Source organism: Myotis nattereri (assembly GCF_964212035.1).
Source record: "Myotis nattereri genome assembly, chromosome: 3".
Classification (NCBI taxonomy): domain Eukaryota; kingdom Metazoa; phylum Chordata; class Mammalia; order Chiroptera; family Vespertilionidae; genus Myotis; species Myotis nattereri.
This window is the reverse complement of record NC_138077.1, coordinates 191,544,431-191,684,442: the sequence shown is the minus strand read 5'-3', so window position 1 is coordinate 191,684,442 and position 140,012 is coordinate 191,544,431. Positions and strand designations below refer to the sequence as shown.

Below are 140,012 nucleotides of genomic sequence, written 5' to 3'. Positions count from 1 at the left end.
CAAAACATATCCTAGGGCAGTGGTTCTCAACCTTCCTAATGCCGCGACCCTTTAATACAGTTCCTCATGTTGTGGTGACCCCCAATTTCATTGTTACAAATGGAACATAATTAAAGCACAGTGATTAATCACAAAACCAATATGTAATTATATACGTGTTTTCCGATGGTCTTAGGCGACCCCTGTGAAAGGGTCGTTCGACCCCCAAAGGGGTTGTGACCCACAGGTTGAGAACCGCTGTCCTAGGGTGAGGATAAAAAAAAAAAAAAGACTCGAAGAAGGAGGCAGTCAGCCCCTTCCTTGGTCCTATTAGCAATGGGGTAGAGAAGTGACTAAGGAGTCAGAGATTGACCTAAGACGGAATTCCCCACAAATTGTCTCGGGTGTCATACAGGTAGCCCTGGCACCACCGGCCGGACTTTGGACCCAATCCTCCGTGATTCTCTAAGCTGTGACCTCTCAGGCTGCTCCTGTCCTCTGCGCTAAGACTCAGGTTTTGTACTTCTGTTTCCAGGAGAAACGACTCTGAATCCCTTACAGCAAAGTGCCGCTGGAAGGCCTTGGGGCCTCGGTAGGTGTAGTTCCCACAGATCTCACAGTTGTAGTTGATGTTTAGGCCGTGGAGTTTGTACAACCAGTAGGGAATGGGCTGAAAGAAACGGGAAAAGAAACAATCTTAGGAGTGTCTGCGTCTGCTTCCAACATGGGGGATGGGGAGAAAGACGGTCGTGCTGGGACTGACTTTGCCGTCCCAGCCCAGGGGCAGGTTTTTGGGGTTGTAAATGATCTCGTTCTCTTCATCTTCGCTTTCACTCTCACTGATCTGCTCTTCCTCTTCTTCCTCTCGCTCTTCTCCTGTCCTTGCCTGCTTGCGTTGGACATTTTCATGAGTGAGATGCCGCTGTTCCTAAGTCAGGTCCATAAATGAAAAGGGAAGTCAGAGAAAAGTAGTGAAAAACAAGAAGGCAAACTTCCTCTTTCCCCGCAACCCTTGCTGACCCCTCGCTTCCAAGGACAAGGTTTTCTTTCTTGTAGAATAAAGGGAAACTCTGCCTTTGTGTCGCAGCTCCCACCAGCAGGCCTTCCCTGATCCCAAAGGAAAAAGCCAAAGGTTCTATGTCACTTGCCAAATTACTCCCCGGAGGCCACGGACTACCACAGCACGACAGAAAACCAAGTCCCTCAACTCTTTCCTGAGCCAGTCCTTCCCCCCTTCCCTCTGGTGACGCCCTCACTGAGATGAGAAGCTCTAACTTGCCCCGAGCCTCTCCTCATTCCAGTCCAGCGTCCATTCTGTTCCCAGATTTATCGGCTTAAAATAACCAACCTAATGGTACACTCAGCACAAAGAACTTTTACTGGATTTCTACTGTTTAAAGGACAAAGTCCAAATTTCTAAAATAACTCACCAAAGTTTTCATGCTTACCATTTCTTCTACCTGAAATATTTTTCTTCCTTCTACTTAGAAAACTCAATCTCAATATATTACAGCACATCTCATTTATCTGTCTCTCACAAAGTGGGTATTTCAACAAGGCAGAAGGCTGTGTCATACTCACTACTGCACCCAAAGATTCAACACAATGTCTGAAAACCAACAGATGTGAATAAATGGTGATACTGATAAAAATCTTATCAGGACTTAAAGAGAGACACTACTGGAAACCAGTTTCTCTGGAATTCCTAAGAGAATGGCGCCACCTTCTGACAGAGAAAGCAAGATGCTCTCAAAGGAGGGAGGATGTAGTGGATACACCTATGTCAAGGACACAAATTAGCCTCCCAATCATCCTCAGAGGACTGGCAACTTGAACGGCTGCCAACATAGCAACGCCCAAGTTCACTGTGGAAAACACAACTGTCCCCCGTGTCCAATGTCTGGCCAGCCTCCTTTTAGTGAAAGCAGCTGCAACAGAGGGAACCAACAGGTGACCCTAGATTTGAAGCTATTGTGTGTGGTCCTCAAACAGCAGAATGAAAACACCCGTGGCAACTGACAAAGACACATAAACAAGCCATCTGAGCCAGAACCATCTGTCAATACACCACATGAGCATCTGTAAAGGGAAAGGCTCTGAGAGCAGAAAGCAGACACTGGCAGACAGGCTGGTCTGCTGCAGGGACACTGGCCATCTTCTCTGGATGAGTGCTGCCCTTCCTCTACCTTCTATCCCTGAAAGAGGACTATTTTCCTCCAACTCCTCCCTCTTCTTTCTGAGATAAGCATCCTGGTCAGGTTAGGCCTTTTCCCACTCCAACCAACCTACAGCTCCTTCTCGAAAAAATATTCAAGGAACAGCTTACAGACAGCTCTGTACCGGCTCCAATGAATTTCTCACAATCGTGTAAACATGTAATGCTTCTTCATAGTCAGTTATACCTGAGAAGCTGCTTGGATCAGCATTTCTCTTACTTGCCTTTTGAGTGTCTACTTCTTGGGTTACCCCCTGGGTATGATCTGGAGCTCCGGTAAAGAATCTGCACCACTCTGAACACTATACTGAGAGGGGAGTCTGTTCTCTCTGTCCAGCCTCATGGGCATTGGGCAGGCTTGGGAATATCACCTAACAACAGACACCTAGGAACAGAGTAGGACCTCACCAAAGGGCCAAGTCCCCTGAGAGAACCCTATTTTCTGCTGAACTAGTTTAACACCTACTCCTCCTCCTTCAATCCTAGAAAAAAATCCTATCAGTTCATATTTCTCCCACTCCCATACCGTGTAGCATTTATAGCCCTCACCAGAGTCAGTTACTCACCCCAAGAATCTCCACGTATTCGTAGATCTGGGCTTCCAGGAAAGCAATGTCTTTGTTCCTCTCAGTATCTCTAACAACAAAAAACAAGCTGTATCACTCAAGGGTTCTTTTAACCAACGCCTTGTTCTCTGTACCTGAGAGCATTTATTTGACAGATGCATTAAAATCATAAACACACAAGAAATACGCTGTGAAAGCAAATGCTCTGTTCAGCTCAGGACGCGCTGACAGAAGTCCTGAGGTTATTTCTGGAAATGCATGAAGCTTCCTTTGACCTCATTCCAGAAAGTGGAGGACATACCCGGATATTTAAATTTCCATCATTATAATCTACAAAGGAAATGCGGTACAGAAAGCGAGCTCCAGAACAGGCAGATTTGGGCCCAAATCCTGATGCTGCTACTTAGTCACTTTTCTGAGTTATGAACTGTAAAAATAATTAGGATGACAAGTACTTTTCAGTGTTGTTGTGTGAATTAGAAAATAAAATTAAAAATACCCTGTATAAGCATGTGGCTCAAGAACAGATTCAACTGTCATTAAGAAAAATAGGCTTAGGCCTGGAGGTATGGCTCAGTGGCGGAGTATCGACTTATGAACCAGGCAGGAGGCCATCGTTCGATTCCTGGTCAGGGCACATGCCTGGGTTGCAGGCTTGATCCCCAGCAGAGGGCATGCTGAAAGCAGCTGATCAATGATTCTCTCTCATCATTGATGTTTCTCTCTCTCTCAATAAAAACATCTTTTAAAAAAAAGAAAAATATACTTAGGAAATAGTTTTTGAACCTATCCATAGACTATTAATGTAAAAAAAAGGTACCTAGAGCAATTTCAACATGAGAGGCTTCACCACTTGCCCCCTAAGTACAAACTGCCCGGTTTATAACAGTGACAGCACTTTCTGCCGTCAGCAGAGAAAAGGAGCAGAATGGACCTCTATGGATCAGTAAGGGTGATAAGCAGGCTTCATGGAAATAACATCTTAAAACTGTAAGCAGAGGTGCTACCCCAGCCACTCACCGCTTGGTGCCCTTTGACTTGGGGTTTTTGGCGAACAGGGAGGTGTCCAGCGCCTCTAGGGACTTCCCTTTGGTGCTGAATAGCCTCTGGGCTCGCTCCTCTAGGGTCCTAAGGAGACAGGGGAAAGGATTCCAGGATTACTTTATCATACAGACCTGCTTATTTCTGTAGTTGGGAGGGAGGGGGGTTGAGAGGAAAAATGGTATCAGAGCCATGCAGAAGTTTGTGCAAACACAGTAAACGGGACACTTATGAAGGAAAAACCAGTCTCTTACCCGCCACACTTCAGGCCTAAAGCTAAGAGTGCAGATTTCAATCTGTCCAGACCCAGGGAAGCCAACTCCTACATAAAAAAGAGACAAGTTACAATTTTATTTAAATAGAGTTTGATAAACAACAAATGCTCACACTTAGGTCTTAGGAGGCTGGTGGTATGGCTATTCCCGAAGCTGTGGCAACACCATACATTCCACAGTCCATCTCCTAGCAGTAAGCTCACCCTCTCCAAAGGATGGACTCTGGTCAAGTTCACAAATAACCACACTGGCAGTGTTCCATTACCTCCACTACAGCTGAACAGAGCCTGAATAATTATTTCAGTTTTCAAAATATTTTGTTTTAAGTTTTTTCCCCCCTTTCCCTTTTTCCATATTCTTTTAGATGCCTGGTCCCAGGAACTGGTCTTTTTCTTTTTTTTGTTAATCCTCACCTGAGGATATATTTTTCCATTAATTTCTTTAGAGAGTGGAAGGGAGGAGGAGATACACACAGAGAGAAACATTGATGTGAGAGAGACATAAAAATTGGTTGCCTCCTGCATGCGCCCCAACCGGGGCCAGGGATCGAGCCTGCAACTGAGGTATGTGCCATTGACCAGAATCGAACCAGAGACCCTTCAGGCACATGCCTATGCTCTAACCACTGAGCACTGGCTAGTGTGGAACTGGTGTCTTACCATAGTAAGTCCATGGCATTAAAAACAGGAAATTGAGTGGTCCCTTGGAGAAGGGAACAGGCAAGACCAGTGCACTGGCTAAGGAACACATACCTCCCAGGAGGAGAAAGCAGAGAGGTCAAGATGGGCTCCAGCATGTGTCAGGGCACTGCTTGTCTCTTTCTGGCAAGAAGAACAACACAATGTTTAAGATCGAGGTTTACAATGAAGGCAAGGGAGCCAGCTAAATTACCAGGTGCCAGTTGGCCCTGTTCTTATACATATCCTATGTAATAAAATCATAATATACAAATCGACCGAACAGCTAAACAGCAGAACGACCATCCGGAGGACCATCCGGACAACCATCCGGGACCACGCTATGACACCCACTGGTGCCAGACCAGCCAAGGCAGGTGCAATGCAATTGGTCAGGGGCCCGGCCATCGCCCCATGATCGCCCCGCAGAGGGAGGCCCAGGCCACCAACCATGGGCTATGGCGGGTGGAAGGGGCCTCCCTCTAGGAGGGAAGCACAGGTTCCAGGTGCCAGAGGGAAGTTGGTACTGGCAGCCGGGGGAAGAAAGGCCTACTTTTGCACGAATTTTGTGCATCGGGCCTCTAGTATATGAATAAGAATCAAATCCTACAAGAGCAGAACAAAAACAAAAAAACAACAGACAGCACATTCTCTTCCTGAGAGTTCAGAAAAACTCAAGTTTATCCCCAGGATTTGTGAAAATACGTAGTAGAGATTTCTAGCACATAATTTATCTGTTCTTGGTCAGCAGGAATGGATAAATACAGCAGTAATGAGATGGTTGATGAAAATCCTGAGCCTAGCCAATGGCAAGTGAACCCTGAGCAATCTCACTCCAAAGTACACAGAGAAAACCTAGCCCCCTGGGCAGAACTCCTCATGTTCACCACTGACCCTGAGGGATCAGGCCTGAAGCAGAGGCTCAGAATGAAAGTAAAACAGTTACTTCAGTTCTCTGGCATGTCCTCCACCCACACCCCACTGAAGCTCACCGGCCATCCGGGAAAGGTACCATTCTCCCACTTCTTCTCAAAGTCATTTTGAATCTTCCCAAAAAGTTCATTCTGATCTTGGAGGGGTTTCACTCTATCTGTGTAATCCTGAAGGTACTCAAGCAGCATCTCCAAGTATCTACAGACGAACAGCAATACAGAAAAGCAAAGAGGGTTTCCATTTTTGATATACTGTTATACCCTGTCAAATATACTTATATTTTTTAAATACTCCTCCGTTTTAAAATGAGCTTACAATTGACTTTTTCCCTATCATGTCATCTTGATTCTGACCTCTCCTATCTTCTTTTATTCTTATAACTTAATTCCAAACACTAAAACCTAAACTCACACATAAAAGATTTCAAGTAAAAAAAAATTTTAAATTTAATTTACTTCAGGTAAAAATAAAATGTTATCACTAACCAGAGGTATAACAAAAGTAAAATATCTATACATCAGACCCAAGCACTTCACTTCAGTCACAATCTGAGAAAGTTTAATTTTTCCCAGTAAACTCCAAAGACAGAGGCAAAATTAAGAACAGTGTGGGTATAAGACTGCAGATATGCTCATAGACACATTGTTCCAGAACCAGAATATTGCAAAGGCTTAAAAACCACGTCCTTCAAAATCCCTATCCTTTAATAAACCTGAGTCATTCATGAAGGCCTTTCAGGCGACAATTCTTCACATCAAATAATCTAATCAAATCCAGTAGAGGCCTAGAAGCTAGTAATGCTTACCTCTTGTACTCTGCATTCTTCCTTTCTTTAGGAATGTCAAATAACTGGTCAAAGATAGACAGGTATGTGATATAATCCAGCTTCTGGAAAAGAGAGGTGACCAGAGCTTCCGTTAGTTTTTTCCACCAAGTTAAAGTATAACCTCCAATAAATGAAATTAAAATAACAAGGCCTGGCTCATTTTCGTCTTTTTCTGTTCTATCACTGAATTCCTACACTAACTGGGGAGAACAGCAGACACAATTAATGCTGCAAATTAAAGATTAAGTTAATAAACAGCAAACTAAAAGAAATACATGTTGAACACGTACATGCCAGGCACTTGGTTAAATACTAATACCCACTATATCCTAAAATAAGGTCCTGGAAGGTGCCATTTATTCACTCGTTCAATCACTTATTGAGCATCTTGGACCAAGGTCATGGATACATATGAGAACAAGACCGACATGAAGCCTGTCCTCACGGAGCGTAAAGCTTAGCCACTGGACTTGTGGGACAGTTCCTCACAACTCCAAGAGGAACTTACACACTTCCTCGAGGCCTTTCTGAGACTGTCACCTTAAATCGCATCCCTTGTGCTAAGTTATTTTTGTAATGTCTTTTTAAAAAGACGTTGTATAGCCCTTTGCTGGTGAGATTCTTTTGTATCTTCCATGCACCATGGATTATATGTGCCTAACACAGTAATGTGAGAGTTCTAAAAATTTCTATTTTTACAAATCAAGATATGCTTGTATTAATAAAATACTATGCTTATTGTATTCACTGTAGAAACCTGACATTTTGCATACTGCTTCTTTTCTTTTTTTTATCCTCACTGGAGGATATTTTTTTCTATTGATTTTTAGAGAGAGTGAAAGGGAGGGAGACAAAGAGAGAAACATCAATGTGAGAGAGACGCATCGATTGGTTGCCTCCCACACATGCCCCAACCGGGGCCAGCGATCCAACCTGAAACCGAGGTACATGCCCTAGACCAGAAATTGAACCCGAGACCCTTTGGTCTGCGGACCAACGCTCTAACCACTGAGTCCAAAAGGCCAGGGCTTTGAATACTGTTTGTCTAAGAAAAAAACCCCCACATTACCTCTTTAACATTTCTCTAACAATTACAAAACACAAGGAAGACACCAATTGCTGTATGTCTAGGAGCCCAGCCCAGCGTCCTGACTCCCCCGAGAATCAGAACCACTTTCTCCTCTCCTGGGTCTTACCTCAGAGGCCTTCAGGTTAATGTACTTGAGGTAACAGTCATGGAGATCCAGATAACGCCCGTATCCCTCTTCATCTGTGAACTCCACCAAATCTGAAGGAATCAGAGATACCAATGATTCAAACACTAAAAGACCATTTTCTTGGACTTGGCTTTTCAAATGGACTGCTAGCTCCTTGTTCCATGAAGCAGCCCTTCACCCAAAGGTCCCCCCTAGGCTCACAAAGTAAACAGGCCTCAGCTTCCCAGGTCCACTTCCAGTGAATCAGAGCTCGGCTAGCCCAAAACTGGATGTTTTGTCCAAGGCCAATTTAGTAGGTCAAGTTAGCCCAGAGAAACCAGCATAGAGAAAGCCAGTAAGAGAACCTGGCCACGAATTTCTCCAGGGCCCTGTTTTCTAGGGCTCTGAGGGCAAACAGCTCTGTCAGGAGCGTGTACTTCTGCTAGCGCTGGGCAGGAAATTGAATCCTACTCACTTTGTGCTTCTTCACTTGGATTCTCTCGAGCCTTCAGGAGCTCCTCAAATTCCACTGACATTGGCACGCAGATCTGATGAAAACGAAGAGAAGTGCTCAGGTGGATTTTCAACATGAAAGTTGCAGTATCACAAAGATGGGCTGTACAGAACGTGGGACCTCTGACACTTTACTTGGTCTTGATTTTCCGTTAAGAGCGTACTGCTGTTTTCCATTTACATTTTCTTTTCCTTTTTTGTATTGTTTGACTAAATATTGCTAAAGTAACACGTGCTCACAGAAACTCAAATAACACAAAAACACAAAATGAAAAACCCAAGTCCCCCTTTAATAATTCTACAAATACGTAGCTACTGTGAACAGGCCAGTGTTAATGCCAGCCATTAATGCTGCACATTAGAATCATCTAAAAGAGTGTTAAAAAAAAAATCCTGATGCATTGAAACCAATTAAATCAGAAAGTACTGATACCTGATAGGGGAGGCTAGGGGACTGTCTAGGGCGGGGGGATAAAATGGACACATATGTAATACCCTTTGTAATACTTTAAGCAATAAATTAAAAATAAATAAATAAAAATAAATAAATAAATAAATAAATAAATAAAAAAAGAAAGTACTGATACCTGTATGCAGGAATCAGTACTTTTAAAAAAACATATTTTTACTGATTTCAGAGAGGGAGAGAGGGATAGAAATATCAATGACGAGAGAGAATAGAATCCTTGATCGGCTGCCTCCTGCACGCCCAACACTGGGGATTGAGACCACAATCCAGCACGCTGACTGAGAACTGAACCTATGCTCAACCACTAAGCCATGCCGGCCGAGAGGTATCGATACTTTTTAAAGATTGCCAGGTGATTCAAACATGCAGAGAAATTTGGGAACCACTGCTTGGTATCAAATACACAAGGTGGGACAAAAGTAGGCTTATAGTTGTGAGCATATGATTACTTATTATTATATTATTTTCCATATGAAAAACTACAGTACTATTTTTGCCCCACCCTGTATTTGTACAAGCACATACATACTAGCCAGTGTAAGGTTATTTTATTTTTCACATAAACTTATTTTTTCCTACTTAGTATATCTTGAGCATCTTCCCAATCATTTACATAACCATTTATTCATCGCCTTTCTACCAGGGCTGGAATATGGTTGGCACACCAGAATGGTACTCATGTCTTCTCTTTTGGTAAGCAAGGCGTTACACTCTACCCTTTAAGGGAGGTGGGGAGACATATGTAGGGGTGTAAGAGTACCTTCATCCAGCCTTTGTGTTAATTAGATCCTAGGTAGCAGATTTCAAGACAGTTAAGAGCACAAGCAATTTATTGAGGGGGGAGGGAGTAATACCCATGAAAAATCAAAATGAGAAGAGGAGAACCGGGCAGGAAAAGTCTAGACCATGATACAGTTAGGATGAAATCTTCAGCAACCCAATGGGGAACTCTGGAACAAAGATTACTCGTAAAGAAGAGTCTCATATTGGGCAGAAAGCCAGGCTGTATGACCCCCACTGTGTTTAGTCACTGGCTGGGGACTGCCCCAAGAACAGAATGGATTTGGCTTAAAGCTGAGGGGGACCCTAAAACAACTGGATTTGTAGGATATTCTCTACGGGCCCTGCAGCTAAACAGCAGGTTCTTTTTAAGGAACATCTAAGTGGCACATCTCCATCTTCCTTACAACTTTTCTATAGCAGGCTCTTAGGCACGTTTGGAGAAAATACTTCTTAAGGCCGTACCTCATTTGGGTGCTTCCGGTGGAATTCTTTTATTTGCTTGAGTCTATTATAGAATTCAGCAAATTCATTGGGGCCTGAAATGGCATTAAGCTCCTCCTTGCGTAACCTGCAATTTCAGAGAAAATCCAGAGAACATAGAGCATAGAATCAGTCCTTTAACCATGGCTCCTATGGAGCACTAGCTCCTGGGCTGGCTGTGATGGTCACTTACCCATCCTTATCGTCATACAGATCCCTCAGGTTCCCACTGACTTCCATGTACCTCTGAAAGACAAACACAAACCCATCAGGATGAAGCGCTCTGCATAACTCTACAGCTAAGCAACCAAGAAGGGCTCTCTAGTCAAAGTCCAGGGAAACCTTGAGATACGGTATTCTGGTGCCTGTGCTCTCTCGTACTTTTAATAAACAGCACTGATTCCTGGTTAGTTTTAAAAGCAGGTTACTTTAAGGGGTCGCAGAGAGTTTCTATTATTTACATGCAACTGATGCTTAACTTTCCCTAAGAGAGTCATAACAGAGAGCCACATGCTAAACAGCGGTTCCCACCTAAGGCCCTCAAAGACAAAAGGGTGAACCAAGATGATCGTCACTTCTTCCAGAAGCCTGACTGAGGAGTACACAGGCTAAAACATCACACAGCTTCCAGTAGATTCAAACTCAGGATGGAACCGGTACATAGTCCCTTCTCTAAAACTTTTGGAACCAGATCTGTTTCAGAATTTGGAATTTCTAGGTTCGGAAAGGTACCATATATTATGCAATATCCCTGGTGGAATCTGGAACAAATATTAATAGTTCTGCAGTAAAACTTATGCATTACTTACCACATGGGATAAAGGCCATAAAAAAGACCATATTTACTACGTGGGATCAAGTTCATGTCACGTGTTGCCACCAAATATTTACCAAAGCAAACAAACAAAAAGCGTTTTCAGAGTATTTTGGATTTGGGAATTTAGATACGGGACTGGAGACTTGTAACATCAATTACCTCCTAAAAATTCAGAAACTCTGATTAGGATTTTTATTCCTTTCTGAACAGATTCCAAACGTACGCAAGAGAACACAGTAAAATAAACCTCCATGTACCTATCACTCAGCTTTAACGAGCATCAACATTTTGCTTCGTTTTCTAAAAGTAATAAATTGAACTATTTTCTAGGCAAATGCAAGCAATGTAGCAGAAATACTTCCAAGTGGTGCGTCCTCTTTCGGAGAGGCGAGAGAGTCCCTTCTGTGCCTGAGTCATCGGCTCTCAGAACTATTTGCACATCCACGGGATACAGGATATAAGAAGGGGTGTCTTTCCGAGCCATGAAGAATGAGTGAGTTCCCCATTCGGAGAAGCGAGGGAGGGCGGCTCAGCACCCTCAAGCTTAGCAGCCGCGTGGACATCTCCAGGCAGAAAACCCGCGACCGGCCACCACCGCGCACCCCGCCTTCTCGCCCTCCGCCCCCAGCTCATTCAAACCCGAACGGAAGCGGGCAGCGGGGCACTCACGTCTTGCATGGCCCGTGTGCGGTGGTCGGAATTGATCTGGTCCCGGAGCTGAAGAAAGACACAGGCGCCGTTAGTCGGGGTCCTGGAGCAGGAAAGGCCGCCCGAGGGCGGAGCTTACCCGCTCAGGTCTTAGCTGCTAAACCAGCGGCCGCGGGGGCGCCGGGCCCGGGATGAAGTTACCCAGGCGGGGCCGCGGAGGGAGCCCCCGAGTCTGAGGGCCACGGAAAGCTCCGAGAGGGTACCCCGAGGACGCGGCCCAGCGCGGAGGGAGTCCCTGCCCAGGCCCACTCACCGTGGACTTCTTAGTGAGCATCTCTTTGGCCATGACGTCCATGAGCCGTTCCTTCTCCTCATGATAGCGCCGCTGCTGCTCCAAAATTGTCTCCATCTTTTCTCCGCCGCCGAAACTCAATTCAGACCACCGACAGGGCCGGAAACAACCGCTGCCGCCTGGCGCGCCTGCGTCCCCACGCTGCGCGTCCCGCTGCACCAGAGTTCCGCGCTGCCGGAAGTGCCTCGGGGACTGGAGGGAAAGTGAACACCACAAGGAGACCGAGATGGCAGCAGTGCCCCCTGCTGGCGGGGGGTGGTGGTGGTGGTGTAGGATGGCGATGGTTTGCAGGTGCCTCTAGGGGGCGTATTGAAATCCAGGAACCAAGGGGCACTCTGTGGACGGAGGAGTAGCCAGCCTTCCGAGCACGGATGGGAATCAGAAGGGTGGAACGTAAGTCCCTAGCTCTCAGGGTGACTTTTGCCAACATTTCCCCCGTCTCTTGACCTCAGTGTCCTTGTCAGTAACATGAGGATGATAGTGTTTTTATGTTGGTTCTTTTGTGAACGAAAAGAGGGTCCTATAATAACACCGACAAGTCCAGTGGCCACATGTAACCTTACAGAGTGATCTGATCATGAATTCCTAACTGGGTAGGTCATGGTGAGTAGTCATGCCACAGGCATATAACCTCTTTTCTTTGTCTTTGTCCTCACTCAAGGAGTGAGGATATTTTTTCATTGATTCTAGAGAGAGTGGAAGGGAGGGGGGCGGGAAGGAAGAGGGAAGGGAGAAAGAGAGAGAGAAACATTGATGTTACAGAGACACATGGATTGGTTGCCTCCCACTCATGGGACCTGCAACCAGGTACATACCCTTGATCCCTTGACTGGGGCTGGAACCTGACCCTCTGGTGCACAGGCCGATGTTCTAACCACTGAGAAATGCTGGCCAGGACGGCATATAACATTAAAAAAAAATGTTTTTATTGATTTCAGAGAGGAAGGGAGAGGGAAAGAGAAATAGAAACATCAATGAGGAGAGAGAATCATTGATGGGCTGCCTCCTGCACGCACCACACTGGGGATCGGAATTGAACTGAATTGAACCGCAACCTCCTGGTTCATAGGTCAATGCTCAACCAATGAGCCAAGCTGGCTGCACTGCATATAACATTTTTAGTAAAGAGTTTAAGTCCAGCCTGGCCAGCATGGCTCGGTGGTTGAACGTGGACCTATGAACCAGGAAGTTGCGGTTGGATTTCTGGTCAGGGGACATGCCCCAGTTGCGGGCTCGATCCCCAGTGTGGGGTGTGCAGGAGGCAGCCAATCAATGATTCTCTCTCCTCATTGATGTTTTTATCTCTCTCCCTCTCCCTTCTTCTCTGAAGTTAATAAAAGTATATATTTTTTAAAAAGAGTTTAAGTCCATTGTTCTTGTGCATATATGTAAATACACCTTTGAAATACCAGTGTAATCCTCTTTTTCAGACCCTTCTTGGCCAGCAAATATTCAAGGACTATGGGATTGTCCAGCACCACTCCAGCAAGGGAATCTAGTGACTTCTGTTGAGCAGCAAGAGTCTTAGTCACTTCAGCTATTTGTCCGATGGTGGTGGACAGATTCCTAGTTATATTCTTGTTGACATATGTTCTGGCACTAGGGACTAGCATGCTGAGTATACTTTGTCTTATTTTGTCATCATTACAGGCCACCGTTTCCCTTTTGGGCTTCATGATCTGCCTTTGGTCCTGTGAAAATAGTTCTTTGTTAAAAGAACTTATGGAAAGGCTGGGGTTCTTATGAACAGACTAAAGGTCCAAGTTCCTCAGCCCGGCCTGCACCCTCTCCTAATACAGGACTGCTGGCTCCTAACCACTTGCCTGCCTGATCGCCCCTAACCACTCACCTGCCTGCCTGATCGCCCCTAACCCCTCTGCCTGCCTGATCACCCCTAATCACTCTGCCTGCCTGCCTGATTGACCCTAACCACCTCTGCCTCAGCCCCCACTGTGGCGGCTTCATCTGGAAGGAGGTCCAGAAGGTCGTTTGGCTGTCTGGTCTAATTAGCATATTACACTTTTATTATTATAGATAAAACAGTCACAAATTGCTCCAACAGGCAACTGCCCAAACATTGATGTGCCCATCCTTCAGTTGGGGTATCTTCTCCAATACCGAAAATAAGATGAACCAGGGAGGTGCATAAACACCACCCCGCCCCGCCCCCCCCCCCCCCACACACACACACTCCTGAGGATTCTCCTTTATGGATTCATTCATAAATATGACTGAGAATCTTTCCAACCAAAGGTGAAACTGTTTTTCAAAATCCAACAGGTTTGTATCCAATTGAAGCAACAAGTTTACATAATTTGGTTATATCTTTCTTTTTAAATTTGTCATGTAGACAGTTAGAGATCAAGTAAGGAAAAGATTGGGGGCATATTTAAATTTAAATTCAGTGGAGATGACAGGGACAATGAATAATAACAAGCAGGGGGCAGATGTCTCTGTTTTTTTAATACTCTCTACCTGAAAGGTGAAGTTGGATATAGGTTAGTCTGGGAAGACAGTGACATTGGGAACCGTATTAAACTTGGTAACTGGAGCAACAAGTGGCGGGTATTTGTCTTTAACTGATTTAGGGTTTGGGTGACATCCAGTAATCAGTGAAAATTTCCTCCCTTAGCAGCACTCTCAGAGTTTTAGTAAAATATTATTTTTCTGAGAGAGAGAGAGAGGAGAGAGAGAGAGAGAAATGAGGGAGAGAGAAAGAAAAGGAAGAACAATTGGGTTTGTTACCATGTTGATAATCTTCTCTAAAATAAAGGGTAGCCTTATAAGCAAAGACCGACAAGCGACCAAGACAAGAACCCTAAGTGAAGAATCTCTGTAGGGACTGCTGTGATGCAGGCCTGGTCCGTTTTCTTGGGAATAGTTGTTTACTCAGCTGTTGTCTTCTCATCCTGTCGCCTGGATGTTGGTCAGAGTTTGCTTCAGTGAAGGGCTGGGAAGCCCCATTTCACTGCAGGGTCTGGGATCTTGGTTAAATGAGAAACGAATTCATGAGTCAACGCCACGGAATTTAGTAATAGATTGGTCTACAGGATCTGATAAGGTCCTGTCCAGCTGGGACTGGAGAGAGTCTGCGTTGGTGTCTTTTCCAGGAGACAAAACGCCCGGGCCTCAGGCTCTGAGGCCATTCCTTGTCTCCCAGGAGCCACTGTTACGTTGCAGGGTGTTGATAAGCTCCGTGCAGTAATGTAGATCTCCTTTGGTAAGTACCGGTTGGTGCAGTTCCTCATCTAGGTGCACAGCATGACCTGTGATCATCTCAAAGGCGAAAATTTATGTTTTCCAGTGGGGGTAGAATGAAAGTTAAGGGGGGTTCAGGAAGGCCTTGGGCCATGACAGACTACATGCCATGCAAATTTCTGCCAACAGAGTATTTATTTTTTCATTGGTTTGTTCTACCAATCCAGGGGATTGGGGATGATAAGAAAATGGAAATGCTGATAGATATGCCAAATTTTACAAACATTTGAACAATCTGTCCTATAAAATGAGTTCCTCTATCACTATTAAGATCTTGAGGGATTCCTGAAGTTAGAATAATTTTTTAAAAAAATATTTTTTACTGATTTCAGAGAGGAAGGGAGACAGAGAGAGATAGAAACATCACTGATTGGCTGCCTCCTGCACCTTCCCCCCCCCCCCCCCCGCCTGCAACCCCACCCCCTCCTCCCAGGATGGAGCCTGCAACCGAACCATGACCCTGACCTCCTAGTTCATAGGTCAATGCCCAATCACTGAGCCATGCTGATTGGACAGAACAATTTTTCCTAATAGGCCTTAGCTACTGCCAGGGCCATGGCCAGGGAAAGCCTCAGCCCCATGTGAACACACACAGATCATGACTAGCACATATGTATAACCATATGAGAAGGGGAAGTTGGATAAAATCTATTTGCCATGCCTCTAAAGGACCCATTCGTAATGGAAAGTGGCCCAGAGAGGCATGCGACAGTTTTCCAGGGTTATATTTTGGACAAAACTTGCCCATCTTATATGTCTGGTGGGCAATAGTGGGTGAAGGGTCCCATTAATATTGTTTTCTTCATTGGATCATGTTCTCAGTGTTTTAAGGATGTAAATCATGGATGAAGTTTAAAATCTCCTTTTGGAGATTATTGGGGAGGACAGGGCTGTTAGTAGGGCCTATCTATATGCATCAAGAAGAATCAAAGGAATAGCCTTGCTTAATCCATTTCCCCTCTCCATCCTCCAGAAAAAAGGCATGAGATTTAGCTAGTCTTTGGTATAGGTGAGGAAATGGAGGGAGGGTAGGATTAGGTGAGGTTTCTTTCTATAGGCAGGGTTGTTGTTATCTCCTGTGAAATAGCCAATTTCAATTCCTTGCGCTTTGGGGTAGAAGAATGTCCCTGAATGTTAATAACAAAAAAAGGCTCTGAAAGTCAGTAGGGCATCTGGGAGTGCCAGGACATAGTTTGTTTTTAATTTTCTGTCCAGATGTGGTAGGGAAACCTACCAGCATGGCAAAGTCATGGGTTACCCCAAGAGCGTATTTTCTGTCAGTGTAGATATTGACAGTTTTATCTTTGGCTAATGAACGTGCCTTAGTAAGGGCATGTAGTTCTTCCCGTTGGGCAGGTTTGCCTCAAGTAGAGGGCTGGATTCTAGGATTGTACTGAGGGAGACAATGGCATATGCAGCTCTGTAATTGCCTTTGGATCCCCTTAAGTCAGATCCGTTGGTGAACCATTCATAGTCTACACTGGGAAGTGAGGTTTCGTATACATCCAGTTGTGGAGCAAGGAGTTGGTCAATCAATGTAATACAGTTGCGGGGGATGTGATTGTCTGGAAAAGAAAGTAGGGTACAGGAGAAAGTAAGTTGCTTAGAGTGATAGTGAGGTGGGGTGAAGACAGAGGAGGACTTTGTATTTGGCTAGATGACTAGCAGAAAGATTCTGAGTATGAAAAGAATTAAGGAGAGTTTTAACAGAGTGTGGAACATAAACAGTAAGAAGATATCACCATCTTTTCAGTAGCCTTATAAGGGTGAAAACAGAGACAGCTGCCTTAAGGCAAGGGGGCAGTCCTTGAACAACTGGATCTAATTGCTGACTAGAATATCCAATAGGCCCATTTTACTTCCCCCATGATATTGAGTAAGAACCCCTAAACTCTGGAGCATTCTCTTCACAGTCATGAGTGAAGGGGTGAAAAGGAAGGTTATAGTTTGGATGCTCTAAGGCAGTGATGGTAAACCTATGACCTATTACCATGTTTCTCTTTTATTAGATAGGACTAGAGGCCTGGTGCATGGATTCATGCACCAGTGGGGTCCCTCGGCCTGGCCTGCACCCCCTTGAAATCCAGGCCCCCTAGGGGGATGTCGAGTAGCCAGTTTCAGCCCAAACCCCACAGGCCCAATCCAGACAGGAGGGAGCCCGATCTTGTGCATTGAGCATCTGTCCCCTGGTGGTCAGTGTGCATCATCACCTCTGACACGCGAACTCATTTTTTTGGTGGATTTTTCTTTGTTAAATGGCATTTAAATATATAAAATAAATATCAAAAATATAAGTTTTTGTTTTACTATGGTTGCAAATATCAAAAAATTTCTATATGTGACACGGCACCAGAGTTAAGTTAGGGTTTTTCAAAATGCCGACACACCGAGCTCAAAAGGTTCGCCATCACTGCTCTAAGGTCTGAGCTAAAGTAAGCTTTGTTTTTATTCTTTCAAAAGATTGTTATGCCCAGTGGTGTGGCTCAGGGTTGAGTGTTGCCCCATGAACCAAGAGGTCACGGTTCAATTCCTGGTCAGGGCACATGCCTGGGTTTTGGACTTGATCTCCAGTAGAGGATATGCAGCCAATCAATGATTCTCTCTCATCATTGATGTTTCTCTCTCTCCCTCTCCCTTCCTCTTTCTGAAATAAATAAAAACATATTTTTTAAAAAAGATTGATGGACATCAGAGGTCCATTGTAGGGGGTCAGAAGGGAATTCTTGAGTAGGCCATAAGTGGTTGGGACAGTAAGAAAAAATTAAGAAGTCAGTCTGACAATAACCTGCAAGTTCTGAGAATCCCTAAAGCTGTCCTTTGAGGAAGGGAGGAGTTTAAAATGTAGGCTTGATGGGTCAAGATTTAATCCTTCTGGAGTTAGGAGGTGTCCTGAGAATGTAACAGAAATTTGACAAAATTGCAATTTCTCTTTAGAAATCTTATGTCCTTTGGAAGCTAGATTACGCAGTAAATGGAGGCTGTTAGTGAGGCCAGCCTCTGCAGAAGGAGAACATAAGAGTAAATCATCGATGTATTGGAGCAAAGAGGACCCACGTAGGAAGGAAATGGTGGCTATACTGGTCTTAAGGATTTGGGGTAAATAAGCCAGGCTTTCTCTGAATCTTTGGGAAAGAACAGTCCAAGTAAATCGTTGGCCTTTCTGCAGAGGTCATAGCCAAAAAATATCAGCTTTCAGAGGTAACATTAGAGAACAGGGTGTGGGTGTTGGAAATCATGGACTGTCAGGGAATGACTATGTTATTTATGGCTGAGGTCTTGAACAAATTTCCATCCTTTTCCATTGGGTTTGCAGATGAATAAGATGGGGGTATTACAAGGGCTGGCCCTAGGGATGATTAGGTATCTCTCTATATAAAAGCCTAAGCAACTGAATGACCAGTTGCTATGATGCACACTGACCACCAGGGGACAGATGCTCAATGCACAAGATCGGGCTCCCTCCTGTCTGGATTGGGCCTGTGGGGTTTGGGCTGAAACTGGCTACTCGACATCCCCCTAGGGGGCCTGGATTTCAAGGGGGTGCAGGCCAGGCCGAGGGACCCCACTGGTGCATGAATCCATGCACCAGGCCTCTAGTCCTATCTAATAAAAGAGAAACATGGTAATTAGCGTATGACCACTACCCTTCCCATTGGCTAATCAGCAAGATATGCAAATTAACTGCCAGCCAAGATGGCGGTCGGCAGCCAGGCAGCTTGAAACTAACATGAGGCTTGCTTGCTTCAGTGACGGAGGACTCCAACGTTCCCCGCCTGCCTTGCTGGCCTCTGAGCTTGCAGTTTAAGAAACATTGTAACAAATATAGAAGCTAAACAAAACCCCAGAAACCTGCTTTCAGCAAGCTGGAATCTCAGAGCTGGAGTTATACATTGTTTCGATTATAGAACTGAAACAAACCAGATACCTGCTTTCAGGAGCGGAGGCCTAAGAGCTGGAGCCTCAGAGCTAAAGCTGGCCCAGAATAAAAAAAGAAAAAGAAAAAAAGGAGTGGTTGGGAGCTTCCGTCACCAGCCAGCCTGAAAACAGCCCTCAGCCCCTCACCCAGACTGACCAGGCACCCCAGTGGGGACCCCCACCCTGATCCAGGACACCCTTCAGGGCAAACCAGCCAGCCCCACCCATGCACCAGGCCTCTATCTTATATAGTAAAAGGGTAATATGCCTCCCAGCACTGGATCAGCGGAGCCGAGAGGCCTCCCAGCACCGGGATCAGCGTGACAGGGGGGAGCTCCCTAACCCCCTGATCGCCCTGCGGCTCTGTGTGACAGGGGGCGGGGCCACAACCTCCCTATCCACCCTGCTCTGTTCCTGACAGGGGAAGGTGCCCCAACCTCCTGATCAGCCCTGCTCTGTGCCTGATACGGGGGGGGGGGGGGGAGCTCCCCAACCCCCTGATCGCCCTGCGGCTCTGTGTGTGACAGGGTGCGGCGCCCCAACCCCGTGATCGGCCCTGCTCTGTGTGTGACAGGGTAGAGCCATAACCTCCCCATCGGCCCTGCCCTGAGTGTGAGAGTGGCGGTGCCCCAACCCCCTGATTGGCCCTGCTCTGTGGGTGATAGAGGGCCGCGCCCCAACCCCCTGATCCGCCCTGCTCTGTGTGTTACAGGGGCTGGTGCCCCAACTCCCTTATCAGCCCTACCCTGAGCGTGACTGAGGGTGGCATCGCAACCTCCCGATCCGCCCTGCTTTGTGCATGACAGGGGGCGGCGCAGCAACTCCCCAATCAGCCCTGCTCTGAGCCCGACCAGGGGCTGCACCTAGGGATTGGGCCTGCCCTCTGCCACCTGGGAGCAGGCCTAAGCCAGCAGGGCGTTATCTCCCGAGGGGTCCCAGACTGTGTGAGGGCAGAGGCCAGGCTGAGGGGCCCCCCCTTCCCCCCGAGTGCACAAATTTTTTGTGCACCGGGCCTCTAGTCTATAATAATAAAAGAGCAATATGCTAATTAGACCAGATGACCTTCCAAACTAAACCAGGGCTGCGAGGGAAGCCAGGGCCCTGGGTGCCAGAGGGAAGTGGGTGTCGACAGCTAGGGGAAAGAAGGGCTACTCTTGCATGAATTTCGTGCATCGGGCCTCTAGTGTGTGTGTGTGTGTGTGTGTGTGTGTGTGTGTGTGTGTACATATATATTCCTAGCTCAGGATTTAGGGGGTATTAATACTAGAGGCCTGGTGCACAGATTCGTGCACTGGTGGGGTCTCTCAGTGTGGCCTGTGGGGATCAGGCTGAAACCAGCATCCAACATCCCCTGAGGGATGTAGTAGTGTACGAAGTGGCCAGCGGTCAGGGAGGAGCTGCTCCTGCTCGTCCTGGCCCCACTCACCCCAGCCCTTCTCATCCTGGTCAGCTGAGTGGCTCTCCCGCTGTGGGAGTGCACTGACAACCAGGGTGCAGCTTCTGTGTTGAGCATCTACCCCCCCTGGTGGTCAGTGCTTGTCATAGTGACCGGTCGACCTGTTGTTTGGTCATTGGGCCACTTAGGCTTTTATATATATATAGATTGAGGAAGAGTTTTTGGGGTCTACCTGTGTTTTACTTGGGGGTTCTGAATGCACAGGGCCCACATCAGGGTTGGACTGTGCCCAAAGGCTTTTGGGCAGCACTTGGAGAACAGTTGATAAGGCTAGTTGAATAAATGGGGATTTGGGGGAGAGCCACTCTAGAGATAGGATCCCTGGTGAGAAAAGGTTTGGCCTCAATCACTGAGCTCCCAGGATTGGGGTTTCTGGTCAAGGGCACGTACCTGGTCGAGGTGTGTGCAGAAAAGGAAATATGGGCTTGGTAGGTTTCTAAACAGTCCCTTCCCAGGAGGTGTATGGGAACTGATAGAATGAGTAATAAATGATAATTATTACCGGTAAGAGGTCTCAATTGAAAAGGGATGAGTAAGGATTTAGGGATAGTCATAGTTTGGCTGGCTGCCCTGACCATCTAGATAAATTCAGAACTCTGGGGAGTTCTGAAAACATGTTGGGGGTTGAGGACAGATAGGGTGGCTCCAGTGTCAATTAGAGCTCTAGCCAGTTCTTCCCCAATTTTTATCTCTATTTCCCCCAATTGGTTTGTTTTAAGTAGTGGAAATGTCCCCTTACTGTCCCTGGAGCATCTCTAGACCTGCTTAAAGAATGAGGGTTGGTAAACATGATCAGGGTTTAGTTATAGTCATTGTTTGCATTTGAGACAGTCCCCTTTAAAACGTCCAGGTATTTACAGAAAAAAACAACCACCAAGTTTCTGATTTTGATATTGAGAGACTGGTAATTCTGGGGCATGTCTCTCTCTTTTTAAAATTTTATTAGTATTTATTTTATGCTGAATTTATTCCCAGGTCATAGGTTTTGTTTCTTCAGTTTCCGCTGGGATATATTTTTCTGGGATATATTTCCCTCTTCTGGTTTAGGGACAATCTGCACGTTTTCAGTAAGAATCCTGTGTGTCGCAAGGAGAGCTCATGTACGGGTTAATCTACCCATGAGCTCTGGAAGTTCCATACCACATCCTGGGAGCTTTGTTCACCTGAATGTGCTCAATGACCAGAGAGTCTACATCTAAACCCTTCAGTTCAGCATTGCTCTCTGCGTTTTTAAGCATGCGCAGCAAAAATTCAGCACTCTTTTTGGGCCACCGACCCTGTGTCCAGCCCCACTGTTTCCCCTAGGCACACCTACCAACTCCACCATTGTAACGATGGAATGACACACATTGCTTCTGGAAAGTGATGTCCTTCAGATACTTGGTGGTTTTTTGGACATGAATACCCTTGACGGCCTGGGCAGTTTCACGAGTGTTCTTAAAGTGAACACGAAGATTTGAACTTCTTGATTTGCATGATTTTGTGGGTATTTCTGGGTCAAGTGAATAAAGAACCATTTTCAGAGGTCACCTCTGGCTGCTTTTGGGAAGAGTGGGGCATCTCTCTCTTTTTTAAAAGTATTTATTTCTCAGCTTTAAGAAAAAAATATTTTTATTGATTTTAGAGAGGAAGGGAGAGATAGAAACATCAATGATGAGAGAATCATTGATCGGTTGCCTTCTGCACACCTCACACTGGGCATTAGAGCCTGCAACCCAGGTATGTGCCCTGACAGATAATCAAACCAGGACCTCCTGGTTCATAGGTCAACGCTCAACCACTGAGCCACACCGGCCAGGCAGGGCATTTCTTTTTAATTGTTGTAGTTGGAGTGACAGAGCTTAGCAGTCGTTTCCTGATAATCTAGGGCTATGTAACCCTAGGTTTCTATCTTTCTCTAAAGTCTTACATTGCTGATTAGCCAAAGAGGCTATATTATGGGTTGTCTTGTGGCCCAGTAAAGGTCATGTTTTACTAAGGTACTAACGGCTTCAGAAAAGCTAGCCACAAATATGGAACTGAACAGACTGAGAGTTTCATTAATCAATTTTTCAATCCCTGAATTTTGTTGGAAAGTCCGTTCAGATCTATCAAAATAGTCAGGAACAGGTTTGTTCTTTTTCTGTAGATAATGGTGTATGGCTTTCCAAATGACTTGGCAAGGAAAGATTTGGGGAATAATTTAGTGGCCTGTGTGCCTTCTCAAAGCCCTGGGCATCGAAGTCCTCCCGAGGTTCATTCCAATCAGCGGCCAACAAAAATTTCCAGGCTAAATATTCCCTAAAAACATGTGAATAATGTGATAAAGATCAGAAAACCCAGGCTGATAGGTGTAGATAATGAGATTGAAATGCCATTCAAATTCAAGGGAATTAATCTTAGGGCCAGGGAAGTCCATACATTCGGACTTAGTCCAAGTGGCATAAGAATTTTGATGGTCTCCATCACCAGTTCAACCTTTAAGGGAACTATTAAGGGGGAGGAAGGTCTGGTGCATTAAGAGAAGTAGACATCAGGAGAGGAGAAAACAGGAAGTTCAGAAAGAGCAGAAAAGGGAGGAAAAATTGGGGTGTGAAGTGGGAGTGGTGGGAGAGGTGAAGAGGGTGTTTTTTTCTGGCGGGTTGTTAGTAGGTCTAGCTTCAGAATAACATGGGCAAAACTTAGAGTTTCCCAATGGTTCCTCTTTAACTTCAATCTCACAGGTGCAAATTCCTTTTTCTAATTTATCCAGGTGTTTATTCCATTTGGAATTATTCTCTTTAAGAGAGGTGATAATGGGTTTCATTCTCAAGGTACCAGTTAAAGAAAGCCTCCCATTGTCTGTGGGAGATTTGGTATTTTCTTTGTGCCAATTGTGCTTGCAAATAAGCAAGTTTTGAAATTTCAAAAGAGCCCCCTCTGGGCCAGCAAACTTTAAGATCATTCTGGGTCCGAGTGATATTTGGCCAAAGACCCAGCCAGATACAACTTTCTGCGCCTATAGGTCCTATACATAAGGGTGGCTGGGGTACCAGAGGGTGGCTGGTTATTGAATGGAAGCTTAGAACATGGACTGCCCATTAACACCTAATGAAGATGACCCGTTAACCCTTCAAGTGTCCCTTAGCCTAACTGTCCCCACAAAAGTTTATGGATGAGGTCCCAAGAGCCCTATGGACGAGTCCAAATTGAACCCTGCTGGTGCGGAGGCATTGATTCTGAGAAGGCATTGGGAGGAGAGCCTGGGTGCTGCTTCAGATCCCACTGCTGCCATCAAAATGGAAACAAATCCAAATGGGATTGGGATGAAAAAAGGAAAAACTTGCCCTTGCTGGTGTTGCTCAGTGGTTAGAGGGTCCCAGGTTCGATTTCTGGTCAAGGGCACGTACCTGGGTTGTGAGTTTGCTCCCTGCCCCTGGTCGAGGTGTGTGCAGAAGGCAACAGTCAATGTGTGTGTGTCTCTCTCTTCCCATCCATCCCTCCCATCCACTCTCTCTGAAAAGCAATGGAAAAAATATCCTCAGGTGAGGATTAACAAAAAAAAAAAAAAAAAAAAAAGGAGAAACTTTATTCAGGAAAATAGTTTGCAAACTGGGGAGACACAGCCTCCCGTAAACAAGTGAAAATGTACTTCACTTGAGACAAAGGGGAAGATGATTTTGTTTTTACAAAAACCACTCAGACTGCGTCTTCTCCCTCTTACTCTCCCAAAGGGCGGGTTTCACACTCAGGAGAGGACACTGTCCTTCCTCCTCGTGGCTTTGGGTGTTCTATACATTCAGAGGCATTCTCCGGTAACAAACTATAGAAATGATCCCTGAAAGTATAGTCTTGGGGGGAGGGCTGTACTTTATACCAAAGTTCCCACCCAGGTTCCTAATTAGGTCCATTTTATGTAAATGAGATATCCAATTCACACGGTTCTGATTGGTCTGAATCACACAATTCTGATTGGTTGGGGCCGGTCTCAGTCCATTGGTTGAAAGGTGAAAGCAGGATATCCTTTAGCATAGTTGACTCAAGCCCTGACAGGTGTGGCTCAGTTGGGTGGAGCATCGTTATAAGCACTGAAGGGTCAGGGGTTTGATTCCTGGTCAGGGTACTTATACCCAAGTCGCAGTTTGATCCCTCGTCGGAGCACATGCAGGAGGCAACCTGTTGACGTTTCTCTCACCTCAATATTTCTCTCTCCCCTTCTCCCTTCCTCTCTCTCTAAAATCAATAAAAAAGCATATCCTAGGGTAAGGATTAAAAAATAATAATAATAGCCCTAGCTGGTTTGGCTCAGTGGATAGAGCATCTGTCTACAGACTGAAGGGTCCTGGGTTTGATTCTGGTCATGGGCACATGCCTGGGTTTCAGGCTCCATCCCCAGTGGGGGGCATGCAGGAGGCAGCTCATCAATGATTCTTTCTCATCATTGATGTTTCTATCTCTCTCTCCCTCTCCCTTCCTCTCTGAAATCAATAACAATATATCTTTAAAAAATATTTTAAAAAATAATAATAGTTGACTCTGATGACATAAACAAGGAGGGCGTAGTGCCAGGAAACTCAAGTTCACCCAGATATTCTTCTTGGTATACAGAGTATGTGAGAAGCCCCTCCCAGTAGATGGCTGCTAGACTCTATTTGTAAAATTTAAGTCATTGGTTGAACCTGGGGAGTCCACCTTAGCAAATAAATTCATTTACATCAAATAAATTTCTTCCTGGGGTCCACATAACTTATCTATACTAATAAAAGGGTAATATGCTAATTAGACTGGACATCTTCCCAACAAAGCCACAGTGGCGGAGGCTGAGGCAGAGGCAGTTAGGGGCGATCAGGCCAGCAGGGGAGAGCAGTTAGAGGTGATCAGGCTGGCAGGGGAGGGCAGTTAGGGGGTGATTAGGCTGGCAGGGAGAGGCAGTTAGGGGAGATTAGGCTGGCAGGGGAACAGTTAGGGGCATCAGGCAGGCAGATGAGTGGTTAGGAGCCAGCGGTCCCAGATTGCGAGAGGGATGTCCAACTCTCGGTTTGCAGGGATCGGGCCTAAACCGGCAGTGGGACATCCCCCAAGGGTTCCAGATTGGAGATGATGCAGGCCCGGCTGAGGGATTCCTCCCCTTCCATGCACGAATTTCGTGTACTGGGCCTCTAGTACTTCAGTGGAGCTATTTTAAAAATTTGTATAAACTCATATGGAAATATGGTCACACAAAGTGAAAAAAGCCTGATGTACAACAATGTGTATAAAAATAGATGCCTGAAGAGATTATTTCTCTAAGGACAAACAATAACAGTAAATAACAGGTTGTTCATAAGGAGGTAGCCTGGGAGATCTGGTATGGGAGGGAATTTTTCTTTGTACCCAAAGTATAGCATGATAAGCTTACTAGTAAACACACACACATATACATATATGACTTTTTTTCAATTGACAAATAAACTTAGAAATGAAAATACATATGCTCAGGCATACTTAGCAAAAAAGAACTAAGAGGCTGTAATGTACCATGAAATTATCGGTGATTTACCTTTTGTTCTCTTTACTTTTGCAGATTCAGTTTTGCTACAATAAGTATGCATTGCTTTTTGTTTTACAAGTTTGAAAAATAACATTGAGATAATGACTCTCGTCTTGCCTATTCATGGGGTGTCTGAAAATGTAAGCAAGACCTCAACGTTAGGGAGAGGGCCCCAGGCACAGCTCCTCACCATAGGCTTTTCCTGCACCACTCGGAAAGAGTAAGAAATCTCCATTGAGTATTGTGGAGACTCAGAGTGTATCTTTATTTGGGGGCGAGGGGAGAGGCTCAGGTTTGGGATCTACTGTATTTTATTGAATATGAGCTCCTGTAAAATGTTAACCTCCCCATTATTTTATGTTCCACTAAGAAAGAAAGAAAAAAAACTTGTCAAATAAACCAGGTCACACCTTAGATTATACAATGCATTTGGTTTCTGAGGTGTTAAATCTGAAAAACGTTTATCTTGAAATCAACGACTCAGTATTGTATCGGCACATCTCTTCCTTAGGTGGGTAGATCGTCTAAGCAACACCATTCACCTGATACCTTCCTGTCCCTAAAACCTCCTTCTTCCCCGCTCTGCCCAACCAGTCACCAAGTCCTGTCTTTTCCACCCCTGCTGCCACCTGCCTCCTCATCTCTCACCTGGACCACAGCACTAGCCTCCCACCCAGCCTGCTCATCTTACTCTCCTCTCCATTATTCATACTGCAGCCAGAGTGATCATCTCACGTCCTTGCTTAAACGTTTCCACTGGCTGCTTTACCCGCAGGGTGAGGTCTGTTTAACTTGGCATTTGACTTTTCATGACCGGGCTTCTGCTTGCCATTTTAAGGCTCTTGGCACTTCCTCCAAATGAAATTGCTTGCTGCTTCCTCAAAGCACCCTATGTTTTTTTCAGGCCCCCAGGCCTCTGCACCAGCTGTTTCCTACGCTCGGACTACTCTTCCTCAACAAGTATTGACTGAACATGTAGTAAGCGCCGGGAGCTGCGAATGGTGGGGCCAGCAAGGCAGGGCGAGCCCAGTCCTCACAGAGGCTGGTGGAAGGGACAAAAATGGAAACCTATAATCATTAAATTATAAGCACACATGGTGGGCATTTGTAAAGGCTGGTTGCAAATGTCAACCATGGCCGCAGAAAGTTTAGAATTCCAATAGGGTCAGGGAGGCAGTGTGAAGCCGATGAGAACCCCGGATCTACCAGGGACTACCTATCGTAACTTGGGGGGACCTGACCCTCGGAGTCCCCACCTCTGTGAAATGGAACAGTGCCCGCCCCACAGGATTTCAGGGAGGATTTTATCCGCCATCCATATAATCACGCGGTTGTGCCGGACCGAGGGCCCCTCCCCCGCGGCGGCGCCGGCCCCCACCCCAGGAGCACCGCAGCCCAGAGCGTGCAGCGAGCGCCCAGGCTCCCGCCTCCGACAGTGGGACCGCGCGCACAGACCACAGGCCGCAGAGCGGGCGGACCCGGGGCGTCCGACGCCGGGTGAGGGGGGGCGGGCAGCGCTCCGCCCCATCTCCCCACTTTGGGGGCCAGCCCCCTCCGCCCGCCCCCGCCCTTGAATCCTGGGGGTGGGGAGGCGGGGCCGTGACCCATTCATGCCGGGAATCGGATCCAGATGTTCCCGTGGCGCGTGCAGCTGCATCCTTGCCTTTTTTGGCAAAAAACGTGCGGCCGCGAGCGGATCCCGGGCCGCCTCCGCTAATCCTCGGGAAGAGGGGGGAAGGGGACTGAGGGTCTGGGCCCAGACTGGGGACCCGCACCGGGGGCTCTGCGGGACTTGGAAAGGACTTCTAAGGGAGGGGGACAGTTTGTACCAGGCGGGGAACCCCACCTGTACCCCCGCGCTCCGGTAAACCCCTCCCTTCTCCGGGGAGGAACAAGCCCTTAGCCAGCAGGCTAAGCCCTAGAGGGACGGTAGCAGCGGCGGCGGCGGCGGCGGGGATCCCCTTTCTCCGGAGATTTCCCACCCCGTGGCCCGCAGCTCCCCCCTCTGCCCTGCACTGAGGTCTGGAATAGCCCGAGTCTCCTGGTCTGCATAGCAACCCTCTTCCCCCTCCATCCCCAGACAAACACGCAGGGCCTGTGCTACCTCACACTGCTTTATTGCAGAATCTCTAAGGGGGTGAACCAGTCCCACCCCTCTGCTGCCCATCTCTGGGCAAAATGGAGCTGAAATGAGAAAACACTCAACGATTGCGGGCTGGGCAAAACCCTGTACCCTAGGACCTCCTCACCAGTGAACCCTGATCTGCTGCCCCAACAGCCCTAGCCCCGGGGACAGGAGTGGGATGGGGGTGGGGAGGGCCAAGCCTGAGTACAGGACTTCGCAGGCACCCAGAGACCTAAAGTCTGCCGAGAAGCCTAGATTGAAGGCCTGGGTCCGAGTCCAGGTTTGGAGGAGTGGGATCTAGAGCCCGGATTTGGGGAGAGGGATTGGTCTGGGAACCACAACTCTAGGGGACAGGGCTGAGTTCTAGAGTTCAGGCTTGGGAGGAGATATGAATGGTAGAGGGTCCGAAAGAGCCCAGGTTTGGGGACCCTGGGCCAGGGAGTACCAGTTTGGGGATGTTGGAGTGGGGAGGCTAAATCCTGGAGCCCAGGGGGAGCCCCAGTCTGGGGAGAGGGTGGGTCCCAGAGGTGGTTTGGAAAAGGAGCCTTAGTCCTCAGGGCCCTGGTTTGGGAGGGCCTGGGCCCAGGAGCCCTGGCTCAGGGCCCTGCCTGGCTGCAGCCCTGGCACAGCACTTTGTCTCCGTCAGGCACGAAGCCTTGGCCCACCAGGGAGGTGGAGCAGCGGGCGCAGGCGAAGCAGCTGTGGTGCCAGTGGCGGTCTTCAAAGGACACGTACTTGCCCCCACCGAGTCCTGGAGGGAGGCTGGAAGTTAGCTCTGCTGACCCAGAGGGTGGTCCTGGCCCTCGGTCTCATCCAATCCCAGACCCCATTCCCTCGCCTGCACCCCGCCCGCTCAGTGATTTGACCCTTCTCCCACCTGTGATGGGGCGCTTGCAGCTGCTGCACTTGGGTGCAAAGAGTTCTCCAAAACAGGCCACACAGTAGGGGTCATCATCCCGGGAGGTGAACTGCTGCCCTGCCAGGGGTGTCTGGCACCCAGTGCAGACCAGGCATTCTCGATGCCAAGGCTGGTCACGGTACGTCACGCCACCCTGTGTCAGCGTCTGTGGGGGCAGCATCTGTCAGCAGGGGGGAGCGGGGGTGCCCACGCCATCACAGAGCCTTGCTCACCCCCACCCATCATACAGTGGAGACCAGGGCCCCACCCTGCTGGCCCAGCCCCCACCTTGCTGCAGCGGGCACAGCGAGGAGCAAACTTGTTCTCATAGCAGGGCACGCAGTAGTGAGCACCCTTGTCGGGCACGAAGGAACGGGAGCCCAGTGGCTGCTCACAGCCGCTGCACAGGAAGCAGTGCTCGTGCCACGTCTGGCCTCCATACTCCAGCTTCCGGGACCCTGTGGGGAACAGGGGTCCCACTCAGAAGCTGTGTGCCAGGCTCCTGAGTGGCACCCTCTGCTTTGGCTCCGTTCCCCAGCAGAATCCCCACTGTTTCCATAGCTCAGGAAGGGTGGTGTCCATGCACATGCAGCAGGGCCCCCACCACACATATTGTACATGCTAACCTCCCCCAAACACTGGACATGTTGGCCATGCACATGCTAGGCCCCCATAAACTAGACATGAGGGTTTGGCATATGTGAAGTCCTCATATGGAACAGGTATGACTGTCTCATGTCATAGGCATGATGACTCAGTAGATGCTAGGCCAGCGGTTATCAACCTGTGGGTTGTGACCCCTTTGGCAGTCGAATGACCCTTTCACAGGGGTCGCCTAAGACCATCCTGCATATCAGATATTTACGTTACGATTCATAACAGTAGCAACATTACAGTTATGAAGTAGCAACAAAAATAACTTTATGGTTGGGTCACAACATGAGGCGCTGTATTTAAAGGGCCAGAAGGTTGAGAACCACTGTGCTAGGCCCTTACGCACCAGATTTAATGGTTTTAGTGCACCCACAAAAACCCCACTTATACTAGCCAAGCAAGTTCTAATGTTCTGAACACGGTAGGTTCAGTACACGCTAAGCCCCTGCATATCCCAATCATGCCATTCTCCACAGATTCTAAATCCTTATGCATATTAGGCATGCACTCAGCACACATGTTAAGCCCTGTTTATCTGTCTCTGCACACACCAAGACCCATTGTACCAAGCATGACAGTCTTAGCAGCATGCTTTTAGCTCCTACATGCACCAAACATGCAGCTCTTTTGACATGTTAAGCCCCACGGTGTGTCAGTTTGTCCATCCATGGTAAGCCCACAGGTGTGTACCGGGCCCACCGGTCCAGCGCTTATTAAACCCTCAGGAATGTACTGGGCTTGTCAGTTCCTGTACATGCTAAGCTTTCAAGTCTATACCTGTGCATGCCAGTCCCTATGCATGCTAAGTTCCCAAGATCATATAAGCACGACAGATCCTGCATACACTAAGCTTCTAAGAACATGCTGCCTATGCAGGTCTTTACTGTACAAACCTCCATGTACGTATCAGATAGGCGTGCCAGTCCCTTGCACATGCATGAACCCTACACAGATGCCAGGCCTGCTGGTCCCACGCGCAGTGAGCCCCCGGGGACGTACCCGGCATGACGGTCTCCCCACAGGCAGAGCACTGTGAGGAGAAGGCACTGCAGTAGCAGTCATTGCAGAGCAGCTCACTGTCCTGGCAGGTGAAGGGCTCATCGGCTAGGGAGCGCTGGCAGCGGCAGCAGCGGAAGCAGCCCTCGTGGAAGTGACGGTCTTCGTAGAATAGCTCCTGCCGGAAGCGTGGCAGGGACACTGGCACCTTTATCCCCCTCCCTCCAGCCTCCACCCGCTCCCTGCCCTGCCTGGTCTGGTCCTTACCCTCGAGTCATGCCCGATCAGCTGCTGGCACTCGGCACAGGTGTTGGCGAAGGTGTTGTCGTAGCAGGGTACGCAGTAGGGCCCGTTGTCTGTCTGGATGTATTTCCGGCCATACAGGGACTCACTGCATTTTGCACAGTCGAAGGCCTCACTCATGGTGGCTGTGAGTGAGCCCTGTTAGGGACACAAGGTGCAACAGGGTCACCAAGAAGGGCTGTGGCTTAACTCCTTGGAGGAGCCTTGGCATTAAATAAAGAGCAAGAGGCCAGGCAGAGAAAATGCCAGGTCAGCCCAGCCAGTGTGGCTCAGGGGTTGAGTGTCGACCTATGAACCAGGAGGTCACGGTTCGATTCCTGGTCAGGGCACATGCCCGGATTGTGGGCTCGATTTCCAGTGTGGGGCGTGCAGGAGGCAGCCGATCAATGATTCTCTCTCATCATTGATGTTTCTCTTTCTCTCTCTCTCTCTCTCTCTCCCTTCCTCTCTGAATTTAATTAAACAATATTTTTTTTTAAAAGAAAGAAAATGCCAGGTCAGAGTAGGTGGTAACGGGGAAAGGGTGCTTCTGGGAACCCAGGAGTCCTGCATGTTTGTTTCTGTATTTAACGGTGGGGGTGGAAGGGGGTCAGGAAAAAATCAGGAAGCAGAAGTTGTTTTCTTATCTGGGCCCTGGCAGATCTGGGGTGAGGGGGCTTTTCCTGGGTCAGTGACTCATTTCCTGCCCCAGCCTGAGTTTAGCCTCCACTGTCCCTACTGTCCCCAAGGGGGCAAGAGCAGGGGCAGAGAGCCACCCCATCCTATCCCATATGAACAGCACTCCCACCCACTCCTGACTCCTAGGAAGGGAGCCTTGGGATGCAGATAAAGGAGCCCCTGCCCAGAGGTCTGGAGTGGGGCGCTTAGGGATGGGAATGGGCTGTTCCTGCCTGTCCCCATTCAGGAAACAGTGGGGTGTTAGAGGTATGCTGAGCGGATGAATGGTGGAGGTGGAGGAGGCGATGTCATTGAGCCTCACCTCCCAGGAGAGTCAGCCCAGCAATAAGGACTTCAGAGGCTCAGCCTAGGTCTGAGCAGGAAGGAAATCCTGCAAGCTGGACCCAGGCAAACTTCCCCAGCTGGACTCTCTGCTTTCACCCCCTGCTGGGTCTCTGGTCACACCAGCCTGGGCAGCCGTGGCCTGCAACATCTGCAGCAGCTGTGGCAGCCCAGATGGCCAGATGTCAGGTTTTACCAGCAACAGGGGAAGAGAAAAGGGAAATGAGATGCCTGGGGAGAGAGGGGAACTGGAGGCAGATTATGCAGCGTGCCTCCCTGCCATCTCCTGCTGGGGGGCATCATGCTTGGCAGCATCTGGCAAAACCCAGGAATCTTTCCATCCCCTGGGTCATGATTTCCCTCCTCCCGCCTCTGGGAGAGACAGCCTCTCCCCAGCTTTTCTGATTTCTCAGGGTTTGGGGCGGGGGAATGAAGGGTGAGAGAGGGAGCCACTGAAGACATTTTCTCCCCAATCAGACCCCCTCTCGGATGGGGAGTCAGGCAAGGGGGAGCCCTGAGAGCTGTTGCTGCAGACACCCACTCCCCCCACCAAACCTCAGACACTTTCCATTTTCTCAGGAACAAAGCATGTTTGTGGGATGAGGTCATCCACACAGCTGCCTCTGGAACAGGAGCATGGGGAGTGGGGGTGGTGGTGGGGAAATGGGGTTCCTGGTCCCTTCTGTTGCCCCTGACACCAGTCTCTAGCCCCAGATTTAGGGCTCCCCACCTCCATCATGAAGCCTGCTCTCTGAGGACAGGGATCCCAGGGATCCCTGAGGAGAGGAACCCCCAGGACCCATAGGAAGGGCATGTTCTCACAGCACAGATGAGCCTGGGGAGTACAAAGGAACCCACCAACCTACTCCCTCCGCATTAGACCTCAGGAACTGGCAGTCCCCAGAGCCTACCCTGGCTTAAGTTGAAGGGAAAGCCCTCCTTCTCTCAGCCACCCACAGTGGGAAATTCTCGCCAACAAGCGTTGCTCTGCCTTGGAGTTCAGACTCCAGGCGCCAACAGACGCCCCAAGCCTGTAGGATCTGGCTCTTCTGAAGGGATGGCTCGTGAGCTCATAGCTGTCCTTCTGTACAGTGCGAGGACACTCACTTCATACCCTGGCCAGGGCATGAGGCCACCAGAAGCTGGGGTCTTCAGAGCAGGGACTTTTGGGGTAGGGGCTATGCTGTAGGGTGGAGGATAACCCCCCCCCCCGCCCCCGGTCACCTCCCTCCCCACCACTCAGGCCTGGGTTTCCTCTGGCCCGGCATCTGAGGATTGCCTGGGCTGTCAGCCACGGCCCGCAGGGGGCACACAGGTGGAGTGTGGCCATGCCTCTGTCCAGGAGTGCCTGGGGCCTTTTCCTTCCTTCCTGGCTTGGCCCTAAGCAGCTGCCACCTTCCCAGGCCCATGCTAGCCTTGGGCCCACCCCGAGAGGCAGTCACCACTCTGAGACAGGGACACCCCAAATAGGGTATGGGCATGACTTCTGTTTCCTTCCCAGAATCCCCTAGTCTGTCCAGCTGGGCTCTAGTGAGGACAGAGTGAAGGGCACTATCAAGACCCACCTGTCTCTGCCCATTTCCCTCCCCCCGCCCCCCCCCCCCCCCCGCCCGTTCCCTGGCAGGACTGGGGGACTGAGGGAGCCAATCTTGTGTTCCTTCATGGTGGGGAGGGCTGTGCAGGGGAGACTGCGCAGTTGGCCAGATGGCGCTCAGCCCCTACCCCCACCAGCACACACTCCTCCCCACCTGACCTACACACACATCTGGCACCTCTCAGAGCTCAGAATAGCTGGATAAATGGCTGTGGCGTGTGGTGTGTAGAGGCCTGAGCTGTGAAATATAAAGCTGGGTGATCTTGGGCAAGTCACTCGAGCTCTCTAAGCCTGTTTTCCCATCTAATACTACCTCCGACCTCCTGGGTTTTCTGTCGGGACAAAATGGGATGATATGCCCTAGCTGGTTTGGCTCAGTGGATAGAGCGTTGGCCTGGGGGCTGAAGGGTCCCGGGTTCGATTCCGGTCAAGGGCACATGCCTGGGTTTCGGGCTCAATACCCAGTGTGGGGCGTGCAGGAGGCAGCCGATCAATGATTCTCCCTCATCATTGATGTTTCTATCTCTCTCTCTCCCTCTCCCTTCCTCTCTGAAATCAATATAGATATATTAAAAAAAAAAAAGACTTAAAAAAAAATAAAATGGCATGATACTTGGAAAGCACCTTGAGTTAGTTAGCTGTCAGTAAATGGAGGATATTCGTGTTTTTATTATTAACCCCTCCCTCATACGGGGGTCAGACAATAGTTTCTCAGCCAGGCCTGGATCAGGGAGCTGGCCTGGGATTTGACCTGGACATTCCTAGTGTAGGCCCAGGGAGAGAACAAAGAGGGAATCCCTATGTCCACTTGGGGCACCAAAGAAGCCCAGGCTATGGGGTCGGCCTGACTCCAGCAAGCTTAACTCTGAGACCCCCTCACACAGGCACACCGGTGCACACCTCTGGATGCTGCTCTCCTCTCACAAAGTGCATTCCCACCCACCCACCCACCGTCTCATCAGATCTCACAAAAGGCAGGCAGGAGGGTAGTGTGGTCACCCCCAATTTACAGCTGAGCACAGAGGCCAGGGCCAGGGCAGGGGCATACTCAAGGTCATTCGGGTCTCAGAGAGCCCAGGAGCCTCTGCTGTTTCTTTCCCTAGACATGCTGCAGTGGTGGTGGAATGGGGGGAAGGCACTTAAGGGCAGGGGGACATGAGATGCTGGGTGACATCAGCAGCACAGGAGCCCGGCTCTTCCCTCCAGCTGCCAGCCCTGCCACTGGAAGACACCCAGGAGCCTTTCCAATTACCCATGCCAACCGCTCAACCCTTTTGCCCTCCTCCAGCCCCCACTGTCCATATCCCTGGCCAGGCCCCACAGCTGTGAGCCAGGATCAGAACAGACCCCTCCTCTAGCTCCCTGGAGGTGACAGGAGACGAAAAGGGTGAAACTGAACTCTCCCCACCCCTACCTCCACCCCCTGCTAGCAGGCACCTACCCCAACCCTCCACCCTCCCCTCCCTGTCCTGGGGCCTGGGAGTCAGAGCAGTTTAGGGGAAAGGGAGGGGTGGGTGGTGGGAAGCAGGATCCAGCAGCTGCTCTGGGGACAAGAGAGGAACAGTTCATTCACCCCGCGTCCCCCAGGGCTGAAGCAGCCCGTCCAAGATCCGAGTTTAAAAATAAGTTGAAACTGTCTTTGTATATGCCTGGGGCTCTTTCTTGATCTTAATCTTACTGTCTCAGGCCCTCTCCTCATGGGGACTAAGTTGGCCCCGAGTTTATGTTTCCCCTCATTCTTGCTTCCCAACCGTGCGGGCCTGCGTCTCTCTTGCTCTGTCCGGGAGGCGGCCAGTGCGCCTCCATTAAATCTCAGTCTCCTGCGTGTAGCCGTCCCCCAGCCCGTGCCTGTGTGTCTGCACACTTCACAGCTGTCCTATGTAGTGGGTGTCTCTGTATCTCTGGCTGGCCATCTCCCAGCCGCTCGCCTCTGTGAATTTCTACCTCTGAACACCCACGTCTGCTCTCTCAGTGTCTCCACTGGGAAGAATGTCTTGGTCGCCACCCCATCCCAGCTCTCCAGCTCTCAGCATCTCTGCATGCCCGAGTGTCTCTGTCGTCTCTGAAGGTCTCTACAGGCCTCCCAGAGGCGGGTTCACTGCCAGGCGAAGGAAGCCGAGGCTCCTGGGCCCCTCACTCGCCCAGGACCCCCGGGCCCTGCTGTAACCGGACAGCCAAGGGGTCCGGGCTGCCTTATTTCTGCCCCCAACACTGGGAAGGGCCTTCTGCCGCGGTCACCAGGGCCACTGTAGGCTCTTTCCTAAAAAGCTCCACCAGACCTGGGTTGGTGCCTATGCCTGGGGCTGCCTCTCACTGTCCTGTTTCGAGTAACTGGAGCCTCCTGTCTGAGCCTGCCTCCCGCGTCCCGGTCCCGGTCCCGGTCGCGGTCCCGGTCTCGGTCCCCCACTCCACTGGGCTTTTGGGAACCTCAGTTTCTAGGACCCTCCGGTCTCTATTTCGAGACTCTGGCTTTTCCATTTCAAACTTGGCCCCCTCCCCGCCCCCTCCCGGGCCCGCGGCACCCCGCCCCGCCGGCGGCCCGGAGCACAGTGGCCTGGAGGTCGCCCTCCGGGGCTCGGCGCCCGCGGCGCCCGCGGCCGGACCCAGGCGGGGGCAGGGGCGGGTCGCCGCCGCTCGGTCCGCGGCTGCAGGGCTGGGGCGGGAGCTGCGATCGGAGCCGGGCGCGGCGGGGAGCTCACCTCCAGGCGGGCGGCGGCGGCGGGGCGCGCTCGCGGCGACGGGGGATGTGCGGGAAGGCGGGCCCGCGTCCCTCCGCGCTCCTACCTGCGGGCCGGGCCGCGCGGGGGCCGAGCGAGCTGCCGGCGGCTCCCGGACCGTGTGTGCGAGTGGGAGCGCGGCCCCAACCCCTCCCCGAGGAAGTGAGCGCCGGGCCCGCCCCGCCCGGACCCCGCCCCCCCCCCGCCCCTGCCCGCCGGTGCGGACCCCGCCTCCGGCCCGCGATCGCCGAGGGGTGGGGTGGGGGGGCAGACCCCGCCCCGCCTCGCGTTTAGCCTGGAAGCGCGCTCCAGCCCCCCTCCGCGGGCCCAGCCTAACCTGGCTCCCCCAACCTTCCCGGGCGGCCAGGACCCCGCCCCGTCCACTCCCTGCAGCTTTTGCAGTCTCTCCCGGCTTGCCCCTTCCCCCTGCCCTCCCCCACCCCCACCCCCCAGCTGCAAGCGGGAGGCTGCCGTATTCAACCTCGGGCAAGGGGTACCGGACCCAGCCGACGGAAGTCCATTTGGGGACCAAGAGCCTCATACCTCTTCGTGTCCTTCTCCCCCACACCACTTTAGCCCCAGGGGTCATACTCCGCCCGGGTTTGTGAAAGGCCTGAATCCAGCCTGGAGGAGAGGGTGGTTTTTGACCCAGGGTCATGGCCCTGTGAGTGACCGAGGTGGTGGGAACACGAGTGAAGAGAGGATCCTTCCCCCACCCCAACCCCACCCCCATAGGGACCCTGCTTTCAAAGGGCTTTATTCCACAGCTCTGAGCGACGGAAACAGGAGTAGCCACCTCCTCATCTCCACTGCGTCCCGGGACTGGAAAGGCCTGCCTAGGTTCCCACAGCACCAGGGATAGTTTGACCTTTGAAGCCCAGGGGAGACCCTAATCCTTGGCCCCCTGATGTTTAGGCTTCTCGGGGAGGAGTGTGCATGGTCAGGGCCACTTCCCGGGTGGTGGAGGGAACCCCTCCTTCCTCACCTCGACAGTTTCCAACCCTCTGGCTGCCTCTCTGTGCCCTGGAGGGAGGACTGGCGCCTGCCAGGGACACAAGGCCCCACCAGGTCTCTGAGGCCAACCCTCCTGGGAGCCTCAGGCTTGTCACTAGGAATAAATAGCCTCGATCTGCAAGGGTGGGGAAGGGAGGAGGAGGCTCTGCTCCGCTGTTTGCAAAACAAGAGACAACACAACCAATCCTGGAAACAACCTCCGCACCTAGAGTGGAGATTAGGGTGCACCGCCGGCTCTTCCATCCCCAAGCTGGGCCCAGAGACCCATTCCCTCCCAGGCTGGGGCTCCTGGGAATCACTTGCCTGCCTTCCTGGGTCCCAAGTCACCCCCGAAGCCAGGTTTCCTTTCAAAATTCACAATGGCTTGTTCATTATTGGTGTTCTTGATGCCTAAACTGTTAGGTGCCACGAGGGCAGGAAATGGGTCCTTCCTGATCATCACCCCATTCCCGGTACCTACTGCAATGTTTGGGTAATCAATGTTTGATGAATGCATGAAGAACAGACATGCTTCAGTTTGGATCCCTTCCCCCCCGCCCCCTTTAGTTTGGCCCATAGGCACCTGTTACCTGGAACCCAGGGAGTGAGCATCCAGACCGTGTGTGGGCCCTTTCTTTGGGGTTTGTCTTGCCATTTGGAGTAGAAGGCAAAACATAGTTTGCTCTGGGGGAAGGGGACTGGTGAGCAGCCTTCTGAAAGGAAGAGGTTATGAGTGAGTAAGGATGGTGCTGGATCAAAGGTAGAGTTGGGGTCTCTGGTTTTTACTCATGGCTTGAACATCCTTAAAGAGCCCATCTTTTCTGAGTTTTTACTTCGCACGAGCCCTGTCTGGGCAGTTTATATATATGAATGCACTTGATTTTCCAACAACATTTGAAATGTCTACTTTTGTCCCTGCTTTAAGGATGAGGAAATGGAGGCACAGAGAGAGTAAGTAAGCTGCCAAGGGCAACACAGCTAATGGCAGATTGGATTCAAATCCAGTCAGATGTTAAAACTCCTTATGCCAAGAAAAGAGTGTGGGGCTAAAAATATTAATACTTTTTCTCCCACCTTCTAAGTTCTTCTTACTGGGCTAATCATCAAATTAACAGAGAAGATTAACAGGAGAAAATAAAAGTGTTTTTTTCTTTCTTTTTGCGTTTATATTTTTAGTTTATTTTTAAAATATATTTTATTGATTTTTTTACAGAAAGGAAGGGAGAGGGATAGTTAGAAACATTGATGGGAGAGAAACATCCATCAGCTGCCTCCCGCACACCCTCTACTGGGGATGTGCCTGCAACCAAGGTACATGCCCTTGACCGGAATCGAACCTGGGACCCTTCAGTCCGCAGGCTAACACTCCATACACTGAGCTAAACCAGTTAGGGCTATGTTTTTATTTTTTAATAATTCTTTATTGTAGAAAGTATTACATAACTCCCCTGTTTTCCTCCATTCACCCCCTCTAGCCCGCCCCCACCCCCCACCCCAGGCCCTCTGCCCCTTCCCCCCTTGTCTGGGCCATGCATATAAGCATACAAGGTTCTTGGTTGATTACTTCCCACCCACCCACCCTCTCCCCTCTTCCCTCAGAGATTCTGCACTCCTTTCCATGCTTCTGGATCCACTCCGTTCATCAGTTCATTTTGTTACTTAGATTCCACATATGAATGAGATCATGTGATACTTGTCTTTCTCTGACTGACTTATTTCACTTAGCATGATACTCTCCAGGTGCCTCCATCCTGTCTCAGAAAATAAAACTTTTTTTAAAAAAGATATATATTTTTAATTTCAGAGAGGAAGGGAGAGGGAGAGACAGAAACATCAATGATGATGATAGAGAATCATTAATTGGCTGCCTCCTCCACGCCCCCTACTGGGGATTGAGCCCGCAACCCAGGCATGTGCCCTTGACCAGAATTGAACTTGGGACCCTTCAGTCCACAGGCCAATGCTCTATCCACTGAGCAAAAATGGCTAGGGTGAAAATGAAAGTTATTAATACATGGACAAAGGATATCTACATAGGCATGAAAATCCCAAAGACAGTGAGGCAACAATGGGTATACAAGACCTTTTTGGACACAAGGGGAAAGGGGGGGGTGGGGGGAATGGCTTATTAGATTTCTGAGTCTTTGTTTCTTTTTTTTTTCTTTTTTCAGTTGATCAGCAGACTAGCCAGGATCTCTAGCCAGGATCTCCAGCGAAGTCCTGGTTAGGATCTCCAGCCAGGTTCTGTGTCCATGTTCTCTTGCTAGGTTCTCCAGCCAGGTTCGGTCGCCAGGTTCTGTAGCCGGGGTCTTCAGCCAGGTTCAGTCACCAGGTTTTAGCCAGGTTCTCTTGCCATGTTCTATCCAGGTTCTGTAGCCAGGTTCTGTCTCTAGGTTCTGTGGCCAGTTTCTATCCAGGATCTTTTGCCATGTTCTCTCCAGCGAAGTTCTTCTGTTTCTAGGTTCTGTGTAGGTTCTATGTCTAGGTTCTGTGTAGGTTCTGTGTGTAGGTTCTGTGTAGGTTCTCGTCTTTTGTTTCTTAATAAACAGCTTAAATATCCCAAAAAGGCAGCTTCTGGGTGACAAAACGTTGGTTCCCTTCAAGAGCCTAACTGGTAAACTCTACAGCCTCTGTAGTCATTTAATCTCTTTAAGTCTCCTTATCTGTTAAGAGTGGCTGCCTTCCTGTCTCACAGCATTCTTGTGAGGATTGGATGAGAGCACACAGTAGGTATTCAATATTCAATGTTTCATGATCAAGTGTTAAGGTTCTGCTGCTGGACTTGGAGTCTGGAGGCCAGAAAAAGTTAGGAGATTTCTGACTTGGCCCAACCTGGGGAAGGGAAACTGGTGTAGGGCATGGGGCTGTTTATCGTTGTTGTTCCTGATGCCTAAACTATAAATGCCCCTCTGGTTCCCTTCTCCATTTCCAGCTCCCCAGTGGGCTCACATTTCCCTGCCTGCTCTATTTCCGATGACCAGGAGGACGTGCCCCAGAGAGCTCTAGGGATCAACCACATGGACTCCCTGTTCCTGTTTCTCGTCAGTCTCTCCCCCCACCCCCCTCTTCAGGGAACAGGTGTGTCTGAGCTGGGCCTGGAAGCAGAGCCTGAGTGTTGAACAACTAGCCTTGGGTAAGTGAGATCTAGCCACTCAGGAGGTCCCCACACACTCGTCCTTATCTTGTGGTGGAAGGGGGCTTCCTCAGGGTCTCACAGCTGTTCTCTCACCTTGGAAGGGCTTTTAAAAGGAGGCCTTGGGTGATGACTGACAGGCCTCTCGTGGTTTCCTCTGGGTGCTGAATCATTCTCTGATGCTTGTAACCACAAGCCCTCCTTCCCCCAGTGAGAAAACTTCTTTCCTTCTTTGGGTGTATTGCTCACTCTTACCCTTTGGGCTGCCTAGGGTTCCTTCCCCCTTTCAGTGTGCAGAGCTGCCTTCTCCTGGGTACACCCATCTCTCAATGTCTTCTTCAGAGCGAGTGGCAGGAGGAACTGGGGCTGCCACCTGGTCACTCTGCCTGATGGCTGGGCTTCTTAATCAAGATGAGGCTGGAGCCCTAGCTGGTTTGGCTCAGTGAATAGAGTGTCGGCCTGGGGACTGAAAGGTCCTGGGGTTGATTCGGGTCAAGGACATATGCCTGGGTTGTGGGCTTGATCCCCAGTAGGGGGCGTGCAAGAGGCAGCCAATCAATGATTGTCTCTCATCATTGATGTTTCTCTCTCTTACTCTCCCTCTCTGAAATCAATAAAAATATATTAAAAAAAAGATGAGGCTGGAGAGGTGGACATCTGTGGGATCATGAAGGGCCTTGTCCTTCAGTGGTTAAATAACAAATGAGATAGAAATTTGTGAATGCATGTAACCCTAGTTGGGCAAGGCTCAGACTCAGATGCAGAAAAAAACTTTTTACCCTGCAGATCTCAGCTACTTTCAGGTTTTATGCCCACTGGTCTATTGGACTTACGCCTCCAGGGACAGAGGAGAGCATTTCCCCAGAGCTCTTCAGCTGGAAGAGTGAGCCCTGTCGTGTGAAATGGGTGCAATTTCAGAACTCACTGAAGGCTAGCTTTACGTGATGGAAAAGAAATCAAATCCCTCACGAGGGCTCTGCTGTGCCCAACACTCTCTGTCCTTACAGTTAGGTTTAGTAATAACAACAATAATAGCTCTAATTGATTGTGAACACAGCATTTAAAAAAATTCTTTAAAAAACTTTTAAAAATTGATTTCAGAGAAGAAGGGAGAGGGAAAGAGAGATAGAAACATCAATGATGAGAGAGAATCATTGATTGGCTGCCTCCTGCACCTCCCCTACTGGGGATGGAGCCCACAACCCGGGCATGTGCCCTTGACCAGAATCAAACCCAAACCCGGGACCCTTCAGTCTGCAGGCCTATGCTCTATCCACTGAGTCAAACTGGGCTGAACACAGCATTTTAAACATATTATTTCATTTAATGCTCACAACCATTCTGTGGGTATAGTACAGCCGTGGGCAAACTACGGCCCGCGGGCCGGATCCGGCCCGTTTGAAATGAATAAAACTAAAAAAAAAAAAAGACCGTACCCTTTTTTTTTTTTTTTAAATATATTTTATTGATTTTTTACAGAGAGGAAGAGAGAGAGACAGAGAGTCAGAAACATTGATGAGAGAGAAACATCGACCAGCCGCCTCCTGCACATCCCCCACCGGGGATGCGCCCGCAACCCAGGTACATGCCCCTGACCGGAATCGAACCCGGGACCCTTCAGTCCGCAGGCCGACGCTCTATCCACTGAGCCAAACCGGTTTCGGCAAGACCGTACCCTTTTATGTAATGATGTTTACTTTGAATTTATATTAGTTCACACAAGCACTCCATCCATGCTTTTGTTCCGGCCCTCCGGTCCAGTTTAAGAACCCATTGTGGCCCTCGAGTCAAAAAGTTTGCCCACCCCTGGTTAGCTTACTTTTACAGATGGGGAGACCAAGGTTGAATGACGCTAACTTTGTCTTGATTGGCAGCAGTTAGAATCAGAACACACCTCCATGGTTCATGGTCCTAATCATTTACATTGTACTGCCCCTGACACTCATTCTGCCAACCAGCCATTCTCTTGAGGGGATAAAGCTCAGAACTTTAAAACTATTGCTATGGTATGACTCCTCCATTCAACTGTGAGCTCCTTGATGGCCCTATGAGGCACGCAGTGCATGCTAGTATTATTGTTTTATGGATGAGAAAAATGATGCTCATTAAAGTCAAGTGACTTGTCAAAAGTCACACAGCCAATAAGTAGCAGAGTCAGACATGATTTTAGAGTCTGTTGTCTCTCTATTGAGTGCTCTGTTCCAGTACACTGTAAAATTCACACAGCTCCTGGCTTTAAATGCACCGGGTAAATACGGCAAGTGGAGCACAGCCACAGGTCACTGCGCATGCGCAAACTCCAAGCCCCGCTCAGCCGAGGGCAGTGCCAGACACGTGTTCCCAGGTGCCAACGCGGAGCCGAGCGCGAAGGCGAAGTACACGTGGACAAGCTCTGGCGAATAAGAACTGGCCCTTGTCAAGTCAGGACACTAGACTACATTTCCCAGAAGCCGCCTGTGGTGGACGCCTTTGCTAGAGGACGTACTTCCGGAAAAGCTGGCGCCGCATAGGCTGTGGAGAGGAGGTGGGCGGTCCTAAGCCTCCGCGGCTAGGCCCGTTTCCTGTAGGTTCAGTGTACCCGGAGACTGAGGTGGTGGGGCGCCAGCGTTGTCTACTGAGCTTTCCCAGGCGTGAGCAGCTATGTCGGCGGCTTTTCGGAAGGCAGCTAAGTCCCGACAGCGGGAACACCGAGAGCGAAGCCAGGTAAGACCTCACCGGATCCACGAGCGCCGGCTCTGGCCCCATGTGCTTCTCTCGCCCCAACCCCCTCTTTGCTTGAGGGCCCGGGTAAATCAATGCAGATATATGGTGATGACGCCGGCGTGGCTGGGGTGGAGCCTCTTGGCTCTGCGAAGAAGGACCTGTCGTTCTTTTTTTGGGGAGAGCACGGGGATAACCAAAACTATCTTGCAAGTTTTAAGTGAGATAACTAAATGGGGTGCTGTGTGTAAAGGTCTTGACCCCTGCGGAACTTGAAGTCGAAGCTCACACAGCCAGTAAGTGCCCTGGCTGGAACTGGCACCCTCATCCAAAGGTGCTCGGCTCCGCTCGCTGCGTATAGGGGCGGTGCCCGAAGAGAACCGATGTTATGACTATAGTGTCATCGTCGTGGGCTTTTTGTTTATGTCTCACCCTGTAATGTTGGTGTTTTTCACCCCCATTATACAGATGAGGAAACTGAGGCCCAGAGAGATGAAGTGACGTGCCCCAGTGACAAACACCAAATTCAGGCCGAATAAACATTTGTAGGACTTCTCTGGAGGGTGTGTGTGTGTGTGTGTGGGGGGGAGGTTGAGTGGACATTCGCTTAATGTATGCAGAATCAATTTATTCCATTTCTACACCTGCAAGACAAATTGTGGGAATCCCATAATACCGATTCAGAAAGGATTCATTTTTTAAAAATATTTCATTCATTTTTTACAGAGAGGAAGGGAGAGGGATAGAGAATCAGAAACATCGATGAGAGAGAAACATCGATCAGCTGCCTCTTGCATACTCCCTACCGGGGATGTGCCTGCAACCAAGGCACATGCCCTTGACCGGAATCGAACTCGGGACCCCTCAGTCCGAAGGCCGATGCTCTATCCACTGAGCCAAACCGGCTAGGGCAGAAAGGCTTCATTTTACAGATGAGAAAGAGAGGGAGATGGATGTGCCTAAAGTTGTGTGGCCAGCTGATGGAATGGAACTAAGGCCTTTTTAAAAAAAAAATTTTTTTTTTACTGATTTCAGAGAAGAGAGAGGGAGAGAGAGATAGAAACATCAATGATGAGATAGAATCATTGATCGGCTGCCTCCTGCATGCCCCACATGGGGATTAAGCCCACAACCCAGGCTTGTGCCCTGACTGGGAATCGAACCGTGACCTCCTGGTTCATAGGTCGATGCTCAACCACTGAGCCACGCCGGCCAGGCGAACTAAGGCCTCTTAACCACAGTTCAGTGTTCCTGCTTAATCGCATTTATCAGGCATTTATTGTTTACTTGGTGTGTGCTCGTGGTGTGCTGGGAACAATAGTGTAATTTGCGACCTTGTTTGGACCTGTGTGTGTGGATCCAGCTAAAAGTAATCATAGCTAGAAGTGCTTACTGTGTGCCTGAGCCAGACAAAGTGCAAAATGCTGTCCTCTCATGATCTCATCTACATAACTCCCAACAGCGGGTGGAAGTGTACTATTGTGTTTACACATTTGCAGGTGAGGATACTAAGGTTCAGATAGGGTAAGTAATTTGCCCAAAGGCATGTAGCTATAGTTGGCAAGTGGCAAAGCCAAGAATGAGACCAAGTGTTTTGAATCCAGAGGCTACTAAAAGATGAATAAGGAGGCAATTTTATAAGAGGTGGCACATAAAAAATGCCAAATGAGGAATTTGAGTGGGAAGAGTAGAGATGATGAGAGAAAGCATCATGATGAAACTTGTTGGACTTGAAAGGCAATGATAGTAGCTGTCACTTTTTTAGCACTGACTGTATGTTAGGTACAGCTCAACATGCCGTACAAGGATTATCTCATATAATCCCACAGCATCCCTATGCGGGGGACGTGGTCCTCATTTTACAAATGAGGCATCTGATGCTTAAAGAGATTGAATGTGTGTCTAGAGCAGGGGTGGGCAAACTTTTTGACTCGAGGGCCACAGTGGGTTCTTAAACTGGACCGGAGGGCTGGAACAAAAGCATGGATGGAGTGTTTGTGTGAACTAATATAAATTCAAAGTAAACATCATTACATAAAAGGGTACGGTCTTTTTTTTTTTTTTTTTTTAGTTTTATTCATTTCAAACCGGCCGGATCCGACCCGCGGGCTGTAGTTTGCCCACGGCTGGTCTAGAGTCATAGTTGTATGTAGTTGGTTTCGATTAGCAGAGGAGACAGAGGGCTTTCAGGGCAGGTAGTGAGTAAGACATGGCCATGTCTGAATAGGAATAGAGGGTCTTCGTGGGAGAGGTGTGGAGAAGGCCATCTGTAAAGGTTGGCAAACACATTGACAAGAGCACTTCCTATTTGGGTCAAGTTTGGACTTTATCCTATTGATTCTTCATTGAGACAGTGGGGAGCTATTGAAGATATTCTGTGTGGAGGGGGTGGTGTAACTATGTGGACTATTTCAGGTGCAGTGCCAGGATTTTTTCTATAATGCCCATATACATTCAAGTGACATGGAGCTCTCAAGATTTCTGCCTCATGATGTTGCCCATTTGACCCTTGAGTTTTCTTTTTCTATTCTGTCAGTCTTCTTTATCTGCTGTAATTAAAATAAAAATTATCAGGAGAGGTTTTGGGTATTATTTTTAAATATTGAATTCTTTATTGCATCGCTTCAGAGATGATAGATGAGAAAGGTGACTGTTAAAAATTATTATACAAGTTTAAACAGTGGAGAAGTGTATGCAGTTCCTCAAAAGTTGAGATTAGGGAGCATTTGATGTCTTGCTCCCCGGTATATGTCATCAGTTTGGCTCAAATAAACTCATAAAAATTCTCTAAAAAAAGAAGTTAAGATTGTTCAGAGTAGAAAAGGATGCAGTCCAGTGGGGAGGGGAAGAGTACAGACTGTGGCCCCAGATAGAATGGATTCTAATTCTAGCTTCGCCACTTACTAGTTCTGTGTTCTTGGGCAAATCATTCTCTAAACTTTATTCCCCTTTGGAATATTGGGATAGCCGTTTCTTTGCTTTACCTACTTTCCATGATAGTTGTGGGGATTAAATGTGATCATAATTGATGAGCATAGCAGATTGCTCTGTAACAGAGTAAGTACTTAATAAATGTGGCCTGTTAGGATACTTTATGCAAAAGCATCTAGCTCAGACCCTGATATATATTAAATGCTCAACAAATGGTAGCTGTGGAAAGATAATAGCAAGATAAAATCCTTGTACCTTCTGTGCTATCCAAGTTCTGTGTCATAGAAAGTATGTTCTGTCATACGTGGTTTTCTTTCATACTTTGTACCAAAGGTATAATAATAACAGTAAACATATGCTGGGCACCTGTTATGTGCCAAGCCAAGTCCAGACACTACCACTCACAGAGGTTTATGGAATCCTTACGATAACCACGAGAAATAGGTACTATTATTTTCATTTTCTAGTTGGGAAACAGCAGCTCAGAGAAGTTAAGTGATTTGCCCAAGGTCACAAATTGGTAAGAGGCAAAGCTTGGATTTGAATCCAATTCTCCAGTCTCTAAATTTAGCTCTCTTACCACAGTTGCCTCTTACTATATTTTCCCTCGTAGTATTTTATAAACCCTTGGATTAAGTCTGTAGTAATTTTAGTACAACTGGCAACTGCTTGCTTAGTGCCGAGTCATTGTTGCCTTTCTCTGTCCTTAATAGGCCAGGACAACCACTACGGCAGTGCTGATGGCCTCTCTGGCACCGGCACAGCTCCTGTCATCCTCAGGCAGAGACCAGTTGGGGGAGGGGAGGGATAGGGTAGCACGTTGGCTCCAAGGACATGGATTGACTGAGCTCCCCAGAGGTGCGTGTTCCCATCATGTGAGGAAACGTAACACTTTTTCTTCTTTTGTTTTCTAGCCTGGCTTTCGAAAACATCTGGGCTTGCTGGAGAAAAAGAAAGATTACAAAATTCGTGCAAAGTGAGTTCAGACTTTACGGGAGTGATGCTGCCAAGAAAGCTTCCAATCTCTCTGCGCTGCAGTTGAATTGCCTGAGTGTCCAACGGGATAATTTCCTGCCATTGATAAAATGGCCAAAGCTCTGGCAGCCTGTCAGATACTTGTCTGTGACCCTAAACTTCTGTCTTTGTTTAGCAGAGCATTATTTATTTAACTGTAGTTGCATTGTGAGTTTTTTTTTTTTTTTTTATTGTGTTGCTACAGATCATTTTCTCATAGTGGCTTTGATTTGCCCCTGCCTTGGTGTTTGAGCCAAAAGCTGAGTCTTTTTTCACTCCCTTTTCTTGAAGTGCAAGATAAAATCTAAAATTCCAGTTGCTGAGTCTCTTACATCACCATGTGTGTGGTGTGGAATGAAGAGATGTGAAAGATGGATTCATGGGACTGAGCGTGGGTGATAATGAACTCTGAAAACATTTTACAAAACAATTATCCCCATTCTTCTTCTTCGCTAGCACTTTATTTGCAGAATACTTTATGATGATTTGTTAGTTGAAGTCCTTTTTATACTCCTGGTACAGATGGTGGGCGATGGGTTGCTCTGGGTCTCCGAGTTTTTAAGGCTAATAATAGTAACTGAGGGCTGCTACTGGGCAGGCAGTGTTCCAGGGGAGTTACAACTTTTCCACTCACTTATTCCTCCCAACAGCCTTCTGGGATACTACTGTTATCATGTCATTTACAGATTAAATGGGGATACTGAGTGGTTAACTAACTTATCCAAGATTACTCAGCCAGAAGTGGTAGAATCAAAGTTTGAACCCAGGGTGTCTGGCTCCAGAATCCATGATTCTGGTTACTTGGCTATAATGTATTGTGTAGTTTCTGAATCTTATTTGGTCACTTGGTGCCCAAAGCTTGAATCAGAACCCAGTTTTAATTTGTGCGTTGTTTGGTCTCTCCTTGTAATGATATAAATGGCACTAAAACATATGTGACAGTTAATTTCACGTAAGATTTGACCAGGAGAAGATCTGCAGAGAGAGGAGCTCAACATCAGTGACAGTGGAGTGTGGATCAAATGTAGTCATTGCTTTTTTTTTGCTTTGGCTTTTTGAGTTTCATTTTGTGCGAACTTTAGCTCCTTGTAAAGTTTGCTTGTTGTGTTATTGTTGTGTTTTTCTTTTTTGCTATGAACCTTGTTTAACCTGCTTTTTAGTGACTACCGGAAAAAGCAAGAATACCTCAGAGCTCTTCGAAAGAAAGCTCTTGAAAAAAATCCAGATGAATTCTACTATAAAATGACTCGAGTTAAACTCCAGGTGGGTGTCTAATGGATCAGTTAGTGTTTTGAGCTCCGACTCAATAAGGAAATAAGGATGGGGGAGGAGGTGGAGAGAAAGAATCTTGGCCTTTACTTAGCCTCTCTCTACCAACTAGAGCAGTGATGGCGAACCTTTTGAGCTCGGCATGTCAGCATTTTGAAAAACCCTAACTTAACTCTGGTGCCGTGTCACATATAGAAGTTTTTTGATATTTGCAACCATAGTAAAACAAAGACTTATATTTTTGATATTTATTTTATATATTTAAATGCCATCTAACAAAAATCAACCAAAAAAACGAGTTCGCGTGTCACCTCTGACACGTGTGTCATAGGTTTGCCATCACTGGCCTGGTTGGTCCAGGTGCTGCTGTTGGCCAGTATCCAAAGCAAAACTGCCCCTTCATGAGCAGCAAGCATTTCTGCCCCTGGCTCTGAGTAGTCTTATGCCTGGAGCCATTATAAGAGTGGAAGACTGGATGTGCTAAATTGACCGTGCGCCTTGAGGGCCTAGTGCATGGAATTGCTATTGCATAAAGCTTTGGGTTGTCTTTTTGTTCCAACCATGAACTACGTCAACAGCTTAGAAATGATTTTAATCTAATAGGGAATGTGTCTTTGGAATTTGGATTTCAGGATGGAGTTCATGTTATCCCGCAGACTAAGGAAGAAGTAACTCCAGAACAGCTGAAACTGATGAGAACTCAGGATGTCAAATATATAGAAATGAAAAGGGTTGCGGAAGCGAAGGTAACAACCGAAAACTCTTTGTTCTGATGTGTTTTCGTTGGTTAAGAAAAATATAAATCCCTCGACCAAAATGATATGTTGGTTTCTTCTGGCATTGTATGCTTAATTAATTGTGAAAGTGATTTAGAAGCATGGTAGAGTGGAAAGGGTTTCATGTGGGGAATGAGACAGACTTAGTTTGAATTCTGGCTCTACCACTTATTAGCCCCAAGATTATGGACAAATTTACCTCTATGAAGCTCTTTCCTCATTTCTATCTCATAGATTTGTTGTAAGGATTAAATGCGTTTTGGATTATGCCAGGCCTGACATGTGGTTGGTGCTTGATAAATTTTACCAGTCCTCTCCTTTAAAAGAATGAAGCAGTTTCTTTGCTGGTTGGTGATAATGATGTGAAATGGTTTAAACTTTGGCAAATTCATTTCTGATACCCTGCAAGAGCCCAATATAAAATGAGACTATATTCTGTATTCTAGAAAATCGAAAGACTAAAATCAGAGCTCCACCTGCTGGATTTCCAGGGGAAGCAACAGAATAAGCATGTGTTCTTTTTTGACACTAAAAAGGAAGGTATGGAATGTTTGAAGGTTCCTGGGACGGTCTAGCATATTTTTTCTGTATTGTTTGGTGTTAGAGACAGTGCTTGAAGGATTGTCTTGACTTTTAGTTGAGCGGTTTGATATTGCAACTCACCTGCGAACTGCCCCGGAATTAGTGGACAGAGTCTTTAATAGACCCACCATAGAGACCTTGCAGAAGGAGAAAGTGAAAGGAGTTACTCATCAGACTCGACTTAAGGTAATTTACTCCATTTTTCTTTGGGTCTGAATTTAGGGGTGGGAGGATCTAGATTCCTTTTTTTTTTTGGTCACCAAATTTAAAATAATTATTTGTGGAAAACACATCAAGTTCCCTTAGAAAAGTAGAAGGAGGTTTTGATGATGGGGATGGGAGTGGAGAAGAGTTCCTGGGTTTCTCAGATTGGAGGATGGGTAGCCTAGTGGTCAGGAGCATAGGTGTTGGCCTTTTGACCTTCATTTGAATTCTAGCTCTAACCCTGGGCTTTGTGCGTTTAAGGCTTATAACAGGTGCCAACAGTTTTAAAATACAGAGAAAGGAGAGGGCACTGAAGATTAAGGGGTCTGCTATACCTTTGATATCGAACCTTTAGCAGTGAATACATGTATCAAAAAGTCTTTCCTATTATGCATTTGTACCAAAATTTTGTATTGACTCTTCCTTATGGTGTTTTCCATCACCATAACTGGGTTTGTGCAGAAGACATGCTTTTCTCAAAGCCTTCTGGAGTTGAACTCTCACTTCTGACTGATTCATTAAAAAAAAAAAAAATGCTGTCAATGTGTTTCAGTCAGACAGCTGTTCTGTTTTGATTTGAATCATTTATTCCGCATCAGCTTTGCTTCCAATGTTTAATTTCACAGCAGTTTCTCTAGCTCAGAGGCAGCTAAACTTGCCTTAGTAATATAAATACCCCTAATTAGTTTGACTATATTCGGTAATCCCATAAATTTGACAGTCTGTGCAATAAAGTGAAAACAAAAGCTGTCTGAAGCCACTGCGGTGAGACTATGCTAGAATCAGGCAATTGTTTAAGGCTGAGGCCCAGCAATACTCCCCTCTATGCAGATAACACTTCCAGCTGAGGAGCCGGCTGACTAGTGTTCTCGTGATAACCCTGTTTGCCAATTAGTTGTATTTTCAATTAGCTGTGTCACTGATGCTTTTCAAGTACTGTGGTAGTCCCTAAGGAGATGAGAGCTCCCAATTCCTGTGTAGAAAGAGTTCACTAACATAACTTTTGAGAAATTGGGAAAGTTTGGATCTCTCCATTTTTGTCTAGTAGTGTTTCTTTTGATAGTTGTGTTTAAAGGAAAATTATTTTTATTAAGAGACTGCTGTGGGTGGATTGCAAAGGAATGCTCAGTCTGTAAATTGGAAGGGGTGGGCAGTCCACAAATGGGCTTTAGGAATCTGAACACCCTCTTCCCACTGACATTTTGAGCAAATAGGTATCTACGTGTATGCACATTGAGATACTTTAGTTCTGCCTTTCTTATCCTGACTGCTGTGGCTCAGCTGGTTGAGCGTCATCCTATGCACCAGGAGGTTGCTGGTTCCATCCGCAGTGAGGGCACATTCCTGGGTTGTGGGCTTGATCCCCACTGGGCGTCGTGCAGGAGGCAGCTGATCAGTGTTTCTTTCTCACATCGGTGTTTCTCTCTCTTCCTTCTCTCTCTCTGAAATCAGTAAAAACATTTAAAAAAATTTTAAGAAAAATAAAAAGTTCTACCTTTCTCAACTGGGTTCCATGAGAGAAGAGCCCTACAAATCTGTACACACATAAGTACATTTATTTCAAGAAACAACCCAAAGCTTTCCTCAGTTTCTTAGAGGTTTACAATGCCCCCACATGTAAGGAACCCTGGTGCTGGAGGCATCATCAGCAGTGGGAATGCTCAGGTCAGCTACCGCCGACAAATGCCTGCTCTCAGCTGCGGTTCTCGGGCACCCGTAACCTGCCTGGTGCCCTTCTCTTTCCCCCACTCCCTGTGTGAGGGTTCCCGTACTGGCTCATTCTGCATCACCTCAGGTAACCGGACACTCACATGAAGGTTGAAGCAGCTGAGGGTAGTAGTGGAAAGATTCCTGAGGACCGTGAGGCTCGGGACAGTCCTGACTCTGCTCCAGGTGAACCACGTGTCCCGGGCCAGTCTCCAAGGCTCTGGAAGTTCAGCTCAAGATGTGATGTTCCTAAAATGGACAGCTTTATAGTATCCTTACTTGTTAGTAACATACAGTGTCATCTATTCTGGTGTAAGAAGGGAGTTGGTAAAACCATTTATGCATTGGGGCTTAAGTGGATTAAGAAACAGTTTCTTACTTATTTTTTGTCCTGTGAAGTGTTTTATTGAACATGTGTATGTTTCCTCTGCAGCGGATCGCTAAAGAAAGGCAAAAGCAGTATAACTGCCTGACACAGCGGATTGAACGCGAGAGGAAATTGTTCGTCATTGCACAGAAAATTCAAACACGCAAAGATCTTCTGGTGAGGAGCGAGCCTTAGGCCTTCTTTTTTTTTCCCCTTGTGAAGGTCTTAACTGAGGCTGGATTTCAGCTGTGTGTAAATCAACCCCGGTGAAAATGTCTGCTCCTCAGGGGCAGCGGTTTGAGCCAGTGTCTGCTACTCTGACAGTGTTGAAATGTGCCTTGATGAAGAAGGTAATAAGAGGCTTATTAGTCAGTGCTCTGGAACAGCAAAGGGTAGGATCGGGTAGCATATGAACTTTATAGCTTATGAGCAGCTATCTTTAACATTTAAACAGGTTAACAAAACAGTGCGTGTCTCTCATTGGTGTTTAAAAATAGGCAACATTGTGTAGATAAATAACAGAGCTGAGGAATATAAGATGCCCCTTTCATATTATGATTCCTCTAAATGTCAAATTCTTCAGCTTTGCAGATCATTGCGTTGTGCCTTTCTCAACTGGGGTTTGTGAGAGAATAAGCCCTACCCCCCCAAAAAAATGATTTGAGTACTTCTCAGTTTTCCCAAGAATCTACGCAGTAGGTGCCCAGCGGGGAAGTTGATTCGTGCCTCCTGGGGTTGCCTTGGGGTGGGGCTCGTCTCTCCTGCACTTTGACAAGGGCAGAATGAAGGGTTTCCTAATAGGTAGTTACTAACTTCCCTGTTTTACAAAAGCCTCTCCTGCTATGTACTGGTAACCTTTTACTTTTTTATAGGATAAAACTCGGAAGGTGAAGGTGAAGAAAGAAACGGTGAACTCCCCTGCTATTTACAAATTTCAGAGTCGCCGGAAACGTTGAAATGTTATAGATAAGCCTTGTCATTCCAAATGGAAAAGAATTCTATGTCCTTTCCCCCCAGTAACTTCAAATTCCATTCCTATAAATGAGATGGTGTTCCTGTTTGTAATTATAATTTATTGCAGATCTGACATTTGATATAAACAACATCAATGCTCCTTTCCCCTCTTATGGTTTTGGGTTGTGAAATTAGTCTTATTTTTATATACTTACTTTTTTTTTTAAATTATGAAAGCTTCATATCTCATTACAGCAAGTTTGGGAAATAAATGAGTTCATTTTAATGAATACTTATTCTAGAACAGTAAATAGCTGTTGCATACTTACAGTGCTGGGAGCTCGGACAGTGGTGGAGGTGAACAGTATGAGCATTCTGGCTTATCGCCTCCATTTTGTAGAGGTATGCACTAGATTTTTTTGTAATTATATTTTAGTTTTTTCACTTAAATAATTTGCTCTTATCCATTTGAACATCACTAAATTTTAAAACAGCAATGCAATATATGCTCATAGAAAAAATTAAATTAAATCTTATTTTTCATGTTTACATATTATTTTATCCAGAGGATAGATTGATTTTTACTCTTCATTCTGCATTTGTTGGGTGTATGGCTTCATTAGTTAGCCAAAGAGGAGTTTTTTCTTTTTCTTTTTTTTTAAATATATTTTTATTGATTTTTTACAGAGAGGAAGGGAGAGGGATAGAGAAGCTAGAAACATCGAGGAGAGAGAAACACCGACCAGCTGCCTCCTGCACACCTCCTACTGGGGATGTGCCTGCAACCAAGGTATATGCCCTTGACCGGAATCGAACCTGGGACCTTTCAGTCCGCAGGCCGATGCTCTATCCACCGAGCCAAATCGGTTTTGGCAAAAGAGGAGTTTTTTCTTACACTTTACAGCTGTAGATAGAAACCCTTGGAACTAGGAACCCACAGGGCCACCTCTTCTCTATTGAAGCTCAAATCAGCACAGACCCAGCTCTCCGTTCCTGCCCTCTGTGCGCCCGGCCAACTTGTGAGTCCGGCCAACTTGTGAGTCCGAGGCTGTAAATGGCTTGGAACAGCCCTTCTTCCTCTTGGAGAATTGGACCCTAGGTGGTGTGTGGTAGCTTCCTTCTCTTCCCAGAGTCACACCCGTCCCTAACCTGCCCATATAGGGTTGGTGGGCCAAAGCTCTTCGGGCAGAACTGAACACACTCAGAGGAAATGTGGGAAGAGCAGGATTCTGGGAGGCTTGCTTACAACCGTCCCCTGGAGGGGGAACAGCTATGCATGGATTTTAAGGATTGGGACAAAAAATCGTTAAAAGTTAGGTTCCCGTAACTGCCGGGTTCCTGTACAAAGCCTGACAGGAAAGCCGCATGGTGTCCCCAGTGGGGTTGCGATCTGGGGGCCCTGGGCGATAGGAGGAAGGGCCAGGCAGTAGAAGCTCGCAGCTTTTGCCTTTAGGAAGTGCTTCCCAGTCTTGGGTGAACTCCCTTCTGGTGGGGAGCTCAGTAAATGTTGATAGACGTACGACATAGAGACGAGTCCTGGAGGGAAGGAGCTCGCCGCCTAGGTGCTGGACAGAGGCGTGAGCAGACCAATTAGCAGTCTGTTCCTGCCTCTGCTGGTCAGGAAGGTGAAGGGTGGCAGGGCGTTTACCCGACATGCCTCCTCCTGAGGCGCACGCCCACACCAAGGCACATGCACCTCACAGGCTCTCGCGTTAACAGATGGCACAGGCGCAGACTGCTCAGGCCTCGTGAACAGGGATGTGCACAGCTTACCCTCTGGTACACGAACTCACCACTGGGGTTTCACATACGGAGGTTACACTCACACTAGTTCCTACATTTAGCGGTTCTCAACCTGTGGGTCGCGACTCCTTTGGGGGTTGAACGAACCTTTCACGGGTCACCTAAGACCATCGGAAAACACATAATTACATATTGTTTTTGTGCTTAATCACTATGCTTTAATTATGTTCAATTTGTAACAATGAAAATGCATCCTGCATATCAGATATTTGCATTATGATTCATAACAGTAGAAAATTACAGTTATGAAGTAGCAACGAAAATAATTTTATGGTTGGGGGTCCCCACAACATGAGGAACTGTACTAAAGGGTCGCGGCATTAGGAAGGTTGAGAACCACTGCCCTACATGATACCTAGGTACCCAGTGATGCTCGGAGAGGCATGTGCACGGGCCAGGAGGAGCTGGAAGCCATCCTCTTGGAGTAGCATACGTTCCAGGCTGGAAGTATTCAGAATCGTATGGGATAGAGCGAGGTGTCTGGAGTTGCTGTCACACGGAGGGCTGTCTCAGGCTCCAGGATTCTAAAGGAAGAGATTGGCCGTCCCTTGTGACTAACCCAAGACACAGGCTCCAGCTTCAAGGAGCCTGGCCTGGCGTTCTGATGACTTTGGTGTTCAGTGAGACCTCAGGCCTCTGGCCCATTGCTTGGACCCACCCCTCCAGGCCTGAGGGTGGTTTGGGCTCTTGGCCTGCTGCTCTGGCTGTGTGTGCCAAGGGGAATGTGGGCAGCCTGCAGAGGTGGGGAGCATTTCTGTGAGTCAGAACTTGTGTGGTTCAGGTCTCTTGTGCAACCCTAGTCTCCAACGCAGCAACTACCTGGACCACATGGAACCTCCCTTCTCCCCCAGGCTCCCAGCAGACACTTGGTCCGTGGCCACAGCTGAGGGCCCTTCTGACCAAAGCAGGAGAGTGTCAAGCCTTGGCTTTATTGAGTAAAATCTTTCTTCTGGAGAACGGATTCCTGGTGACAGGGTGGAAAGGGTCCAGTAGGTGGAGCTGCTGCCCCTTCTCAGGTTCGTTCTCAGGGTGCTGGCGCCCAGCCAACTCAGCACACTGCTTCAGGGGGCAGCACCCTGGACTCCATAGGTGTGCGGTGTGTATATGTTTATTGGATTTAATGCCACGAGGAGAGCTCTTATTAAAAAAGGTTTTCTCCCGCCCCGTCTCCCCCAGCGGGGCGTTAGTGTGGCTCCAAGATGGGGGCTGGGCAGGGGAAAGCTTTCCCCTTCCTTTTCTAACGAGGTCCACGGAGGAAATGTCTTGGACTCCCAGGTTGTCCAGAGGGTGGTTTCCCCAAGACCTGGTAGGGTCTCTGCACGCAGCGTTGCGTGTTTGTTTAGAGCTGGCGGCGGGGCAGAGAGCAATGAGCCGCACGTCCTCCAGCAGGGAAGGCAGCCAGCAGACACAGACGCGCTGCCGACCTGTGGGGGCTGGCCAGGCCAGGGCCTGTTGGGACTTGAAAGAGTGAGGCAAGTGGGTGTATGGTGCTGGCCTCCCTTCCTCAAGCTTTCTCAGGGCGTCAGTTCACAGAGCCTTGTGCCAGGCTGTCGGGGGAGGGCGGGCCAAAGCGTGGGTGGGAGTCCTGGCCCAAAGCCCCAGGTGAGTGGAGGGATTGGGGGCGGACTCGAGATCCCGTCTTGGGTCTTGGGGCTGAGCCGGCAGGTTTCTTGGGCTTGTGCAGCTGCCTCCTGGGGTCAGAGGGTGCACTCCCTCACCAGCCAGGTCACGGGGCCTCCCGGCTGGCATGGCTCCCACCCAGCAACTTGGGTCTGTCTCAGCAGAAAGTGCCGGCATGGATCAGAGAGAAGTTGTGAAACTCCAGGCGGGCAGAGCTTCCGTCTCAAGCCCACCTCTTAGGAGGCCGAGGGGGCAGCCCGGTCATGCCTCTCCTAAATGCTCTGGTCAAAGGAAGGATGTTGCCCGGCTTCACACTCCCTGTAAGCCGTCTGCTCCTTATTCCTGGGTCCATCTCATTCCCTGCATGTCCCTAACCCTGGTTTGTGCCTAGTTCTCCCTGTCCATTCTCTCCTGCTTCACCGGAGGGCTTGAGGAAGGGCAGTGGCCATCTCCCCTCTTGTGGGAGGGAAGCAGACTGCGTGGAGCGAGGGCAGTAGAACGGCCCTGGGCCCCTGCTTTGGGGGTGGCATTAGGGGCTGGTCCAGCACAGAGCCAAGGGCCTAGCTATTTCTAGACAAGAGGAGCAGATCTGGGGACTGTGTTTGGGGTGAAAAAGAGGGTGGGGAGGAAGCCTTTCCCTTTCCTCCTGTCGTCTGTCACCTGCCGGCCATGCTCGGATCATAAGTGTTAATGAAATTGTGGTGCCCCGAGGCACCTGAGCAGCACCCCCTGCTCTGAATCAGCCTGACTCATTTACGGCTTTCTCCTAGTTACCCCAAAGGCTCTGAGGTGGCAAATGTGGGGGGTTGGTTTCAGGTTTCATGTTTTCACATTACTGGGTGGAAAAAAAACACCTTTCCAAACCAAAAAAACAGCTTCTACAGCAGAAACAGCCTGTCCCGAGAGCACTGAAAATTTCCCCATCCTATCTCCCCAGCGCTCTGCGGCAGACCCGGCAGACCCGTGCTGGAGGGTTAAGAGGAGGGGGTTGGAGCCAGGCTGAGTGGCATGTCGGGGACAGCCCCTTTGGAGGTGGCAGCACTTGCCTTCCTGCTTAAAGGCAGGGCAGCACCTTTGCAGGCCCCCTCGCTCTGCAGCCTGTGGTCTCCAGTGGCCAGCAGTGGATTGCCTGGGCCTAGGACAGTCTGTTCAGGATGGGCAGGGGCCAGGGAAGGAGCCAATTTGATCCCAGGAGGTCGGGGGGGCTAGAGCCCCTTAGGGCTCTTTAGGTGGAGTGGTAGGGAGGTGGGAAGATGCAGGGTCCATCTGGCACATGGAGATGGGGGTGCCGCCCCCTCCTGTTACTGGCTGGTAGCATTAAAAACCACTTCCACTCCCCACAGGGGCAGATGGCCTCCACGGCAGATGGGGACTAGGCCGCCAGTGGCTGAATGAGCTTTCTGGTCTCTGCCTGGCCTCCCTGGTTAATAAGACAGTTCAGAGGGGCAGCGACAGGGCCGTGTGTGTGTGTGTGTGTGTGTGTGTGTGTGTGTTCGTTCTGGCCTTATTGGGCCATTCTGGGGGGAAAGTAAGAAAGGAACCCCAGAGGGAGTCAGTGGATCTTGGGGGCACACCTACGTCTGCTGTGTGGGGGTGGCAGGTGCTCATGGCCCTGACACTGCCCACCTGCCCTGGCTCCTGAAGCTGCCCCAGTCCGTTCTCCAGGGAAGGAGGTAGTCCCCGGGTGGGTGGGAAGTCTGCCCAAGCTGGAGCCAGGTGAGCTGATGCAGACCCCCTGCCAGGTCCCGGAGCTCAGGCCTGGGCAGCAGCTCCTCCCAGAGGAGGCTCCGTTTATTATGCGCTCGGGCTCCCTGGCTGCGCAGGCAGCAGCGGCCTTCATTAGCGGAGGAGCTGGGGTCTGTTTTGGCTGCCTCATCAGCATCAGTGAACTGCGTCCCTGCGAGATTTGATACAATTTAATTAACCTAATTAAAAGCTCTGATTGCAGAGATGATTGGGGTAGCGCCAGCAGCGACTGCATATTTATAATGAGCTGCAAGGTGTGGGACCGCAGCCAAACGCCACGCATCCTAATGAGCGGGAGCCGGGAGCCAGGGAGCGGGAGAGGGAACGTTTATTTTTGGCAACAATGCCCAGTTCCTCCCTGCCAGGGAGTCAGAGACCCAGGGAGCAGACACGGACCTGCCCCCGAGCTCTTCTGAGCAAGGTGGAAGCAGGAGCGGGTGTGTGCTCCCCAGATTCTTGTGCCTTTGGACGTCCACGCGAAGGAACGCACAGCGCCCGGGTCCTCTGCCTGCAGAGTGGGGCCGGGGCCCCAGCAATGCACTTTTCCTGCCTCTCTCTCTCTCTGGGAGTCAGGCGCTGCCTTCTGAGCTACAGCCCTGGTGTGAGGAAACGGCCCTGCGGAACCACCTTGAGTTTAGGACTTCAGGTCCCTGGGCTGTGCCCTTGCCAGGCAAGATAAGAGACTGACAGATAAAGCTGACAGGCCAGGGGGAGGTCAGAAAAGGGGTCAGGATGTCCAAGAGACTCTTGTGAGGCTCCTGGGCCTGGAGCCGACCAGAGAAATAGGAGAGATGAACCTCCTGTTCATCCTGGAGCCCCGTCTCTCTCTCTGACGACCCTGCCCCCGGGGGGAGGGCGGCGGGGGGGCACCTCCCATGGACTCTCCTCTCCCACTCCCTCTGTCTGGGGAGTCTTGGTTTGTCTGACTAAGCATTTCCGCTGTAAATCACATCTAATAATAACGAGAGTGAGAGCTGTGGCAGAGATGCTGTGGGTGAAGGGGGCACTGGTGAGAAGGGCAGGCTGCCCAGGTGCCGAGGGGTGTGAGGCGGGGAGGGAGCTCTGAGTTGGCAGGAATGAGGGCTGGGCTCTGGAAGGCACCCTCAGAGGCCTTGGGGGAAGAAGGTGGGAGCAGACCCCTGTTCCTGCTCAGAGCTTGTGTAGGCCGTGAGCTCAGTCTTGCTGGCCCAGCCCCCCAGTGCTCTGAGTGCTGCCAGGACAAGATGAGATTTGTCCCCAGCCCACCTTGCAGAGCTGCAGCTGTTTAGCTCCCTTATCAATCTTCTCTGTGGGTTTAATCATCTCTCTGTCATCCTGCTGGGGCAGCCCTCCCCTTGCTGGAGCCCGGCTTTCCTCCAATCCTCCTCCCCCAGACACAACCACCCTTCCCCACCTGACTTCCCTTGTGGGAGACAGAGGGTGGGCCGGGCTGGCTTTGCCCCAGGTTTAGTCTCAGTGGCGCAGGTGGGGGTGGAGGGTCCCTGTTTTTGCCAGGAATAAATATGGATGAGGGATGGGTAGACATGGCACTGGCAGAGTCTGTCCTAGCTGGGCCCCCAAGATCTTGGCCTCTACTCCAGGTCGGGTAGGACAGGGCCTAGAGATTGGCTGTGGGAGATTCAGGAGATTCTGCTGTAGGTGCAGCATCCATTCCTTCCTTCCTCTACCAGCTCCTTGGGAACTGTGTCCACCCATGGCCATCCATCCATCCAGCTCTGGCCTCCTTCCCTGGGTGGGTCCTATGGGGCCAGGGGCCCGTGGGCAGAAGCCATGAGCCCATAGCTTTGCATGCATCTTGGGAAAGAGGGTGCCCAAGAGTCAATGGAGCCTGTGTTGTGGTCCAGGCTGGGAGCCAGGGTGCAAGGGGCTCTGGGGCCCATCCCAGTGCTGACGTGCAAGATGACCTTCAGGGCTACTCTTCGTCCCTCTCTGCTTTGCTCAATTTCCTCTCCAGAGCATTTGGGCAATGGGCGGGTGGCGGTGGTGGTGGCATGTGCTGGTGTATGTGCCCCTCAGAGGGAACATGAGAAAGTGGGTCCTTCCTCCCCCTGCTCCCACCCCGGGCACCCTCAGTGCCAGTGGGAGCTGCTCTCTCCCATTTCTCAGAAGGGTCCCCTTAGGCCCAGGGACCACAGGGGCACTGACTAGTCTTGGGCTGGAGGGCACTTGTTCTCCTCCCAAGACAAGGCTGGGCTCTGGAGGACAATGGCGTGTTGATGAGGCTTTGGTCCTGGTCTCACATGACCTGACGGGGGTGGATGGACCGCACGTGGCTGAGCCGCCTGGGCTGACCTTTGGTCGCTGGCTAGGGAAGAGAGGAAGCCATGAAGCTCTCCTGCCCACTCAATGCCCTGGGCACCCTGCCACCCCCACCCCAGGAACTGCCCTCTGGGCACACACACTCTGCCTTCACCTACCTTCTCTTAGTCCTCCTCTCCCCTCTGCTGTGAGTGGATGTGTGTGCATGTACGTCTGTGTGTTAGAAAGGAGGCACCCAGAGGGTGAAGGATAGCGAGAGCAGAAACTCCCTTTGTCGGTTCTTTCCAATCAAGGATGAACCTGGTTTCTCCCATTGTGGGGACACCACCAGAGCAGGGCCACAGCACATACGTGTGTGCTCATGGGCAGGAGTGCATACATGTAGAGAGCTATGTCTCCTACCCTGCCTTGACCTCTCTGATGGGAGGAGGTAACTTTGATTGTCAGCATCTTCCAGCTTTGACTGGAGCGACCCCCTTACCCCCGCAAACGACCAGAGCGTCACTTTCAAAAGGAAAAAGAAAGACTCTTTTGGGTTTTGTAATTATTGTGATCAGTTGGATTAACTAAAAATTACCATTTAGTGAGGAAGCAAGTTGTGTGTGTGTGTGTGCACACACACACACACGATGAGAGTTACACACAGACATGGGTACACAGAAGGCAAGTTAAGACAGAGGAAGACAGGCATATACTCACAGACACACCGATGATTCTTAAAAGGGGTGATTGGTCTTTCCTCCTATTCCTCACCAAGTTGCTAAGGTGATAGAGCAAAGGGGGGTATCTCAAGAGAATCTTTCCCTAAAGTGCCCTGGGGGTTGAGGCCCAGCGCCTCTGAAATGGGACAAGCTGGTACAAATGACTTGATACAGCACTTTGAAAGGGAGCCCATGGCCTGACTTTGTTGCATAATATTACACACATTACATGAAGACTTTTTTTTCCTAACATATATTTTATTGATTTTTTTACAGAGAGGACGGGAGAGGGAGAGAGAGTTAAAAACATCAATGAGAGAGAAACATCGATCAGCTGCCTTCTGCACCCCCCGCACTGGGGATGTGCCTGCAACCAAGGTACATGCCTTTGACTGGAATCGAACCTGGGACCCTTCAGTCTGCAGGCCGACGCACTATCCACTGAGCCAAACTGGCTAGGCTACTTGAAGACTTTTACTGAGTTCTTTCTTGGGAGCCCCATACAATTTCTTTTTCTTTCTTTTTTTTTTTTTTTTGCTGGGGCTAGTCACCTGTACACCCTCTTGGTGATCCTGAGGGTATGTGGAGGGAAGTTAAATTCCCAGACCTGGGCTTGGAGGGGGGTTCTGGAGTGGGGAGCCCTGTGGGTGAGAAGGGAACAGACTGCTGTGTGCCCTCAGGTTTCGTCTCTAGGCGTCTCTCAAATTAACAGCTTTGAGTGGTTTGATGGAGGAGTATTTCTAGACAACCCCCCTTCCTCCCCAGATATAGTCCTATTAATCCCACTGGATGCTGGGAGGGAGTAGGGGATGGCCCTTGGCATCGAGGCAGAAAGGACAGAGCCTGGAGGGGCTGAGATGGAGAGGGGCTGAGCGTGGCAGGGGCACGGGGGCTGGAGCTGAGTGTGAAGTTGCAGCAGAGTTGAGCATGGATGGACTAAAGTGGGGTTGTCTGAGCTTGGCTGGCAGGGTATCTCTCTCAGTCTTGACAGGATCCTGAGAAGCCTATTTTTGGAGTCCAATAAAGAGTGTTTGGTGTCTGCTCTCCCTGGAAGCAGCGGGACAGGTCCCCTCCCCCTGCTCCCCTCAGCTGAGCAGAGTCATACATCACCAAGGGGCTGGGACTCCCTAGATGTATTGCCCTAATACGTCGCTATAGCAACCCCATTCTAATCCTGCATTATTCTAATGTGGTCCCCCTCCCCACTGTGATGTATAGCTTGGATCTCAGAGCTTCAAGGCCCCTTCTCTGAGGCTGCTCTAGGTACCCTGGGGAGGGTGGGTTGGAGGCCGGCTGGGCTTCCGTGGGTCCCGTCTTGCTTCTCCTCACCCTGTGCATGGGATCCTTTGTGAGGCTGTGTGTGGAGGTGGGGCCTGGCCCATTGGCCCACCAGCTAGCCTGCCCAGAGAAGGGAAGCAGCAGGCCATGTGTCCCGGCCCTGGCACACGAGCGCCTGACGCACCGACCCACGCCAGCCTGCCCGGCCTGAGGACCTGAGGCCTTGGGGTTGGGGGCCAGGGCAGGACAATGGCTGCATTCCGGCTGTCAGCCACAGGCCCCCATTGTTCCTGTAGACACTGCCTGCTTGAGTGCCGTGATTCTGGCCCTCACCCCGCAGGGGGCGTAGGATGCTCCCTGGACCACTCCCCCGGGGGGACCATAGAGGGGTGATTCATGAGGTGGCCAGGGCAAAGCAAGCCCCAGCTGTGCCCAGATTCTGGGGGGTGAGAGGGGGAGGTGACTGAGGGTTGTTTGTGTCAGGGGAGGGAGGGTTGAATAGCCAGAGGACTCAGGGCCCTGGACACCAACCACGTCATCTCCTACCCCTCCTTGTGTGTGGGCCGGTCAGAGAGGCTCCATTGTCAGAGGGGAAGGCCCACCCAGGCTGGAAAGGATTTGAGAATCAAGAGGGACCATCTCAGAGCTGGGAGGACCCAGAGACCACCCCTCACACTGCACTGGCTGGGAAATTGAGGTCCAGAGAATGGCAGGGATGTGCTCACGGTTACACAGCTGGGTAGTGACAGGCCTGGGACCAGAACATTCCTCATCTCTCCCTAGTGCTGAGAGGCTGTGCCATTTCTGGTAGAAAAACTGAGTCTCAGTGGTGATTTTCAGGCTTGGCAGAAGTTATGCTCAGAAGCTCTTTCCTCTCCCCCAATCCCTTTGAAATCCCTCTAGTTCAGGTCAGCATCTGGCATCTCTGGAGTGAGAAATTAGAGTGAAGGGAAGCCCCAGAGCCAGGCAGAGGCCATACTGACTACCTCTTGCGGAAGGCCCTGAAGAAACGCGCAGGGCATGGAGGTTTCCATGCCACACAAGAGCCATAGATGCAACAATAGCCTTCATTGTTTCCTCCCAAACAATGATGCCACTTGGGCCCTCACATGCCTACTCTAAATGACTGAGAGGTAGGGAGGGGAAGAAGTTAATCTGAGAGAGTTTTAAGGATGGAGGACTAATATATATATATTTTTTTGTCTGTGTTCCTGCTGCTCAACATAGGGACTGATTGATAAACGGGATGGTTAGATGAGGGGCTAGATGGAGGTGGTTGGGTAGATGGGTGGATGATTAAAGGGGTAGTTGAGGGTTGCATGAATGAATGGACGAGTGGATGGGTGGGCAGATGGATGAATGAATGGTTGTATAGATGGGTGGGCTGATGAATGGATAAATGGATGGATGTAGGATGGATAGATGGATGTTTAAATGAGGGAATGGCCATTTCACATATTGAGGTCCCGGGATGACGGATGACCCAACTTGGGTTGTACTAAGGATGAACAGTGGAGTGAGGCCTGGACCTGGGTAGCTGACCCCCACCTTTGAGGCTGGGCTGCCCTGTGGCGTGGTTTGGTGGTCAGCCCCAGGTCAGGGGTGCAGTAGAACCAGGAGTTGGTACCTGAAGGAATCTATAGTCAAACTTAGTCTCATATTAGGTGGCTCCACGGGGCCTAGGGCCTTGATCTTGAGTTGAATCTTCTGTGCTGGGATCAAAGGAGGGGTGGAAGCCCACTGCTGGAAGGTCCTGAGCAGGGCCCAAAGGGGGAATGAGTGGGGTCTGAGGGCGCTGGGGCCGACTGGCTTTGCCTCCTTGGAATCAGGTCCTGAGCCCAGAGCCCCAGAGGCAAACCTTTACTCATTCTTCGTGACCCAGCTCAATGGTACCTCCGTCTGTGAGGCCTTCCCTGACCCTCTGGGTGCTGTTTCACAGAGCCTTGGGAGAAGTACATTATTGGGGAACTGGGGTTACCACAAAGAGGCAGGATGGGGAAGAGGTTGGGAGACTGCACCTGTCACTAATTTTCTGGGTCATTTTGGGAGAGTCCCTCAACATCCTTGGGCCTCTATTTTCTCATCTGTGAACTGGGGATGGGTAGCTTGAACTCTGAGGAGGAGGAGAGAGAATCCTGGGGTGGGGCGGGGTGTGTGTGTGTGAAAGCACCCAGTATTCTTTTTCTGCACTGCTTCAGCCCAGCAATGATATATAGTGTACGTATAAAATTAATTTTATAGCTAACATTTAAAGTGCACTTACAATCTTCCAGACTCTCTTCTGAGTGTTTATATCATCTCTCATCTCATCTCCATAGCAGTCCTGTTAGCCAGGTACGATCATTCTTTTGTTTTTACAGATGAGGAAACTGAGGCATGGCAAGTGTTAAGGAGCAGGTGGTGCAGCCAGGATGAAAACCTGGGCAGATGCCAAGAAAGGCATTCTTAGCGACGCTCTGGGTCGCTCAGTATGCAGCACTCTGAATGGATGCAGCAGGGGGGCCTCCTGACCTTCTTGGTGACCCCAGGCAAGTCATCCAACTTCCTTGAACCTCATGGGATTTACCTGATGGCAGCCTGGTGGAGAGGGGAGCAGATCCTAGCCAATTAGCTCCAGCACCCTTGGTCCGCAGCTTCTCTCCCCGGCCCAGTCCTGAGCTCTGAAACCTCTGCTTTGTGCACGTACCCCAAGCACCGGACAGTGCTGCTCACCTCAGCAGGGAGCGTAAAAAGAACGCTGTCCGGGTGTCAGGGCAAACGGGTTTTATCCCCGGTTCTGTCATTATCCAGTTTTGCTGCTCTGCACAGGTCACTGAAACTCTCTGGGTACCAGTTTCCTTACTTGCAGAATAGGAATGACGAATGTGAGATCACGAAAATAAAGTATAAAATAAGCCTTGGTCGGTGTGGCTCAGTAAGTTGAGCGTCGTCCTGTGAACCTCAAGGTTACTGGTTCAATCCCCAGTCAGGGCACATATCTGGGCTGTGGCTCCAGTGGGGGACATGCAGGAAGCAGCCCATGGATGCTTTGCTCTTGCATCAATCTTTCTCTCTCTCTAAAAAATCAATAAAAATATTTTTAAAAATCTAGCTGTTTTGTTGGGTTTCACTACTTTTCTTTGCACTCTCAATATTAATAAAAATAGTGCACCCTTTCTCCTGAAAAAATAAAATAAGTGCTGGATAGGCATTATGTCCAAATGACTTGTTAGAGTGGGGTCTGTGGTAAAAGTTCATTACATTTTGGTTTTCTTCCCTGCTCGCTTATTTTGTACAATGCCGTGCCCAGACCCCACAATCAAACAGCTTTCATTCATTCATCACCTACTTATGCTAAGCCCTCTATATACATCCTCCCACTTAACTCTCAAAATAGCTCTATGATGTAGGAACTGTCATGGTCACAGTATTAGGAAACTGAGGCACAGAAAGGGTGAGTATCTGGCCTGAAGTTTGTACAGCTGATAGGAGGGGGAGCCAGGATTTGTACCCAGGGCTGTCTGATCTCACAGCCCCTGCATTTCACTCTTCTCTCTGCCTCCCCCTGAGACATAAAGAGCTTCCCCGGCGAAATTGATGACAGTGGGAGAAGGCAGTTGACCCAAGTGGCTGGACGGGGCCTTTTTGGAAGGTCAGGTCTGTCTATGAGCTGCTGGGGTCAACTCCAGCAGCTTTTGCATAGAGGGAGCACTCCCTCCCCGCTCCCCAGGCAGCCAGCCCCAGGGAAAGGCCCAGGATGGTGACAGTTTCCCACCCTAAGCAAGGGGAACAGGAGCAGCGCAGGGTCCAGGTCTGCTCCTGTTCAGAGCTGAATACTCTGGAGCCTTTGAAGAAGGATTTCTGCACAGCCATCAGGAGTGAATCATTGACTTAGGGAGGCGATGAATCAACGGGGAGTTCATAAAACGGCAAATGAATCGGGTGTGAGAATGACGGAGCCACTGCTATTCCCCAGAACCCTCTGGGGACAGAGAGCCGAGAGAAAAGAAATAAAAATAACACGGGGCCCCACGCCTGCTACAAACCTGAGGCAGCCCCTCCTTGCATGTGGAAAGACAGAGGGACAGGGATTAGACCCGCTGGTGGGTGAAGTGGGGTAGAGGAAGGCTCCCTGGGTCCAGGCTGCAGGTGCAATTAGCAAACGCCTGCCCCCTTCTTTTCAGAAGCCCTCACAAGAAAGAACACTGATTTTGACGAACACCCAAAATAATGTGAGATCAGGCACCATGCATTATGCATGAGGTCTGATTTAACATGAACATTATTTCTTGTGTATGAGACCATATGCCTCCGTGCTGTTTCTGCAGCCTAATAATACCAAGACCCACCCTGGCCAGGCTCAGCCAGAGACACGTCCACTGGGCGTACGTGCGTGGGGGTCCTTGAGGCACAGCCCTCCTGGTACTCGGCTCATGTGAGGGGAGCCCTGTCAGATGCCCTGGAGGTGGGTCGTGCCTCTGAAAAAACACCAGGGAGCTTGGGATGGGTGTCACTGTGTGAAAGTGCGCGCGCGCGTGTGTGTGTGTGTGTGTGTGTGTTGTGACATCAGGAGCCCGTGACTAGGTGATGCTGGGTTCATCGCGTGGTGATGTGGGGACATGTGAGTAGCTGGGGTTTTACTGCACAAGAGGAATGATGGCAGGGACGGAGAGATCTAATTGCTGTGTGTGTTTGTATATATACACGCATATGTACGTGTGGGGGTGTGTGTTTAAAAAATAAGATCACATATACATACAAACACACAGCCTAACTTTAATTATCTGAAGGGAGCAGGAGAGAGCTGGGAGGAGCTGAGAACAATGATGGGCACGGATGTGTTTGGAAAGCAGTTTGTGGGGTAAGTGCGTGGATATCCTGAGAGTATGGGGACCTCGTCAAATGCTGCAAAGCATGACTGTGTGTGTGTTTAATGAAATGTTACAGGCGCCAGGCATCTGGCAACTCTGGAGAGCTATGTGCTGAAGACTACAGAACTGGTGCTGGACAGCCAAACAGTGGTATGGGTGTGATCATGAGTGTGTTAGTGTGTGAGTGAGCGAGCGAGCTGGGAGCGTGTGCGTTGGGGTTTGAGCTGGCCGACAGAAGTGATGGGGATGGGTGTGAGGGGAGACAGACAGAGGAGGTAGCTGTGATGGCAAATTTCCGAGCGTGGCCGTGGGAAGGGGGAGATGGTAGATGGAGAAGGAAGGTCTTCGGCCAGCCTGAGTGTGTACGTGAAGCAGGGCTGCATCCTTGGAGGTGATAGTTGCCTCTGCTCTATCTGGCACTCCCATAGCGGAGGCAACTTGAAGCTGACTTTTTGGGGGGACACTCAGCTGTGAGATGGCCCTGGTGACTGTTGCCATGTCCCAGTTCAGGGACCAATAGAGGGCAGTCCTCTCACACGGAGGCCTCCCAAGGCAGCAAGAAGAGCCCTGATCGGCTGGCCAAACACTGATTCCAGGGTTTTCAAATATGTCAGGCAAGGGTAAGATTGACGGCCACTCTGGCTTCAGTCACTAAGCCGGGGGTCTGGGTGAATCCTCTTGTTAAGTTTAGGAGGAGCAATTGGGCCCAGATAGCAAAACCCCTCTCTCTCCTTCCCCTGCTCAGGTGTGTCTCCTTTCTGGAGCTCAAGCCCTGCTGGGGAGAGCCAGGGCCTGGGTGCATCACTGGGGGCTTGACACTCCCACTTGCAGGCCCAGAGCCTCTCCAGAGGAGACTCGGTTCCAAACAGCTCTAAGTGCGTAGCTGTGGTTGGGGTCAGCTAGTCCAGTGGACATGCACTCGAGACCTGGGGTCAAGGGATGATTGTACCAGACCTAAGCCAGGCAGCATATAAGCCAGTGCAAGTGAAAGTGCCAGTGTGTGTGTGTGTGTGTGTGTGTGTGTGTGTGTCCATCTTTGTGGTGGGTGTCCCTGAGGTACAGTGTAGGGCTCCTTCTGGGTTTGCCTGGATGACCACAGGTGACCACGACGGTCACCTTCCTTCTTCCTGTTGTTGACCAGCCCCCACCCTGCAAATGTTCTTCCAGCTCAAAGCATTAGCAGTGTAGCATAGACTTTCTTTTCCCCCCTCCTACCTCTGGGAGTGGCTATGGATTTGCAGCCACAGTGGCACACACACACAAATTCACACACCAGCACACAAAAGTTCACATGAGGAGAGTGAAGCTCTAACAGAACATGTGGCCACATGATCATAGGACGTAATGTTCAAATGAGGAAGGAAGATGGGATCAGAAAATTCCGAAGCAGCTCGGGAAAGCGTGGGCTTCCTCAAAGGTTGCTGCTAGGGACTTCTCCCCCTCTAGAACGAAAGGAAGGCTGAGGCTCTCAGGAATGAGCAGGTAGATCCACATACGCATGGGATGGAGTAGCGGCTCGGTCAAGCTCACAGGGGACTGTGTCTTTCCTAAACTCTATTCAGGGAGTCAGACTCCAGGGTAAAAATATTTCTCTCCCTATGGCTTTTCCTTAATGGTCAAATGTGCTATGGTTCCTACCCTCATCCCAGGCCGGAGACAGGGAAGGAGCCAAGGGGGGCCTTCAGTGACCAGGGGTTGGTTCCTGGGTAGCTGCCCTAGGCTGGTGTCTCATTAAGCAAAAACCTCACAAAGTGGAAGATTTTCTTCCGTCCCCTTTTCTACTTTTTTTTTCATCTTTTTGTTCTACTCGTCAGCTGCTGCTGGTTCTTGGGAGGCCGCATTGTTTTGCTGTTTTTGAGTTGACTTGCTTAAATAATAAATCCACCCTCTTGTACAGGATTAAGCAGATAATTGGGGAATCAATCAATCAATTGGTGTCAGCTGCAGGCAGAGGCCAGTGAAAGACCCCTGTCTTCCCAGTCACTCTTTCCAACCTCCAAACCTGCTGAGGCTCAGGGCGGCGTGCTGAGCGAGCTCCATGGGCTTCCATTTCAGGGCCCTGAGGGTGGGACAAATCCAGGAATGGAGATGTAAGGAGGGAGTGTGACTGCTTCGAAGTTCCGTACTTCGTGGAGCAGGAAATGAGAGGCCAAGCTAGGGTGGCCTGATGCTCTGGGCCATGCTGTCACCTCACTGGCCCAGAAATTCCTGGCTACCTCTTTAAGAAGCATGGGGAGGCTCACTGGCTTGCCAGTATGGGGACCGGCTGGGACACGGGTGCCAATTACAGGGCTAATTGCTCACTAGGCTGGAGTGAAAGTGGGAGAAAAATAAGGAGCAGAGGGAGAGGTTTGGCATTTGAGAACTTTGTCCTTGCAGAGACAATGCTCCTAAAATTGAGAGGCAGAGCCCAGAAAGTCACCAGAATTCACCGTATGGCACAATCACCCTGAGACCCCGGCCTGGCAGGGACCCCCAACTCTGGGGCCAGGGAGCACCTCTCTGGACACCCTAGATGCAGCCGGCTCTCGCAGGCTTGGGAGTTGGCAGCTCGTCCCTGGTGGGAGAGGGGCCACACATACACCCTCACGGGGGACACAGCTTTCTCCCCAGTCAAGCAATTGTGGCTTCAAGCTTTGTCTCCATGCATAGGAAAAGAAACCTCGTGTAGTTTCTCTTGAGAAGGGAAAAAACAGGGCTGTTTTATTCGTATTTTTAAAAGGAGTTGTTTTAAAAGAAGGTCTTGGCTGGGACACAGGTAGTTTTGAGCTTCGGGCCTGGCACACTGATCTGCCTCCACCACCCTGACTCTGGGGAGGGGGCGTGTTGCTGCTGAAGGATTGAGAAGGGGATGTTTGAGGGTGTCTGTGCCCTCCACCCAGGTCCTGCTGCACACTGTGGAGTCCTCCCATAGGCACATGCATCCCTGCCTGGATGGGGGTAGGGGGTGGGGAGCGGTCCTTGGGTATCCGTCCCTAGAGTGGAGATGGCAGAGCTTTTGGTGGTACAGTTGTTTACGCCCCCACTCTTCTGCAGGAAAAGTTGAGGCAGGTGGTTTGTTTGCTGAGAAGCCTTTGTCGAAGCAAACAGGTAGGGTTCCCTCCCTAGGCCCACTCAGCTCACCAAGGACCCCTGCAGGAACCGCCAGTGGGTCCAAGTAGGTTTAGGTACCATTATGCTTGAGGTTGGAGAGCCAGCTGGGACGGGCTGGTGGGAACTGAGCCAGCTTCCAGCTGCCCCAGGACCCGCAATGGTGAAATTGGCCCCGGCCCCACACTTGGAGTGCAAAATGAAACCAAAATCAGGGTTGGGGTCGGGGATACAAAGACGCCAGGCTAAGGGTCCAGGTCCAGGTCGGTTTCTTCCTTGGATAAGAAGAGCAGTGGAGTTGTGCCTGAGGAACGCTGACCCCCATTCAGTGTGGTGCCCGCGGTTCACTGTCCTGGCCCAGGTCCGGTCTCAGGATAGTCTGTTTATGGGAGGGGACTCGAGGCAGCTTCATCTTCCTAAACTCACTCACCTGAGGCAGGGGCCCAACTGTGGCCCAGGTAGCAGGCTGTCCTGATACTGGCCTGGAAGAAGGGTGGTTGTGGTTACCTTTCTCTACAATAGCAAGGCCAAGACTTTAGGGGAGGTGAGCCAGGGGAGCCCCACACTTTACCCACAAACCCACCCAGCCCTGGTAGTAAAGAGGACAGGACACAGCCCTGGGGTACATGTTTATGTGAGTAATAAAATATTTACTATAACATAAATATAAAGGGAACTTCCCAGTCTACTTATTATTATTTTTTTTGCAATAAAGATACAAAGAGAATGCACCGAAACATTGTTCCAAAAAATAAAAAAAATAAAAATTTAAATTCAAACGGTAACAAACGAAACAAGAAATGGAGGAGGGGGAAGCTCCAGACACATCCAGAAAATAAATAGAGACGGGTCAGAAATCTGGAAATCATATTAAAATATCTTTTTCGGATTAGTCGGTGTACAAAATCCTGTAGGATGGGGACGGAGGGCAACCCGGAAAACCAAAAATAAAAATCAAGCACAAAATGTTTCTTCTCCCCGCCAGTGTGTACATATCTCACATATTTACATGGTTCCCACCTCACCCCAAACTAGGGGAATTTCTCTCCCAGCCTCCAACCTCCCAGGGGGCTGCGAAGGGAGCAGACGGAAGCTGCAGGGACTCAGGCGGAAGGCTCTCAGGGAACGGCTTATTTCTACAGCTGGTTAAAAAATACCTCCAACTTTTCCAAGTTTCATTTGTTTGTGGCCAGGAGGGCAGGGCTCCGCGGGGAGCGGGGGCCCTGCCGTGCGGTGGTCGGTCTGCAGCGGGGCAGGAGCCCCTCGCCATCGGGGGTGTGGGTGGGAGCGCAGACCCCTACAGCGTGGCCGGAACCGAGTTGGAGCTCGGATAAAACGAAACGAAAATGAGCACTCGAAATTTTTTTTTTGTTAGTTTTTGTGTTATTTTTTTGTTTTGTTTTGCTCTTTTGGGGTAGGGCTGGGACGGTAAGAGGGAAAAATAAATTAGGCTAGATTAAAGCTTTGGCTATTTCCTGCTTTTATACACAGACGCGGCTCTCGCGGCCTCCCCTCCGGGGCCCCGATAAATACAGTATACAGCGATTTAAATTAAGGGCGCGGGCGGAGTTAGAAGGACCCTAGGAGCGGAGAGGCTCCATGAATAAATAAAAACCGTAAAAAACCGAGCCCGGAGGAAGGATCAGGGGAATGGGGCGCATCCTCTTGGGAGAGAAGAGGCATCGAGCGAATAAAGTGACAGTCCCCCACTCCCGATCCGCAGGCTCGGGTATCCGCGCCGGGGAGAAGGGATGGGGAACGCTTCTCTCTTCGCCCTCTCTCCCGGGGAATTCCTAACCCCGTACCGCGTTACCTGTCGCTGTGGGGAGGCCGCTGCCGGGATCCGGCCCCGAACAGCCCGGGGGGCAGGGATGGGGGTCGTCGAGGGAATGGGGACAGGGAGCAGGCGGCGGGCAGGATGCCCCGGGTGAGTTGGCGCGGTCCGGATCTTCCCTTTTCTCTCCGGGGTTCGGGCGACGTAGCCTATCCGTCCTCTTCGCCGCTCGCCGGAGAAGGTCGTCGGGTGTTTGGTTTTGTTCTAAAGTTTCTGGGCTTTTTGTAAAATCCAAAGCAACCGAACAAAAAGAGTACAGGCCGCGCGGCGCTTCGCCGCGCGCCAGCCGGGCCCCGGCCCGCGCGGGTCACTGCACCGAGCCGGGCAGTGTGTGATGGTGGTGGTGGTGCAGCGCGGCCGGCGGGGCCGCCGGGGGCGCGGAGGGAGGCGACGCCCCGCTCCCGCCCGGTCCCAGCTCGCCGGGTGCGTAAACGTCGTCCATGGGCGGGTGGCCGGCTCCGGCCGCGGGGGTCATGCGCTTCTCCTTCTGCCGCCGGTTGCAGAACCAGACGCGCACCACCTCCTTTTCCAGCTGCAGGCTGTCGGCCAGGCCCGTGATCTCGTGCGCCGAGGGCTTGGGACACTTGAGAAAGTGGCTCTCCAGCGCGCCTTTGACCCCCACCTCGATGGACGTGCGCTTCTTGCGCTTGCGGCCCTGCGCCGCGATCTTGTCCAGGTTGGTGGGGCTGCCGCTGGACGAGTCGGTCTCCTCCAGCCACTTGTTGAGCAGCGGCTTGAGCTTGCACATGTTCTTGAAGCTCAGCTGCAGGGCCTCGAAGCGGCAGATGGTGGTCTGTGAGAACACGTTACCGTACAGCGTGCCCAGCGCCAGCCCCACGTCGGCCTGCGTGAAGCCCAGCTTGATGCGCCGCTGCTTGAACTGCTTGGCGAACTGCTCCAGGTCGTCGGAGCTGGGCGCGTCCTCGTCCGAGTGCTCGCCCACAGACGAGCCGCCGCCTCCCGCGCCCGGGTGCAGGTGCGCCGCCGCCGCCGCCGCGTGCAGGCCCCCGGCGTGTGCATGTCCGTGTGCGTGTCCGTGGGCACCCAGGTGCGGTGGAGGCGACGGCTCCAGCTGCGCCTCGTGGCCGTCCTCATGCAGCGCGTGGTGCAGGCCCGGTCCCGCGCCACCGCCGCCCGCCGCCAGCATCCCGGCCAGGCCGCTGCCGCCGCCCCCCGGGTAGGCCGCTTGAGCGTACAGCCCGAGCGGCTGAGGCTGGTGGCCCCCGCCGGCCCCTGGCGACGGCGACATAGCCGGGCCCAAGTGGTGCGCCGTGCCGCCCTGAGCCCATGCCGCGCCCGCGTGGGCCGCCCCCTGGTGCACCAGGCGTGCGTGGAAACCGCCGCCGCCACCGTCGTCGGCTCGACCAGTGCCGCCGCCGCCTGCCTTGCCGTGTTCCAGGTGCGGACCGCCAGCCCAGTCGCCGCCGCCGCCTCCTCCCGTCGGTAGCCACTGGGGGTGCGCTAGGCCCACGGGGTGGCCCGCGCCCGCGCCCAGCCACTCGTGGTGCATCAGCTTCTGCACTTCGCGGTACGCGACCCCCGCGTGCAGCCGCTCGGCGGCCGCCGCCGCTGCCGCCGCGGCGTCCGGGTGCATAAGCGGTCCGGTGCCCCCAGCTCCGCCGCCGGGGCCCCGCGGCAGGTACTGCGCGGTGGTGGCCATGCCGCCCCGCGCCCTGCGCCGCGCCGCCGCCGCCGCTTCGCTCCGTCTGCGGGCCCTGCTGCCGCGCTCCGCCGGCTTAAAGCCTCGACCCGCTCAGCGCTCCGGAGCCCCACCCCACCCGCCGCCCATTGGCTGCCCGCGGAGCTGCCTCCCGCCCCCCGGTCCCGGCCCCCGCCCCCCGCGCCCGCCCGCCGCTCGGCCCGGCCGCCCAGAGCTCGCCATTGGGCCTCACTCCCGGGGTCCCGCGCGCCGACCGTGCTGATTGGCCGCTGGGGCTTCATTCACAGCCCCCCACCGTCCGCGTACACACTCACGCCTCGGGGGCGCGGCTGCCACGTGGGGGAGTGGCGCGGGGGTGGCCGTGGGACCGCGCCCCCTCTGGTCCCGGCTGCGTGGGCCCCTCTTTTCCCCTGCGCTGGAGGCTCGGAGCCCGGCGGGTCCCACTCTCCACGCGAGCTGAATTCCCGCCCGTCTCCCGCCCGGGAGGCCAGAGGCGGCGGCGAGGACTGCGGGCTACGGGAGGCGCTCGGGCTCCGAGAAGCGGCTCACCCTCGCGCTCTTCCCTCCGTGGAGCGGTTGTCAGCCGGCTAGGGCTCCCGCGGTCTCGGCGGCTGCGCGCGGGAGGCGGCGGGGGTACCGGATTCGGTTCCGGCACGGCTGCTCATCGTGCCCGCCCTGCCCCCGCGGTTTACAGCGGGCATAGAGCTGTCCCCTGCGCGTCTCCCCGGCGCGTCTCCTGTCCCCTCTTCTCCTTTTAGACTCAGCGCCGCCACTGGGCCGGCCCGAGAGCGCGTCCAGCGCGGGCAGATTCGGACCCGCCCCAGCTTCACGCCTCACGCGGGCTCCCCTTCTCCCGGCACCGGCACCGGCACCGGCACCGGCACCGCGGCCCAGGTGAGTACCGTGCGGGTGGCTCGCGGTGGAACAGCCGGTGGCCGCGATGTAATCAGGCCGCGCGGGATTTCCGGGTTTCGGAGCGAGAGCTATTAGACTGTGGCTTTGGGGAAACCGCCGCAGTCAGGGGTGGTGGGTACGCAGGGCTCACCGACATCTGCCCCAATACGCCTTCTCGCTCCTTTTCCTCCCTGCCCGACTGGCTCATTGGCCAGGGTCATATCGGGGTCACGTCCTGGGAAACTAGCTGTGGGAGAGGAGTGGCATGGACTTGGGAAAAGGCGCCTGGCGCTTCAGAAATCCAGCATTCAGTCGGGAGCTGTCCAGCCTGCGATGAAGCCCTGGGCTGGCTCTAACCCGACTTGCTTGAGGCTACCAAGAAGGGAATTGAGATAGAGAAGGCCTTATTGGAAGGGTGAGACATGCAATGCAGGTACCTCCTCATCCCTCCCCCTTGAGGACTCTCTGAAGGATCCTAAGTGGGCTCGGACCTCAGCATCAGCTGGTGGGTGACTCTGAATCCCACATTGAGTTATAGGCTGAGTGGAGTGAGCTGGGGCCTCTGGCCCACACTGAGGTCTGGCTGGCACAGTCTTCATCTTTTCTCTCCCTGGTCTTGCCTCCAGTGGGTTCATAGATTCCAGGGCTCTGGGGGTCCCAGATCACAGGACGCCGCTGGAGAACCAGTTAGGCCCCCACAGGGCAAGTCAGGACTGTGGAATAAAGCCTCAGAGTGTGAAGAAGGGTGACGGGGATCTGGTGGCAGCTGCCACATCCACAGTGACAAGGGTCATCCTGGGCACAGGCTGTGCTCTGAACACCATAGGTCCTGCCTCTGGTTGGTCTCCCAGGGATGGAGTGGGACAGGGCAAGGTCCTTGTCTGGCCAGTGGCCCCTGTCCTGAGCAGGCTCCTAGGTACCGCCCTCACTTCATGAGCCGTGTCTGAATCCAGCTAGAGATGCTGACTTTTCTTGGACTCTGGCTCAGGAAGTGGTCACCTCCAATCACCTTTCCTTTATACGATCATGAAACAGCAGACCTCCTGGTCCACTCACCTTCCTGGCTCCTCGCCAGGGGGTGGACCCCAGCTGGGACCCCTGTAGCGAAGGCTTGTCTCATGCCAGCCTAATCAGACCTGCACGACATTGACGCTTGGGCTGCCACCATCTTCCTGGGCAAGAATAACTTTGGTCCAGTCTCTCTAGCTCTTGGTCTTCCTATCTGTAAATTGGCAACAGTGGGACCACAGGCAGCCCACCTGTCTTGCTAAGGTTAAGTCAGAGGGTGGCCCGAGGCAATGGGGGTGACAGGGTCTCAGAAAGGGCTTTTACTCTGCTTGTTTCTATTGTTAGTGCCCAGTGAATGGGCAAGTTCCTCATTTGTAGAGTGGGTTTATGGAGGTTTGGACTAGTTGACCTCTCAGGCCCTTTCAGCTCTGATGGTCTCAGTTATATATATATGTAATTGGTTTCAGAGAGGAAGGGAAAGGGAGAGAGAGATAGAAACATCAATGATGAGAGAGAATATCGATTGGCTGCCTCCTGTACACCCCCTACTGGGGATCAAGCACGTAACCGGGTATGTACCCTTGACCAGAATCGAACCCGGAACCCTTCAGTCCACAGGACAGCACTCTATCCACTGAGCCAAACGAGCTAGGGCTGGTCTCAGTTTTTGTTGGAGCAGGGGAAATGTCTGGACAGTGGACAGGTGTTGTGATGTCAAGTTTTTGGAATTGTCACTGAGACTTGAGCGATGGCTCAGTACTTTACCAAGTACTTTTCATTCATCATGATACCTACACCTCTCAGCCCTGAGAGAGTGCACTGAGGCTGTCATCGCCAGTGCGTAGCAGAAAGAACCGAGGCTTCTCCGAGGGCACAGAACCCGTGATGGTCCCTCTCCTCATTACTCTCCCCAGTGGGATGGGGGAGGGTGCCAGTGGAGGTGGTGGCTTTGGCAAGAGAGAGCCCACTGCCCTATCTTGGGTAGCTCTCCGGTAGAAAGAAAGGCCAGCTGGTGCTTCTAAGCTGAGTTTCCATGTCTGTGCTGAATTGAGGGGCATCTGTAACAAAGTCAGGCTCCTCGTTTACTAGCTTGTCAGTCAGCAAATCTCAGTTCCAATCCCTTTACTCCCATCAGCAGCCCTGTGACGTTGTGCTAAGTGGTTGCTTGTAGGAGCTTCAGTTTCTTCATCTTAAAACAGGAACAGTCATGCCTGCTTCTCAGGATTGTTCTGAAGCTCCAAAGATGAAGCAAGCATGTCATTTAGATGCCCTCTTAATGCTCGATGCTGCCCTTGGGTGAGCAGCAGTGCCAACTAGGAAAGGATGCTATCCCTTTCTCTGCTTTGGAAGTTTTAGACCCTCGACAATGATAAGGGTTTGGTCTTGAGACAGAATTTTCTTTTATTTGAGAGTTTATTCTCTAGAAAGTCTGGTGAACACATCCTCTTGGTCTTGCTCCCAGAGATCCCGTGTGGGATGCTGGGGACTGTGGCATGGTCATTGGCACAGACACGTGCTGCAGGACAGCCGCTCTCTCCTGGAGCCTACGCTCACGGACCCTGGGGAGAACTTGGAACACAAGAGTCGGACACCCAGTTGACTTGCACAGACGCAGAATCGCTTAGACATGTGAACAGATATATGTACACACACATACGCACACCCAGATACACACATGCATTTTAGCCCAGGGACAAGCATAGATTTATAATAGGGACACATGGACTTGCACCACTAGGTCGGATAGTCATAGATATTCATATTCACACAAACCAACACACAATGAACATACAGGCATGTGTGTCCACGAGAACCTACGCAGAACCTACGCAGAGGCTGAAATGGGCTCAAGTAGGCATTCCTTCCGCGGCACAGAAATACTCGAGACTTACAGGCCTTTGGGGTCACAAGCATGGAGGCTCTCAACCGGCATGCGAATTCACGCAAGTAGGCACAGCCTCGTGTTCATGCCTGTGAGCACAGAGCCAGCCTCGTCCATTCACCTCGCCCCACTGCACAGATACAAAGGGGCCCACCCCTCCCATGACATAGACACACACATGTACCTACACCCTGTAGGAACGAACACATCTGCCCAGGGATCAGAAGAGGAGGAAGGGGCATGCCTAGCCCAGAGTTTGGTCCATGTGGCTTGGCAGCAGCGCTCGTCTCAAGGAAGCAGGAAAGCCCTTTCTCTTCGTATTCCGTCACTCCCCTTGTCTGTGGAGGACGGCGCCCAGCCAGGCCGCCACCGGGCTCAGAGGCTCCCAGGCCTCTCTCCCCAGCCGGCCCGGCCCAGCCCACCCCCAGGCCAGAAGCTGCAGGGCTTTCCCAGAGTGGCTTGGCCTCTGCCAGGCTCTGGAGTGTGACCGAGCGCCTGCTTATTTGACACAGGTCACCGAGCCTCCAGCAGATGGGGCCCTCACTGTGGGGGGTCTCTGAGCCAGAGGGGCTGCAGGGGAAGGCTCTGCCAGGCTGACTGGCAACTACACAAGCTCCAGCCCCATCTCCTTTCTCTGCAGAGCCCTGAGTTACAGACACGAATCTCTGCCATCTACATTCAGACACAGCCTCTAGATCTCAGCGACACTCCCCATGAGCACCCTTTCGGCCACATACGCGCTGTAATATTCCAGGCCCCTTCCCCCCCAACCCCCCAGACAGGGGAGCCTGCACAATGGCACACCCAGCAAGATTTGGGAGGGAGGAAGAGGGGGCAGCTGGGTCTGGCTGCCTTCCCTCTCTGGACTGTGAGCCCCTGTGCAGTGTCTTGTCAGTCGGTCAGTGAGGACTTGGAGTCCAGGAATCACTGAGAGTAGATGCAGTTGCAGACCCAAGGCCTTTTTAGTTCTGGGGGGAGACAGGCTTCAGGACACTCCGCCTGGATTCCTTGAAGTCAGGAGTGCTGAGAAGAGCTGGAGAGGGAGATTGGGGCCCAGGGGGAGGGTTGCTGAAGGAGCTGGTGTCTTAGGAATGCCCTCTAGTACTCAGGGCTTTGAGTCTTTGTCCCGGTGTGGGACTAGGCTGGGGGTGGACGGGGCTGGGGGCAAGGACAGGATGGCAGCACTCACAGCTCACTACCTTCCCCTTCTGCCAGTCTCCCCTCATGCCCTAGATCCCACATTCTCAGAGTGTCAAGAGATCTGGGTGCCATCTTGGCTCAGATCAGGCCTGCTGGATGACGCTGGGCCGGTCTCAGCCTCCTAATTGCTGCGAACCCCAACCTCCTCATCTGTCAGCTGGGCAGATGGTCTCTGTTGGTTTCTTGTGAAGGTGGGGTGAGATGACTGCCCAGGTGGGAACTTGGAAAGGGGAAGTGTGGCTTGGTTTTCCTCCCCAGCTGCCTGGGGTGAGTAAGAGGCTATGTGAGCAATATCAGAACCCGCCTGCTCCCCCAACCAGTTCTTGCTAAGCGATGTCAGGAGTGACCACGCCCATACCCTGTAGTGCTGGCCTGGAACGTGTTCTCGATTAGAAAAGCCTGGCAGGATCCCGGCTGTCACAGATTCCCACCGGGGCCGGCAGGGCCGGCGCCAGAGTCGGCTCGTCCATCGGCTGCCTTGGTGCAGCTTGGGGTCAGCTAAACAGATTCACTGTACTCACCACCATCCAGAAAGTTCTCCCACATGGCACGTGATTGCTGTTCTGAGCTCCCAGGCCCTCACCTACTCCCCCTCCAACCTCAGACCCTCCAGGTGTCTGCACGTCTCCTGTCCTTCCTGTGCCTGAAAGAGCCCCTAAGAGAGGGGCGGAGGGGATGGAGGGGAGAAACAAGCCTTCTCCGTTGTTTAACCTAAGCTTCCCTAGCTCTCAGCCTTGGTGAAGGGAAGGCGAGATGGAAGGTGAAATACCTCTTAGGGATGAACCTTTCCTTGCTTTTCCCTCCCTGCCTCAGCCCCCTTGGCCTGTGGGTGGAGGTGGGGGTCCTCCCAGCTCATCAGTAGAATATTCAGACACGAGGTGGCCAATTGCTCTTGAAATTTACTTTCATTTTTAGCCGAATGGCAGTCTCTGAGCTGGTGTTAGTGCCCACAATCCGGTTATGCAGAACACGCTCTCTGCAAATCGGTAAATCATTAGTGGGATTAATCACTCTGAAAGGCTGGGGCTGGGTTTGAGGGTTTTTTTTTGTTGTTTTTTTTTTGACACTTTTTTTCTCGATGGCTGCAGAATTCACCACCACAGGGTGGGGTGGGAGCAGTGAGTGATAATTTAAGACTTAAATTTTAAGTCCTCGTCTCTATCATTAGAAAACGAAGGTGGCTTCCTGGCCTGGCTTTGTATACCGATTTGGGGGGGCAGCCTGGGTGGGGTTGGAGGGTGAGAGGAGAGTTCTCTTGCTTTTGTGTGTGGTACAATGTTTGCAGTAGTGTATTGGGGGCGTGGTGTGTGTATGTGATGACTATGTTAGCATGCTGACACGGGTTCCTGTGTTTGTACTTTATAGATGCCCATAAGTATTTGTGTGTTTGTGTCAGGGTGCTTGTGCTTGGTGTGTATTAATGTGTGTGCATTAGTGTTTGTAACTGTTGGACAGCGTTTCCTTTGGGGAGTGGTTTTAAAGACCACACCTTACCGTCCTCAGCCTCCAGGTAGCTCTTGAGGGGAAGTAGGTAGAAATGGAGGGAAGTCTCATTAGGTCCCAGTCAGTAGTGAGTCTGTCTCAAGGTTAATTTACATATTCATGAGCCATGCCTCCAGGCTCCCCTCCAGAAGAGGTAATGCAGCCAGGTCCCTTAAGGTGGATGGGGCGGTCAGGCTCTCATGGGAACACCTCTCACTTCCCCATCTTAGCCCTAATGGCTACCTCTTCCGTGGGCCAGGAATATCCAGTACCCCACAGTTCCCGAACCCCAATCGCTGTGTAGCTCCTGATGGGAGCTGTGTGGCCAAGAGGGGGGAGCTCTTTTTCCTTTCCTGTCCAGAAAGCCCCCACGAGAGCTCTTGAGGAAGGACAGTCACGCTTCCACCCAGGGCCAAGCTGATGAATGCGACTGTCTCCCACTTCATGTCCACACTGGGCCAACCTCTTTCTTCCTTTTTCTCTCTGGCTTAATGCAGCTTTGGAGCAGTAATCACCTTCAGATGACCCAGGAATGACATTCTTCAGGTGTTGACCAGAGATATGACTGTGGGGATGAGGTCACAGGACTTCTTCCCCTCTAGTCCCAGAGTATAGGGTTTGAGTAGGACTTAGTGGGGTTGGTCCTTACATTAAACTGCCCCCCCCCCCCGCCCCCAATCCCCTCATCTCCTGCAGAGTCAGTTCCGGTAGCCTGGGCATCACTATTAACCACCCCACAGATAGCACAGATGCTCTGTGCTCCTCCTGTTCACGTGCCTCATGCATTGCCCCATAGCATGTGCCTTCCTCCCCTTCGTGCGGTAGCCTGGAGTCAGGGGGAAGAACAGGATGATATAGCTCCTTGGCTGTTACACGTTGGGAGAGTCTGGAGAGAGTTGGCTGGACTCCATGCATGCTTTCCTCAGCTTTCTTGGGGGGTGGCAGGTGGAGGTTGAAAGTGGAAAAGGAAGATTTAGGAATTATATTTTCCCAGGGACCTTTTAGCATCTTTATGCATCTCTGGTGGCAGACATCTGTCGAGCCTAGGGTAGCATCTGCCTGGGCTGGAGACAACATCTGTTGGAAGCTGGGACACCTGGCTGAGCCCAGCACATTATCTGGCCCTGGCACAGCTTCTGTCTGGGCCCAGGACGTGTGTCTGAACCTGACACAGCATCTGTCCGGGCCTGGTGCAACATCTTCCTGGCCTGGGGGCAATGTCTGTTTGAGCCCTGGACATCTGTCTGACTTGGGGACGTTTGCTGAGCCTGGGACAGAACCTGTCTGAGCCTGGGGGTGGACTTGTCACTGCAGATAAAATCACCCTTGAGTCTCAACTTTGGTTTGTGGCCGAGAACAGAGCATGTGCCACACTCGTATCCCTGCTCTCCTTTCTACCAGGGAAGGGATCGTAGTAGTGCCTCAGTTCACCTCCAGTTGTAGGCTCACTGGTCTGCTCGCCTTGGGCACCTCAAGGGACAGCCGCAGCCTACACCCCAGCGGCTCCAGGAAACCAGAGTTAAAAGCACGTGCAAGGGAAGCAGATAGGTCATAAAATCCAGTGACGAGTCTAGGACAGTTCTCTCTTTCTCCAGCCCCTTTGTTGAGTCAAGTCTGAGTGCTCCCCTGAGACACAGCTCAGACATGTCACTCGCTTCCTGGAAAGCCTTCCATCGCTCCCGATTGTGCACATCATCGGGCCCCAAGCCCCCAGCGTTCCTGCTCTGTCTGCTCTCGGAACCCAGCAGCACAGAGCTGCTATTCCCACAATCTCATTTCCTTCTTCTTCTTCTTCTTTATTTATTTATCTTTAAAATATGTTTTTATTGAGTTTGGAGAGAGAGAGAGAGGAAGGAAAAGGGAGAGAGAGAGAAACATTGATCGGCTGCCTCCTGCATGCCCTTCCCCGTCCCCTCCCCACCCTTCCCCCCGGGATGGAACCCACAACCCTGGGCATGTGCCCTGACCTGGAGTTGAACCAGGGACCTCTCCGTGCATGGGATGATGTTCAACCACTCAGCCACACCAGCCAGGGCCTTTTTGTTTTTAATGGGCGAGGGGAGAGACTGGCTTTTGGTTGCAGAAGTGTGCTCTAGAGAAGAGGGCTTGTCTTCTTATTTGTACCTGGTGGGTTGGCAGAAGCCAAAGGAGCTGGGCAATGGGCACAGAGCACCCTGGACAAGGGCCTTTTGGAGCCGGTCCTGCCCAGCGTTCTTTGTCCGTGGCCAGGATGGAGATGTATAGGATCCAAAGATTTGATATATTTGCTGCTGACAGAAGCGGGGAAGGGCACCGAAGGTCACGGGCAGCATTGAATCCAGACATAATGGCCTCCCTGTGGGCCGTGGTGCTAAATCTAAGAAAGAGAGCCTCGACTGGGTCCAAGCCCCACTCCTGAGGGCAAGTGGGAGAATCGAGTCCTGGCTTAGCTTGTGTGGAAATGCTCCAAGGTTCCTAGTTTTGCTCTTCCTGCCAGAGAGGGACAATCACGGAAGTTGTTATTAATATGAATGGTGTGTCCGGAGAACATTGCTGTCCCTGGTCAGGCCTACCTGGTGTGGGGGAACACAGACCCCCAGGAGGGCACACGGGGAGAGAGGCCGAGTAGGGAAGGGTACAGACCCGTGGGAGGAAACTGAGGCATGAATGCTGGTTTTTATTCCCCAAATGGAAATATCTTACTGTTTTTGCTTCTGATAAAAGCAATACCAGTTCATTTGTCAAAATTCTTTACCTTAGAAATATATGAAACAGAAAGTGGAAGTCCCCCCTGAATCTCTCCGCCTCACGCCTCATAACTACCTCCTATTGGCTATATCTTTCCAGAACTTGTTGGCATGGACACACGCTATTCATAATAATAGCTAAGATTTATTGAGTGTTTGTCATGTGCAGGAATTGTGCTTCTACCTGGGTTTACACATTTGCATCCTCACCAGTTAGATGGCACTATTATCCCCATTTTACAAATGAACAAACAGGCTCAGAGATGATACTGATAATATCAATATATTGGGTGCCCACATATATTGGGTGCTTCCTATGTGCCTGGTAACACTTTGCATGGTAGCTCCTTTAATGCCTGTAGAAGCTAGAGTTAAGAGGATGCCTGGCATGGAGTAGGCAATCAATAAGTGCTGATTGGTACTCCCAACTTGTAAGTTCGAGAATCTCAAATGATGAATCTGGGATCAATCAGTGGGCCCCTAAATGGGGGCGGAGGGCTCTTGTCCCAAACCTCCTGAGCTGTAGGCAGCCACTCTAGTGGGTGCCTGAAGATGCTAACTCAGCAGTGAAAGATGTAAATTTCCACCTTGGTTTGCATGTGATTTACACATATTTATTTATGCGTGTCTTTGATTAATGTCAAAGTGCCGTGATGATTTTCTGCCAGCCTACAGGGCCCAGCAGAGGGCATGGCTAGGGTGGACGAGCTGCAGGTTCTGAGTGTGCCTGTGTGGGGACTATTGGATGGGGTGTAAGTGACAGCTGTGGGCAGGTGCGTGGTGGCCAGAGGGTTGAGTAGTGGGCAGACTGGAGCCCGGGATTCTGGAGGCATGATTTGGGCAGCTGGTGTGAGTGGGGCATGTCTTTAAGCCTATGGCATGGCCCAGCTGAGGGGCTGGGGCAGGGTCAGAGCTCCAGGCACTGGGTGAGTGACTGGTGGGCCTATAGGTGGCCATGATCTTGGAGAAGCGAGGATGCTGGTCAGGCTTTTTAGGTAGAAACTCAGACCCAGCAAATCAGGACAGGACCTGGGGTGCTGGAAGGGGCCCATGGTGGCGGTGAGGGCTCTCAAACAAGATAGAAGCTCAGAGCCAGGAAGGGGCCTCCCTCCAGCCCCGCATGCGGCCCAGGCCAAGATCCCCGCTGGGGTGCTCTGGGAGAGGGAGTGCGCTCTGCAATTAAGGCCTTGGGAAAATCTGCCGATCGGCAAGAATATTCTGTGTGCGCTGGCTGTGCCCAGCCCTGTGCCTGGCACCGCGGGGAGACCAGTCCCAGCCTGCAAACCTTGGCAGGGGAGCTGGTGAGATAAGGAGGGAAGGGCAGGCTCCGACCTTGATTGAAGGCTGCATGCCTGGTACCAGGCGGCACTTTCATCCATTATCTCCTTTGATCCTCACAGGGATCAAAGGCAGGGGCTGTCTTATCTTCTCATTACAGAGAAGGAAGCAGAGACTCAGAGAGCTGCAGCGACTTGCCCAAGGTCACACAGCAAGTAAGTGGAAGAATCCAGACTTGAATGCAGCTCATTCCATAACTCGAGCGCTTAGCCAGTTTATTCTGCCTTGGCCAGGGATAAACTAGGATAATACCTACCTGGCTTAGTTGTTGTGAGGGTTAAATGAGCGCAAGTGTGTAAGGAGCACAGTGGCTGGCACACAGTAAGTGCTCAATAAAAGTCCCCACCCCCCCTTAAGTGTTAGAGATAGGATTCTTAAACCCTGGTCCAGTGGACTCTACTGGTACTGTGGTTCTTGCCAAGGCTGGTTGAGAGGAGCGGTAGTTGGGGACAGAGCAGGACCTCCTCTGTGGGTGAGCTGAGCCCGTGTCGTGCATGGATACTGACGGCCATCAGCGAATGGAGGGACACCTGCCCGGCCAGAGCCCTTTGGCTCAAGTTCCTAGCCCTGGGCTGTCTAGTTAAGTGTGTGTGTGTGTGTGTGTGTGTGTTCATACTTGGTAAAGGTCCTTGACTAGGGAAGGAGAGACGCCTTGGGGGGTGTGGGGGTGCTCTATCAGCAGGCAGTGGTCAGGGCCCTTTCTCATTTCCAGTGGCAGAGACCTGAATCAAGTAAGGGAGTGAACCATGTGAAAATGGGAGGGAAATCACTCCTGGCAGAGGGAACAGCAAGTGCAAAGGCCTTGGGTAGGATTAAACTTAATGTCGTTATTATCGTAATAGAGATAACATTGATTTGTATCTTGAAGGAGAGGGGCTAAGAGGGAGCAGGATTCATTCATTCATTCATTCATTCATTCATTCATTCATCAATTCAACAAGTATTTAGTGCTCACTTTGTGCTCGACACCATCCGAGGGGCTGACGGCTGACCGTTACTCACTAGGTTCCCAAGCACTTTCCATATGTTAGTTCATTTAATCTTCACAACAATACGAGGAGCCGGAGAAGCCTGGTTAGATGGCTCCCTTAGATTCTTCCAGACTCTTCCCGTTTCCCAGCCACCTTGGGGCACCCGGTGTCTGCCACCCAGAAAGACCAGGATCCCCACAGTGGGTGAGGGGTGGGGTGACCCCGAGAGCATCACAGCTCCAGGGTCTTTCATGTCCTGGCTCTGCCCTGCCCAGGATCAGGCCCTGAGCCTCCTGGAAGCCACCCAGTAGACTGGAGCTAGAGAGGGCGGGGTGCCCAGGTTAATCCCATCCCGCCAGGCCTGCCCCATAGCTTCCTCTCCCTAGGGGTTCCCAGCCATATCTCCCCTGTCTCCTCTCCAGCTCAGTCCTCTGGGCTCTGTTCAGAGAGCCCAGTCACAGCTCAGGGCAGAGGCTCCTGGCAGGGAGAAAAGAAGGTTCCATACCTGTTGTCTGGCGATACTGCCTGTGCGTTGCTGACTCCGTTGGAGGCAGCAGGGGCGGACTTACCCTGCCTGGCTCCCTCTGACCTTTCCTGAGAACATCAGTGCACAGGCCTCAGCCAGGGTGGGCTTCTTGGTTTTTGACCACCAGCCATGCCCATGGCCTGGACTTTCCTCCACCCTCTCCTGTAGGAAAAGGGATGGAGAAGCGGAAATAGAGAACTTGTTAATTTTCAGGGGTCAAGGAAGGAGTCGGGCTCTTCAGTCTTTGGTGAACAAAGGGTGTTTTCTGGGTGGGACGAAGAAAGATCTTGTACTGATGGGCTATGCTAACCTGGAAATTGTGACTCCATCTGTCTTCCTGTCCGTCCATCCATCCGTCCATCCATCCATCCATCCATCCATCACCCATCCACCCATCCGCTGACTGAATGCCTAACAGGACCATCAGTTCAGTTATACTTACTGAGTGTGTGTGTGTGCGCGTTGGAGAGCTGGTCAGTGTTTATACATTTGTAACGCTTCTGTGTGTGTATTTCCTCTCCCCACCTGCTTCTTAGAGAAGCTCCCTGAGGAGTGGGGGCCCTCCCTATAGAGCCAAGGCTCCGTCTTTGCTGTGGGGTTGTCAGCAGCTGCCTGGCTTGGCTACCCCGCTGGGCCAGGCCTGTGACCCTCGCTATGACCCAGCCTGGAGGACGCTGGGCTGCCTGGCAGCCCGCCAGCGCTGCTGCAGGGGCTGCTGGCCCCTTGCCAGCACCAAGCGTTCGGAGGGTGAAGTTGAGTGGCTGCAAAGCCTCTCCACGCTGCCGTGGTAAACAAACAGCCTGGGACCAGGGTCAAGGGGGCTGTTGTGTTGGCAAGAGGAGGAGCTCGAGGGGGCTCAGAGGGGTGGGTGGGCAAGCCTTGAGCGGAGCTGCTGCTGTGATCACTCTTCCTGCTCTCCTCCCTGCCCGGGGCAGGTCTGTGGGGTGGCTCTGAGCTGCCCTGGTTGGAGGTGAAACTCAGAGAAGGGGCCATAGACAAAGACCCGGATCCAGGCAGAGAGGCAGAGGGATCTAGAGATGGAGGGAGGGAAGGAGAGAGCGAGAGAATGTGGTGAGAGCAGGAAGATGCAAAGGGCTGAGAAGAGAAGGGTCAGGGAGGGAAGTCCAGGCCAAGGGAAGAAAGTGGTGGGCCCCGGGGAACAGCCCTTCCACAGGCAGGAAGTCTGGAGCTTAATAACAGCCCCTCCCACGGGGATGGCACCCCACAGTGAACAAAACTTTTCCACTTGCTTAAGCTCATTCAGGCCTCACAATAGCCGGCTGAGCAGAGATTGGAATCCTCCCCAGGATGGGGGCAGGGATGTGCCCCTCCCGGTGGAGCAGTGGGGGCAGGGGGAGCTGCAAAGCTGCACTGGAACCTGAGGACTGGCTGTGAGATGGGTCCCATGCTGTGGGGGGCAGAGTGGTTTAGAGACCCAGCCCCCAGCTGGGCCTGAGTTCCTCCAGGGACTGAAACTTCCCCAGCTGGGCTCAGAGGCTCCTGATGGCCAGGGCTGGCCTGGGCTCGGTTCCTGCCACCAGGGCACCACTGCTGCTCTTCCTGGGAGGAAGAAGCTGTCCGAGTGAGGAGGCCTCTCTCTTGTCCCCTTTCTCCGGGAATTGCCTGTGGTGGAAGGAAGGTGGGTGCCGTGCCCAGAGTTGTGCCTGCTCCCTGGGGCGGCCTGCACCAATGGCTGGCCAGTTGGTCGGGAGTGTGCGAAGGCCAGGGCTCCTTGCTTCTCTGAAGGTTGGTCCCAGCGCCAGAGCCTTGAGAGGCTGAGAGATGGGCGGAGGCCTTTGGTGTGGCTGCCTGGCACGTGGGTTTCTCCCTTTGCCCACGGTTGCTTCCCCCTCTTCCTGTTGTTCCTGCAAGTGCTCACCAATAAGCCCCCTTCATGCAAATCTCACAGTCTCAGGGCATTTCCGGGGAATCTGACCTATGACACGGACTCCAACCACTGGGCCCCGGGTGGGCTCCAGCTCAGCTCCCCCCCACATCCTTGTTTTCTTCCTAATCCTCACCCCCACCTCTAACTCTAAGCCTCTTTTTTCTGCACCTGGCAACTGCCTCTTCCCTGGCCTTCCCAGCCTCTCTCCTGCCCCTCTCGAGCTGTGCTGCCCAATACAGTAGCCACACGCAGCCAGTGGACACTCGAAACGCGGCTGCCCAGAATGTGGTGAGCTGCGAGTATAAAATATGCACTGGATTTCGAAGACTTGGTGTGAAAAAAATCTCTTGATATTTTTAATATGCTTTTATTGATTTCAGAGGGAGGAAGGGAGAAACATATAAACATCAATGATGAGAGAGAATCATTGATGGGCTGCCTCCTGCACACCCCCAACTGGGGATCGAACCTACAACCTGAGCATGTTCCCTGATCAGGAATCGAACTGTGACCTCCTGGTTCATAGGCTGATGCTCAACCACTGAGCCACACTGACCGGGCTCTAATATTTTTTTTATATGGATGATATGTTGAGATAATAATATTTTGGGTGAAATAAAATATGTCGTTAAGATTAATTTCATCAATTTCTTTCCCTTTTTTGATGTGGCCATTGGAAAACTGTAAATGATTTTTTTGTGTGTGTGTGTGTATGTGGCTTATGTCATATTTCCCTTGGGCGGTGCTGCTCCAGAGTCCATTGTCCACACAGCAGCCAGAGGGAGCCTCTCACATCCTGGTTGGATCATGTCTGTCCTCTGTTCATGTCCTTTAAATGCTCCCATCTCACAAGTCCTTACCATGGCTTTTAAGGCCCTGCATGATTCACTCTCTTGTTTTCTTGCGGATCTTCCCCCCTACCATCCCCGACGTTCCCTTATTCCAGCCACACAGACCACCCTGCAAGTCCTTAAACTTGCTAAGGTCATTTCTACCTCAGGGCCTTTGCACTTGCTGTTCCCTCTGCCAGGAGTGATGTCCCACCTCTTCACATGCTCACTCCCTCATTTTTCTTTTTTTAAAGAAGAGTTTATTGATTTTTAGAAGGAGGAAGGGAGAGGGAGGAAGAGAGAAACATTGATGTGAGAGTGAAACATCAATTAGGCTACCTCCTGTACCCCCTCCCCCCATACTCCCCACCAGGGATGGAGCTCACAACCCAGACACGTGCTCTGACTGGGAAGGAACCAGCAATCTCTTCGTTCACGGGATGATGCCCAACCCAATGCACCATCCTCTCAGTAGTCTCTGTTTTTGCAAATGAAGAATCAGAGGTTCAGAGAGGTAAAGTGATTTCTCCGAAGTCACACAGTAGGTGGTCCTGGGCCAGGATCCAGACCCAGATCTGTTGGACACCAAAGTTTGGTTTGTTCCTCTGCCTTCTGTGTCCTCCCGAATCCCCGGGTCTCCTGCATCCCAGGCCAGATTTTTATAGTGGCTACGGCTTCCGCAGGACCAGGCGACGCCTGAGGAGGGAAATGGCAGTCAGAGAAACGGAGGGAGCACCAGGGTCTGGCCTTGCGTGTTGGATGTACACAAAGCAATTGGGAGAAGGAACAGAGGGGCTCCCCCCACCCCTGCCCACCCCACAGCCAGGCAGGCCCCCAGCAGCCCGGCTCTCTCCCTCCCTGGGGGCTGGAGCTGCCTCCCCGCCCGCTGCCTGCCCGCCAGATCAGGGGCAGAGCTGGCTTCATGTATTATTAATAGCACTGCCAGCCTTCCTGTTTTCACGCTGATAACCTGCTGGGGAGGGCAGGTGGGAGGGAGGGAGCAAGGTGGCAAACCCTGGAGCTTGGAGGGCCCCTCCCCGCTCAGCAAAGCAGCTCTGCGGGGGCTGGCCCAGCCCCAAGTCTCTGAAGTTGGTTTCTGGAGCTTCCCTCATCAGAGCCCACAGGAGGGGACCAGGCCCTCAGGAGGGAATTCGTGTGGGAGGCTGGAATGTGTGGTTCTGGGAAGCACCCTTCCCTTCCTTCTCCATGTAGGATACCAAGGGTTCAAATCCCCCTGGCCTCCCCAGAGGCAGATGTGCCCATATCCTGAAGGTCCCGACCTCAGGGCTGTGGATTCAGGTGTGTGTGTGTGTGTGTGTGTGTGTGTGTGTGTGTGTGTGTGTGTTCCTCCCAAGATTCCCTGGAACAGGGATCTCTGAGGTCCGGCCACACATGGACCTCAGGCCACCTCTGAGCTGGTCTCTCCCTGCCCCCTACCCCATGCCTGATCTTTTCCCTTCTAGAGCCCAATTTGAGGCAGGGTACAGATGGAGGTAGCTCTGCCAGGGATTGGCGTGATTTGGGGTGGATAGAGGCCATCCCCTTTGAGCCAATGGACTCTTGTGTGGGCCTACAAGTGCCAACTGCGCACCTCTTCCCAATTCCTTGTTCAGTGATGTCACGGTGGGAGTTGGAAATAGGCCTTGGTGGGAGTACTGACTTCCCAGAAATTGGCAAATGCTGCAAATCAGGGTTCGCCTACCACAGAGCCCATTGCTAGACTTGCTAGCACAGCCTGAGACCATGGCGAAAGGCTCCGCTCTGACCTTGAACATGCCTGTACTTATTCTGCCTTTAAGCGCTGCCCAGGCTGTCCCCCCGAATTCTTTCCTCTTCCCCTCTGCCTGTCAATTTTCATTAGCAACAATAAAAGCGATAATAATGATGACTAACATTCATTGTATGCTTATTGATTATGTTCTGGTCTGTTTGAAGAGTTTTGTAAGTTCATTTCACCATCCAATGAGTAGACTGTATTATTTCCATTTTAGAGATGAGGTAACTGAGGCACAGAGAGGTTGAGGAACATCTGAGGTCACACAGCTGGTAAATGGCAGAGCTGAGACCTATACCTGGCTCCGTGGACCTCTGCTTGGCTGTGAAGGCTGCTCGTGGGGTGCCTCCTGCAGGAGTCTTTCTGGGGATCCCAGCGTCCAGGCCTTCCTGGCTGACTTCCTCTGTCATCTCCCAGGGGCTGTGCATTGAACACATGAAACTGCTTTTTCCAGGTCTGGGTTTCTCCTGCCCCAGACTGGGAGCTCCCTGAGCGCAGTGCCTGGGGCTGAGTCATCTGGTGCCCCCTATGCCTGGCCCAGGAGCAAGCACGGAAGCACTTGCTGAATGAGCCACTCACAGCGGTGGTCACGGAAGCCTTCGGCCCAGTGCCTGGCGCATCGCACCTGTTCATGTGCACAGTGCTCCATAGGGGCAGTGTGGTTACTAGGACCAGCCCAGTCACCCACAAAGTTTGTATCAATGCTTCCCTTATGCCAGGGCCTGTGCTAGGAGCTATGGGTTACAGCGGCAAGCAAAACAGACAAAAGTCTTTGCCCTTTTGGAGCTTATGTTCTAGTGGGGGAGACATACAATCACAAGATAAATAAAATATAAAGAAAGCATTTAGTGATTTGCGCTAAGAAGAAAAAAAATAAGGCAGGGAAGGGGGCTAGGAAGTACCCAGGGGGATGTTGAAATTTGCTGGGTAAGGAACCTGTCAGATGCCTCTGAGAAGGTGAGATTTAAGGAAGTGAGGGAGTAAGCTGTGCTGCTTACTGGGGGAAGAGCCTTCTAAGCAGTGCAAAGGCCCTGAGGCAGGAACTTTCTGGGGATGTTGGAGCAATGACAAGGAGCCCCGTGTGCTCGGAGTGGGGTGAGTGGAGGGGACAATAGATAAAAAAGTTATTAGAGTCGAGAGTAGCAGGTGGAGGAGAAGAAAGGGCTGGTGGGGGAGGAGGCACGGAGAAGGTTATGAGGGTCGGCAGCTTCTCCTTCTGCCCAGGGGAGGGACAGCTGTGAGCGGAGGGAGCAGAAGAAGGCTCCACTTCTGTAGCTAAAAACACTCTGGTTGCCGAAACCGGTTTGGCTCAGTGGATAGAGCGTCGGCCTGCAGACTGAAAGGTCCCAGGTTCGATTCCGGTCAAGAGCATGTACCTGGGTTGCGGGCACATCCCCAGTGGGGGATGTGCAGGAGGTGGCTGATCGATGTTTCTCTCTCATCGATGTTTCTGACTCTCTATCTCTCTCCCTTCCTCTCTGTAAAAAATCAATAAAATATATTAAAAAACACACACACACACAAAAACCCAAAAACAAAAACAAAACCACTCTGGCAGCTCTTGATGGGGTCCTTGGCCCCAGGTGCCATGTAGAATTGCCTCGGTTTCTCCTTTAGGCTCCTACCAGCTGCTCCCCTGACCTGACCACAAGAGGGTGTTGACATCAGGATGCTTCTGCTCTCCGTTTCTGCAGACTGCCTACCTGCCACCCTGCATCTCACTTACTCCCTGGTCCGGTTCATTAGGTGCCAACCCCTGGACTGGCCACCCCTGGGGCCCCTGCTGTCCAGTCGCTGCCCTCGGCATTCCCGAGGTCCAGCCTTCAGGCACAGCCTGCTCAGGAATGAAGCAGCTGTCTTCCCAGAGGTAGGGAGAGACCCAGGCCCCGGAGAGGCGGGCAGCACAGGGAGGAGGTGGTGAGGATGGAGGAGGGCTGAGGGGTGGTGGTGGGGTGTGGGATCAGCGGGTATGGGATGCTGCAGGGGTCTCCACTTCGCAGGAGTCCTGGGCGGCTGAGTGGAGACAGCGCCCGTGCAGGTGATGTGGACTGGATTTATTTGTTCAATGCGCACCCCACCCCAGGGCCCTAAGTGCTCAGCGTCGTAAATAAAACCCACCCAATAAATCTCCCCTGTAAATTTCCTACGTAGAATTTCATTACTCGTCTCGTTTCCAGTCACTAGGTTTTAGTCCAATTTGGAGTTGTCCCGATGACTGTGTAAATCATGCCTGCACTCTAGGGAGCGTGAACTCCAGGGAGAAATCATGCCTGGGCCTGTTGGGGTGACGGCTCGAGCCCGAAGATCTGGACCCCGAGTGGTCGCCTCTGGGGTGCCGGCTGCTTGCACGGAGCTCCTGCTATTCCCCTTGACCTGGAAAAGGGACTGGAGCTGACATTCACTGAGCACCTCACAGGTGCCAGGAATTTACACACATCTAGAATCTTCACACACGCTCCACAAAGTAGGAACTTTCTCCGTCTTGAAGGGGACTGAGGCTCAGAGAGGGAAAGTTACTTGCCCAGGGCCACACAGCTTAGCTGGGTTGCAACTGGATAGTTTGGCTTTGAGCTGAGGTTCATCTGACTCCAATTCCACTGCATCCACTGCCTCCCAGCTTCATGGGTGGAGGAGACCGTGGGGAGCCTGGCACAATGCCACCTCTTCTGTGAAGCCTTCCTTGGTTACTAGCTGGAGTCCATTCCTCTGTCTTCTGTTTCCCCTGTATAAACTTTGAACTCTGTTGGGAGCTTTTATCACATCCAGAGCTTCCCGGAACTGTGCGCTCTCGCCCATGGCTTCCCGAGCCTTTCGCAGCCTTCTGCACACTGGCGAGTGTGTCCAGCTCTGTGACTGTTGGGTTATTATCTTTCTTCTCCTTTAAAATGGAAGCTCCATGCGAGTAGTGGCCACATCTCCTTGGCTCACCAGTACGTTTCCAACATATGGGACAACATTCAGCACATAATAGGCAATTGATTGATTTTTTTATTGACTGGATGAATGAAACAATAAAGGAATGTAGTCACCCCAGAGGGAAGCGTTGGAGGAGATGTCAGCATGTTACACCTCCACTGTGCAGGTCGGTTAGACTCCCAAAGGCCAGTGGAGGTCGGAGCTGGCTGGGAGGGTTCTGGAGCTTCCTGTGGAGGACAGGAGGGTTCTGGGGCTTCCTGTGGAGGGCAGGAGGGTTCTGGGGCTTCCTGTGTAGGGCAGGAGGGTTCTGGGCCTTTCTGTGGAGGGCAGGAGGGTTCTGGGGCTTCCTGTGGAGGGCAGGAGGGTTCTGCGGCTTCCTGTGGAGGGCAGGAGGGTTCTGGGCCTTCCTGTGGAGGGCAGGAGGGTTCTGGAGATTCCTGTGGAGGGCAGGAGGGTTCTGGGCCTTCCTGTGGAGGGCACGAGGGTTCTGGAGATTCCTGTGGAGGGCAGGAGGGTTCTGGGGCTTCCTGTGGAGGGCAGGAGGGTTCTGGAGCGTCCTATGGAGGGATGGGAGGGTTCTGGGGCTTCCTGTGGAGGACAGGAGGGTTCTGGGGCTTCCTGTGGAGGCCAGGAGGGTTCTGGGGCTTCCTGTGGAGGGAAGGGAGGGTTCTGGGGCTTCGTATGGAGGGATGGGAGGGTTCTGGGGCTTCCTGTGGAGGGCAGGAGGGTTCTGGGCCTTCCTGTGGAGGCCAGGAGGGTTCTGGGGCTTCCTAGGGAGGGAAGGGAGGGTTCTGGGGCTTCCTATGGAGGGAAGGGAGGGTTCTGGGGCTTCCTATGGAGGGATGGGAGGGTTCTGGGGCTTCCTATGAAGGGAAGGGAGGGTTCTGGGGCTTCCTATGGAGGGATGGGAGGGTTCTGGGGCTTCCTATGGAGGGATGGGAGGGTTCTGGGGCTTCCTATGAAGGGAAGGGAGGGTTCTGGGGCTTCCTATGGAGGGATGGGAGGGTTCTGGGGCTTCCTATGGAGGGCAGGAGGGTTCTGGGGCTTCCTGTGGAGGGATGGGAGGGTTCTGGGGCTTCCTGTGGAGGGCAGGAGGGTTCTGGGCCTTCCTGTGGAGGCCAGGAGGGTTCTGGGGCTTCCTGTGGAGGGATGGGAGGGTTCTGGGGCTTCCTGTGGAGGACAGGAGGGTTCTGGGCCTTCCTGTGGAGGCCAGGAGGGTTCTGGGGCTTCCTGTGGAGGGATGGGAGGGTTCTGGGGCTTCCTGTGGAGGGCAGGAGGGTTCTGGGGCTTCCTGTGGTGGGATGGGAGGGTTCTGGGGCTTCCTGTGGAGGGAAGGGAGAGTTCTGGGGCTTCCTATGGAGGGCAGGAGGGTTCTGGGGCTTCCTGTGGAGGGATGGGAGGGTTCTTGGGCTTCCTGTGGAGGGATGGGAGGGTTCTGGGGCTTCCGGTGGAGGGCAGGAGGGTTCTGGGGCTTCCTGTGGAGGGATGGGAGGGTTCTTGGGCTTCCTGTGGAGGGATGGGAGGGTTCTGGGGCTTCCTGTGGAGGGCAGGAGGGTTCTGGGGCTTCCTGTGGAGGGATGGGAGGGTTCTGGGGCTTCCTGTGGAGGGCAGGAGGGTTCTGGGGCTTCCTGTGGAGGGATGGGAGGGTTCTTGGGCTTCCTGTGGAGGGATGGGAGGGTTCTGGGGCTTCCTGTGGAGGGCAGGAGGGTTCTGGGGTTTCCTGTGGAGGGATGGGAGGGTTCTGGGGCTTCCTATGGAGGGATGGGAGGGTTCTGGGGCTTCCTATGAAGGGATGGGAGGGTTCTGGGGCTTCCTATGGAGGGCAGGAGTGTTCTGGGGCTTCCTGTGGAGGGATGGGAGGGTTCTGTGGCTTCCTGTGGAGGGCAGGAGGGTTCTGGGGCCTCCTGTAGTGGGATGGGAGGGTTCTGGGGCTTCCTGTGGAGGGAAGGGAGAGTTCTGGGGCTTCCTATGGAGGGATGGGAGGGTTCTGGGGCTTCCTGTGGAGGGCAGGAGGGTTCTGGGGCTTCCTGTGGAGGGATGGGAGGGTTCTGGGGCTTCCTGTGGAGGGATGGGAGGGTTCTGGGGCTTCCTGTGGAGGGAAGGAGGGTTCTGGGGCTTCCTGCGGAGGGATGAGTGGGTTCTGGGGCTTCCTATGGAGGGCAGGAGGGTCCTGGGGCTTCCTGTGGAGTGATTGGAGGGTTCTGGGTCTTCCTGTGGAGGGAAGGGAGGGTTCTGGGGCTTCCTATGGAGGGATGGGAGGGTTCTGGGGCTTCCTGTGGAGGGCAGGAGGGTTCTGGGGCTTCCTGTGGAGGGATGGGAGGGTTCTTGGGCTTCCTGTGGAGGGATGGGAGGGTTCTGGGGCTTCCTGTGGAGGGCAGGAGGGTTCTGGGGCTTCCTGTGGAGGGATGGGTGGGTTCTGGGGCTTCCTATGGAGGGCAGGAGGGTTCTGGGGCTTCCTGTGGAGTGATGGGAGGGTTCTGGGTCTTTCTGTGGAGGGAAGGGAGGGTTCTGGGGCTTCCTATGGAGGGATGGGAGGGTTCTGGGCTTCCTATGGAGGGATGGGTGGGTTCTGGGGCTTCTTGTGGAGGGATGGGAGGGTTCTGGGGCTTCCTGTGGAGGCCAGGAGGGTTCTGGGGCTTCCTGTGGAGGGAAGGGAGGGTTCTGGGGCTTCCTGTGGAGGGCAGGAGGGTTCTGGGGCTTCCTGTGGAGGGCAGGAGGGTTCTGGGGCTTCCTGTGGAGGGCAGGAGGGTCTGGGGCTTCCTGTGGAGGGCAGGAGGGTTCTGGGGCTTCCTATGGAGGGATGGGAGGGTTCTGGGGCTTCCTATGGAGGGATGGGAGGGTTCTGGGGCTTCCTATGAAGGGAAGGGAGGGTTCTGGGGCTTCCTATGGAGGGATGGGAGGGTTCTGGGGCTTCCTATGGAGGGCAGGAGGGTTCTGGGGCTTCCTGTGGAGGGATGGGAGGGTTCTGGGGCTTCCTGTGGAGGGCAGGAGGGTTCTGGGCCTTCCTGTGGAGGCCAGGAGGGTTCTGGGGCTTCCTGTGGAGGGATGGGAGGGTTCTGGGGCTTCCTGTGGAGGACAGGAGGGTTCTGGGCCTTCCTGTGGAGGCCAGGAGGGTTCTGGGGCTTCCTGTGGAGGGATGGGAGGGTTCTGGGGCTTCCTGTGGAGGGCAGGAGGGTTCTGGGGCTTCCTGTGGTGGGATGGGAGGGTTCTGGGGCTTCCTGTGGAGGGAAGGGAGAGTTCTGGGGCTTCCTATGGAGGGCAGGAGGGTTCTGGGGCTTCCTGTGGAGGGATGGGAGGGTTCTTGGGCTTCCTGTGGAGGGATGGGAGGGTTCTGGGGCTTCCGGTGGAGGGCAGGAGGGTTCTGGGGCTTCCTGTGGAGGGATGGGAGGGTTCTTGGGCTTCCTGTGGAGGGATGGGAGGGTTCTGGGGCTTCCTGTGGAGGGCAGGAGGGTTCTGGGGCTTCCTGTGGAGGGATGGGAGGGTTCTGGGGCTTCCTGTGGAGGGCAGGAGGGTTCTGGGGCTTCCTGTGGAGGGATGGGAGGGTTCTTGGGCTTCCTGTGGAGGGATGGGAGGGTTCTGGGGCTTCCTGTGGAGGGCAGGAGGGTTCTGGGGTTTCCTGTGGAGGGATGGGAGGGTTCTGGGGCTTCCTATGGAGGGATGGGAGGGTTCTGGGGCTTCCTATGAAGGGATGGGAGGGTTCTGGGGCTTCCTATGGAGGGCAGGAGTGTTCTGGGGCTTCCTGTGGAGGGATGGGAGGGTTCTGTGGCTTCCTGTGGAGGGCAGGAGGGTTCTGGGGCCTCCTGTAGTGGGATGGGAGGGTTCTGGGGCTTCCTGTGGAGGGAAGGGAGAGTTCTGGGGCTTCCTATGGAGGGATGGGAGGGTTCTGGGGCTTCCTGTGGAGGGCAGGAGGGTTCTGGGGCTTCCTGTGGAGGGATGGGAGGGTTCTGGGGCTTCCTGTGGAGGGATGGGAGGGTTCTGGGGCTTCCTGTGGAGGGAAGGAGGGTTCTGGGGCTTCCTGCGGAGGGATGAGTGGGTTCTGGGGCTTCCTATGGAGGGCAGGAGGGTCCTGGGGCTTCCTGTGGAGTGATTGGAGGGTTCTGGGTCTTCCTGTGGAGGGAAGGGAGGGTTCTGGGGCTTCCTATGGAGGGATGGGAGGGTTCTGGGGCTTCCTGTGGAGGGCAGGAGGGTTCTGGGGCTTCCTGTGGAGGGATGGGAGGGTTCTTGGGCTTCCTGTGGAGGGATGGGAGGGTTCTGGGGCTTCCTGTGGAGGGCAGGAGGGTTCTGGGGCTTCCTGTGGAGGGATGGGTGGGTTCTGGGGCTTCCTATGGAGGGCAGGAGGGTTCTGGGGCTTCCTGTGGAGTGATGGGAGGGTTCTGGGTCTTTCTGTGGAGGGAAGGGAGGGTTCTGGGGCTTCCTATGGAGGGATGGGAGGGTTCTGGGCTTCCTATGGAGGGATGGGTGGGTTCTGGGGCTTCTTGTGGAGGGATGGGAGGGTTCTGGGGCTTCCTGTGGAGGCCAGGAGGGTTCTGGGGCTTCCTGTGGAGGGAAGGGAGGGTTCTGGGGCTTCCTGTGGAGGGCAGGAGGGTTCTGGGGCTTCCTGTGGAGGGCAGGAGGGTTCTGGGGCTTCCTGTGGAGGGCAGGAGGGTCTGGGGCTTCCTGTGGAGGGCAGGAGGGTTCTGGGGCTTCCTATGGAGGGAAGTGAGGGTCCTGGGGCTTCCTATGGAGGGAAGGGAGGGTTCTGGGGCTTCCTGTGGAGGGTAGGAGGGTTCTGGGGCTTCCTGTGGAGGCCAGGAGGGTTCGGGGGCTTCCTATGGAGGGCAGGAGGGTTCTGGGGCTTCCTGTGGAGGGATGGGAGGGTTCTGGGGCTTCCTGTGGAGGGCAGGAGGGTTCTGGGGCTTCCTGTGGACGGAAGGGAGAGTTCTGGGGCTTCCTATGGAGGGATGGGAGGGTTCTGGGGCTTCCTGTGGAGGGCAGGAGGGTTCTGGGGCTTCCTATTGAGGGAATGGAGGGTTCTTGGGCTTCCTGTGGAGGGATGGGAGGGTTCTGGGGCTTCCTGTGGAGGGCAGGAGGGTTCTGGGGCTTCCTGCGGAGGGATGGGTGGGTTCTGGGGCTTCCTGTGGAGGCCAGGAGGGTTCTGGGGCTTCCTGTGGAGGGAAGGGAGGTTTATGGGGCTTCCTGTGGAGGGAAGGAGGGTTCTGGGTCTTCCTGTGGAGGGCAGGAGGGTTCTGGGGCTTCCTGTGGAGGGCAGGAGGGTTCTGGGACTTCCTGTGGAGGGCAGGAGGGTCTGGGGCTTCCTATGGAGGGAAGGGAGGGTTCTGGGGCTTCCTGTGGAGGGCAGGAGGTTCTGGGGCTTCCTGTGGAGGGCAGGAGGGTTCTGGGTCTTCCTGTGGAGGCCAGGAGGGTTCTGGGGCTTCCTGTGGAGGGCAGGAGGGTTCTGGGTCTTCCTGTGGAGGACAGGAGGGTTCTGGGGCTTCCTGTGGAGGACAGGAGGGTTCTGGGGCTTCCTGAGGAGGACAGGAGGGTTCTGGTGCTTCCTGTGGAGGGCAGGAGGGTTCTGGGGCTTCCTGTGGAGGACAGGAGGGTTCTGGGGCTTCCTGTGGAGGGCAGGAGGGTTCTGGGGCTTCCTGTGGAGGACAGGAGGGTTCTGGGGCTTCCTGTGGAGGGCAGGAGGGTTCTGGGGCTTCCTGTGGAGGACAGGAGTGTTCTGGGGCTTCCTGTGGAGGACAGGAGGTTTCTGGGGCTTCCTATGGAGGGATGGGAGGGTTCTGGTGCTTCCTGTGGAGGGATGGGAGGGTTCTGGTGTTTCCTGTGGAGGGCAGGAGGGTTCTGGGGCTTCCTGTGGAGGCAGGAGGGTTCTGGGGCTTCCTGTGGAGGACAGGAGGGTTCTGGGGCTTCCTGTGGAGGACAGGAGGGTTCTGGGGCTTCCTGTGGAGGACAGGAGGGTTCTGGGGCTTCCTGTGGAGGACAGGAGGGTTCTGGGGCTTCCTGTGGAGGACAGGAGGGTTCTGGGCCTTCCTGTGGAGGGCAGGAGGGTTCTGGGGCTTCCTGTGGAGGCAGGAGGGTTCTGGGGCTTCCTGTGGAGGACAGGAGGGTTCTGGGGCTTCCTTTGGAGAGCAGGTGGGTTCTGGAGGTTCATGTTTAGGTCTCAACTCAGTGCTGATCTCAGCCTCCACTCCAACTTCAACCTGCAGCCTCAGACCTAATTTGTACTCCAATTGCAGCCTTAATCCCTTAATCCATCTCGAATGCAGCCCCAACCTTAAACCCTAAATGCTTGAGCTCTAACCTCAACCTCAATTCCAACCCATCACAGGCTCAGTCTTAATCTTAGCCCCGACCCTACTTCAATCTCAACATCAGCTTCAGTCTGAGCCTCAACTTGAACACAGATGCAGCTCCAACCAGAGCCTAAATACCAGACCTTTAGCACCAACCCCAGCCTAAGCCTAATCCCAGCACGAATTTCAAGCACAGTCTCATATCCTGGATTTCAGCCCAGTCCCAGCTCCAACCCCACCCTCCATAGCACTAGCCTGTTCTTTGGAAAGCATCACTCCTCCTCTGGCGTGGGGCAGGGAGCAGCCACGGTCACGGGTGTTGGCTGTCCTGCAAGCCTGCCACCCCTCCCCCACCTGCCTAGAGAGGCAGGAGCTCTGTGGCTCCTGTGGGGACTCAGTAATCATTTCTCATACCGATATCCTGGTTACAGTTTACAAACCACATCCACATCCACCGCCCACCAGACCCTCTAACAGCCTGGGAAGACATGTGCATTTCTGTCAGTTGTACAGGAGGAAATGGAGGTTGCTTACTGCTTTAGCTGGTTTGTGGCAAAGGGGGTGCTATAACCCAGCTCTTCTGACTCTGAGTTCCAAGCTGTCCCTAGTTCTGCCCAACCTGCGACCTGCGAGGAAGATGCAAGGGCTCTTGATTCTGGTGTGTGTGTGTGTGTGTGTGTGTGTGTGTGTGTGAACAGTAGGGGCCCCCTCCTCCTACCCCCAGCACCCTGGGTGGTCTCCATGAAGGCATATGACAGAAGCAATCTCAGTGTTTCCCTCCTGAGTACGGAAGAACCAGTGAGGGAGAGACGGTGAGAGATGTTGAGGACATCAAAGAGAGTGTGGGTGGGACTGAGGAGTTAGGGATTAGGGTCTTGGCAGGAAACAGAATTCCCCTCAAATGGTTTACCTGCAGGGACTGAAATGGATCTGCTACTTACAAGACATGGGTGGAGGTGAGCAAGCAGCCAGAGAGGCTGGCAATCTTCGGAAGCCCTCACCACCTCCAGGGCTGATGGGCGATGGGAGGAGAGGGTATTATTGCAGCCCAGGGAGGGCTGGTTGGGGAGGACGGAATGCCGGTGCAAGATGAGTCATGGAGAAACACAGCCCCGGCTAAAAATGTTGCCTAGGAGAGAGGGAGTGGGGAAGGAATCCCTGACCTCCCACCCCGCCTCCCTCCCTGTAATCTCCGCCAGGGCCTCCCGCCAGCTGAACCCAACCCGGCACTCAGGCTGTGGGGTCCTCTGGGGTCAGCCTCCCAGGGCACCAAGCAGGGCTGAGAAGGGCAGGCACTGAATCTGGAGCAGGGGATCAAGTAGAGAATAAAAAGCAGAAGGAGAAAAGAGACCGAGGAGCAGGTGGCCAAGGGGAGGCAGACAGAGAGGAGGCGAGAGGTGGAGGGTGTGAGAGCGGCAGTGAGAAAGGGCTCAGCCTGTCTGTCTGGGCAGGTCTGCTGAACCCGGATCCGGCTGCTCTGCGTCTCCTCAAATAAACTTCTGGGAAGTGAATGCCCGAAGCTGGCAGAGTGCAGAGAAGTCAGCAAACATGTGTGCAGCGAATTCCGAGCCTCCTGGGAGGAGCAGCAGAGCCTTGGGTGTCTGCCTCTCCCCACCTGCCCCCTGTCTGAGTGCTCTGACCCTGGGGAATGGCCCTGGCCACAGGCATATGCAAACAAGGGGAGACCCTCCCGCCCGCCCCGCAGGCCTGAGGGCCAGGGCAACACAAGGAACTCCGAGGAGGGAAGCTCATCTCCGAGGCGGACACAAGTCTTCACACGCACGACTGGATGGCGCCCTCCCAAGTCCTCTGGGAGGCACGCTGGGCGGGGCCCGTGCTCCACTTTAAAGGTGAGGAAACTGAGACTGATAGGGAAGGACTTTCCCAAGGCTGCGTTCTCAGTCAACCTAGAGCTTTGTTTGGGCCCAGACTGAGCTTGAACTCTGACCTCCCAAGGCTCCCCAGCCCGGCCCCAGGCTGGCCCGGAGTGGCCTCGGACGGAGCCCCATACCACCTGGGCCACTTCCACACTTATTCTGCTGTGGACAGACTCCTAGCGTACCCTTGAGCTTGGAATTTTCCCTAAGGAAACTTTACTAGGGGAAGATTTATGAAACGGCTTCTTCATGAAACACGTATTCTGTGCTGGGCACCGTGCTGAGCCCTGTGCATGAATTCTCTCATTTAATCCCTTCAGCAACTTGTAAGTTTGGTACTGTCATCATCCTCACCTTCTAAGTGAAGAAATGGGTCTGAGAGGTGAAATAGCTATTGCAGTATCCCACAGCCAGGCCATGGTAGAGCCAGAATTCAAACCCAGGCCTCTGGCTCTGTAGGCTTTCAGGATTATGCTACACTGCCTAACAGAGGGCAGAAGTTGTGGTTCTTCCCTCTCCTTTTAAAAACAAGCACTCTACACATCTCTAATCGGGAGAGGCCACAGGTTGGCTTGGTGGGCTCAGCTCCCAGATCTTCTGCTCTGGCCTGGGGCGTACCTGGCAAGTCCCAGCTGTGGCCTGTGACAGAGGAGACGAGAGAGTGGCTCTCCCAGCCCCCAGGGAAAGGAGAGGGATCCAGAGGACCTGTGGGTCATGGAAGGAATATTCCCAGTCTTTCACAGGACAAAATATCTGTAGTCACTCACACCTGGGCACGGTCTACCAGGTATGGGCATGTGTATTAGTCAGGGTTCTCCAGAGAAGCAAAACAATGGGCTATATATAGATATGTAGAGACAGGTTTATTGTGAGGGATTGGCTCGTGTGATTATGGAGGCTGAGAAGTTCCATGATCTACTGTCTGCAAGCAGTGGATCTGTGGTGTAAGTAAGTCCCGGTCCAAGTCTGGAGGTCTGAGAACCAAGGGGCCCTGTGGTGAAAGTCCCAGTGCAAGTCTGCAGGAACAGTGGTGTCTGAGGCAAGAGTAGATGGATGCCTGGGCTCAAGCCGGGAGCAAATTCACCCTCCTCTGCCTTTTCCTTTCATTCAGGCCCTCGGTGGATTGGGTGATGCCAACCACATTGGTGAGGGTGATCCTCTTTACCCTGTCTGCCAATTCAAGTGCCAATCTCTCTGGAAATGCCCTCGGAGACATACCTAGAAATAATGTTTACCAGCTCTCCAGGCATCCCCAGCCCAGTCAAGTTGACACCTAAAAGTACCCACCACAGCATGCTACACACTGAGAGAGACACAGGTCTGCCTGCCAGGAGGAGGTGCTGGGCGTGTGAGGAGCCTCTCCCTCCCCTCCCAGCGCCATGCACGGTGCTAGTCATGTGACTGACTGATTAAAGCCCCAGCTCGGACCTGTGGGGAGAAGGGCACTTTCCGGGAATGTTGAACTAGGGCTGAGCTCCCCACCCCACATCTCTGATAGCACCTTTCCGCTCCCCCCTCCCCCCAGCAGCCCCTTCCTGGTTTCCCTGTACATCAATAACTCTCTTCTTGTGACCCGCCCCCCAGGGGTTCCCAGAAAGGAGAAGGGGACGCAGAATCCTCACCTTGGCATCTGTAGGTCAGCCTGAGATGTGGAGATGCTGAGCCCAGAGACCTGGCATCTTTGTGATTCTGGGCAAGTCCCAGGCCCTCTCTGGGCCTGTTTCCTCCTGTGCAGCGGGATGCAGGGGGCCTCCGTGGTCCCTAGGATCCCTTCACACTGATTTCCCCACTGGCCCTCTAGCTCTGAGCCTGGCAGCCTCTTCTCATCCTGCTCTCGCCCTCCCATCTCCAACCTCTGGGCAGAGACTCTGGCCATGGTGCTGAAGGCGTCCGTGGCATCGATAGGGGCTTGGAGCCCTGGAGGTGAGCAACACGCCCATCTCAGGATTTGCAATGGCAGAGAAAAACTACCCTGATTGAACATGTACCATGTGCCAAGTTTTCTGCTGTCCCCTTTACACGTATTGTCACAGCGACTGGTCACAGAGGAAGAGATTATGATGGGGAAACTGAGTTTCAGGAGCGGTGGGTCCCGCATCTTCCAGGAAGCAGAAAGTTGCTCTTCCGACTTGGGGTTTCAAGTAGCTGTGGTTGCCAGAGATGGTCCTGGGACAATTAAGGGCAGCTGAGAAAACAGTGACATGCAGAAATGGTTGATAAAACTGTGAAGGAACGTCTGTTGGCATTGGTTCTGAGCCTGCGGCCAGAGATGAATGATTGAAACACCAGGCTTGTTAAAGCGAGAGCCCGTTTGATTTCTCTCCCCTGCACTGCATGCGATTTCGCTGGAGGGAAGTTAGCAATCAGCTAATTGACATTGAATTAACCATGAAACTCAGCCCGTGCCTTCTCTCTGAAGCGCTCTCCAGCAAGACTTTATCAAGGCTTTGAATTATTGATTATTACTTATAGCTCTGATGGGGTGATTTCCTTTTTATTTGTTTTCATGTTGGGTGTCCTTCATAAGTGTCCCTGAGAGTGGGAGGCACCCAGACGGCAGAGTTTCTTACCACAGGAGCAGTGCGGGAAGGAGGCTGGATCCAGAGAAAACAGGTCTGAACAGTCCATCCTGCCCCAGAGAAATACACCTGTGCTTGTTAAACTGCGGCGCTTTAGTGTTTTGTTTTTGCTGCTGTTACTGTAGCAAAGCCTAGCCTAACCTGACTATTAGGGGTCCTGAGGGTTGAGGGCCTTCCTGATGCCTCATGATACCAAGGTTAGAGTCTGAATGAGTTGTGTTCCCTACCCCTGCCATTTGAACTCTACCTGCAAGGACTCCTAATAGATGTCGATTTCAACACCTTCAGATACCTGAATTCTTCCACAACATCTAAACCAGCGGTTCTCAACCTGTGGGTTGTGACCCCTTTGGGGGTTGAACGACCCTTTCACAGGGGTCGCCTAAGTCCATCGAAAAACATATATATATAATTACATATTGTTTTTGTGATTAATCACTATGCTTTAATCATGTTCAATTTGTAACAATGAAATTGGGGGTCACCACAACATGAGGAACTGTATTAAAGGGTCGTGGCGTTAGGAAGGTTGAGAACCACTGATCTAAACCAATGGCTTTCTGAATTCTGCGTGCATATTCTTTCTACAGGAAATCCAGTCTGTTCTGAGGCAGTCTTCTAAAAAGGGCTCACTCTGACTTTCACCCTGGGAAGTGCCTATGTAATTGTCCACGGTCTGGGCTCTGCCCCATGGAGTCCCACAGAGCAGCTTTATTCTTCTTGTCCCATAACAGCCTTTCAAGAATCTGAAATTAGATAGCCGAAGCTGCTTCTCTTCTGGATCAAACATCTTTCCAACTCTTCCTTATAAGACTAGGTTTTAAGTTCCTTCTTCAACTTGGTCTTCTCTTTTGTTGGGGGCTCAATATGTTTGGGAGTATTTGGAAATATAACACCTAGAGCACTCCAGACATGGCTCACAAATGGTAGAATTGAACAGCAACATCCCCTTCTTCAGGTGAGATATCAGACTTTTGATGATGTTGCCTGACAGGGATGAATAGCTTCATTTGATGGCAGACACATTTCCTCATACTTCCCAGCTTCCTTGTGGCCATATGGGGCTATGTGCTAGATCTGGCCAGGGGTCTGTGAGCTGGAGTTATATGTGACACTCTGGAATGAAACATGTAAGAGCTGCTGGGTGACATTCCAGCTCTTTCTTGCTATGGTAACCTGGAAGCTATGCATTGCTCTAAGACACAAGCAGCTTTGGATCTGAGTCACCACCGGAAAGAAAGCTGTCCTGAAGGGTTGCTGGACTCACAGTGGACTTTGTATGTGCAGAAATAAACTTCTCTCTACCCTGCTCCCATCAATAAACTTTCACATGTTAAGCCACTGACATTTGTGCTGTCGTGGTTGCTGTTACTGGAGCACAGCCTAGCTAGACCTGACTAACAGGTCCACCATCCTTCTCGCTCACACTGGGCTGTAAGTCTCTCTCATCACCCATGTAACACCTCAGGTGAAACTGTCCCTCTTCAACTAGACTTTGCAGTGATTCAGATCTATCCACTTTGAGCTCCTCCAGGTTATGAGCGTGTTTTGTTCTTTGTATCTCTCCCAGGGCTGGTCAGTCACACACAGGGCATTAATCTTTGCAGAAGGAAGAGGGTAAGACAAGGAATTCTGAGCCCATCAAGATGAATGCAGAAAATATCCTCTTTGGAATGAGGCAGTGTGGGCTCAAATCTCTATTTCCCTCGCTGACCAGCTGTGTGCCTCTAGCTAGTTATTCATCCTCTATGAGTTCCTATCAAATAGAGGTAGTAGTCCTAGTCCTTCAGAATTTGGTAATGTACTAATCCTATATAATAAAAGGCTAATATGCAAATTGTCTCCTCGGGAGTTCAACCGACCAGGAGTTCAACTGCTTGCTATGATGTGCACTGACCACCAGAGGTGGTGTGGAATGAAGGAAGGCCCCAGCTGGCAGCGGGCAGCCAGGGGAAGGAAGGCCCTGATTGGTCCTGATCGCTGGCCAGGCCTAGGGACCCTACCCGTGCACAAATTTTATGCACCGGGCCTCTATATATTTTATAAAAGATGCCTGGCACACAGTGTTTGCTGTAGATAGTGCCAGATGTCATCATCCCCTTCATCATCACCTTCATCATCAGTGGGATCAGGGGAAGCTGTCGCCCCCATCCATCTATTTGGGAAGCAGAGAGGAGGCTCATCCAGGAAGGGGCTTAGCCCAAGGTGGTAACAGGTGGAGATTTCGCAGATGCAGGATCAAGGAGACCCTGGTGGGTTCAGGGCCAGACACCTGGCCCAGCCCTTTGGCAGCACCCCTCCGAGGATGCTCACCCCCCCAGGCCTCCCTTTCTTTCCTCACTGGACTTTCACTCGATAGATATGTTCTGGCCTGAGGTGCAGCTTGTCACATCTATCTGGTTGGTTCCTCTCGTACAACTGTGCTTGGTTCCAGCAGAAACCTGGGCCAGGTGATGAGATGGTGAAGAGTCACGTCTCCCTGCCAGCAGGTGTTCGATGTGCAGGGAGGGTGGGCGGCCTCTGGACAGAGGCCGCAGTAGAGACGGACCACATGCGTGGGCAGATGTCATCTAAAGGTGCGGTCAGTGTGCCATACACATGGGTCACCTGGACAAACGTCACTGACAATGCACATCATGTTGGCTAATGCCCTGGGGGAAGAAGAGGAGAGAGGGAGCTTATATTTTTTGAGTTATAGGTCGAAGCTTTCACTGATATCTAATGAAATCCTCACAATTCCATGAGATAAGGATTGTTATTCTCATTGAGAGAGAAGGAAACTGAGGCTTCGAAAGTGTGTGAGCTGGGGACTGAGTCCAGGTTTGCTTGACTTCAAAGCCTGTCCTTTTAACCACCACCTGCCCCCCAAGACCTGTCCTCTGCTCGATCTTTCACTGCCCTTCACCTTGACAAACGCACAGTTTCCCTTGCTCCCTAAAATAGTTCAGAATCACCAGGCACTGAGGTATGTTCTGATCCTCAGTTTCCCTTCCTAAAAATGGGGATAATAATAGCAACTCCCTCTCAGGGTTGTTCTGGGGATTAATTGAGTTAACATACATAGACCATTTACCACAGAGTTAGCATTCTGTATTAGTCATTAATATACTAATAGCTAACATATATGGAATACCATGTTTACTATGCCGCAGGCATGGTGCTAAGTGCTTGGTTCATTTTATTTAACCCTCAAAATGACCCTTGGGACAGGCGTAAGTACCCTCATTTTCTGCTGGGGAAATTGAGGTTGAAGAGAAGTTAAATGAATTCTCCAAGTTCACACACTGGGGAAGTGGCCGTGCAGGAGCCTGAGTCCTGGTCATCTGAGGTCAGAGTCAAAGAATAATAACGTAGAATAACTTCCATGAACCGAGTGGTTAGCACATGCCAGGCACTGTGCTAATATGTATGTAATCTCAATCTGCAAAATTGTCCCCCATGAGGCAAGTTCCATCATGAACTGGATTTTTTACATATGAAATTAACTTACTCAAGACCTCACAGCGAGGAAACTGCAGTGTGGGGACCCGAGCCCAGGCTGCTGACTGCCCTTGCACTTAGCCATGTAATCACCTCAGTATCTGGGAAGATGCAGGTATTGTATATCCTGCCACTATAATGTGATGCTTGGATCAAAAACCGTTTACAAAATACATACTGAAAACAGAAGGACTCAGGAAGTTTTAAAGGAAGGAATCCATAAGGATATATTAGGCAAAGGCCAAGCAAAGGAGGTAGGCGTTGAGTCGCTGGCCCTCCAATGGCTCCAGGTGGTTTGAGCAGGTCACAACCAGTTTGATTCAGCTTCATCCAGTCTTGGCCAGCTCCACACATGTGAGCCGGCCCCGACAGGCCTGGCTTGATTTGAGCTGGCTTGAATCAGTTAGATCTAGTGGCAGCCATCTGGAATCGGCCTGAACTGGATTGACCTAGTTTAAACCCGTTGGTCTCTGCAGCATGACGTCCCATCCAGCCTTAGAGTTTTGACTCCCTGTGGACAGTCTTCTCTTGGACTCCCTGATTGGATGGCTTTGGTTGGGACATTAGTGAGCAAGAAAGTGTAAGTTAATTATTAACCTTCCAGGGGCCAGCTCTTGGACCCTTGGGCGTCTGCAGCTGGAAGGCCTCTTGGTTGCTGGGCCCTGGCTTGGCCAACTCTTCAGTTTCTCTTCCCACTCCGTCTCCATGGAATCCCTGTCCCACATGCTCTCCCCACCCTTTCCTGTCCTAGACGTTTCCTTCTATTTCTTTTTGAAAGTACAAACCCAGGGGATCCGAATGTCCTTGAGTGTAGGGGCTTGTCTGGGATGGCAGGGCTCACGAGTGGATGGATTACAGGCTCACCCCGTAATGGGTGACTGGAGCCTGCTACTCACTTCATTCTCAGACCCTGAAACAAATGTGACTTGTACCACTACACTGGCAATTCAATTAAACATGGATGTGCGTGGGGCTGGGGAGGAAGGCGGGCAGAAAGGGCAGGTGCTGCTGGCTAATGGGATGCCACATCGCATCATCATCCCACAGGAATCATGCCCCTTCAGGAAATGAGAACCAAACAGGCCTGGGGACCGGACCTCCACGCAGCCGGACCCCTGCCCTGGGCTTGCTGCTCTGCTCCCAGCTGGGCTGGGTGGTGATGGAGCCTCGGGACTGGGCAGACCCAGGAAGAGGCAGAAGTCTAGCACCAGCTGTCTCCTGGAGCTCACGGTCCCCGGGACAGGAACCTCCCCTTCCCTGTGGGTGCTGTGCCTCAGGCTGTGAGCATGTTGGTTAGAGAACAGGGACAGCACCTCCTTGGAACTAGGAGGAACTTGGCTAACACACTTCCCCAAGGCCACGGCCACGGCCACGGCCACGGCCACGGCCACGCGGAGACTTACAGCAGGCCAGCCCCGCTCCTCCCGCAGCCATGGGATCCATTCTGTGCACAGAGAGGGAGCAGGGTAGAGAGAAGGAGGGTCTTTGCCTCCGGCCAGGGCTGCTCTGCCGTGCTTTGCACCAGCCCTCGCCTGCACGAGAGCAGGCTCTGCTCTGGAGCACCAGTCCCACAGCCCTGCCCTGCCACCCCCACTTGTCATGAAGCAGGCCAGGCCAGGGCTCTCGGGACCCCAGAGAATACTTCCTGTCCTTTCTGTGGGTTCCAGTTCTCCAGGTCATGTGAAGAGGGAGGGGGGCCACAGAGGAGGGGGTGATGGGTTATGCATGTTAATCAATCGGGGGGAGGCTCTAAATCAACCTTTTGGCCCTTTAAATACAGTTCCTCATGTTGTGACCCAACCATAAAGTTATTTTCGTTGCTACTTCATAACTGTAATGTTGCTACTGTTATGAATCGTAATGTAAATATCTGATATGCAGGATGGTCTTAGGCGACTGCTGTGAAAGGGTTGTACGACCGCCAAAGGGGTCGTGACCCACAGGTTGAGAACCGCTGCTCTAAATGAACTATGTTGGGGGTCCACGCTGTCCTGAGGTCAAAGACTGACCTCAGGTGCTCAGGGGACCAACTGAGCCTGGAAACAGCTGTGCCCACTGACTGCTGACCATGCCTAGGGACAAAATGTGTCCAGGAGCCAGCTGTCCTGGGAATGACTGTGTCTATGGGGTGACTGTGCCCAGGGAGCCCCTGTGTGCCAGGGCTGACGGTGCCCAGGAACAGCTGTCCTCAGAAACCCTTGAAGGACTCACTGTCTGGACTGCGGCTCATCTGTGCTCCGGGACTGACTTTGCTTACTCTGACCACCCAAGGGCTCACTGGCCCCAGGGGCACGCACCCCAGGGACTGATTATGCCAGAGAATGTCTATGCTCAGAGGCGGACTGTATGTAGCCGGACTATGCTCAGAGACCGTTTTGGGGAGCAGCTGTGTTAAGAGACTAGCATTGCCCAGTGACCAATGATGTCCAAGGACAGCTGCACCTGGCAAACCGGGTGAGCCCAGGGACTGCCCTGCCTGGGGCTGGATGAGGCCCGAGGATGCACTGTTTCTGGAGATCTAAGACCCCCTGTGCCCAGGTACCAACCCCGCCCAGGGACTCTGGTGGGAGGCAGAGGCTCTTCTGCATGGAAGTGGAGTCATGCCTGGTGTAGCGCTGCCCAGCTGCCTGGCACCACGCCTGTGCGAGGGCCTCTGGCAGCAGCTCTTCTTCTGGGACAGGGGAGGGGACCCCCTGCTCTCAACACAGGCAACCTCAGGCTCCCCATTTTGGAGCCTGGTGACACGAGAAGGAGAGGACACAGAGCTATGAGCACCTATTGTGTGTCAGCACCGGCTTGGTCCTTCCTTCTCATGATGTCATTTCATCCCAGGACAACGCCATGAATGGAGGTTCTCAGAGGTGGAAATTCTTTTCTGGTCTCTCTGACTCCAGAGCTCTTAACCATGTTGTATTCTGCCCTTAGACTGTGAGCTTCCCATAATCCACATTGCCTTCCCTGAGAAGAGGGAGAAACGGGCCTGTCCCCATCTTACAGAACAGGAAACTGAGGAAGGAGCAGACCCAGACTCTAGTCTGCAGTTGGCAAGTTCAACCTGCTCGTGCCAGTGGCCCTGACTTCTCAGGCAGGAGAAGGGCACTTGGCAGGCCTGGGAGGAAGGGCTTCCTGCGGGCTGCATTCCTGGTTGCTGTCTTGGAGGCGAACAGCCGGGGTGCGGAGGCCGCCTGTCTTGTCACAAACCCCCTTTCATGACGCTCAACAAGGCTGCTTCAGAGCCCGGACTCGGCTGTGCAAACACGCACATCTGGGCTGCTGGCTGGAGCTGGGCAGCGGAACTCCCCCACAGCTGGCCAGCTGCTCCTGACCTTCTGGACAAAGGAAGCTTTAGCTTCCTCCTAGGGAACTTGGGGCTCTGGAGGGTACAGCCCTTACCCAACCCTCCACGGGGCGCAGTCCTGTCTGGCTGCCGCCTGTCATTTTCATCAGGACTGGAACTCTGACGCTGACAGCATTTCCTGCTGAGGGCATGCCCCTCTTCTCCCTGCAGGGCAACACCCAGCCAGACGGGGAAGCAGAACAAAGGCTGCGGGCAGAGAGGGACTTGAGTTGTGGGCACAGAAGCCTCCGAGCAGCCCTCGCTGAGCAGTCTCACCCCATCCTCATGGAGCTTGTCGCTTCATGGAGGAGAAAGTCACCAACGAAATAATCACGAGAAACAGTTGTGAATGGCAACAAACTCTTACATAGTGTTTTGCAGATGTCAGGTACTGTCTTTTGGGTGCTTTACATATTTGAACTCATTTTATCCTTATAACAACCCTATGAGGAAGATACTGTTATTATTCCCATTTTACAGACTAGACAATTGAGGCACTGAGAGGTTAAGTAACTTGCCCAAGGCCACACAGCTAGTAAGTGGAAGAGCCAGAATTTGAACTCCGGTAGTATGCCTTCTCCTTCTCCTTCTTCTCCTTCTCCTTCTCCTTCTCCTTCTCCTTCTCCTTCTCCTTCTCCCTCAATACTCACCCAAAGATATACTTACTGATTTCAGAGTGAAAGGAAGGCAGAGAGTGAGAGAGAGAGAGAGAGAGAGAGAGAGAGAGAGAGAGAGAGAGAGAAACACCAATGTGAGAGGGAAGCATTGAGTGGTTGCCTCTTGCACATGCCCTGACTGGGGACTGAACCCACAATCCAGGTATGTGCCCTGATAGGGAATCAAACCCATGATCCTTCCATATATGGGAAGGCACTCAACCAACTGAGCCACACCAGCCAGGGCAGTGTGCATTCTTAACAATGAGGCATATTTACAAGGCACTTAAGGGCAGTAGCAGGGAGTTGGGGTGGGGAGTGGGGATGTCACTGGGGAGGGAAATAGGCTGTGAGCTTAGGGAAGATCACTTTGGCTGCTGGGTAGAGGCTCCACATAGAGAGATGATGGCAGTGTGGCCTCTGGTAGGGCAGGGCAGGGCAGTGGACATGGGTTTGGGCGAATAGCGGTACCTGGCAACTGATTGGGTGTGAGGGTGAGAGTAGAGTTGGGGACGTCACCCTGTGTTTGGGGGGTGAGTCAGTTTGGCCCTAGGCATCCTCTTCACCTGCCTGGCAGGACCACCTTGCCTCTCCTGCCTCCGAGAGGGGTGGCCTGTGGGACATATTTTGGGCCAGCCATCACTTTTGTGCTCCAGCTGCCAGGAGCATCCCTGAGGGCTCAGGGGAGAGAGGGTCCGTGGTATGGTGTTTGGCATCCAATTGGCATCAAACACGATTTAAATCCTGACTCTTCCTCTGACAAGCTGTGAGGTTGGGAGAATCACTTACATCTCAGAGCCTCAATTTTTTCTGAAATTGGGGAAATGATGCCTCTCTTGCAGGGCCATATAAGACAGTGATGGGGAGGACTGGGTAGGCCTGGACACTGGTCTCTAAGATGTCAGGTGATGCTGGACATGCCTGCTGCATGGGGCCACCAGCTCCTGCTCTGGGCTGTGAGCCCCCATGGGAGGTAGACAAGCTGGCCCGCCCGGCGTGGCAGGTGGAGAGCACTACTGCCTGAGGTTAGCACCGGGAATGAGCTGGCCAGAAAGGGCATCGCTCATTCATTCCCGGCCTTTCTCTCATTGAACAAACGCTTAACTGAACATCTACTAAGTGCCAGACCCTGTGCAGGGGGCGGCAATATGGTGATGAAGCAAGGTCTGCAGAGTCCCCCCAAAGCCCACTTTACAGTGGGGGCTGTGGATAGAGTACCAAGTAAAACACATCAACAGAGAGGGTTGCAGCAGGTGTGCACGAAGACAAAGCCCAGTGATGTAAGAGTGATGGGGGAGGGGCTCCTTTAGATGGGTGGTCGGGGAGGTCCCCCTAAGATGGCGCCAGGTGAGCTGAGGCCTGGCTGATGGGTAGATGCCAGCCTAGAGAAGCCCAGGGACCACTGGCCGGCTTAGGTGCCTAGTGAGAAAGGAGGAGTGGGGAGCAGAGACATCGAGAGGGAGGAGAAAGGCCAGCTCTGGGGCTTTGCAGGCCCTTTTAAGGAGTGTGAACTTTACTCTAAGAGCGATGGGAAGCCTTTGAAAGGATTAAAGTCAGGGCATGGCATAATCCGGTGCACGGGTTGAAAAGGTTACTTCGGTTGCCGTGCAGAGAATGGACTGAATGGAGAAAAGAATGCCGATGGCTGTCCATCTCCGGCTCCCACTTCTGCCCTGGTTCCCCCCGCCACCTCGGGGACCACCTCGTCAGCGTAGGCATTACCTGCTCTCCACACGCCCCCAACCACCTTCCTGACCAAGGGCCCCCGATGTGCCAGGGCCTCCAGAGAGCACCAAGACCCCTGAGGCAGAGGCCTTGCTGGCTGACCCAGGCTGATGGGCTGGAAGCCTGCAGGTGGGGAGCCAAGTGCAGGGACAGTGGGCGTGGGCCTGGGTGCCCTGCCTGCTTCCACCCGCCACGCAGGGCAGGCCCCCCACCCCCACCCCACATGGGGCTTTTGAATTAAAAAGTCTTAACTTTTTCTTTTAAATGGCAGCTCTGTGTACTGTACATGGTAATTAATACATTAGCATTTATGCAAAATACCATCACAGCCGGGCTGGTATGTCAGCTGCCTTCCTGAGCTGCAAAAATGTGAGCGCCCCGAGGTACCTCAGACAGGCTCCCGCCCCTAGCAGAAGCTCCGTTTGACCTGCGCCATGCACGAACGTGTCTCAGGGAATGTGATTGCATGTGTGTATCTGTGTACCCAGCCAGTGTATATGCTTCCTCTTGTGAGGTTCTGTGGGTATGCATATGTGTCCTTGTGTGTGCGTGCACACATGCTGCCCGTGTTCATATGAGTGTGTGCCTGTGTCTGTGTGTATCTCTGTGTTAGTCTGGATATGACTGCATAGGAGTGTGGTTTTATATGTGTGCATCTCTGAACATGTGTGTGTGTACATGTCTGCGTGCATATGTGCATGTCTCTGTGTATTTGTGACTGGCTTGTGGGCATGTATGTATGTGTCTGTGCACGTCTGTATGCATTGATGTATGTGTGCCTGGGTACATGTTTGTGTGTGCTGGTGTGCATCCGTGTAGGTTATGCATGCACATGTGCACAAATATCTAAGTTCATGTTCATATGTGTACATCAGTGGATGCTCACATGTGTCTCTGTGTGAGTCATTAGGTGCACTGTGGGGTCGGCTAATTGTGTATGTGCATCAGTGTGTCAGTGGGATGAGGTGTGTGTCTGTGTGTTTGGATACACTCCTGTTCATTCCTGCGGATGTGGAAGTGTGTGTGTGTGTGTTGTATGACGTGCTTGCTAGAGTGGTTCTGAAAGGAAACTGTAATGCAGTGGAAAGAACAGCCCCCTGGAAACAGTGACATCTGGGCTCAAACCTGCCTCATCCTTTTCTAGCTCTGCAACCTTGGACAGTCTCTCTACCTTCTGTACCTCAGTTTCCCCATGGGACTGATGAAACCCAGCATTCCTATAATAACGATAATAACTATTCACTGGGCACAGGACGCCCTGAAGTTGAAGCGCTCCCTGAGCAGCGGGAGAGCTGACCCCGCGGACAGGCAGTGACCAAGGTTAGGAGGGCGAGCACAGGAGGCTCAAGGACCGTTGTTTTGCTCTGAGTAGTTGACAGGGCTTTGGAGGAGTTAGGGACAGTTTCTCTGAGGAGGTGATGGTTGAGCGGGATCTTGGAGGATGAGCAGCGTGGTTACCCAGATGAAGGAGCTGAGAAGAGCGAGCCAGCGGAGGGGATACAGACATGGAGCTGTGATACCGCCTGGCCCATTCACGGTGGCTGCAGACCAGGCTCTAGTTGCAGGAAGGGCGGGGGAGCAGATCCTGTGCATGTCTATTGAGGATGGTGGGGAGCCAGTGAAGGCCTTTAAGGAGAAGAGGGTCAGGGTCAGAGTAGAAACACCACTCTACCTTCTGCAGGGAGGCGGGGCAGAGGCTATATCATAAAAGACCTTGAGTGTCAGGCTGAGGAGCATAGATTTGTTTTCCCCCATAAGCAATGTGGAGCCACAGAAGGCTTTTAAGCAGTGGAATGGCTGGTGAGCTTTGTGTGTTATAGAGATCACCGTGGGTACTGAGACTAGATTCTGAGGGAGGCAGGGCTAAGAATAGAGACCAGCAGTGGGGCCTCTTGTGGCTTAGTGTGGGGTCATGACCGTGCTGCCATACCCCTGGGATGTATCTTAAGGAGTGGGGTGCCAAGCCCGTTTACATTAGGGTAGGCACAGAGCAGGCACGGGGACCCTGGTTTCAACCCTGAGCCCTGCCATATGTTGTTCTGTGACCTTGACTTGGCCAAGTCAACTAGCTTCTAGGGCTTTAGGTGGTGCTTGGGTAAAGAGAACCAGCGGGGGTGATCCAGGAAGAAAGGGGGGGGTGTTGGGAAGGACCTTGTGTCACTTACCTCTTTGGGGGAGAGTCCCCTCAGGGCATGGGAGGGCCAGGAAGGGGGGCAGCCACCTCCATCCTTCCCTCTGGGTGGCAGGAGGGTGAGTTCGAGGACACGGCGAGCTCATGTATTTTCATGCCGTGGCCTCGACACTCAAGCCCCGCAGTCCCAGCTCACGGCGGCTGGGAGGCTGCTCTGGGGTGGGCTGACCGCGCCCGCAGGCAGACACTCTGCTATTGTTCAAAATGGAATCGGTCCCAGGAAGCCCAGAGCCTGTGGAAACTGCTATGAGTTTTGCAAAACAGCTCCGAGGCGGTAAAGCATGTCAGAAGGATCAGAGGCGGAAACCCTATTTAGAAGCTCCATGCTGGACAGGCATGAGGTGCCTGCAGAAAGGACGGGACAGCGGCTCAGCCCTAAATGCCCTTCCCTGTAGCCTAAGCGTGTGTGTGTGTGTGTGTGTGTGTGTGTGCCCAGCCCCCGCAGAGAGGAGACAGCCCTGCAGCCCCCGGGCTCAGCTTCTGTCCATTCACCTGGCCTCAGGTTGAACCCCTCGCAACACATCCCCTCCTTTCCCAATGTATCTATATATTTTTTTCTTTTGAAAGCAGCTTCATCATTTTGTAAAAAAGGATACATACGCGCATTGCCAACATTTCAGACAAGATGGAAAAGTTCAAAGAAAAATGTAAAAATCACCTCAGATTTCACCATCCAGAGATAACCACGCAGCATTTTGGTGAACGTCCTTCCAGACTTTGCTCGGTGCATAAATACACACAAATAGATTCCATGTATGCAATTCTACCCCGAGCGAGATCAGACAGCACATGCTGTTCTGTCACCTGTTTTCTTCCCCACTCAGCAATATGTCACGGACGTCCTTCATGTCAATACATATAGATCCATCTCGTAATTTTAATGCCTGCGTTATATGTATGGCTAAACCGCACTCCACTTACCCAGGCCCCGGCTGATGGCCATACATGTTTCCCCAATTGTTATGCTCTTATTAACATTCCTGCAGCCAATGTCAATGTATATATATCTCTGTGCATTGCATTCACTCACTCATTCATTCATTCATTCATTCATGCTATAAATGTTTATGGAGTGTGTGCTACATACCAGTCTAGTGCCAGGTTGGGGATAGAAATGATGAATAAAACAACGCGGTTGGTGCCTGCTTTTACAGAGTTTATGATGTAGTGGCAAGACAGGACACCCAGCCCCTGCCAGCAGGCCAGACAGTAACTTTTTGCCATGGGCTTGTGTCTCAAGGATTTACACAAATAACTACCCAATGAATAGGTGGTTACGGAGTGCAAAGGAGAAGTGCCCGTGGGATGAAGGAAGTGTACGGGCTGTGCGACAATAACAGCGGGTCACTTAGGCAGGGGAGGTGGGAAGGAGATGACATGCAGGTTGACAGATGAGTGTACAAGAGGCAAGGCTAGGGGTGGAGCGGGAAGGGATGGGTGGGTACAGAGGGGAGCCAAAAGAGGAGTTCAATTAGAAGGAGAGTTGTTTCAATAATTAACATACAGGAAATTCCTGAAAATGAAATGGTTGGGTCATGGGGTGAGCAGAGTTTGCATGTAGTCTCACTTTGTAAGTTGCCCTTCATGAAGGTTTTACGAATTTACGATCCTGTCAAGGGTACATGAGGGGATGCCATGGAGATTAGGGTTCAGCATAACACTTGTGCACAGGAAGCGAGCTGGCCGCTGTGTTTGCCATTATTATTACAATTATCTTTGCCAATCTAGTCAAGAAAAGTGATATCTCATTTTTGTTTTTAACCAACGTGTCTCTTTTTGACTTTGCAGGAAGTTGAGCTGTTGAGGGGAAATGAACTATCTTTCTTTCTTAAGTCACCTTTGTCAGACACCTTCCTGTGCCCCTTGGACATGTCCAGGTCCTTGGCCTGTAGTCCCTTTGTCCCAGCAGAGGCCCTGGGACTTCGAGGCAGCTCCACGTTCCGTGTGGCTCTGGGTTTCCCGAGGCAGGTGCCAATCAGAGAGGAGGGTGTTTTGAAACCTGGGTAAGATGGGTGCCATGCCCATGGGGAGTGACCTGCAGAGGCCCTGGAGGCAGAACCCACGTGCCATTAGGGGCGCTTAGAGATCCCAGGTGCTCCTGGATGATAGTAATGCAGCTATCTGAATATTAACAGCATGGCCATTAATATTAATGACAATAATAAACAAGTGCGAGGGTTATTTTGAGAGAGGGCTGCTGCTCCAGCTGTTGCCTCCCTTCTTGAAGAAGCTTGTGAGGTTCTCTGCCTTCCTCTCCCCAGACCTGGTGCAACACTCAGTGCCATCCTCATGCGCTCTGCTTGGGCAGGGGCAGAGCCAAGGGCACCTCCAGCACTTTGGATTGTAGGAGAATCAATGCGGGAAATCCCCGTGCGAGGGGCTCGGTGAGAGGTGCGGGGCTGCGTACGGGCAGACAGCTGTGAAGACTCCACTGCTGACCCTCCTGGGCATCAGGCCCAGCCTCGACCTCCCACGAGGAGCCCGGGCAGGGGGCTTGCAAGGGGCCAGTCTCTTGCAAAGGTGGCTGGAGGAATTACCCTGCTAAAGTGGTCATGAATTATAGAAAGGGCGAGGGGGGAGGAAGACCCAGAAGATCATATGTGTAAATACACTGGAGCGGCGGCCAGACATAAAAGCCAGCCACCGAGCTCTTGTACCCACAGCGCTCCGTCCCTGCGACCCACTCGTGCCAAGTGCACAGCGAGTCGCTTGCAGCCTCCTCCTTCGAAGGATTTGTTAATAAGTCAATGACGGAACATCTAAAGGGGAAAAATATTTCTCTTTATAGTAGGAGATAATTGTCCCAGGAAAAAAAATAAAAAACAACAAACCTTTAATTACAACTCACATGGAGAAAGCTTGATTTGTGGGCCGAGCCCAAATGCTGAGGAGCTGGATGTAAAATATTTGTAATATTTAGGGAACCTAGAGTTTTACATAAAAGTAAACAGCATTGCCTGAAGGCACAATTTCCAGCAACACAATAAAATGTGCAGTGAATTTATGGCGGCCATCCATTAGCTCTTACCAAGGCAACGTCGCCCCTATCTGTCGTCCATCATTATAATAGAGGGTTAATGCACCGAATTTACATAAAAAAGTCATATTGTCTGCATGAATTATTTACACTCGAAGCTGTTTTTACAGCTTGGTTTCAAGCTGGATTCTGGGAGAGATTCTGCCAGTAAATTACTCTGTGGAGACCTGGTTCTATAACTGCGCCCGGAGCCGGCAATGAAAAGAAAGGAAAATGGGCAGGCCCTGGCGGGTCGTTGGTGCTGACGCCTCCCGGGTCGGGGCCGGAGGCAGCGGTGGAGGCTTTAGGAGGCTGTTGGACTTTGCTGAGGATGGGGCTCTGTCTCTGGGCCCGCGGCTTCATGTTTGCTGCCCAAGCTGCCCCGGTGGGCAAAGGCGGTTTGGGCCCGCGAAACCACAACGATCACTAGAGGTGTCCACGGGCTCTTGGTGGCTGAAGCCAGAGGTCTTTCAGGGATCAGGGTCCTTCCAGGGAGAGGAGCTGCTGTGTTTGTTGGAGCAGGGGCCTAGCTCAGCAGTGTGAGCATTACAACCTCCTCGCCCCCATTGTACAGATGGGAAGACTGCGGCCTCAAGAGGCACCTATTCAGGAAGCAGGAAGCTCATTCATCCCCGGTGGGCCTGGGGAATGTGGAACCTAGAGACACTTCAGATTCGGGGAGAGCGGGGCTGGGATGGGGCATCCTTGGGGGACACATAGAGAGTGGTCATGCCTCCTATCTCAGCCTTTATGTTTCCTAGGACCTGTTGTGAGTGGAAGGCAGTTTTAGTGGTTGGGTTGGGTGAGCTGCTTTGTGGCACTGGGTTCTTAACTTCTCTTCCTTTTAAGGTTTGGGGTCCTGGGGAGAACTGCCCCTGCTTCCTGGTGATGTGGAGCTATGGGAGGCTGGTCATGCAGTGGAAACATGCCTGGATTTTTAATTCCACGCCAGCTGTGTGGGCTTGGGCAAGCCTTCTGGGGGCTCAATTTCCTCATCTGTAAAATGGGGTTTCTACTCCCTAGTTCTCCAGCCTCCCCCAAATGACGAGAAGCTCAAAGGTGATCACATGTCTGGGCGGTGTGTGATGTGTTAGGAGCAGGGTTACAGGTGACAGCGGTCAGCAAAGGGAGTCTTGAGGTTTGGGTTGATAGAGGGACAGATGGAGAGAGAAGGCCGGACAGTCGGACATACACATAAAAGAATCCCAGACAGAGAGAGAGGGAGAGACAAAGAGCAAACACACAGAAACAAAAGAAAGGGGCGAGATGGAGAGGAGGGCAGAGGTGACGGTCACGGAGAGACGAGAGCCGGGAGAACTCAGGGTGCCCGCGGCTCCGACCTCCTGGAGCCCAGAGGATGTTTTCCTGGCCAGCCATGAGGGTGGCAGGATGGCGTCTGCCCTGGGGCCAGGGCTGCCTCTTGGCTGGACCCTCTCTCTCCATCCAGGCAAGGCCTGGGCTTCCTTCTGGCCTGTGGGTTCCTGCCTTTGCTCCCTCTGCTTTTCTACAGCACAAGGAAGCCCGAGCCGGTGCCAGCCTGCGCCCGCCCCTCCCCCAGCACCTGGGACGGGCATGTGATTGTCGCTGCTGCACTCCCAGGTCTCCCGCTCCTGGAGCAGTCATAGCAGGTCCCAGGGGCCTGGAGACAACAAATGACTCCCCGCTGACGGGTTGCTGGCTGCCTCCTGCCTGCCAGCCCGTTCCGCTGCACACCGCAGATAATCATGTAAGGCCAGGGAGCCCTCCTGCCCGTGCCGGTGTGATTTAAACCTGAACTTTGCTTTGCTTTCATCCCCCGGAGAAGCCAGATTTAGATGATAAATTTCTCTGTCTCCCTGGGAACATGCACACACGTGTGCACAGACGCACACCTGCACACACACATAAAGGCGCTCACACATTGTGAAGTCCCCATGCGTGAATACTTGCACACAAACGTGTCCACCCCATTTGCAAATCACATGTGTATCCATCCACGTAGGATCCTTTTGTGTGCACACACATGCCATCCAGAGAGCTCCGGACCACAGGCTGGGGCAGGGGGAGCGTGTGGTGGTGGCTGGAACAGCTGGAACCTGCAGGGTGGGTGCGAGAGGGTGACGGGGACAAGTGGTGCCGAAATTGCAAGAGGCCCTTCAAGTCTCACCCCACCTTGTTGTCTGGAAGAGGGGAATGAGGGAATGTGTGCATGTGTGTGTCTGCGTGTGAGTCCCTGTGCATAAGACTGTGTGCTTAGCGGTAGGTGTTCACAAGTGGGGGTGCCTTTGTTGGGTGCTGAGGTTGACGGCCTGTGGACAGGGGAGAGGGTGTATGGTGCCTTCTGGCTGTGAGGGTCCTGCTGGTTCCGACGCCCTAGCCTCTTTGTGTGATCTGGAGGGTGTGTTTCTCTTAGGTTTGAGTGAGAGGGCTGGTGTGCGCGTGTGTGTGTGTGTGCATGCGGAGTATGCTCGTGAGCATGTGCATGTTGTGTGTGTTGTGTGTGTCTGTGTGTATGTGTGTGTTTGTGTGAGTGCCTTTTCATAGCAGAGAGGAGGACCACGTGCCTATGTCTGTGTGGAGTCTAGTGTGAGTGTGTGACGGTGTCTTGGAAATATTCTGGGGTGTGTTTTGTGCAGTGGAAAAATTTGAGGTGAGGACAGGAGGCCATCCTTGCTTAAAACCCTCCTCCCTTCTTACTCCTCCTCTGCTTTAATCTCCATTAACATTGATCACCATTGAACATACCATGTATTTACTTAGAGTGGACCCCCTGGCCCGGGGGCATGCATTCCAAGGCCCCCAGTGGGTGCCTGAAACTGCAGATCACACTGCAGCCTACATATACTGTGCGCCTCCCTGCACGCACATTCACATTATGGCTTCTCTTTGGCCCATCTGAACTGCCAGCATCACTACTCCTCGCTGTGGGGCCACTAGTAAGGAAAATAAGGGTTACTTGCACACAAGCACTGTGATACAACGACAGGACAGCCGTCTGATAACTGTGGCTACCGGCAGCGAGTATATACAGTGTGACTCTGCTGGACAAAGGGGAGCAGGGGCCTCAAAGAGACATGCATTTAAAACCCATTAGTTGCTTGTTTCTGGAATTTTCCATTTAATATTTTCAGACCATGGTTGACCATGGATAGCTGAAACCGTGGAAAATGAAGCCTCAGGTAAGGGGGGACTGCTGTATCTATTTTGTTTATGGTTTCTCTTTCCCCTGCCAGAATGTGAACGCTAGGAGGGCAGGAATTTCAGCTGTGTTGTTCATGTCCGTACCCCCACTGTAAGGACAATCTCTGGCACACAGTGGCACTGGGGATGTTCAATAAATATTTATTGAATGAAGGAGCAAATAACTTAATCACCTTCTTCAAGGGTTCCCTTCAGCGTCACTTCCTTTTTCCCTGGAAATGCGGTTAATCATACAATTACCGTACGTGGACCCGGAGGAGCTGGTATCACCAAAGCGCAGGAAAAGCCAGGTGAGAGGAGAGGTACCTTCACAGAGTGTTGCTTATCTTTCCAGGCACCGTCTTGATGGAGCCCTGAGGGTGGGAGCACAGATTTTGGGTTGTCAGGAAGGGAGGCGGAGAAGACAGAAGGTTTACCTGTGATGGCGAACCTATGACACGCGTGTCAGAGGTGACATGCGAACTCATTTTTTTGGTGGATTTTTTCTTTGTTCAATGGCATTTAAATATATAAAATAAATATCAAAAGTATAAGTCTTTGTTTGACTATGGTTGCAAATATCAAAACATTTCTATATGTGACACGGCACCAGAGTTAAGTTAGGGTTTTTCAAAATGCTGCCACGCCGAGCTCAGAAGGCTCGCCATCACTGGCTTAGGCAGCACTTGGAGGAAGAAGGAAAAATCGCAATCGCTGGGAGAGGCGGTGGGATCCCATGATCGCTCCCCTGACGTGGTGACATTGATCAGCCTCCCTGCCAGGGGGGGGGGGGGGGGTTCCCAGGCGCGCGGTATTTGGTAGCCTCAGCAGGTCTTCCGGTTTGTGACGGGGCGGATCTAACGTAACGGGGGAGTGAACATTGATGGGAAAACGGGCTGCCCCGTCCCAGAGCCGCTGGCCGCGCCCAGGTGGCTGCTGAGCACTCCGAGCGTCACTTTCCTGATGAAGCCCCAGCCACCCTACTTAAAGCTGCCACCGCCCGCTCCCAGCACCCCATTCCTAGTTCTCCCTTTCCGTTGGTCCTCACCACCCGCCTGCGCACTGAATGACTCAGTCCTTTAGGTTTGCTTTGTGCTCTTGGCCTTCCAGTTGGAATGAAAGACCTCCCCAGGGGTCGGACCTTTGTCTGTTTTGGCCACGGATGTACCCCACGAGCCTCGAAGCATGCCTGGCACGGAGCAGGGGCTGACCCATAGTGACTGAAGGGGGGAGGCTTTCTGTCTCTGGGGCGAGGGCAGGAGGGGGCTTGTGAGTGTCCTTTTTATGAATGGGCTTGTGGAGCGAGCGCTCCTGGTGGTGTGACCGTCCAGGCTGTGTTTCAGCTGTGGGGGTGACTGTGTTTGGGAGGAGAGTGAGCTGCTCCCAAGCTCTGTCCTCTGAGGCCCCAGCGGCAGTTTTCTGACATGGGCCTCAGGGGCTGGGCACCCTGCCTGGATGTTGTTAAGGTTTGCAAACCGACACATGGATGGCTTCCGTTGGAATCCCTCAGGGTCCTCTCCTTGACTGGCAGCCCCCGTGGTGGCCAGGGGCCTGAACCCCGGCCCTGGCAACTTCCTGGGTCCACTCCCTCCTTTCCCCAGGGGCAGACCTGGACCCCAGGCTTGAGGGGAGGGTGAGGACTGGTGCTCAGTGATGGAGGACAGCCGTGCTGGTGGCTGGACTCAGCATCTAGAATCTAGATTCTAGATAGTCTGGACACATGATTGGGAGAAGGGGCCTTGGGGTGCCCCTTGACAGGTGGGGATCCTGGCCATTCGGGGTCTAGGAGGCAGTGGGCAGTCCAGAGGCCTCAGGCTTCTGCAGCAGGTGACTGGGTCCTGATGAAGGGCAGGGGAAGAGGGTCCAGGCTGCCTTGTGCTTGGGCTGCGGGGGAGGCAAGGCCCCAGGTGTCAAGAGCTTAGGTTGATGCGCATGCGGAGATCAACCCACTGATCCTGGCCTTCAAGGAGCAATGGGCCTGTGCCTCAGTCTGCTTTATGTGGAGGTGGTGGGCACAGAGCCGCCGGGAGATGGGGGTGAGGAGCGGCCACCCCATGATGACAGTATCAGGACCCAAAAGGCACTTAACCAAGTGAACTCGGACTGAGGTCCAAAAGACAAGTGCAGTAGGGCCAGAGACTAAGTCCGCTCGTTAGGCCAACATTTAGGAAATATTGCCTAATGTTGAGCATCTGCTGTTCAGGGTCAGACAGAGCTCTGCTTAGCTTTCACATCTGCTGGCTGTGTGATCTTGGAAAGGTTATTTAACTTTTCGGAACCCCAGTTTCCTCATAGGCAAAATGGAGGTAGTTTTTATTTCATGGTGGGATTGAAAGGATCGAGCTGTTATTATTCTTATTATTATTTTATTTAAAAGACTGAACGGATCCAGGAAGGGAAGATTGCCTTGACAGGAATTCACATCATAAAGGCCTCAAATTAGTGTGAGGGCCTGGTATGGAGGTGAAATCGGTGACACTCAGAGACGAAGGCAGGGACCCCTGGAGCCCTCATCGGTTCACCCAAAACAGCTCAGTTCCATCTCAACAGCTCAGTGACTGGTGGGTGAAGAGTATGAGCTTGAGTGGATGGAGCAGAGTCTATATGTAGAGCACCTACTGTGTGCCAGATGCTTCAATACATTGCCTTAATCTTCACACCCTTGTGCACGAGCTATGACAGTCTCCGTTTTGCAGGTGAGCCACGGACTCTCCGGGAAGTTAAGTGACTTGCCCAAGACCAGTGGAGCTGGGATTCAGGCCTGGATCTATTCAGTCCTTTCTGTCAGGTCACGCTGCCTCCTAAGACACAGGACAGGGCCTCTCATGGCTTTTGAGGACACGATAGTGGCTGTGAGGGCACAGAGGGACTTCCCATCTGGCCGAACAACAGCCACGAAATGTGCATATGAGTGGAACCAGGTCAGTCTGTAAAGGTCTATGGGGCTCTGCCTTCTACCCTGTTCTGACCAATGTATGCGAAGGATCCAGAAGAAGACATAAGGGGTGCAGGCCTCTAACAGGAGGAGGTGGCAGAACAGAGAAAAGGTCAGATAGCAGAATCAGGACCCCGAAGGATCTCAATGGGCTCTCGTGACAAGGATATGTCACAGGGATAAATGCTGGGGCCCATCTCAACTACAGGGAAGATTGTAGAGAGGAGCAGCTGCTCATAAGAAAGAGATTTAGAAGTCATGGGCCATTAGGCTCATGATGAGTCAGCGGGCTACATTAATAGAGGTATGAGGTTTGGGATAAGGGAGGGGACCACCATCCTGACTTAGGGCAGTCACTATTGTTCATATTTGAAGGTCAGGTGTGCTTTTCTGTTTTTTCTTCAGTTCTTCCTCTTTTTTTTGGCGGGGGGTGGGGGTGGGCGGGGGGTTCTTAGAGGAACAGAGCCCTGCTAGAGTTTGACCCTTGGGTCCCACCCAGAGCGGCCCCCTGAAATGACACCTTTGAAGCAGAGAATGAAGTTGCAGATTTTCTGAACTTGTGTTTGAGCAGCGAGTCCTGGGCCTGATCTTTATGTCACGCTGCCCTCATTGGGGGAGAGAAAGTGCTGGTCCCTGATGCTCTGACACCGGGAGAGGTCCTCGTCCTCTTGGCCACTGGCCAGGCGCAGCCGCCCCCTTCCCAGCTGTCTCCTCCCTGTCTCGGAGCCTTTATCCCGGTGGTCAGTGGTTGGCCAGGGCCTGGCAGGGCGGCCTCTCCCAGGCTGGAGGCGGGCAGGAACAGAGAGCCTTGCGGCTGCTCTGCTCGCAGCGGGGCTGGATCCCCGCTTGAGCTGGGGTGTCACCTGCCAAGCGGAATTCGGCACAGGAAGCGCCTGGCTCCAAGGCGCACTGTTTAATGTGGAGGTTCTGTTCCTCCGAAATGCACTTCTCCTGGCAGCTGCAGCGAAGGGAAGCTGTTGAGCTTCCCTCTCATGCCAGAATCACAGCCACTTTTTCCTGAGAAAGAAACAGGGCTGCAGACAGTTTTACTCATTAAAGACTTCTTTTCCTCTTAAATCTGTTTTTGTACAAAAAAAAAAAAATTTTTTTTTTTTGCATGAACGGAAAAGTAAAACGGATGATATTGAAATAAACAAGGCATTTGTGATAGGAAGGTTAAAGCAGATTGTTGGGGGTGGGGACGGGGGGTTTGGCTACGCCCCACATTTCTGCACACAGGCTGCTCCCAGCCCGGTGAGGGTGGGAGTGAGATTTCAGGACTCTGCTCACCTCCCAGCCCTCGGAGCTGTCTTCTCCAAGTGACTTGGGGTTTCACCTGGGAAGGGAACTCTCACTTATCAAGAACCTACTAAGTGCTGGGCGTGGAGTAGGGGTGAGTTCATTCTTTTAGGTAAAGGAAGTTGAGGCTCAAGTGGATTTGGGCAACCAGTCAGGGATATTACAGAGCTGGGATTTGAACCTCCATCTATCTGACCTCAGATGTCACCCTCTTTTCGCCATACTTTGTTACCCTAAGCAGTTGTGTTTGGAGCCGGGGCTGTACAAGGAGGAGGAGGATGAGAAGAAAGAAGATGGAGGAGCGGACATCCTGCCTGGCGAGATAACACAAGATGCTGACCACTGTGAGTGAACTAGGCCCCAGGCGCTGGGTCCTGACAAAGACGGGTGGGTGATCTGGGGGAGGGTGTGGGGTGTGGATGGGTTTGGTTGGATAACCAGGATGGGCTTCCTGGAGGGGGCAGGTCCTGGCCTTGCAGCAGTGTGAGCACAGGCAGGAAAGGTGAGAGCCGCCTTGGGTGTGAGGAGGTAAGTCAGGGTGGGGTAGTGATGGTTGTAATGAGAATATAAGTGTTGAAGTGCAAGGAGGGGATCCAGTTGGGGAGTCTGTTGCAAAGGCAGAGCCCTGAGCTGGGAGGCAGGAGTCTGGGTCTTGCCCTGGCTCTGCCACTGGCTTGCTGTGAGATCGTGGGCAAGCCCCTTTCCTCTCAGGGCCTTGGATTGTCTGCCCATAAAATGATGGAGTTGAACCCAAGGATCCCCAACGTAGGGTCCCAGGAAGAGAGAAGGTGACAGCAGGATCTAAAAAGCCTTCTTAGCGTCAGAATCATGAAATGTTAGTGCGAAAAGGAATCATCGGCTGAACCACCTTCCTTTATGTCTTAAAGGGTGAGTATTTGTTTTCCAGGTGAAGGAAGGGAAGTGGGAGAGAGAAGAAAGGGCATTTCCGGCGGAGGGTATAGTGTGAGCAAAGGCACGAATGATGTTGAATAAATAACTCCGTGGGTGGAGGAAGAGCCAAGCGCTCAGACAGGTGAGGGAGATGGGGCCAGACCTTGGAGGACCAAGAGGCTTCGGTTCCGTCCTCTGGGCCATGGGAGGCCATTGAAGGGTTGGGACACACTCCGAGGGGCAGTTTTAAAAGATCGCTTTGGCAGTTTCCTTGATGATGGATTAGACAGGGGCTGGCGGTGGGTCCAAGCAAGGGACGAGAGCAGAAAGACCGGTGAGGAAGCTCTGTAGAGAGGGTGACCGTCTGAGCAGGGAGCAGAGTGGGTAGGTTGAGGGCAGCCTCTGCTCCAGAGGAAGAGATAGGGCTTGGCGATTGATTGGATGTGGGGATGGTCGGGGGGAGGGAGAGTCAGGACTCCCAAGTTCCTGGCGTGGCGATATTCACTGAGACAGGAAACACAGGAGGAGGGATGGGCTTTTCTGGGGGAAAGAGGATGAGCTCAGTAATGGATTAGGTGAGTTTGAGGTATCAATAGAATATGCATGTAATGGCTTTTTCTTTCTTGTTTTCATTCATTCATTGAGCCGTTTATTGAGCACTTACTATGTGCCAAGCATAGCTGGGTACCACCTTCCTGGAGCTGTCCATCTAGGCAGTTTTCCTAAGCTGAACCTGGGTCTGCTGGATTTCTACCCACTGGCTTTCTTCTGCCCTCAGGACCTCTCAGAAGGGTACTGTCCTTCAGAAACCGGTGAGCGAGGCTCCCCACATCACCTCTGGCTCAGGGAACATGGAGCTGTGGAGAGAATGCGGACTTCAGACAGTTGTAAAGAGATGGATTTCAGCCGGAGTGCCTCTCTGTGCGGCCTCATTTGTTAAGTGGGTTTAATAAAACCTCTCTGACAGGCAGTGGTGTGCTAGAGTTGGTTCCTACTAGCTTTTTTGTTTTCATATTCAATATTATGTTAATTTCAGGTATACAGTCTAGGGCAGCGGTTCTCAACCTGTGGGTCGCGACCCCTTTGGGGGTCGAACGACCCTTTCACAGGGGTCGCCTAAGACCATCGGAAAACACATATATAATTACATATTTTTACAGTAGCAAAATTACAGTTATGAAGTAGCAACGAAAATAATTTTATGGTTGGGGGTCACCACAACCTGAGGAACTGTATTAAAGGGTCGCGGCATTAGGAAGGTTGAGAACCACTGGTCTGGGGTTAGACATTTATATAACTCATGAAGCGATTCCGCCGTTACTAGTAAGCCTCGTACCCACCACACACAGTTATCACAGCATCATTGGCTCTATTCCCTATGCTGTTCTCCCATTGGCTTAGAGAACTGATGGAGGGCGTCCCTTCCCAACTCTGTGTTCAGGGACATCCCACTGGTAGCCTGCAGTGGACCCTGGTGGGAACATTGACACCACAGGAATTGGCAAACGCTATAAACCCGGGCTTGCCTTTTCCTCCAGATCGCTGGCTGGCACATATTTACCAGCATCCCACTTCTTACACAGTGACGGTTAGGTGGATGGGTGTTGAGCACCTGGTCCTACGTAGGCACACACAGGGGGCACGTCATAGCGTGACTACCTTCTGCTTTGACATTTCCCTTGTGCGGGAAAAACTACTGTTTCGTTTGTTCAGAATAACAACTCCCCTTTAACCAGGGGCTGTCCCCTCTCTTATCTCAGACCACGGGGTTCCAGCGAAAGCTGCCATCTCCCTTCGGCCTCCACAGAGGGGTGGAGGGAAAGGCACGAGGATTTCGGAGTCTCATGAATCTAGGTTTGAATCTTGGCTCTGCCGTCTGCTAGCTATGTAATAACCCTGGGCAAGTTTTTTAATCACCCAGAGCCTCAATTAAGTCACCTGTAAGCCGAGGATGGACAAGCCTCCCTCATTAAGTTGTTGTGAAGATGAAATGAGGTAATGGGTGTGTGGGTGCACAAGGACCTGGCACTGAGGCCCCAGTTTCAGTGAAAGCTTGACCAATGCTGGCCTCCTCCCCTACAACCTCCCGTGTGGACCGGGGAGACAGCTCTGACGACGGGGTTGGGGGAGGGAGGAATTAGGGCTGCATCCTTGGGAGAGATGCTGGCTGGTGGAACATGTAGGCCGGGAGAGGCTGTGGGCTATAGGACCCTCCAAATGTATTCCGAGAGCAGTGGAGGGGAACTCCCAGGCCGCAGTTCACGCTTGCAGGGCCCTCACCTGCAGATCAGCAGATAGACTCCTATCACCCGCTCGGCTTGTGGCTTTCTGGGGCGGCTGCGGCAGCCTGGGCTGAGCTGATTTACCACCCCAGCCCCAAGCAGATTAAATCACCCAGAGTCATTTGAATTTTACCCGGCCTTGTCACACAAATCTTAGAAACTGCTGTCTGGCAAGAAAACTTTGTACTTTTTGGAGGAAGTTTCAGAGCTCTAGAAATTGAGGTGAAGTCGGGAAAAGGAGGTGGTGCCAGGGGCTTCTGTATCTTCAGGTCAGGCCTGAGCTGGGGAGTGGAGGAGGAGAAAGGCGTGTGTGTGTGTGTGTGTGTGTGTGTGTGTTGGGGGGGGGCATATTGAAGAGGCCTCTGGGGCAATGTCATCATGTTGTCTCTGGCTGTGTGACATAGGGCAAGTCACGTAACCTCTCTGAGCATCAGACGATTATTGTGAAGGTCGAAAGGGCCAGCTTGTGTAAAGGGTTTTTGCAGACTTTCATCAGTTCTGTGATTATTCATGGGCAGAACAGACACACTCTTATATGAGTAAGTTATATATGGCCGTGGTTGCCATGTGTTGAGCAGGGAGTATGGCCTCTGGAGCTCAACGAGAGGGGGCTCGTATCAGAGGTCTGGGGTTTGACTTGGGCCTTAAAGGAAGCCCAACACCCAGGCAAGTGAAGCGGAAGAGATTGTAGTGCAATTGGTTGTTGTCAATGCCCCATCCATTTCCAACAGCGAGTGTGTGTGGCTCTGGAGATGAATCCTGATTGGCCGAGCCAGTCAAAATAATCCACCCGCTGCTACCTTGGCATGTTGGTTGGTTGGTTGTAAACCAATCAGTAGACATATTCCCCTGGTCATAGGGATTGGTTTAGGTTGGCCCGATCAGACAAGAGGCCTAGAACTTTTGTTAGAGGCCGAGGAAAGACACCCAATCTCTCTGTCTGTATTCAGATGAGGAAGCACAAGGCCCTAAATCCTGGCAGTCATTTTGTGACTAGGAACACCACGTGAGACTACTGTCAACATGGGAGGTGGGAAGAGGCTAGAAAATCACGAAAAACGCCTTCCCAGTCCTGCTCAAACTGTGCCTGAAGCCATTGCATCTGGACTACTTAGTCGAGTGAGCTAATATACTAGGATCCACTTTTTAGACCAGTTGGGATTTCATGTTTGTATTCCTTGCAACTGAAAGCTGGTAAAGGAACCACTGAAGGCGCTGTGACAGTAACCTGGGGAGTGGGACCTACTGAGCCGTGGGCAGGCCGCTAGTGAGGAGAATGTCTTGGCTGGAGTGAAGGGCAGGGAGGGGTGTGATGGGCGGGGCAGCAGGCGGCTGCGGGAAATAAGGCTAAAGGGAAGCTTGGAGTTGAATGACAAAAGGGCTATGACACAAGTTTAAGAGTTTGCACTTGATTCTGTTGGTAATGGGGAATAATGAAAGATTGTGAGCAGGGGGGAGTGATAGAGCCATGTGAACAGTGGTATTTTGGGAAGATCAACCTATGAGTGGGATATAGGTTGGATTGGAAGGAGAATTTGGGGGCTGAAACTAAAAAAAATATTATTTCCTGATACCATACATAATGTTCGCATTTTTTCACTTAATTCTTACAACAACCCCTCTTTTTATTTTTTAAAACTGTGTTTCAAAGATCTTGAGTAACTTGACTAGATTATGTAGTTAGTAAATGGCAGTCAGGACTTGAACACAGATCATCTGACTTGAGGCTCTGCACTCTAATTTCTCATGTTTGTGATAAAACAGATGACAAATTAATATGGGCCGGACTAGAATAGTGGTCACAGGAGTAGGAAGGATGGACAACAGGCATTAGGCTGGTGAAACCCTAGATGTATTCTTATTAGACTAGAGTCAGAAACTAGACCGGAATAGCTGTTGTTATCAATATTTCAAAAAACTTTCCCTAAAAGGATAGATGTTGCAGTTAGACAAGAAGATGAAATAAAAAGTGTAAATACTGGTGGAGAAGAGCAAATAATCATAGTTTTCAGATAAGATGATTATTCATCTGAAAAAGCTGGTTTCCCCCCAAAAATAATTAAAAAAATAAAAGTTTTGTAAAATGACTAGCAACAAAACAATAAACAAAAACAAATAGCTTTTTTTTAATTTATAAAATGACTATTTAGAAGGTAAAATAGAAGACCCCATCCACAGTGGCAAGAATAGAACAATAATACAAAATACCTGGAAATAAACCTTATAAGAAACATTTAGAGTTTACATGAAGAAAACCAGAAAGTTTTCCTGAGGGATATGAGTGACTTGAATAAATCTGACACATACCTCGTTCCTGGGTGGAAAGATGTAATACTATCAGGATGTCATTCTCCTTAAATGGATGTACAAAATGAAGGCAATGCAATCAAAACACCAGCAGGATCCTTTTTTTTTTTTGAATTTGACAAAATTACTATAAAACTAATCTGAAGAATAAAAAATGAGAGCAACCAGGAAAGTTCTGGAAAAAAAAAAAAGAAAGAATATTTACTCTATCAGATATTAAAATGTTTACAAAGGGACAATCATTAAAAGTCTGTGTAAGAATGTGAGATCATTGGGACAAACAGGAGTCCCAGAAATAGATCCAAACATTTAAGGGGATTTTATATATGATAAAATGGTGTTTGTTTTGAGTTGGGAATATATGAGGTGTTTTATAAGTGATGTTGGGATAATGGGCCAACCATTACAACACAAGCTGGTTTTTCAAACCAGGAAGACCCCAGAGATATAAATAGGAATGAGTTTTTTGGTCATTTTTAAGGTGGGGAAGATCCATTTAATCATAATATGATATCTAGAAACCAGAAAAGAATAATAAATTTGGATATATAAAAATTAAAAATGTAATACCTGAAAGACCATGAAAACAAAAGTAAAAAAAAAGAGAGAAAGCATATATGATAGACAAATGTTTAATCTGATCTCAAATGTACAAAGACCTCTTACAACTCATTCAGAAAAAGATAATTATCTCATTAAAAAATGGGTAAAGGACATGAACAGAGGCTATTCACCAAGAAAATCATTATAAATGCCCAAAACAATGCAAAGATATTCATTTCCTCTCACTAATCTAAGCAATGCCAATAAAAATGAGTGTCAATTGCCTTCTGTCGATTTGGCCAAATGTTAGCACCCCGGGTTGGCGGGGGTGCGGGCAGGCAGGGGCTAGAGCACTGTTGATGGGAAGCCCATTGTAAGTTTTCTGAAGGGCAGGCTGACAAGATTAGGAAGAGCGCACCCTTATTGCAGCAATCCATTTGCAGGATTTTATTCTAAGGAGATAATTGCAAAAATGAGCAAGGAGAGATGCACATGGCTATTTATCACAACATTGTTTAGGAGAGTAAAATCTTGACAACATTCTAAACGATCAATAGAGACACAAAGTATGATACATGCATCCAATGAAATACTATGAAGGGATTAAAATAATTTTGTAGAGCTCTATTTATTGACACGGAAAGATGTCTATGACATATTGTTGAGAGAGAAAAGTAGGTGTCAAGTGAGAACAGTATGTATAATACAACCCCTCGCCTATAAAATTATATACATAGATTCCTGTGTGTATATATGCATGGAGATATGTCTGGAAGGCTGTTCACCAAAATGCTAGGAGTGGTTCTATCGGGGAGGTAGGATTTTGGGTGACTTTTACTTTCTTTTTCGAACTTTTAAGTATTGGTTTGAATTTTTTTTTTTTAAATAATGAGGATATGTTTTTCAATCAGAACAAACAATAAAACTCTTTTCATTTTGGAAATTTGATAAATGTTAACTAAGAGGAATCAGCACGCTGTGGTTTAATAGATGCGGAGAAGGAGTCAAGAGGAAAGCTGAGGATTTGATCCTTGTGCGTGCTGGAGAGGAAACCCGGAGCAGGAGGCGAGAGGAGGCGCTGGGGTTTCAGAGCACAGGCTGGTGGCAGGGGCTGGCGGCCGCAGGGCTGTGGCTTAGGAGGCTAATCAGAGGGGGCTCCTCTCCCAAGGGCAAGAGACCTCAGAGGCAGGGAGAGCATGAGCAAGCACAGGAGAGGGCTGGACCGGGCCGGGAACACGGCCACAGCCATGAGAGGGGAGAAAGAACAGGAGGAGTGGTCAGGAAGGCGAGGGGCCAGGGGCCTGGGTGCCTCAGAATCCCGTGGGGGCGGGGCGGGGGCGGATTTCCAGAGAAAGGTCAACCATGTCTAATGCAGCACAGGCACAGAGACCAGGAGGGGGCACCGGGCTTGACAAATAGGAGTTTGTTGGTGACTTCGGAGAGAGCAGTGGCGGTGGGAGCGTGTGTGTGTGTGTGGGGGGAGTAGGGGACACTTTGTCATGTGAGAAAGGAGGGTTGCAGCTTTGGGGGAGCAGGTTTCAGGGAAAGGGACTGAGTCTTGATCAGGGATGCCAACAACTGGCATATGAGCCACCCTGTCTGCTCCCCGACATGGGCAGGCATCACTAATCATTCTGCCAAGCCCAGAGGAAGCCTCACATCTCCCTCCCGACAGCCGGGCCAGGGAGCCGCTCGCTGTCTGATGGACTTGGCCAAGGAGATGAACCTGTTGGCCATGCCTGGGCTTGACCACATGCCTGCAGGATGAGGAGAAGGAAGGCATGGGCGGGGTGGTTAAAGGCGCAGGAGGAAGGAGGCCTGGTGGATCAGGACCTCCCCGTGCAGATGTGGACGATGGCTCGGTCTGGGAAGACTTCTGGGCCTGGGGCCCAGGATGATTGGAAAGTTCATCCGTGAGTCTGAGGTGATGAGAACCTAGGACAAATTGATGCTTTGGGCGGTGCTGTGAAGAAAGCCCCATTGTGTGTGAATTGCTAGTTGGTGGGCAGACATGTGGGGGCTCACTGTGGCTCACTGTCTGTCTGTCCTTGGAAGGCAGAGCAGGAAGCCCATTGTCTGGAATACCTGGCCTGGAGGGCGTCGGCCTGAGGTTCCCACGCGGGCTGGAGAGCAGACTGAGGAGTTGCAGTGCCGTCCTGGTTCGTTGGGAGGACTTTTAGGAAAGACACTCAGTACAAGTCAGCTGCCGTGTCTCCAATGGTGTTTCGAGAACACCAGTGGAAGCATGGGGTCCTGGGTATAGGAGGCAGAGGCTCTTCTGCACTCCAGTGGCCAGAGCTTGTCTGAGGCAGTGGAGGAACACGGATCCCTGGGCCGAGCTTGCCTACAGGAAATGACCGTGGGGGGGAGAGGCTCAGGCATCACGTCCCATCTAGGAGGAATGCTTGAAGCAGCTCAGGCCAAGGATTAGCCACTTGTTTTCAGCCCACTGAGGCAGCGTTCCCTAAAACAGCTCTTTGGAATCCGTTTCTTGCGGTTGTTCACAGAAAAGGCTTCTGGGAGCAAATGCGTCCATGAAAGGTAGCACCCACAGCTCAGTGCACGTGAGCACAGGACAGGCCGGAGGAGTCCTGCAGCAAAGAAACTTTGATCTAGAACTTTTTCAAATTTATTCAGCCACAGAAGTTTTTTCAATTTTTACACCAATTTAGCTCCTGCAGGACGAGTGGCTGACCGGAGGCAGAGGGAGGGACATGTGCCATGCGGTCCCCAGGGCCGTGTTTACCCTGATGTGGAGATGTTGCAAAGAGACAAATTTTGGCTCAGTTCAAGGAAGAATGTCGCAATAACTGCAGATACTTTAACCACGACAGAGACAGGAAAGGAATTCCAATCCCTGGAGACCCCAAGCAGAGTGTGGACTCGTCAGGGCTGCTGCAGAAGGGAGCCAGGCTCCAGGGGGGTGTCATCCTTGATTTCCGAGGTTCCATGAGCCCTGGGAGAGGGTCTCTTTGGCCGCCCAGAGGTGGTACTGTTCCCTGGGAGCCTGTCGCCTGGCTTATATGGCTGCATGCTTGGCCCAAGAATCCTTGGGATGCTTGAAATGAACAGCCTGCGAAGGTAAGATGTGAACACATAAATATCCTCATTAAGTCCCAAATACACATCCCAAACTTTACATAACAGGAGCAGCAGCTGGAGACGCCCACGGCCCTAATTGCTTTTCTGTACGAAGAGAACCTCCTCTCTCCAGCTCTGCTTCTTCCATTCATTTAGGTAATTACTGGAAGGAGCCAGCTGCGGCAGACAGGCGGGCAGGCGGGTTTGTAACACCACTGAGTGGGTGCCGCCGTGAGGATGGGATGCCACGGGAGCTGCAGCCGCTCGGCTTTCTTCATGGGGCGTGGGGCCTGAGGATGGGGGTGTGGTGGCGGCGGGCAGCCTCAGAGCACTGGTCCCGATCCCAATGGGTCCAGACTGAGCCGCCGGGTCAGGATTCGGCACCTCCCAGGGACTTGACAAGCAGGATTCAGGGTGGCAGGAAGGACCCAGGGCCAGTACCGTACAGGCAGGGAGATGGAAGTGGATGGAAGCTCCGTTCAACCCATTGCTCAAGATGCCTTCCTGAGTCTCGAGCTGGGCTGGGACACCTAGACCGGCTGATCAGCCCTTGACCTCAGAGCTCCCAGCCTGGGGGAGGAAGCAGCCACGGGCAGGGAAAAGGCTGGCATCACGGTAAACTTTCAGGACGGGGGTGCCGAGGACGGAGAGGCAGACTTCCTTGGGGAAGGGCATCGAAGCTTCTTGGAATGAGAGACAGCAGGATGGGCCTTGCAAGTGAGTGTGACCCAGACAGGAAAGAGTCACCTATGGCTGGGGTGCTCCCTTCTGCAAGATGGGGCCAAGGTTACGGTGGACATCGAGGCCCCAGGTGACATTTAGTTTGTCCCCTTGCCTCTTGGTCTCTGGTAACCACCCAGGACCCATGAGGACCCTCTTGAGATTTCTGTAAGGGAGGCCCAAGCACGGAGCTCTCGCCTTTGGGACCCAGGCCCTTGGTGGTCGGCCAGAGTGGGTGCCTTCGATCGCCGGGTTGAGCTCTCTTTGGAGGGGTTGTGGCCCAGGCGTCCTACCCACCAGGCTTCCCGGGGGCGGTGAGTGGAACTTTTCCTCCTGGTTGGCTCCCAGCAGCCAGCTCCATTCCCCGGCCCCAAGTGGCGGCTCCCTGGGCCGGAAACAATGTGCTTTCTCCACGCCTGGGAGTGGAAGTCAGCAGTTTGGCACCGTCTGGCTGGCAGCCTCCACCGGCTTCCTTTGGCACTTTATTGGCAAAGGCGGTGACATTTCTTTCAGTTGGGTGGGTGGAGCTGTTATGCAAACTCCCGCTCTCCTCATTCGCCAGATGAATATTCATGACTCAGGCAATCTGTACCAGCCAGACTTTCCTGAGGGCGGCAGCTTTTCTTCTCTTCCTCTCTGTCTTTTCTCTCTCCTTCTCTCCTTCCCAGCTCTTTGGAAAGCTGGAGTGCAGCTATATTTAATTTACAAATACGGAGCTATCTAGCTTGCCTTTTGAGATGCAGGCATTGGGGAGGAGGCGCTGGCAGTGGGAACCGTGGTGGAGGCATTTGGTTCTTGACCCTGGATGTCCAGGTCTTAGAGTCAGCACCTGGGTCCCCATCCTTGGGAAGTCTCCTGGGCCTGGGACTCCCTTTGAGCTTGGCATCTTGGTGCCCGCCTGCCCGAAGGCGCAGCAGCCTGTGCCACCCGTTCCACACCAGCCCCTGAGGTCAACATGGAAATTCTGAGGCTTTCCTGCTCCATGCACGGGCCAGGCCCCACTCCCTGCCCCTGCCTCCCGGGCCCTCCTGTTTGTCAAGGCCCACCCAGACCCTGCTCCAAGCCCTAGATCAGAGCCCAGAAGGCACCGGGGCGTGCCCTAGACATGGCTCTCCTAGAGAAGACACCGATCCCTACCTGGGCTCCAATTCCTGGGGACAGACCGCCCCCTTTCCAGGAAGGAGGGCTACCTAGCCTTCTTTGTCTCCTTCCGCAGAGGTGTCGGGAACTCGGCAGAGGGCTTAGAGTTCCCAGAATTTGTCTGGGAATTGGGTCTATAGCAAGGATGTGCTCATGTATGGCTTGTGTGTGTATGTGTGTGTCTGTGTGTGTGTGTATGTAAATATTTACGCACAGCTTAAGTGAGTCTGTATGCCTACATCTATGTTCAAGTGTTTGAGTGTGTGTCTGTATGTGTAAGGGCGTGAATGTGTATGTGGCGGGAAGTCTGGGAATGTCTGTATGTGCGAATGTGCCTCTCCAATGAGAGTTGCACGTGCATCTCTGGGTCTGGGGTGCTGCATGTGAGGGTGCTCTGGGGGGAGGGGGTGCGGTGAGGGCGCAGGCTGTGTGTGTGTCTGTGTGTATGTGAACATGTATGTGTGAGTTGTAGATGTGTGTAAAGTGTATATATGCCTCTGAGAGTCTGGGGGGAGGGGGGACAGAGAGAAAGTAAGAGAGAGAGAGAGAGAGAGAGAGAGAGAGAGAGAGAGAGAGAGTTAGGGTGCAGTTCTTTCCTGACCTTCCTTCCCTCCCAAACCTTTTCCTCTCTTGCGAGGTGGAGGGGGGCGTCCCCCACTTTGCAAGTGTTACAGATTCTATCCAAGGATGGGAACAGAAGGCTTCCCAGCACAGAGCGTCCTGAAATTACTTTATATTCCCCCCTCCCAGTCTCATCTAAACAAAATATCAGCCTTGGGCTCACCCATTCTCGGTGCCCACCATTCAGCCCCAGGGGAGAGGGCAGGCAGGCCGTCTCGTGTGACCCCCTTTGAGAGCCCCTTGAGCCCGGAGCCAAGGAGCTGTCTTCCAAATCTCCTCGTTCCGCGGCCCATGCTTCAGTGGCAAGAGCCAGCTGCCTCCCTGCCTGCCAGCAACTGCCAAGCTCTTCCAGAACCCACATCCAGGCCCGGCCTCATTTACAAATATGCAAATTTGCATCTTTTCTGGTATGCAAATGGAGACATGACAAATAGCTAATTAGGGTCAAAAGAAGCACTCTGAACCAATTAGTCCTAGGGTCGATTCCTCTCTGCTGGGAGGAGACTGGGCCCTCTTGCTTTGCTCCCGGCCCTGGCGCCCCCATGCCCGCACACTCTGGCCTGGCCCATGGGGCTGGAGCTGTGGACTTTGGGGGAGCACTGAAACAGGGGCCAATGTTGCATCCCAGGCCCACCTCTGACTCTTAGCTGGGTGGCCCAGGACTCACTTGCCCGAGCCTCAGTCTCTTCTGCGAAGTGGAGCAGTGATAGTGACCGTCTTCGCCCCAATCCTCTCCCCAGCGTAGTGGGAACTGGGGAGGGCTGGGGTGTGAACAGCCTTTGGAAACTGTACGAAAACTCCCCGGATAGGCATGTCACGGTGCTCTTCTGAAGTGCTTTCTGCCCTTGATTTCACTGAATTGCCACATCCACCCTCTGAATTGGAGGAGTCAGACGTAGTGACAGGATGGCATGGTTTCATCCTGTGTGCTGCCCCTGGCCGATTATCGATGTCTGCCTGGAGTGCCATGTTGAGAAGGATTCTGAGGCCAAGTCTGGTTTCACCCCAAAGGAGACTGTGGTCGATGAGTGATGTCTGCTGTGGGCAAGTGATTGGGCCGAGGAAGCTCATGCGTGGAAGATGGAGCAGGAACCTGGGTCCCAGTCTTGTCTGCTCCCTTGAGTAAGTGATTCACTCTTTAGGAGCCATGCAGTCTAAAGCAGGGGAAATAATATAGATATTAGAGTTATTATAAAGATAAAACAAGGGAAGGCAGTGGGCTTCTGTTATCTGGGCGATGTATATGTTGAGTTGACATGTCACTGGGGCAAGGATATTGTCTCATTTCCGAGGTGAGGAGCCTGAGGCCTGCAGAGGGTGGATGACTTGGAGAAGAGGAAGCCTGCAGCTTGCCAGGCAGGCCTGCACGGCAGCTGGGGCTGCTCTCCTTTCTGCCACTACAGGATCCTGGCTCCCTCCCGCCGCCCCCTCCATGATGTCCCAAGCGGGCTGCAACAAGCCCTGCTGGCCTGCCTCCACTTCTGGGTGTAAAATTTGGCTGAGTCGGCATCTGGGAGAATGGGGCAATTGCCATCCTGGAGCCTGGGGCCTGGGCGAAGGCCAGTGGGCAGATGAAGGGATGGAGGAGGGACTGATCCCGGGAGCGAGCCAGAGCCAGAGCCAGGCAGCTGGCAGGAGTGGGGCACGAGAGGACTTGGCTTGAGGACAGCCGGCTCAGGGACGCTGAGAGCTGGAGCCTGAGGCCAGAACAGAGCCCCGTCGTGTTCACGATCCTGGCTGCTGGCAATGCCTGGGCATGCGGGCCGGTGCCCCTGAGCGTGCCTTTGTGTGTGTGCGTGTGTCTGGGCACACATCGGGGCCCGCGTGTCCTGATAAATGTGTGTGTGTGCATCGCATATCAGTACAAGAATAGGTGCACCCATGCAGTTGTCCACATCGGTGTGTCAGTGCGCACCTGCGTATGTGTGCCTGCACATCTACATGCGAGTGAACTTCTTGCAGGCACCCATCTGTCAGTATCGTGTATGTGTGTCTGTATATTTCTGTCCGTTCCTGCGATGTCCATTTGTACACACCTCTCAATGTCTGCACAGGCCTGTCCGTGTTGGTGCGTGTCTTACCATCTCTGTACCTGTGGATGTGGGTCCTCGTCTTTCTGTTGGCATCCACACAAGTGTCACTCATCACTGTACAGCATGTGTGTTCCTTCCAGGGCCTCTCTGTGTCATACACATTTGTAAGTCTGCCCCTGTCCATGTGTCAGTTAACGGCTGTGCCCCATGTGGGTGCTTTTCCGGGTGTGCACGTCTACCTGTGAGGATGGTGGTATCACCTCAGGACACAGGTACAGCTGTATCAGGTGAGCAGGATGGAACCTTCCATGTGGCTGCAGCAGCGCCAGGTGCTCACTTCATCTTTCCTGTGTGGCTGCAGCTGTCTGGATTCTCCTGCCCCTTTGCAATGTTGGAGGGAAGCTTTCTCTTGGGTTCCCAGGCTGCTGCCCCTGACCAGACCAGGGCGTGTGCTTGCGGAGAAGGACCTGCCCACCTTTAGGACTTACTTACCTCTCCCTTCTCTTTTCCCTTATCTCGTCTTCTTTCCCTCTTCTTTTCGTCCCTCATCCCTTTTCTCTCTCCATTCTTTCCTTCCCTTCTCGCAGCTTGCTTGAAGTGTCTGGGCCCTGGGCCGCTGTGGAGGTGACAGATGAGCCTCAGAATTTCACTTCAGCCTCTAGAGAGGGTCCCCCACGCCCACCCCTCACCCCCCATGTGGACTCAGCCACAGAGACACACAGACTCCTGAGCTCTTTGAATTAAGGTCGTTGCATCCCACACTGCATTTTATTTTATTATATT

The 140,012-nt window shown here is 51.9% G+C and overlaps 5 protein-coding genes and 1 pseudogene across 6 annotated transcripts in view; 2 read left to right on the top strand and 4 right to left on the bottom strand.

Annotated features, from left to right (window-relative positions):
- Positions 1–12,990, bottom strand: part of SF3A3 (splicing factor 3a subunit 3) — an 18,409-nt gene extending 5,419 nt beyond the window's left edge. The window contains exons 1-14 of the mRNA XM_081086971.1: positions 11,732–12,990; positions 11,440–11,487; positions 10,147–10,199; positions 9,936–10,041; positions 8,184–8,256; positions 7,709–7,800; positions 6,492–6,574; positions 5,746–5,884; positions 4,829–4,897; positions 4,056–4,123; positions 3,781–3,888; positions 2,761–2,830; positions 743–907; positions 539–649 (exon numbers count right to left, since the gene is read on the bottom strand). Coding sequence (XP_080943097.1) covers positions 539–649; positions 743–907; positions 2,761–2,830; positions 3,781–3,888; positions 4,056–4,123; positions 4,829–4,897; positions 5,746–5,884; positions 6,492–6,574; positions 7,709–7,800; positions 8,184–8,256; positions 9,936–10,041; positions 10,147–10,199; positions 11,440–11,487; positions 11,732–11,827 — 1,281 coding nt within the window. The 5' untranslated portion in view covers positions 11,828–12,990. The remainder of the gene's footprint in view (positions 1–538; positions 650–742; positions 908–2,760; positions 2,831–3,780; positions 3,889–4,055; positions 4,124–4,828; positions 4,898–5,745; positions 5,885–6,491; positions 6,575–7,708; positions 7,801–8,183; positions 8,257–9,935; positions 10,042–10,146; positions 10,200–11,439; positions 11,488–11,731) is intronic.
- An 8,363-nt stretch (positions 12,991–21,353) lies between these two features.
- Positions 21,354–21,916, bottom strand: LOC308516559 (large ribosomal subunit protein uL22-like; annotated as a pseudogene). Its single transcript has one exon. The product of its transcript is annotated as a large ribosomal subunit protein uL22-like (transcript).
- A 6,068-nt stretch (positions 21,917–27,984) lies between these two features.
- On the bottom strand, positions 27,985–36,334 carry FHL3 (four and a half LIM domains 3). Its single transcript, XM_081086970.1, has 6 exons — positions 36,156–36,334; positions 30,828–31,001; positions 30,564–30,738; positions 29,199–29,368; positions 28,890–29,076; positions 27,985–28,763 (listed from the first exon to the last, which is right to left on the bottom strand). Exons 2-6 carry the CDS (start codon positions 30,981–30,983, stop codon positions 28,609–28,611), a joined length of 843 nt encoding a protein of 280 aa, XP_080943096.1. The 5' UTR covers positions 30,984–31,001; positions 36,156–36,334; the 3' UTR covers positions 27,985–28,608.
- Positions 36,335–42,845: 6,511 nt separating this feature from the next.
- UTP11 (UTP11 small subunit processome component) lies at positions 42,846–52,967 on the top strand. The gene is made up of 8 exons (XM_081086969.1): positions 42,846–43,002; positions 46,845–46,906; positions 48,105–48,207; positions 48,846–48,959; positions 49,436–49,529; positions 49,627–49,757; positions 51,916–52,026; positions 52,722–52,967. The coding sequence occupies exons 1-8, from the start codon at positions 42,940–42,942 to the stop codon at positions 52,803–52,805; spliced, it is 762 nt and encodes a 253-aa protein (XP_080943095.1). The 5' UTR covers positions 42,846–42,939; the 3' UTR covers positions 52,806–52,967.
- A 17,806-nt stretch (positions 52,968–70,773) lies between these two features.
- Positions 70,774–73,644, bottom strand: POU3F1 (POU class 3 homeobox 1; the record flags this gene model as incomplete). The annotated part of the gene is made up of 1 exon (XM_081085757.1): positions 70,774–73,644. One exon carries the CDS (start codon positions 73,642–73,644, stop codon positions 72,292–72,294), a length of 1,353 nt encoding a protein of 450 aa, XP_080941883.1. The 3' UTR covers positions 70,774–72,291.
- LOC308515573 (uncharacterized protein) lies at positions 73,643–126,363 on the top strand (the record flags this gene model as incomplete). The annotated part of the gene is made up of 5 exons (XM_081086085.1): positions 73,643–73,714; positions 74,236–74,538; positions 124,074–124,298; positions 125,850–125,955; positions 126,323–126,363. The coding sequence occupies 5 exons, from the start codon at positions 73,643–73,645 to the stop codon at positions 126,343–126,345; spliced, it is 729 nt and encodes a 242-aa protein (XP_080942211.1). The 3' UTR covers positions 126,346–126,363.
- Positions 126,364–140,012: the final 13,649 nt, after the last annotated feature.

What these genes read in the sequence shown, in the direction of transcription:
- UTP11 (XM_081086969.1), top strand. Translation starts at nt 42,940, where the DNA reads ATGTCGGCGGCTTTTCGGAAGGCAGCTAAGTCCCGACAGCGGGAACAC. An exon ending in TGACTCGAGTTAAACTCCAG is followed by an intron (nt 48,208 to 48,845) that starts GTGGGTGTCTAA and finishes TTTGGATTTCAG; the next exon opens with GATGGAGTTCATGTTATCCC. An exon ending in CTCATCAGACTCGACTTAAG is followed by an intron (nt 49,758 to 51,915) that starts GTAATTTACTCC and finishes TTTCCTCTGCAG; the next exon opens with CGGATCGCTAAAGAAAGGCA.
- FHL3 (XM_081086970.1), bottom strand. Translation starts at nt 30,983, where the DNA reads ATGAGTGAGGCCTTCGACTGTGCAAAATGCAGTGAGTCCCTGTATGGC. An exon ending in TGGGGAGACCGTCATGCCGG is followed by an intron (nt 29,369 to 30,563) that starts GTACGTCCCCGG and finishes TGTTCCCCACAG; the next exon opens with GGTCCCGGAAGCTGGAGTAT. An exon ending in GCTGTGCCCGCTGCAGCAAG is followed by an intron (nt 29,077 to 29,198) that starts GTGGGGGCTGGG and finishes CTGCCCCCACAG; the next exon opens with ACGCTGACACAGGGTGGCGT.